This window comes from Drosophila willistoni (genome assembly GCF_018902025.1).
Source record: "Drosophila willistoni isolate 14030-0811.24 chromosome XL unlocalized genomic scaffold, UCI_dwil_1.1 Seg142, whole genome shotgun sequence".
NCBI lineage: Eukaryota > Metazoa > Arthropoda > Insecta > Diptera > Drosophilidae > Drosophila > Drosophila willistoni.
In genome coordinates, this window is record NW_025814053.1 from 1,729,775 (window position 1) to 1,872,574 (window position 142,800).

Genomic DNA, 142,800 nt, shown 5'->3' on the forward strand with positions numbered 1-142,800 from the left:
TGCATTGGAACCTGCGGCAATGTGGTGGAGTTGCAATCAGCTTTCAAATATTCCACACAATGCCCAAAAAGTAAACAATACGCGATATTTTTGTGCAACACACAGTATTGTGGGCCGTGCGGGCCACAAAACGAATCACCGTGTATGCCTCGGTGCCTGCCCAATCAATTTTTGATGGACGTGCGAAATTTATGGTGAAAAATATTTGGCTATGCACAATGAACTTTGGGGCCAATGGAAATGAATATGTGGGAAGTGGGTTCTATCGAAGCGATGCAACCAAGGCGACCAATGTGGCTTGCCATTCTGTGTGCTCATCAATGGCATATTCCCGCCGCCCCATTTCCCGCCTCCAACTTTATTCACTACTCTGGCAATTCGCTAATACCATGCCCACACACATACACACACACACACACACACACACACACAGACGTACAGACCATATTGTTATGAACAAACGTGTGCGACTTATGCTCTTCCTCCACAATTTTCAAACAAATTTAGTCAAACGGACTATCGGAGAGGAGTCACTTAGTATTAACAAAATGCTTCTCCATGCATACATGTCTTCACGTAAGGGTATCAATCGAACCTGATTGAAAATTGTAAAAGTTATGCCAAAAAACCTTTTCGTTCACTTGTTGTTTAGCGCTCTATGGAGCGTTTTAAAGTGCTTCCAGGCAATTTGGCGATGAACAATCATCATCACCGAACGAAAATATACAAAAACATAAAATATTTAAAAAGTGTTCGAAAAATAGCCCCAACTTCTGCCACCCACCTGCCTTTTTCCCGGCGTCCGCATAGCATTCCACGAAGTTGGTGTTGCTGCCGCTTCGTTACCTTTAGCTGGCGCCCATTTGATTTGATTTATTTTGAATTTGCATTTTTGGCGCCCCAAAACGACCCGTCGTTTCTCTCTCTCTCTCTCTCTCTCTCTCTCTCTGTCTCTCAAACTCTCATCTCTCTCATGCATCCCGTTTGGAGCCATTGCATTGCGCCATGCGTTTGCATTTTTAAACATGTTGCATACTTTTGGGCACTCGGGGGCCCTCCATGCATACATACGTGAGTGAAGCGAGTTCGGGATTAGAATTTAAATGGGCATTTTGATTAGATTTATGCTTGAACTGATTGGCGAAAAAATACCCAAACAAACAAGAGTATTCAGAGTATTCAACATTGAGTTAATAAGTATATCCATCTGCCATACATTGAATATATTGTTGAGAATTTGCAACAAGTTTGTTCTGATCCAGATAGATAGCATTTTTGGATTAACTACTTTTAGTTACTCACTTTTCGATATTAAAATTGATTGAATATTTTGGTTTCAATTGATTGGCCAATTTATTTTCTTTCAGTTAGTTCCATTTTAAGTCGTTAATTAACCAACCAACTATCCATCCTTCCATCCATCTATCCATCCATCCATCCATCCATCTATCTATTCGTCCATCCAACCAAATGCTATCAAGCATGAAAATCTACAATTATTTAAGCCATACAAGGACAGCCTGAAACGTTTTTATCACTTCCCAATCAAATGGACTCCGGCAAATAGCATTCGAGCGACAGTTTAACTAAAACTCACTAAACAGAAAACACTGAAAAACAAACTGCAAATCAAAAAAAGAAAAGAGAAACAAAATATACATGCATGCATATATATGTATATAGAAAAACTAAAACTGCATACCTATGAAATAGATATATAAACAAGTTTATAAAATATTTGCACAGCTTTTGGGGTTTTGAAACTGGCAGTGGAGGGGCAAGCCTGTGCAGGCGGTCTTTCATATTGCATGCAGTTTGGAATTGGTTATTCGAATTGCATTGAATTGGATTTGAAACTAAAATATTAAAGAACATTTCATTCGAGATCTGACAAAAGTTATTTACTTTGTACTTAGACACTTTGAATCAAATGAGTGACCAAACCTAATAATAAGTAGTTGTATTTATTCTGCGCGTTTTCACTTTCACAGGATTGAATCTTTTACCTGGCATAACAACAAAAAGTGAGCGACGTGATGAGATACATATATACATATACATATATGTATATGTATGTATGTATATGTAGGGAATGAGATTTCCAGTTCGTTGGGCTCTTGAAAAATTGCGCAATCAGGCGCAAATAACAAAAACAGAAAATGAAATGAAATAAAATGAAATAAATCTGAGTTTCGCCGCACCCCTGAACCATGACCATGGCTTGTCTGCTCTTAGATCATATCATGCTGCCCCCCTAGGGGCAGGCACGTCAAACTGATAAAAGTATTTCAATTAGTGTCAGGAAATGGGCTCATCTCATCTTCGTCTGTTTTGGTCCTTCACTTCAATGTATGCTCGAATGATGGAAATGAAATCTTTTGAATAATTTGCAAGTCTCGCGCGGACCCGCAAAATGTGCCCAGTGTATAAACATACCACTCTACATATACACATACATACATATGTATGTACATATGTGCATATAAGTATATATGTATAGATACTGTTTGTATGTCTGTAAGATAAATAAATGTGGGATGTGTCTCTCGCTCGAATGCCTTATTTTCACCCCCGGGGCGACAACGCCAACGCCAAAGCCAAAACAACATCATCAATAGCAACAGCAACAACAACAACAATGGCTGCCACTCTTGATGTAGCTTCCTTTGCCACATCCACATACAGCCGACGACGGTTGACACGAGACCAAGCTGGAATTCCAGCCAAAAAAAAGCCCGAGAAATGAGAAACAAGAAAGAACACAAGAAACCCCTGGACTCTATGTGCTCACTAGGGTGTTCCTAATGTTTCGGTAGACAAACATCTTACACTTAAATATCTCACCCATCAATCGTAATCCACAATCGAATCGTTGGCCTTATCGATAATCTCAGTTTAAAGAAGTTGCCAATAATGATTGATTGATACTATACATATATCAAAATACTAATACTATCTTTTCGGGGATTAAAGATTTTTCAGATTTTAATTCTTAGGAATATTTATAACGCTTTTTGTCAACTTAAACCACTTTGGTTTTATTAAGTTACAAAATTGACGCATATTTACATTTTCGATTCCAAAAAAATGATATCAGAATTGAATTCAATATCTTCTATCTTTGAAATGTTCAGTTTTTCAGTCTAGGTATCACCTAATCCATATTTCATTATATTTTCTAATACCGAAATGACTTAAGAATAAAGTTGTTTTACGTTCGAAAAAGATTTCAAAAGGAAAACAGTAGAATTTAAATAAAATTTGAATCCTTGTTGATTGATCACGGAGTTGTTCTAATTAATATTATCATTAAATGACTTTAATGACAGTTTTTATTCATTCAATTTTGTTCATTCAAAATGTGGACTATCCAAATGAATAGTTATCCCAAATTGATCTGAATAAATACTGTAATTCTATACTAGATCAGTCATTACATGAATGTATAGTTCGATCTACAGATTTGTTAATAAAATGATTTACTTCAATTTCCATTGCAAACTGATCGAGTAAACTTAAAAAAAAGGACTTTCTTTTGAAATTTTTTGTAATAGGTATTTCAAGACTTAAATATTTATAAAAGCATATTAGATCGCTATATATGTATGTTGATCTTAATACTCTAAAGATTGTATGCAAATAAAGTACAGTCTAAAAATGCAAAAACTTGTGCTTCTTCCCTCAAAAAAAAACAAAAAGAGAAAGAAACTCGCTGAAGCTGCTCACTGTCAGACTCTGGCTAGGCTGAGTGCGAAGGAAATGAATGAGAAGGAAATGGTATTAGGATGGTGGGGAGATGTGGGAGATAGGGACAGAAGGTGTGTAGAGGGGGAGGATGATGACAGAAAGGCCCTTTAACGTGGATAGGGCACACGCTGCCATTTTATTAGAAAAACGCCATGTAAAACGACGGCGAAAGCAAATTCACCATTTTGTCACAAAGGCACACACACATATATACATATGCATGTATGCAGAGGCAAGGGCCGCTCTTCTATCAACATCCAGTCAACGGCGCTGCCAAAACAACAACAACAAAATAGCAATAGTCGAAGTAGTAGATGAAAACGAAGAAGAAGCATAAAGCAGAACAAGACCTAGCAGCAGAGGCAGCGGCAGTGGCAGCGACAGCACCAACACCACCATTACGAGCAGCAGCAGGACATGACGGAAGAAAAAAGGACACGAATGCGGATGAGGACAAATCGGCGGTGGTGACAAATCTAAAAACGAACGTCAACGTTAACGTTGGCAGAGCACAGAGCACAGAGCACAGAGAATTCTCTGCTGAGCAGAGCGTAGGGCAGAGCAACCAACACGAAGGCAGCGGCAAAACTCACCACAGCAATCTCTCTCGCTTGCTCTCTCTGCCGTTCTCTCTGCTAGCGGGTGTCAAAACAACCCCCGCACTCTAACTTCACTCACTCACTCACTGTCAGTCTGAGTCCGAATTTGATCTCCCTCTCTCTGTCTCTCTCTCTCGTTCACGCTCTTTCTCCTGTGTTGGCTCGCGCTGCCTCTTTCGCTCCTACTGTTCATGTGTGCGTGTGTGAGAGTAATGTTGTTGTTGTTTTTCTCGTCTTAGTTGTCCTTAGAATCGGCACTTAGCCAATGCTGACACATGACCACATTTGCTCGGGCCAGGGGTGGGCGGAGGTTGGTGATGTGTCTCTCCGGATTACGAATAGAGCAGAGTGGAACTGTGACAGAGATAAAGACGGCCAGACAGTCAGAGAGAAAGAGAGAGAGAGAGAGAGAGAGAGAGGATACGCTAGTGTGTGTGTTTGTGTGTGCAGCTAACATACTTTCGTGCGTTTTATTTCCGTTTTACTATTAGTATAATTTAAATACTTTTATTTGGGCCAAAACAAAACCAAAAAGGAAACCAACACACACACACACACAAATGTGTCCTCAACAAGTGGTTAACATAATTCACCGTGGAATGAGCGGCGTAACTGAACGTAATCGTCAGACCCACGATCGGACATCGATTTCAGCTACTCAGCTCAATCGTTTTTACAGTTGAATATCTCAAGATCACTTTGACGTCACTTTTCACTCGTTTGAAGAGGCGCAAGAAACACCCTGTCACAACCCTGATTAACTTCAACCCTTAACAACAACAAAAAAAAAGGGCGAAAAGGAATTTCGTGACAAAAGAAGGAGTCAGTTAAAATAAACTTGTTAGTGCGGGTGCTTATCGATAGATGGCGCCAGCTTATGGTTAATCCACAGCTGGCAGATGGCGCCACGGTGGCGCAGGAAAAAAAGTTCCCTTTGCCTTTGGTGTCCTTTCCTTTGCGCTACTTATAAGAAAAAGTCTTGACAATCCAACCAATTGAAGCTGTGAAAAAGTTAAAAGTCTTAACCAAGTTGACATGGCTCGGTCTGTGTGTACGGGAATGGCAATGGGAGTGGTAACGGTAGGTGGTTCTTGTTGTTGTTGTTCTTAAGGGGTAGGGGGTAGGGTTATGCACTAGTGCATAAAGTTCCCCAACTATGTGTGTTTGTGGGCATAACTGTGTGTGTGTGTGTGTGTGTGGGTGTGTGAGAGAGCACAACAAACAGCTGCCGGTCATATTTTCCAGTCAACAAGGCAACAACAAACATAACAAGGCACCAAGGCACATACAGAGATCCATCTCCTGCTCTTCCTGCTTGCCTCACATCCCTTCACCCAACCCCATCCCCTCTCTCCACGCCCAGCAATTCAGATTTTCCTGCAGAGTTTTGGGCCATCCGGCTACTGGCTTTTAAGCAGAAAATCATACAACCTATATTGAAGCTGGGCAGAAGTACACACACGCACACCTAGAGTATGTGTGTGTGTGTGTATGGATATCCCTTGTTGGAGCTGGAACTGGAATTGGGAGTGCCTGTTTATTAGACTGACCCAAAATGGAGCGCAATTCTTGTTAACATCCCATCTCTATGAACCTTGCAGTGCACAGGGCAGTTGAAAAAGATATTTGGGTTCACTCTATACACGAACAACCAAAATGGCCGAACGAGTAGTGCCTCTAGCCCCAACACACACACACACACACACACACTCACATTCTGCCGCTCGACGTTTTGGGGCTACCCACAATTTTCGCAGGCGACACATACACATCGGTATATATATACATGTATATGTGTGTGTGTATGTGTCCGGTTCATAGCCAAAAGTTATGGATTCAACTTTTGGCCAATTTAATTTTCTCGCCTGAAACGGCTACACGAGAAACGGCCATAAGCCATTCAGGGTGGACCAAGGGGGTGGTCATTTTGGGGTTGCATCGCCACCCCTTTTATACGTTAACCTGAACGTAAATGTAGAGAATATGCGAAACGAGGTGGATGTGGATGTGGAGGAGGGGCAGAGGGAGAAGGGGTTGGCCCTACTCCGGCCCGCATTTACAGATGATTTAGCTCATGTTTAAGGCCAGGACCAGAGCCAAAGCAGGCTTTCGGTCCACGTCTCCACACTGTGTACACATTGTGCCCCATTAGTTTCTACGCCAACAACAAGAAAGCTGGCAAAATTTGCATGATTTTCCTCGATTGTTTGGTGCGGACAACGGAATGCTTGCCGTAGGGGAGAGGGGTGGGATGGGGTGGGGTGGTAAATATATGTACATGTCCATGTTCATGTGGGTGGTTCTTGCTGTTGTTTTTGTAATAAGCTATGTTTTATGCACGCACTCGCATCCAGGACACATAGCAAACAGTCGAAACAGAGAAAGGAAGAGAAAGGGAAAGAGAGAGAGAGAGAGAGAGAGAGAGGGAGAAGGAGCGAACGTCTGACTGTGTGACTGACCAACCAGTTTTCCAGTCCATTTAATTTTATACCAAGCCCGCAGAATTTTTCTTCTATTTTCCTTTAGGTTTCTTGTGCTCTCTCTCTCTCTTCATTCCCCCTATCTTTCTCTCTAACTCTCTCCCTCTCTCTCTCGTTCTCTCTGTGATTTTTCCTTAGCTTTTCCTTTCTGACATTTGCTTGATTTTGCACTTTGCCGGTCTTTCCTGATGGCTTAATAAAATTAGTTAATGCCCATGTTCAAACTTTAGGATAGTGAGAATTGTGTGTGGACGGGGTGGGGTGGAGGACGGGGCGGGGCTGAATGGGAGATGGGGGATTGCATTTGAAATTTAACTAACAAATTGCATGCCAAACATCGTCTGCTTCTACCACTTTGGCCCAGATCCGAGATAGAAAAAAGAAATTTTCTTATGCATAGTTAAAAACTTTCAACTTGACATTTAGAAAATTGATTTTCAGATATATCCACTTACAGACAAATGAACATATCTACATATACATATACATATATGTACATATGTATATGTACATATGTATGTGTGGATACTTTTAGCCAAATTGTTTCAATTTTCCAATATTGGGAGGAAAATTGTTATGTTTTTGAATTTTATGTTTATGTTTGCCATTGGCAAATTCACAGAATATGTCTTATAAGTAAGTAAGAATTTTTGAACGATTTTGTTAGTAAATTCAATTTTCAAAATGAAAAACTTCGATTTTCATCTATATTGATCGGAAAATTTGCAACAATTTCTCATTCAATTAATGTGAAAAACAGAAATCAATGTGCTCGACATATTTTCACATGCTTGATTAAATCGTCACCAAGTTAGAGAGAAAGAGAGAGAGAGAGAGAGAGAGAGGGAGAGAAACGGGAGTTAAGTGTCTCTACTTAAGGACATCCTGAGAAGGACACAAAGGTCGCTTTTCACTTTTGAGTGGGTGGTACTCGACGGCAATACAAATACAGGCGTACACACACACACCCATACATGCATATGTATGTATGTGTGTATCTTTGTGGAGCTCTCCATTCGCAATGATGATGTTTCACACCTGTCGACCTTTACATTGAAGACCTCCAAGAAATGGATGAAGAAGCAGGACCAGAAAGTGGCACTCATCAAAAGATTATGGCTAAAAAGCGCAATAGCCTGGGCCAGGAGGTAAGGAAAATGTGTAACACACATGGCTATAGTCCTGTTTTCCTTCGTCCTTCTGCCTCTGCTCCCATCCCCTGCATCTTCACATTCGACACACATCAAAGTAAGTGTACAAATTAAGCTAAACAAAACCAAACAACACCGAAGCGACCCCAACACACACTCACACACTCACTCACACACACACACACACACACACACACACACTTACAATGTGTTGGCGGCATTCTTTGAAATGAAATTTAGAGAGCCAAGAGGGGAGATTGGCCAAGAAAGAGAAAAAAAGGCAAGAAATGGCGAAGCTTTCCCTGGCTAAAGTTTTCTCTCAAGTTGCAACCGGAGATGAAGTTGCCCCACTTGAGCGCAACCACTTGGGGAATGCTTGGTTACACATACATGCATACCTCTGTGTGAGTGTGTGTGAGTGTGTGTGAGTGTGCCCGGCAAAACTTCAACTTGAATGTAGCAGCACAAATAAAAAATAGAAGAAAAATATGGGAAAACAAAGGACTTAGAACAACCATCAGCCGCATCCTAGGAAACATGCGGGCAACAAGAAAAAGTCTCTTCGAATATTCCAACAAAAACTATTTAGAAAAAAAGGTGAAACCGTCGTGGGACCGCCAAACAGAGCAGAACTGTGTCCAAAATTTCCCCGAATATTTCTTAAAAAGTTATTCATGTTTTTTTTTTTCAGATTTTGCTTTATCAAATCTGTGTTTTAACTGGATTGAGATCAAATCGGAGGCAGCACAAGGGGTGAGCAGGTTGTCTATAAGCTGGATTAAAGTAGCTCTCTCAATCGAAAATTTGTAATTGCCAAAACTAGTTGGGAATTCCAACTACATGAAGCGAAAAAGGAAGGGCAAAGCTTGCAATTACAGATTTCTATTCGTTATTGTTTTACCTATTTATAGAATTTTGCATTGATTTTTTCAAATCCAGATTGAAAATCTGTTAATAAAATATCTGTGTAAACAAATTGGTTATCTCTATTTGATTCATCAAAGATTATTGGAAAAACATGATTTTACAATTAAGTCGAAGTTATAAAATAGTAACTTTTGACTGCGAGGGCTGTTTGTTCACTTTTCATATTTAATGCAGTTCAAATTAACTTTTAGTATATATAGTTGGACCCCGATTTCCCAGGTTCCCATTACCCTATTATCCAGGATGTTCCTTTGTCACTGTTAACCGTGATTACCTCTGATATCCGTGAATTCAAACGAAATTTTTTTTCTAAAATAATAGAACGAATTCGGGGCTTCCCCGTTTCAGTTAGCAATCAATTAGAAACACGCGTCAGTTAAGTTACATATTTTTATGGTCAGTGTGCGTGATTTAAAGATATGTATGTATGTATAAACTTATAAAACTTGAAGTACAAAATACGTGGAAATTTTGCTCTCGATTTACCGGGTTTTTCGATTTCTCGTGATGGCTCAGGTCCCGACCGTCCCGTATAATCGGGGTCCAACTGTAATTTCGTTAACAAAGAACTGCTTGATCGAGAGATTTACTTGAAGACATGTTTCCCTCGTCTTAAAATCGTTTAGATCCTATGATGTATACGACGACGTAGATTTAATATAGCTTAAACCATATTGGCTTCTCAAAATTATATGACGATTAATTTGGATATAGTTTACTATGATCTGGTTCTTCGCCATATACTGAACCAATTTAGTTATCTGAAATTGCAATTTTAACTGATGACATATCATTTATCACTCTTTGAAAAGTAGTTTGAGTTCTATATTTATCAGAAAGAAATTCTTCCCATACATACTATATACATATATAAGGATAATAAATATAGTCAACATTGTTTATTTGAATCTCTCCCAAAAAATCCAATTCCTAACTTATTCATATAGTAAAACATAAATACATATGTGGAATAAAGTGTAAATACGAAATTCTTCAATATTTAGTCACTTTAATAAACCTTTTAGTACCTGAACTGGTAATCCTTTTAGGATAGAGTGCATTTAGCTATATTAATTTCTCATATTTCTAATCTTTTGCATTCTTCCATTTTCAATGAATTTTGTGTTCAAAACACATTTTCTACTCATATTTCCTTAAGCAATTAGTCGCTCTTAACTCTTGACATCGAGCTGCTGTTGCTCTTGTTTAATTAATGCAAAAATCTTGTTGACAAACGGCCAGAGGCGAGTTTCATGGCCGGAACTTGAACAATTTCAGGCTATTTAACTTGGCTAGCAACAGGATTGTAAAGAGAAAGATGGAGAGAGACGGAAAGAGAGTCGGAACGAGAGAAAGAGTGAGTGGGGGGGAGTGGGAGAAGTTTGCCACGCTTAGTTGACAATAGTTTCACAGCAAATTAAGAAAAGGTTGGACCGCCGCAAACAGTTTCTCTCTCGTATGTGTCCTTTCATCCTCACTCCAAGCTCCCGAAAATTTGTGGCGACACTTTCTATGCAAATTTCCACACACACACACACACACTCACATACATATGAATTTCGGCTACGGTCAGAGTGGGTGGTTGGATGGTTGTGGAGAGGTTATCAAAAAGTACAGTCACCACTGCCGGACGGAAGTACAGTCAGACACATACATAGATACAGATACATTTGCAGAGATACAGAGCAAGTTTTTTGAGAAGATGGTGGAGATAGAGTCGCAGGTGGAGGGAGGTGGCCAAAACTCTCATAAATCTTCGTTTTACACAATGTTGGCGGGTCAGTTTACAGTTTGCTCTTCTGCCTCTTCCATGAAAAACACACATAAACTTTCGGCTGTGTGTGTGTGTAGTGTATGCCATCTGTATGTGTGTGAGTAGTGTGTGGGCGGCAGGAAAGTTTTGCGTTTTCCCATTGAACATATTGTCTAAATAAGTACTCGATTGCACCATCCGCGCCGCCACCCAAAACTAGCAAAACTTTTCGGACCAATTGAAATTAATTATGTTGGCGGTGGGCACTTTGGAAATTTATGCGCCATAAGTTCAACCCACAAGTGTGCGGCATAGCTGGCGGCACTTTGGCCCCTCTCACACCAAACTCAACCCAATTGCCCCGCCACCGAAGATGCAGGCAATTTTCATAATAAGCGCGGGGCCCAACTGCTGCCAAATGTTGACAAATTTCCAATTGCTCAGACATTGTGACAATTTAAACGGCAACGGATAAGAAAAAGAACCGAAACTAACGAAAATTTCATGTGACACATTTCATACAAAACACAAAAGAAGAAAAAAATCAAGTAAGTGAATCGTCTCGTCGATTTTGCTATACCATGCACAAAGTGAAATACAGTAGAATCCGGTTATAAGGACGCTCAAGGGACCGACGATTTTCGTCGTTATATCCGGAAGACGTACTAACCGGAGGCCCTTTCATATAAGTTTGTATTGGTTGGCCCCATTCACCCATTCACTCATTGAACTTTAGTCACTAAAACCGGACGGACGTTATAAGCGGAGTCGTTATAATCGGATTCTATTGTAACTGTTTTAAATGTATAAGACAAAGAATTCCATTTTACATTCTGCTTAGCCAACATAGGAGCACTCGTCGCCCTTACGACGGAAAGTCATTAATTCCGGTTTTGATATAATAACACTAACTCAAATTTGATGTATCAAGTCAGTTTAGTCCTTGAGAAAATTAGTTTTTTTTTAAATTGCAGGGGCGGAAGGGGGCGTGGCAAAAATTTGCAATAAACTTGATCATCGTACATACTACACGTGGCTTTATACCAAATTAAACAACTCTAACTTTTCTTGTCTTCGAGATCTAGGTGTTCATACTGACATACGGACATACGGACGGACGGACTGACCGACGGTCAGACTGACATGCCCAGAACGACTCGGCTGTTAATGCTGATCATGCATTTATATACTTTATAGGTTTGGAAAAGCTTCCTTCTGTCTGTTCCACACATGTTGGCGGCTTTAATATACCATTTTACCCCATGTGTGCATGGTATAATAAGATTATCAAAGAAGCTTGCTTTGGCAAAGACGAAGTTTATACTTATAAGCTTTGATGCTTTGGAAATAACTTGAATACAAACTTTCATTCCAATAGCTCTCAAACTATGTCATAGGATTCTCATGCTGTCCAAGAACATAGAGATGTATTTTTTGAAAAGTCTCCTTCTATGGGTTTTAAACATTTGATCAAGAAACAATAAGAATATTGACGGCTAAGAGAAGAATTGCTTCAGTCAGTAGATACTGAAAGAAATTCATGAACTGCGTTCTTTGTTGATGTTTGAGGTGTTTCTGTTTTTTTATGAATGACAAAACCCGCCGACGTGACATCCAAGACCCGTGCCACTTCTTGGAGTTTTAAGATTGATTTTTATCAGCACGTTGTCGCTTTCACACCAAGACGCCTCTAGCCTGGTTTTTTCCCTACCCCGGCCCTTGGGATGATCGTGACTAGAACAAGCAGATACACTTGAGTCCAATTGGCCCATTCACTGTTTGCTTTCTTGGAATTATTTCTGACACTCATAATTGCACATAAATTTGAAGCTCAAAATTGGGCGTGTCAAGGCGTTTGAATGAGTTTCACCTGAGATATATTAGTCAATACACTTTGATTCCATCAATCGAAGGTCTTGGGTTATATACAAAGAACATTTGTGGATAATTTTTTATATGTCTCTCCTTTTCTCTCTCTCTCTCTTTCACCCGCAAGTGCTTTGTAGGCAATTAAAACATTTTCGTTTGCATTGCATGACTTGAAGGCATATTGTTCAACCCACACACACACACACCCACCCACTCATACAAACACACACATGCATGCATGTGAGACACACGTGGCCAGCTGATTAATCACGTAAATGCGTAGTGAAGTAGTTTTTGGAGACCATTTCGTGGATGTTGTGATACGTGCAGCAAAGCAACATTTTTGCTCTAATGAACTAAATGGCGGCAAACTGTAACAGTAGCGGTAACAACAATAACGGTAACGATAACGGTTACATCCATGGACATCTCTATGGGGTCGAGTTCCGTTCCGTTCCGTTCCCTTCAGAGTACAAAGTAGAGAGTACAGGTCGGTCCGGTCCGGTCCGGTCCGGTTCGGTTCGGTTGAGTTCAGCTCAGTTGGCACACGCATGCGAATGATGACCACTCTACAATTCCGCAAACTATACTATAGTACATCCATCTCCATTACCATTGCTCCATCTGGTGAGCTGGCTTACCCGGTAGCCGGCAATCTGGTACACCCGGCGGGGCTGCCAGTTCGTCAGTTGTGGCACAAAACCCCATTATTATGCCATGCGAACCCTCAAATTGCAAGCCATCCTTAAAATGTCTCGTCCTCTGCTCGATGTGTGTGTTGGTGTGTGTGTGTGTGTGTGTAGACAACTGCAACGGAAATGTGTCCGAATTCTGGCCACTCCTACAATGCATACACAGACAGATACGCTGTCCCGTTCTACCTACCCATCATCATCATCATCATTATCATCATCGTCATCATCGTCATGTGATGTGGCAAAAGTCCCTCAAATGTGCGTCAGTTGCACCATCAGAAGGCATTGGATGGCATCCTGGTTGCCGTGAATCGAGCAACGTGAATTGAGAGCTGAGCACAAATTTTTGGCAGCATGGCAAGTTAACTCTTGCCCATGGTCGCTCATCATTAACACATACACACAGGCAAACAGTCACACACACACACACATACACACAAGGGCACACACTTACTTGCTCACTCACTCGCATTCGGACTACAATTCAAGTTGAACCAATTGAGTTGTTTTCCAGTGGACATGGATCAGAGATGGACATGCAAACTCCAAATGGTTTACGTGCTTCTTAACTAAAGACAACAACAGAAACGACTCAGGCAAAGGCGCAGGCAAAGGCGCAGGGACAGGCACAGCATCCAAGGAATGGGATGGGATTGCAGGGAGAAGCTGAAGGAGCACATGGATGACCTCTGGATGGGTGGGATGTGAGCACTCTGTGATGTGTGAGTCATACGAATATTGAGCAAAGGAATGGCAGATAAATGGATACAAGCTAAGGGACTCATTAATAAATCTGTTTGTCTGTCCATACAATACAATATATACTAGGTTCAATCGATTTGTAGTTGCACTTTGCTTACACACTGCGCTAAGCAGTTCGGAATTACAGGTAGCCATAACAATTGAATAATTTTTGTTGCCTACTTTTTGGGCAATAAGAATTCATAATCATTCGTCTCTCTCTCTCTATCTCTCTCTCTCTCTTTCTCTGTGCGAAAAGCGCAACGTTTCATTGGGCACAGCATGTGCTCCATCCGCATCTGCTAGTGGATTTTGTGGGTGACAAAATGCCATGGTAATTGTTGTAAACGAGCCACCTCATCACTTGGTACAATCAGCTGCTTTTGTCCTTAGCGTTATTTGGTTAGGCTTTAACTTTATTATCCGAAGAAAGTTACCGACAAAGCGAATGAGAGATGGTAATGGAGATGGAGCAGGAGAAGGAGCGAGTGGAAAAACGAAAGCTCCTGTGGTTTTTTGCGTCTCAACCGCAAACAACCCCTTTTTGTCCCTTCTCCCTCCTTTTCATTCCCGTTCACCTCATCGACTTTGACTCTGAATCTGACTTTCAGTCCAAGTCCAACTGACTCTCTGTGTGTGTGTGTGTGTTTGTGTGGGGTAGCTGTGATAATTTGGGTGCAGCTTCATTCACCACGGGAAATGTAATAATACATACGAAAATCAGTTGTTATTATTATTAAGCGTAAACGATACGCACACTGAGACACAGATTCCGGTATCCCAATATTCCAAGCAGCTCTCCCCATCTACGGAACGCACTTCTGACGGCGCATAATCACTGTAATCATGAGCCGCCAAAGCCAAAGCCAAAACAAGAGACAGAGACAGAAGCAACCCTCGGATTGCACCAGATAGCCTGGACCACAGAGCACCCCATCGACTTAAGATTTGTTTTTTAAGCTGACTCAATAGAAATGTTTTGTGCAATTGCGGCTCATAAAATCACAGCGGGGTAGCGTCTGGGTCTGGGTATGGGCTTGGGTTTGGGTCTGGTTTTGATTCTGGCGCGATCCAACCAAGCCGAACAAGACACAACGCGACGCGATGTGAGATGCGATGTGACGAGGGCAGCCACAAAGCGATGACAACAACAATAAAAACAATTCCATCCATCCAGAACTGAGGGGTGGAGCGGAGCACCCAATGGTGGGATGGTCGGATGGATGGGGAGAAAGTTTAAATCAATGTTATGCTAATTGAGTGCAAACGATTCAAAACAATAAGAAAAGTGAGGGGAAGGGCGCTATAGAAATGCGTTCATAAAATGCTTTGAAACTACCTCTTCTTACATACATACATATATATACAGGTATATTCCAGCAAACTCGTATTCCTTTCTCTATACTCTCAGATCAGTTTAGATAAAGAAACATAGAATAAATACAAATAGATTAGATTAAGTTCAGCCGATCGACATTTATTAACGGACCCACGTTGACCAATTGTAGTCCGGATGATGTTGCCAGACTTGCGATAATCTAGCATAGGTTTTTCTATTGAAGTTGGTAGATTGTTCGAGTAGCCGCATCCTGAAGTAAGTTTAATAGGTAGGCTTCCAGGTACGTATGCCTCATCAAAGCCTATGTTGGACACTCACATATTTAGAAGGAAATTTACCTTTACCTTCAACTTCCTACAACTGATGCAGTCTAGTCGGTTTAGTTTGCTGAGTAGGCATGTCAGCATCCTGCAATCCATGCGGTTAGTCTACCGTTTAGCGTAGTGCACATAATCTTCTAAAGGGAAGTTCAGGAATGAGAATAGTAGATTATGATGAACTGTTTATATGTTGTAGGATACACCGTCTTTTGAAAGAAAGACACACATTTTTTTACACCCTAAAATGTTATAAAAGATGCTTTTGTCCAGATTAATACCAACTTCAAATTAATTTTAGAGAAACAAAATAAATTTACATTTTTAAAAGCCTTTTTCACGGTCGTCAATTTTGATGCATACTTAAGCGTATCCTTCAATATGAATATGCAAGAGATTGGATTCCCGTTGTGTAAGGGCTTTAGCCCCTCCAAGAATAGACAATTAAAAAGTTAGGATGGGGTCCACCAAATGATTATTCGTCTTCATACAAAAACATAAAATGCTTGACGAAAAGAAACAAAAATTGGGCAGGATTGCAGCAGGGATCAGCCGACTTACGGCAGGATCTCTAGCTGTTTAAAGTACTCTTGCGATTTGACTTATAGGTCACCAAAGCTAAAGTTTTGAACGCGATTTATTAGGAACATATAGAATAGTGCGACGAAATATTCCACACAACCTCACATTATGGGGTATTCTGCAACATTTGTTAGCTTTACTGCGAGGGTTTTCCACCGCTGATTTCGCATATTGCTTGTAGTTTTCCCGATATTGATGCGAAGGATATCGGAATATATTCCAAGTTTCTGTTAGGTAGCTTCTTGTCTCCCTTCTCCAAACGATCAGTCCACTTATCATTATCAATGCCCTGATAGCTCGGTGTCCATTAGATGCACAACTTTTTACCAAAGCATCCACGGGACTACATTCCGCCAGGACAGTTTTGGACCGGGCTTTGGACCGCCGAATGACTTTAATGGCTGCTTGGTTGTCCACAAAGAGATAATATATCCTAGTTTGGGGATATTGTAACTTCCAGCTCCGCCGAACACTCTATATCAAAAACCTTCGTTTGGAATACGCTGAAGTAGAAGGGTAGCTTGCATGAAATTTGGATTTTCACTTCTGCATCCATTCTTGATTCATCGGTTGGTTGAATTGTGGTTATCTTGACCCGTCTCCCAGTCATTATTTGATGTACATAATTCACTTGTGAAATCGAAATTTAAGTCTATTAAATGTCGTCCATGTATCCTTGCCGATTCCATGGAATCTGGACTATGATCTGAATCAGATTATTCTATATAATGTGTAACATAGGTCTTTCGAAATATATGTATTTTCTACGAACATAGAATTAGCCAGATCGACTGCTTCCACCATCCCCCTAGATCCGTTTGTTTTAAATGCAAGATTAAGGGTAATAGTCATGAGTAGTTTTTTCAATACTTTTATTTTATAGTCTTTCATCGAATTATGTAAGGTCTTTGCTTGGAGAATCGCTACATCCTTAATTATATTGTAATTTCATGTTTATGGCTTCGTATTCTGATGCTTCAACAAGAACAGCAACTCCTTCAGCTGGTCCCATCAATATTAATCAGCATAAGTTTCAGCTTAATGGTTGCTATATGGATGATGGGTGTTGACACCATGGCCAGGCTCTGGCTTCAGTTCTAGTTCGAACTCCAACTACGATTCCAACTTAAGCTTAAGTTTTGCATTTCCAACCACAGTATCACAGTGTGTGTGTGTGGGTTTTTGGTGGGAGGAGGGAGGACTTCCACCTACATGGAAAATATTTTGGAAGAACTTTTAGCTGCTGCTAAGTATGCGTGTTTGGTTACGGTTTCTGGTTTTTAGCTTTTTGGCGATGTCACCGCCGCTTTGCATGTTGCAGGCACACAAAGGACAAACCGAAAAGAAGGGAAAGGATTCATAGATACATAGGTTAGAGTGTGGGTAAGTGAGAGAGAAAAGAACACAGACGAAAGAGTTACAAAAGTTGTCAGAGTGGGGGGGAGGGAGGGGGTCCAGGGAAGAAGTTTCACAAAAATTAACGGAATAATAAACAGGCGCTGCTAACGACACGCGGTCCTAGTTGCTGTTGCTGTTGTTGTTGTCGTTGTCGTCGTCGCCATCACAGAGGGAAAACAAAAACAAATGGGAAAGCGGGGAGTATTTGGGTATATGGAAATATGGGAATCACAATGTGAAAGGCTCCTGCACGAATCGTTGTGAATTAATTGTAATCCATGCGCCGCAATTATCACATGAAAGCCAAACGAGGCGAGCTGAGAGATACAAAAAGGACAACCGTCCCTCCATAACACCCAACCGCCATAGAAAGTTGAAGGAGTTGGGGTTCAGTTTTGGTAGAAGTTTGAAGAGGATTGTGCGCTAAGGCGGAGGAGGGTTATGAGAATGACTACGATTGGGGGAGATATTTGGAGGATCCACGTAATGTCGCTACGTTTCGAAGACAACTTGCCAACTGCTTTCGAGGTCATAGCCTAACAATTTATTTTGCCTGCGGTAACGCCACTGGAGACCAAAACGGGTGCCCTCCGCCCAACTACTCTACTCCCACCCATCTATGGAGCCATCGTTTTCTGATGAGTGGGCGTGGCAATAGCTATGAGCGTTAAAGTGAGCAGCGCCGGCGAGGCATGACATTTGTCAAAACCTACGTAGCTATCATTTTTCGGGCGAGTTTTAATCAGGCAGGCCCAGACCCAAACTCAGACTAGGCTGAGGCCTCAGCCAAAGGGGCTGGGGCGGCCCATTGCTTGGCTCGGTGCTTGGGCGTGGCATTGCAAAAAGGAAAAGGGGAAAGAGAGGAAAAAAGTTTGCTCCCTCTTTACCACTTTCTTTTCCTTTTTTTCAAAGAAAATTATGTTGATTGGCAGCAGTTTGTCATAACCTAAAATGAGTTTGTTGTCGTAACAAGCGCGGCGCGTTTAACGGCATCTAAACCTACCTCCCCCATCCCTCCTCACCAGCCCCTATCACAAAGTAACCCCCGCAGTAACTCGCAACAAGAATTTGTCGATAAAAACAAACAAATTAACATTAAATGAAAAGATTAAGTGTTTAAGTTTGCAATTTGTTGTGTTGCTGTCGCTGGTTTGCCCTTTTCTTGCCTGGCACGAATCCCACAGATCGCCCACATTGGCGTGCGCCCCGTGTGAGGTTATGTAAATAACAATATGGCGGCCGATTGCTTATAACGCGACTGTACTTAAACGGCAACACAAATATTCAAGTGCTTTAGTGCTTACGAGAAATTAAACCAATTATGAACATTAATTCAAGAACACATGTGCATATACATATGTTAATTTCCGATAAGTAATTTTAATGCCACAAAGTCTTCAGCTCTTTATGTACAATATCTGTACTTATACATATAAGTATAGTTTCTTTGGTCGATCCTCTGAGTGAAGTCGCTTCTTGGAACCAACTACCCATTGGGTGTTGACTTAGGGTTAATAATATTTGAATCAGATATTTGAAAGGATTAAATCACATGTAGATCTGCATTTTCGAATTGGAATATTTTTCTACACTCACGCTAAATAATTAAACTGATCCTACCCAAAAAGAGTTTCTTTGTTAAAAAAATGGTATTTCGGAAATAGTTTTACTGATGGCAAGGAAAAATTATATTTAGTGAATAATCGAAGGTACGTGATTATTATTCACGATTATTCGAAGAAAAGTGAAAAGAATCGATAAATCAAACGTTTGTTTGTTTAATTTTTGTTAAATTTCTAACAGTTGACAATACATCTGTGAATCAAATGTCATAGAAAAGACAATTACTGGCAGTAAAATTATGCACTTCAGTTTACTAATTAATATAGAGTGGGTAGTGCTTAATCTATTCCATTATTTCAGTTGAAATGCGAAAGTCCCTATTAGTCCCAAATTTAAGAAGTGTCATTTTACTTTTACTTCATTTGTGGTCCAGAATTTAGTGGTTGGTTTATAAATTAGACTTGGTCAGTAGGTAAAACGAATGTTAAGCTCTAATTTGTTTTTGATAGTTTAGCTACATACGTACGTAGTATATCTTTTTGTACGTCATTTTTAGCTGAAACTGATACAGTAGAATCTTGGAAAAGGCCTCAAATATGTTGTATGTGTTATTTGATATTTGCGATTATTTGACTACTTGTCTTGGCTTATTCATCAATGAATTAACACGGAAAATACTATCGGCGAGGCATTTGCCCTCTAAATGGTATAATAGTAAATAATGACTACCATTTGAATCTAATTACACAACGAGGATCCGGGTTCGAATCCCAGGCTAGTGTATGGATGTAGTTTTTGTCTAAGACGAAAGCCTTAGCTGCCAGTTACAGTTTTACAACTAAATCCTAAAGCCTTTAATAATAATAATAATAATAATATATTAAAACAAAGGCAAGGTTTTAAGCCCTGCGAAAATTTTATCGAAATATTGTTGTCCGCCAATTTTGATTCTTGAGCCTCAATAGGAACGTTTTCAAGAACTTTAAAATATCGAAGTTAGTGTCAAAAAGTAGAGAAAATTTCTTTAAAATTATATATGTACATAGATGACTTGGTGCCTGAATAAAATATATAAAAGTCTTATCGAGTCAGGAACCAACAACAAATGGGAAGATAAAGGTTTTGACCATCTCGACCCTTTGTGATTTTTAGATTTTAGTTTTGGTTAATCATAACTTAAATTGTCAATGATGGGTCCCTTTCGCAAATTCGATCTGCGATCCCCACTCCCTTTCCAATTCCAAACCAAACCAGTCTATGTCTTCACCCTCCCCTACCATGTTAGACCTTTCGTGACGCCTCAATGACTGCGATGAGCCTCGCCGGTTCTCTCCCTTCTCCGTTGCGAGGCCAAAGGCTTATCGCGTGATGCGATCGCATAGCCGAATGTCGTCTTTGTCTATATATTTCGCGCGCACATATGCGTCCGTTACGTGCGATCCTCGGATCGGTGATCGGTGATCGGCAATCGACCATTTGGAACCGATCAATTAGTTCGAACATTTGAAGTTAAGGAGATGCAGAGGGAAGGAGGAACGGAGGGGAAAAGGCAAAAATGTTGCGCCCGATCGACGATCAACGAACGACGCTTGAGTGACTGAAAGTGTTGGTCCTAATGGGAAAATTGGTTTGGTTAAATGCTTCACTGACTCTGCCACTCAGTTGGCTAGACGTGGTAGACGGGCGGCTGGGGGAAACGAAAGAGAATTCGAAGGTAGAGGCCTAGAGGTCAAAGTCTCCTACATAACTTTGACCGTGGCTGCACCTGACGTGGCCGTTCACACGCCCAATTCGAGAATATCTACTTGTTTTTGCGGTTATGTCAGTTGGCCTGGCCTGGCATGGCCCAGCCTGGCGTGGCTATAATTTTTGGCACGAAAGCCTTTTTACCCAGGCGATTCAACTGTCAAAGTCTTTTGCATTCGCAGCTCTCTTATTTGCCTTCTTGTCTTTTTTCTTCTTTTCTTTTTTTTTTTTTGGTTTTTAATCAGCCAAAGCCAAATAACAAGACCATTACACTCTCTCCCGCTTCCTCCCTCCCTTTCTCTCTCTTTGTCGGGGACGCGGTCCATTGAAATTGAATTGGTATTGGAATTTCTTGCAGTTGTTTGGTGTCAGTTTGATAGGTTGGCCGGCGCAAATATTTTGCAATGCTTCCAGAACAATGCCTCGCTGGTCAGGACACTGGACATAAGCTCTGCCTACATGTGTGTGTGTGTGTGTGTGTGTGTGAGGAGGTGGGGGAAAGTGCAGGGGTTAATAAATCAATCAATAGTCAGTTTCGATTTTTTTTGTCGGTGTTATTGTTTCTACTTCTTGTCTCTCTGTTTTTTTTTTTCTTTTTTTCCTTCGTCTTCTAGTCCTAACGCAGGCTCAATTAGAAAATTGCTGGGCACATATTGAAAATGCATTAACTTGATGGCTTAATCCCATCCGAAATCGAATCGAAATCCTGGCAACCCCCATATCGATATGCCATTCATCTCCCCGCCATGCCTTGCCCCTCTGTTTAACAGTTTTTCCTTGGCAAATCGTTGTAATTTACGAAATTGACACTCAAAAGATTCCAACCCCGTCAATTAAACTGTGTGGGCACATATGTAAGGTTTTTGGGCATTTCGATATCTAGGGTAAGGGTGCATACAGTTTTGCTGGGTGTGTGGGTGGGTGCTGGGTGCGGGGATGGTGCACAATTTGTCACACGAATCTCACATAAAAAGTGCCAATTGCAGTAACCTTCTGGTGGTCACTCGCTTCCTTTTGGTCTCTGCTATCACAGGGTCAGCTGCTAAATTAAATAAACTCTAATGTCTTTAATTTGTTTGAGTTCTCTCCTCTGCCTCTTCAACGCGACCATGTGTGTGTGTGTGTGTGTGTGTGTGTGTGTGTGTGTGTGTGTGTGTGTGTGCGTGGATCCAATGAAGTGTGTGAAGTCCCAAAAAAGAAGTCAGCAGTGAGCAGTCAACAGTCGACAGTCAGCATGTCGTCGCTAAAGCTGGTCATAAATTTCGTATTAAATTGAGTGTTAAATGCTGGACGCTGCAGCAGCAACAACAACAACAACACCAACAAAGGGCACCACCAACAACATTGAGCAGCGTTTCCCTTCTTCTTCTTCTTCTCTTCTTGGATTGTTCGGGGTTTTTGGGGTCTCGATTCGGTCTTAGCAACAAATGCGCCCAATGTGCATCCGTGCGCGTAGTTCTTTGCGCCGCTTCTGCCCTCTTCATGCTCCTCCATCCTCCTTCTTCTCCGTGTTTGGTGTGTGTGTTTGTCCACAATCCGTCAGTTGTAGCCAATTTATTATGCCCAATTCTTTATGTCGTTATATCGGCCTTTATGGCTTGTACATATTTCTCTTTGGCCTCAAAATCAATAAGTTTGATACATCTATTTCAGATTTTCAGACAGTGCCTTAAAGTTAAACATGAAACAGAAATCGTACTCAGACCGTAAAGCCACAATTAAGTTCTTCTTTCTTTTCTTAACAGGTGTGTCTTGGTTGTGACGTCAATACAAGTTGGCTTTAGGGCCAAGTCAATTGTAGGTTTTCTTTAAATTATTCTTGGGCACATAACTTTTTACACTTTATGAATATATATTAATTATAATTTTTCAAAGCTCTCACTGTTAAGACTTAAGTTTGGAAAAAACTATTGATTTCTAAGCTACCTGGAATCAGACTTTAAATCGAGACATAAAAATGTATTCGACGCCGAAAGTACTATTCAAGTATTTGACTTGAATTATTTGGTATACAATACTTACACAATTAAAATACAAACAAAACATAGATATTTTTAAAGCATAGACTTCATTCTATTCTAAACAATGTATATACTCTTGATCAGCACGACGAGATAAGTTCATAAAGTCCTCTTTATATGTTATCAGATCAATATCCTCCTAGAGTTACAAGCCTAAAATTCTCAAATCTACGAGTTGTACTATAACATATCACCATAGAAAGAGGCTGAGTACAGATTTTCAAATCAATATCATTTTAATAAATTCAAAGAACTTAAACTATATTATCGATCTGTTCTGTTCTACACAGGGACTTACCCCCAGTCCACAAGGAGGTCCTGAGATTCGGAGTTCGCCACTTTGGCAGACCCTTCAATCACTCCCATCGGCTGGCAGCTAAATAGATTGCACCCTCTGGATTTGCCTTTCAGGCCTGATCCTGACTCGTAGGACTAGTCTCCTCGGTCTCAGCAGATGACGATTGAAGACCCACCTGATGAACCCTTCTGCGGCTTTACTTTTTGAGTGTACTTTAGTTAGTGCCATGTTTTATATGTTTTTCATCGAATTTAAGCCTGGACAGATTTTCATTGTCCAAGTCTTTAAAATATACTTAACATCAACAAAATAGAAAAAAATACTAACGTCGGGGATAATGAAAACGATTATGGTTATGGTTTTCAAATAATATTTGCCTCTTAAAAGGGCATTTAAAGTCGTTCTGAAATTGATTGTATAGAGATGTCAAGTGGGTTGGATTTCCAATCATGTCATAATTTAATAAGCTCAACCTTTTTCAATTAGAGCATGTTTAGTTTACTCCAACTTCAAATCTGAAAGAACATCTTTATACCCTTGCAAGAAGGGTATATTAATTTTGTGTCAGAAGTGTGCAACGCATAGAAAGAAGCACCTCTGACCATATAAAGTATATATATTCTTGATCTCCACGACGAGACGAGTTCATATAGCCGTCCGTCCGACCGTCCGTCCGTCCGTCTGGATCAACGCAAACTCCTCCTAGACCGTTTGAGCCACAGAGTTGAAATTTTGCATGTATATACTGCACGGGTTGTAAATCTCACTTTGACATAAAAATTTCCATGGCATATGGGCTTCCTCATGCCAGAAGTTAACCCCAGCCCTCTGGTTTTATTCTGTAATCAAGGGTATATAAGACGATTTCTCTTGTTTTTACAAGTATATCAATTGAAGGAGAGAAGTATTTTTAAGATTTTTAGTTTTATCACATATCTATATACATATGTACGTATGAATCCACGCTTTTAATTTGATAATACTTCTTTGAGTTAAATTTTAGCTTACAACATCGATTGTATCTCGCTTGACATCTAGAGTCGATCAGATGCAGATGCAGAATAATCACTGTCCCACTTTCCACCAAGTCATCGAGACTTTGAGATCTCAATTTCCATCTCAATCTCAATTGCTTTAAGTCAAGTTGGCATTTGGCCAACAAGGAGACGAGTTGCAGCAGCAGCAGCAGCAGCCACAATTGCCGATTGCTGACAACACCCAATAAACAGCAAACCAATTACATATAAACGCAAGTATATATGTATGCACGTAGGAACAATCAGCCAAAAGGCTGACGAAATACCTCAGACATAGTTAAGACGACAATGACATTGGCAGCAGGAGCAGCAACAGTAGCAGCAGCAGCAGCGGGATGAGGAGCAGGAGGTGGACAAGGCGTAATTTCCCACAAAAGTATTTGAATGTCGTGTAAAGTGTTAAATTGTTTTACATTTTTCCCTAGTGTTTTCACGGTTTCTTAAGTTGTTGTGTGCTGAAAAGCCTTGAGTCACAATATATATGTATACATATATGTAAGTATATTTGTTTTTTATGTGTATGCATGTATGTATGTATATATATAGGCACATAAATCGCCACGGCAATGCGATAATTTGAATAAAATATGCAAACTCTTCGACTCCGACAGCAGCCCATCCCATAGTGAGCAAGAGGACCGAACGGAGGAGCAAGAGGAGGAAGAGGAGAAGGTAAGGAGATTCAAAAAGATTTCGCCGACATTCGGGTGTCGATTGGAATTTTAAACGGAGTCACAGCGATAAAGTTCGATGAGGGTTTTTGTTGCGGATTTCGTATTTCACTTCCATGCTGGATCAATTAGATAAAGAGAGAAGGAAGTTGAATCAAGAGCTAAATAAATAGCATGGTTATCGAACAATAAAAAGAAACTTTAAAGTATCTTTCACATCCCATAAGCAGTATCTGAGAGACAAAAGTCAAAGCTGATAGATCGTGATGATTTTGTATACTAAGATGCAAACAATTAATTTAAGCAGCTCTTGAGTTATCGTTGATATCCCATTGAAACAACTTGACTATAGAATCTCCAGATCAATTATGAAGAATTTTGAAGAATTCAGCTTTTTGTCATATTATTAAATCGAGTTAAAATTGTGTCTGAATTTTTGGATACATCTTGTGAATATTAAACTTTTATGACTAAAACAAGATGAACAAATGTGGTTATATATATATATATATATATATAATGATAAAGAGGATGACTTCGGGAGCCTGGAGAGCTACCGAATGCCATTTCTCCGGATCTCGCACTTAATTGACGGGATGTTTCTCCATGGATGACTAAGCTACGTACGTAAGGAGGAGTTTCAACAATTCTCCGTAGAAGCTTTTTCTGGAATCGCTGCAGGATTTAAATGTTTGCGTTAGAAGCTGTGTTCCAGAGTTAAATGCCACAAGTCCATACGGGCTTCAGAATGGCCTTGTAGAACAGCAATTTGTTTCAGATTTTTTAGATAAAACGTTTTTCCACTTTGATGGATTTGGGGAAGGGAACAGTAACAAAAAGAAACTTGTAAGGATATTGAAACTTCGGTTTTTCTTTTATTGGTCATTAAACACGAAAATTATTTTTATGAAACTATTTCTATAATCGCAATAAATAGAAACACCTATGAAATTTGGACAAAAAAAACATACTAATATGTTACTAACTCTAACAATCAAATGTTTTGTATTAGAATTTAGTTAATAAATTAATGAATGCATCTCAATAATTTGCCAATTGTGTTCAACCGCTGCACTTTGGGCCAAATCGACAAATTTTTAGCATAAAGTGCACAATTGCAAATATAACTTGGTATTTTTAGTAACTTATGTTTATTTAGTAAAAATTTATATAAAAAAATGTTTAAGTTAAATTGGCAACAGAGAGTATAATCAATCTTAAATTAATGTGCTAAATAAAAAGCTAAAAACTAAAAGGTATCAAAAGATTAAAAGAAAGATGAAAATTTAAGTTCAGTTGGACATCCACCTAGAGAGAAGTATAACATGGCATAAACATAATGCCGAAAAGTAATCCTCCTATAAAATACGGTACATAAAAACATACGAATCGGAAACCGGAATCGGTTTGACTTACATTTCAAAATGAACCAAATATACCTAACCCAAAATCTGAAACAGGCGATCAAAAACTTTTTTTTAACGTTTAATATATTTGTTGAATCTACTCTTAAGTTAGAGCCTAACAACAAGTTTGAGATATTTTTCTTAGTCTAGTACTTAAGCTAAATCCTGGGGATACTGCAGGCGGCCCTATTCACTGGGGCCGGTCTATCATTTCTTTTCAGACGAGTTCTATTGTTAGTTCGCGTAAGGGAACTGGCAAGAGCATTTGGATGTGTATCCAGTTTCGCAGAATACTTTAGTTGTTGACTACCTATTTCAGAATTTACGCAGATTTTATTTAGATCATTTTGAATGTTGTCGTTCCGTATGTACCACGGAGCCCCCGTGATTGATCTTAACATCTTCGACTGCGCCCTTTGTATGATGTCGACATCCTAAGTCCAGATGGGTTTCAGTACGGAGTCGTATAGAAGGACTTTATACTCCATACGTAGAGGGGACCGAGCACTCGCTTTCAGTTTAAGCTGTAATTTTTTTGCTTCAATGTGCTTGCGCCAAGTTAGTCTTCTTTCTAGGTGGATGCCAAGGTAAGTGACATCATCGGCTTGAGGAACTGGTACGTTGTTTAGCATTAGAGCTGGACAGTTTCTTCTGTTAAGCGTAAATGTAACATGTTTGCATTTCTGGTCTTTGATCCGGATACGCCAGGTTGCTAGCCATTCCTCTACCACCTTGAGATGTTCCTCTAATTATTGCGTCAAAAGTGGACGTTGTAAGTCCTAAACTCTTTGGTAAGTCTGCCTTTCGGTACACCAGCTTTGATTTCAAAGTCAGCCGAGACAGAGCCATTACATCTTACAGCGAATTACCTACATCAGTTTGTGGGTGTACTGTGGGAGTTTTTGTCGGACTTTGAACACCAGACCCTCCAGCCAAACTCTATCGAGAAAGACAGCCGCACAGTATTCCTTTAGCGATCTTTAACGAACAAAAACTGAAGGATTCTGCGAACTGAAAAAAATTTCTTAAAAAAAATGACAAACCAAACCAATAATAAGTGATAAGGGCTGTTCACATCCATCTCCAGGACTTGGATTATGTATTAGGCCAAATATATAGTTGAAATTAGTTTCAACTATATTCATTACCCCAAATCATTTATTGATTCAACTTAAAATACATACTTTGAAAATCTACTTTAGGTCTATTTTCCACTTTATGCCAAATATTTGACGATTCGTCTCAGTGTGCAAGGAGTTTGATGATCTGTTCACAAGTTAAGTCCTTTTCCAAATCAGTTTCAGCCATTTTTCTCTGAACATTGAGGATCCCACATGGACTGCACATGCATATATAGATTACTCATGCCCAGGTATCCTTGGAATTGTGGATCATTTTGTTGTCACATCTGATAATCATCTGAAGAGTAAGCAACTAAATAAATAGAATGGGGAAAATGGCAATTGTCATCCAATACGTGGAAATTTCTTTTTTCAATTTTTCAGCCTACAATGGTCATAAAAATACACACGCACACACACCTCTGTGTGTGTGTGTGTGTGCGTTTGTGTGTTACCCCAAAGGGTTAACCATCAAAATGCAAATGCGCGACCATAAATAAAGTGCCCACAGACTGAGCAGACATACACAAGGCAGCGGTCCCGAGCCCTAATAAAAACCACCCAGCGATTTAAATGCTGCCAAAAAAAAAAAAAGAAAACAGACAAAAAAGAAAAAACCAGACGAAAAATAAAAGACTGGAAGAAACCAACAAAATTTTAACAAACGACACAGTAAAAAAGGGGTTTTCGCTGGGGTGGGGGTGGGGGTGGGCTGCCGATAGCTGAGGTGAGGTGAGGTGATGTGAGGTATATACATATATCCAACATCCAATACCAACCAACGCAATACAAACGCAACGCTTCAATGGACTCAAACTCAAACTCAGAAGTTGATGGCGCAAACGACGTAGATGACGGGCGTTAAAGGGTTGCACTATGGTCGCGTTTAAACGACGCGACAAATTAAAATTCCCTACATCCGGCATTGGCATTGGTGTAGGCGTTGCTCTACAAGTTTAACCAAAAGTCATGCTCGATTAAATTGCCTTTTGTTTAGTTTTAGTGCGGCGGCTGGTGCTGGTGCTGGTGCTGCTGCTGCTGCCGGAAGTAGAGTTACCCAAAAAGCAATCGCGGTAACCGCTACCCAACGAAAACCAATACGCAGTGCCCCCATCTACCCCCACCCTCCCCCATCTAACCCATCCATCCAATGAGCTGTAACGCTCTCGAGTAGGTGCGGCAGCAGCAGCAACAGCAGCACCGACAGCAGCAGTTCAATTTCACATCGAACTACTACTCTTGGTTTGGGGCGCAATTTGAAAATCAGTTAGCGGTCAATTTTGGTGGCTGGCCACAAAAGAGCCCCGAAAATAATGTGGTGTCCATGGTGTGGCATTGTGCCCAGTTGCCCACCCAATCTATGGTAGTTGGCGGGCCCATCATCATCATCATCATCATCATCGTCATGGTCGTCGTCATCGTTGACAGGCACATCCATTTACTTATTAACGTTAAAATTGGATGTCGAATGATGATATCTGAGCCACAGTCAAGTCCCAGACCGGGCCGGGCCGGGACGGACCGAACCAGACCGGGCCGTATCGAACCGGAGCGGACCAGGTCAAAACTGTTTTGGTGCCTGGTGCCTGGTGTTTGGTGACGGAGCCTACAGTTGCAGTCTGATTGGGTTTTCCATTCGGCAAATTGCTCTGCCTGCTGTGCTTTGAGCTCGCAACCTTCCCCCCTCACCCCTCACCACTACACCATGACCATCAGTGAATGAGTGAGTGACCGTTGGGCTGCCGCTGCCATTATCCAATTTCCATATGCAAAGCCAGTTGACATTTTGCGGCAGCAGCAACAACAAATATCAACCTCCATCAGTTTCTGTCTCTCTCTCTCTCTCTCTCACTCTTGGTCTCTTCTTCTGCCTCTTTATCCCCATCCCTGGGTCACCCACTGTCCCACTTGCATAGCAATTTGGCCAGCGACGTTGTCGTCACTTTGATTGATTTGCGATTTTCGTGTCGATTGCAAATGGTTGGAGGAGGAGAAGAACATTTTCTTGCAGACCTCATTCGATCGATGGATATTTGATTCTTTATTTAATTTATTTAACTTTTTTCTTGCATACTAAGTACATACATACATATACATATATTGTATGTGTGTATGTATATAAACATTTCGGTATTGGGATTAACTCGGCTGAGATTTGAAAATGTTTAATCAACGAATATTGTTATTTCACAAAAATACTTCCTTCCAACTTGTTAAATGTGCAAAATGACACTTTCCATATAGTTGTCTAAGTGACCCCGAGGATCCGGGTTCGAGTCCCAGGCTAGTGTATGGATTTGGTTTTGTCTAACATAAGCCAAAGGCCTTAGTTGCCAGAGCTTCCAAAATGTAGTTAGGTTGATAATAATAAAAATACTTTTCATCTATGGGGGAGTTGTGACCCGGGTTTTAAAAAACCTCAAAATTTTTCCCTTAGTTCCAGGAAATGAAAAATTAAGAAGTTTAACATTTATTTGTTTATTTGAGTTACTCAAAAATTTTGGAACAGATTTTCAACACGATGTTTGGTACGCGTATATATGTATGTACAATGCGAATTTTAACGTTGGTGTCTGTCCAAAAACTGCAGAACGTCCAACGAACATGATTTACAGGGCTCAAACTGTCATTCAACACCGCATTTAAAAATATTTTAGAATGTCACAACTGGGCCTGATTCACAACTGGGCCATCTCCCCTACAGATAATCACGTATTCTTTATACAAAATTTATCTAACAAGTGAAGGATATAAAAACAAAAATCTTTCCTATTAGGTGAAAACGGAATTATCTGCGTTTTCTCTGTGACGATTCCTATAGAAAGGGTGTTTGAATAGGACGTAACTATATCCGGTCATATCATTGTTCTTGATCACAATAAGACGTGTTCGTATGGCCATATCCGTTCGTCCGTCTGTCTGGATCAAAGCAACCTTTAAGACCTTTAAGTCTATGGAGCTAAAAGTTACTCATCAAGGTTTTCCATCATTTCAGACTTGGTATATATCGAATTCACGTTCACAGACACGACCTATTGAGAATTCCATATTAGACCATTAGACTAAAAGTTACTCATCAAGGTTTTCCATCATTTCAGACTTGGTATATATCGAATTCACGTTCACAGACACGACCTATTGAGAATTCCATATTAGACCAGAGGGTAATGACCGGTCAAAAAATTTATATTTATGTGGAAAGCTGTTTTGTTTCTTATAAGATTATCACCAAATAATTAGTAGATAAGTCCATATGTAATACAAAATCATATGACATTGTTCATACCCTGAAAGGCAGCAGGTTGGCACTTTTATATACCACACATGTTGGGTAGAAAAAGATAACGTTTGCACATGAGAATAAATAAAAAGGAAAGAACAAACCATTAAGAAATAAAAACCAAATAAAAAATACATCAACTTGGTTCTTGTTTATATTTAATTTGGTAATGTATAATTTTAAAGAGGACTAACATTATATTCCAAAACTATTGCCAATTGTTCCAATATTTTCACTCAAACCTATCTATGTATTGATAATTTTTGATAATTTTACGGATTTTTTAACAGGAACCCATTGAGTCCAGCTTATAATGCAACCTTTTGAGTAGTAAAGGTTTTAAGCCCCAAAAAACACGTTTTCAAAAATTTTTTGTGAAGATATGAATAATCTGGGACTATTTGTTTTATATATGTATGTTAATGTCGTTCTATGACAATTAAAGTATCATTGGTAGAATTATGAAATCTATGTATATATGTTTCGATCCGTGGCAACACATCTGCTGAGGCTCTATGAAGGAAAAAGTTTGCGGTGAGCACGATTCTGAGTTACAGGATCCTCAGAACAAATAAACTAAAACTTGCTTGTTTGAAATCTACAAGATATTCGCTGGTAATGGCAAAGCCTTTTTTTGAAAAAAAGTTCATCTGGTATTCCAAAAGGGCACATTCAACATATACATTTTTGTACATACATTTGTTATTATAAATTCTAAAAAGTTTTTCAATAGGTGCGAAGTCGGCTAGATGATTTACTTACTTCATTTGTTTTTGAACTTTGGTTCTGATTTTCTCGGCCCCCAAGTAATTTAGTGAAGATGTTTGTTTAGTAATTTGTTAGTTATAACATTTAGATGATGTCAGGTTTCTCCGCTTTTTCTATAGGAGCGTTTGGGCATTTGGCTGGACACATATATTCTTTCTATAACATTTAATGTTATATATACAGTGTATACTGGTATCCCTCGTATAACGCGATAGTTACGTTCTAGAAGAATTGCGCGTTATGTAATTGCGCGTTATCTAAAACATAGTTTTCATATAAATTTGGGGGTTATGTTCCAATAGGTTTTTTTAAATAAAATACATACAAAATAACAGATGCACATATATTTTAACTCAATACTAAAGTTCATACTTTCTTATACAATTAAATACACAAGATATGAAAAAATTATTCGTTATCCACAATCGTTTCCTTTATCCCCGACGGAACTACTTTTTAGTATTGCTTCATCAGGGGGAAACTCGACCTACGTCGGGGTTCGAACTCGAGAACAACAGAATTGTAGATATGAATAATAATACATATGTACATTCATATTACAAAATTCAAAAAACAAACTAAAACATATTAAAGGTTTATTAAAAACTTCATTGTTATTCTTCAAACTTCATATGGTATTTAATCTGTTTCACTGTCTTCAAAGATCTTTGCACGTGGGCGTTTTGGGGGAGCAATAGCTTCATCAGAAGATATTTCTTCAACATAGTTTTCGCTATTGGATAAGAAACTAGTTGTGGGACCTTGTGGTTCTTCTACTGGTTTTATAATTGCAAAATCTGTTGTCAGTTTTTGGTGGGTGATTTTTTTAAGCTCCTTTTCAATTTCGTAATAAGATAATTAATATCTATTTCCCTATATTATTTATTATAATATTTCCCTTATTATTTTGGTGGATCTCTCCAGCGAAGGATCATTAGTTGTAAAGAAAGATTTCATTTTCTCAACCAAACTTAAACCCTCTCGTATGCGCTTCAGAGTGAAACTGGGTATTGATTCACAGATATCTTCTACCGAAGTGACGTCATCTTGTGCGAGATTTGAGACGGATGGAGATTCAGTTGTTAATTGAATTAGGTATTTTCCCCTTCGCGTTATATAAGCCTGAATTTCGCGTTGTACTGAAACCCCTAATTTTTCCAAATCGCGTTATATAGAAAACGCGTTGTATAAGACCGCGTTATGAGAGGGATACCTGTATTATACACTTGTACCATTTAAAAAAGTTTTGATCTGGGAATCATAAGATAAACTGCATGCAACAAATTTTGAATTTAGTCGAATTCTTTGATTTTTGTATGGAACTTTTCGGGTTTTTTGGCCTGACGTCGTTTTACAACTAAATGCTCCTTTTTCTTTTTCTTTTTTATTGAACTACTTGTGAAAGTGAATCGAATTTCCCGTCGAATGATGATGGTTTTACTTAAGTCCGATAGAAATGAGATCTTTTTAAATTATAAGGCCTGCAAAAAATTATTAGTGCCCTTTGCAGCAGAAATACATTTTCTTTTCGCCTTTCTGAGGGAGTCTTAGTTGACGTCAATAATATGAATGTGTTGGCCATTTTAATCTAATTTAAAAATCAATTTTTGGATTTTACAATAGGTAATGTAGAGAGCACCAAAATACCTATGCCCTAGACACACATTTGCAGGTCAGAAGTTAGCGTTGCCTTCTGGAGCAAGATCGTTGTCGACCCATGAGTGAGTTCACAGTAGCAACAGCAGTAAGTGACCCACGGAGAATCCAGGTGCAACTATTCCTTATTGTGATAGTGTCTGATGTGCACTATAAAACTCAAAGTCTTGATATATCATATATGTACATACATATGTATGAACATATGTTTGTATTTGAAAAATGCTGATCGATTATTTCAATTGTCACATATTGCTGAGCAAAATTATTTAGATTTGTTTAAAATATGGCCAGGCAAAAGGCACAGACGAACCGTGTTTGAAAATTTCAAAGAATTTCATAATTGCCACTCGCATTCCAGCGTCAGACTGGTGACATTAGCATTCAAAAATGCACACGACATGTGCCAGGCTCGACTCATCATCATCCTCTTAGTGATGATGATGATGATCATCATTATCAATGCCATTGTCATCCATTTTTGGATATTTGTTGCTCACAAATCAAAGTTTCGCAGGGTGGCAGGCTGGCGGCCTGACGGACTGGCGGACTGGTGGGTTGTCGTGGCGGTTGCAATGCGTTTGCGTTTGCTTGTTGACAAGTTGAGCATTTTAATTGCTGCCGTGCGGCCGCTTACGCCAAATGTCAACAGCAACTCCGCCCAGTTGAAACTCGTCTGGATCCATGTGTCTCTCTCAGTCTCTGTGTGTGTGTGTGTGTGGGCTACAACCCTTTCTGTCAACGTCAACGACAACGACAACGCGTTGTTGCACGCAAAGAGTTAACTTCCTGTGCGTATCCACAAAATGCGCTAATAAAATATGCATAACAAACTCGAACCGAATCGACATGGACCCCTCCCCACACACCCACACATACACCCCACGCCCCCGCCTCACCTCCACCACCATCTCTCTATATCTCTCACGCAATATACGCAGTGTCATGCGAAATATAAAAAGGGGTAACAAAATCGAAAGTATGAAAACAATTTCATCTATTTAACCCGAATGTTCTTGTTTTGGCCATAAGTTGTGGGAGCAGTTTGTTGCCTGTTGGCTGAATTACCGTTCGTTCGTTTCATCGGGTCGTTGTCGCTGTCGCTGTGACTGTGACTTCTCTAACCCGTAAAACTATTATTATGATCATTATGGTTGCAACACAGAAAACTTCCCCACCCCCGTCAAAGCGGCCACTCTTCGTCACTCTGTCCTCCTGAACGAAATGTATACCAAACGCGCGGAAAGGGGAGTCGGCGGCAGGAGGTCCTACGTAAGAACTTTCAACACGCACTTTTGCTGCGTTAGTGTCTTGTAAATGTTTTGGCAGTAAAAGTCGAGGTTATGATAATGCTTATTCATCACAAAACATTGGAGTGACGGGATTAAAGGGGAGTTGGGGGGGTTGGGAGCGTTGGGAAGAGTAAGAAGGGAACATCCGTAAAGGGTTAAACATATTTATTGACTTTAAATGGCATAAGAAAAGCTTGTCAATTGTTTCATATCGTAAAAGTGATAATGTTAGACAGTTAATTGTTAATTGGTGCATTAAACTCGCTACTTGTTTTATTCTTTTAAGTTTTTGCTTTATGAATAAATGGCATTGGTTGTAGCTACCTACTCGCTACTTAAACTCGTTACTTATTACAAAAGTTTTCATATAATTAAGCTACATATTTTAAATCACATGAGCTAATTATGTATACTTACTCATCATCACCCACACTTTTGGTTATGCATTATGCTGTAAATGTAAGGATACTCGCTACTTTTAACAAAGAGTATGGCTGGATGCATTGGCTCACTTCTCCACATCATGGCAACGGTTAATCGCTACCTTTTAATCGTTGCTCGTTTACTTTTCGCAATTCGCACTTTTATTTGTTATGCATTATGTGTAAGGATAAGGATACTCGTTACTTTTAACAATAAGTAGCACTGGATGCATTGGAACTCGTTACTTCACATCATTTTATTGCTGCATGGCAATCGTTACTCGTTACTTGCTAATCGTTACTCATTTACTTTTCGCAATTCGCACTTTTAACTTTCAAATTATGCATTTGATCATCTCGTTTCTTTTATTTGTTATGCATTAAGTGTAAGGATACTCGCTACTTTTAACAATGAATAGCGCTGGATGGCTCGTTACTTTCAACAATAAGTAGCACTGGATGCATTGGAACTCGTTACTTCACATCATTTTATTGCTGCATGGCAATCGTTACTCGTTACTTGCTAATCGTTACTCATTTACTTTTCGCAATTCGCACTTTTAACTTTCAAATTATGCATTCTTTTATTTGTTATGCATTAAGTGTAAGGATAAGGATACTCGCTACTTTTAACTATGAATAGCGCTGGATGGTTTGGAACTCGTTACTCCACACAATTTTCTTGCGTTACTCATTTACTTTTCGCAACTCGCACTTTTAACCTACAATTCATGCATTTTTCATCCTGTTCGTTTGACATTTCTTTCGTTTGTTTTGCCAGGTGCGGGGATTGTTGTTAGTGGAGGGAGACGATAAGGGGTTGTAACTATCAACAACTGGATACGACTTCTGTAACCCTTTATCCAGCGACTTAGTGGCAATAGTTTGGCGTTGCTGGTGACACTGGGCGACATTTGGTGATGGCAACGGGCGGCAGCAATTAATAATACGTAATTTATGTTCCGCGTTTCTATTTGACTTTTTGGCCCAAACACTCAAACTTATTGACAGTGCGTGGCCATAAAACCGACAAAAATAAAACCAGACGAAAAGGGTTATGTTTTTTTTACCCTTTTATTAGTGCACTTTAACTCTTTTGCGCCTTGCTAGTGAAGCGTTACAACTTACAACCGAAATCGTCAGTCAAGTGTAACCAGAACTACATAGTTATTTCAGGCGCTATGCGGGCTTACCCCATCTCCTGCTCTCTAACCCCTCCTCATCCTCATCCTCATCCTCATCCTCATCCTCATCCTCATCCTCATCCTCATCCTCATCCTCCCACTACCAACGAATGGCTCTCCTTCGTCGAACGTTTGCCAGGCTAATCCACAATTCGTGCCAAATTCTATTAGACCAGGAGATAGAGACCAAAGTGCTTAACGCTTGGCTTAGCTACCGATAATCTTAATCCGCAATCCACAACAACAACAACAGGAACAACAACAAATAAAGTGAACGTACACTTTATTACTTCCGTTTTTTCATTCATTTTTTTTCCTTTCTTGTCTGCCCCAACAGATTACAAACAAAGTTTTTTATTGAATTAAATGTTACACCTACAATATCCGCCTGACTCTGGGTCTACTCTGTTGAGGGCTGGACAACGGGCCCAAAAATTATTAAAACCAAGTTAAGAAATTTGTTAATTAATAGATAACGAACTTACACTACCTACGATATGAAATTGGTATCTTCTTTTTAGATCAGCATCCACAGCAATAACAACATGAAATTCCGACTACGAAATCTATTTATCTTTGCTAAGAGTGTCACCTGGAAAAAGGCATAGACGGATAAACTCCCTGAAATATGCAATAAGCACTCCAAGAATTCGATTTTTGACACAGTTGACCAAATGTTCTGTGGATACCAAAAGCCCTCGAAGTAAACGAAAGTTATTAAGTTGTTGAAAACGAGAAATACTTTATCCATAATCCACTTTTGTAAATATAATTTTAAGTAGACTAATCACAAGATAAAATAATTTAACTTAAGAAAAAGCAGCTAGAACTAACTCGGAACAATTCAGATATACTTAGTAGTTAGTATAGTAATAAATTAACATTGGACATTGCACACTTTGAGGATCAAAGTTCCCCCGAATTTCATTGCCCTTGATCAGCCTATGGAAAAGGGCAAATCTGGAACAACTTTTTTAAATGTTATATACTTATTATCGCTCAACGTTATTCTTTTCAATTCCCTCAAAAGATTGGCATGAAGTACTTGGGGATATGTCAGAGCCTAATCAGTTTGATATAATATTCAAACCGTTACTTCATCGTATGTCTGACAGTGTGTAGTGTGTTTACTTTTATAGTTAAACTTTATACCAAAAAGCCACATCAGAACAGGTACATGAAAATGGTCAGTTTGGGAATTCAGGGGCATAGTATACTTTGCCTTTTTTAACTCGTGTTTTGTGGGTGCGTAGATAATAATTGCTTTTAAGTTGGAGCTGGGATTGGTATCTTACGAAAGACCATTTTAATAGGCTTTAGGATAAGGACTTTTCCCCAAAATGAGCAGATATCTTTACAATCACAACATGTTATTCCTGTCTATTAATATCTAACATGAGTAGAAAACTTTTCCCTGTTGCATGGTTTACTGTTTATTAATTTGAGTGTGCTGATCCCAAATCTTCATTCAGTATATTGTTAGCAGATCAGGTATAATCTTGAATTTTGATGGGTAAGTACAAACATTAAAGCCTCGAAGCCGATTTAAATTATTTTTTGGTGTCAGAAGGAGGAAAGATAGTCATATCTTACTATGTACTCTGCTTATTCTTCCAATACCATAACTGCCGCAACGAGAGCTAAATATTAAATACAAGGACCTAATTTATAGTTACTGCATAAGAAAGTATAAATGATTATCCATTAAATGAAATGTTTGAAATGAATATTGGATTCAAAGTGGCCAAGCTATAAACAATTTTACTAATTTTTCTTGTTTGACGCTCTAGGATTTTCGCCAATTTTCAGTTCTAGATCTGGAGCATATTTTTAGGCGCTCTTTCGTCATCACCCTGACCAAACAGTTAAATAACAACAGTGTCAGCACATCTGGTATCTGGTCACTAGTAACTGGAATATCGCGGTGATTATGCACTAGCTCTATCCCATTATGTCCTTTTTCAGTCTCTCCCTGAGAATTAGTTTTGAATTCCATAATTTAAAATTGCAAAATAAAAGTTGCAAAGATTCTCCTTTTCAACATTTGAATGTTGCCATTTATTTCACTAGGCCACACTTCTGTCAAAACAGAGCTGTCCCATTTTGATAGGATTTCGTTTTGTATCTTATTGTTAGAAAACATAACTCGTTGCATTAAAAATCTAGAGTCGAGCTCTTCTGAGTACTTTTTCAAGAATAAAGTGTTGATTGATTGCCCTTCTGGATCGGTCTATGATAAAGTTTTCAATATTTTTAGCCAGTTGTTAGTTGCTTAAATTTTGCCATGTCTCTGCAACATTTTAAAATGGCTTTTTAATGATTATGCAAAACTCAAACAAAAAGTGGCTAAAAGCACAGAAAACGCTTATAAATGGTTGCTTGGTGACCCTGAACAAGGGATGCGCCAAAGTACCCTTTATAGTTCTACCTCAAAGACCAAATGCTCTATTCGTATCAAATTAGAGCCAAAGCCATAACTGAATAGGGATATAAGGGTGTTTTTTTTCGTTCTTAAACAAATTTGAGTTTCCGAAGTAAAAATTAAAACAATCAAATTGAATGTGAAACACCAATAAATCTTTAAAAGTTTACAATGTTTTGTCAGTTCAATACAAAACCAGAGTGCCGGGGCTAACTTCGACCGCGTCAAAGTTTGTATACCCTTGCAACTTTTTTGGTAACTTTTTTCTTACCTATAGCCATCAAAGTGAAAAAACGTTTAAGCTAAAAGGGCTAATGTGTCCGAAAGAACGGCCTACAATCTTAGTTTTTCTTCTGCATAGGAAATAATTAAGATATTGATCAAAGTCACTGTTTTCCACCGATCGTTCCTATGGGAGCTATATAATATAGTAACCCGATCTTTATCAAATTCGGCACAGTCATTAACAGATATATTAAACTAACAAATGTTTAATTTGAAAGCAATCGCGGCAAAAGTAACGAAGTTATTGACAAAAGTCACTGTTTTCGAAAGATCGTTCCTATGGGAGCTATATGATATAGTCACCCGATCTTGATCAAATTTGCACAGTCAGTTATATGTGTAATTAACTCAACAATATTAAATTTCATGATCATAGCTCAGAAAATAACGAAGTTATTAAGAAAAGTCACTGTTCGGGACTTTGCCATTTGTATGGGAGCTATATGATATAGTGATCCGATCCGACTGAATCCGAGATATACAACGCCTGCAGTATATACAAGCCTACATGCAAAATTTCAGCTCTGTAGCTCCAACGGTCTAGGAGGAGTTTGCGTTGATCCAGGCGGACGGACAGACGGACAGGCGGACGGACGGACGGACGGACATGGCTATATGAACTCGTCTCGTCATGCTGATCAAGAATATATATACTTTATATGGTCGGAGATGCTTCCTTCTATGCGTTGCACACTTCTGACCAAAATTAATATACCCTTTTTGCAAGGGTATAAAAAAAAACAGAGGGCCGGGGCTAACTTCGAACGCGTCAAAGTTTGTATAGCCTTACAATTTTTTTGGTAACTCTTTCCTTACCTATAGCCATCAAAGTGGAAAAACGTTTAAGCTAAAAAGGCTAATGTTTGCGAAAAAACGGCATAGGAAATAACGAAGTTATTGATCAAAGTCACTGTTAACCACCGATTATTCCTATGGAAGCTATATGATATAGTCGCCCGATCTTAATCAAATTTGGTAGAGTCATTAATACTTATGTTAAACTGAGAAATATAAATTTTTATGGCAATTGATTTAAAAGTAACGAAGTTATTGACCAAAGTCACTGTTTTCGACCGTTCGGTCCTATTGGAGCTATATAATATAGTCACCCGATCTTGATCAAATTTGGCACAGTCGTTTGTTAGTATTACAAATTCATAAATATTTAATTTCACGACAATAGCTCAGAAAAAAAGGAAGTTATTGAGAAAAGTCACTGTTCGTGACTTCGACCGATCCGGCTAAATCCGAGATATACAAACTGTGCAGTATATACAAGCCTACATGCAATTTGAGCTCTTTAGCTCCTACGGTCTAGGAGGAGATCGCGTCGATCCTGACGAACGGACGGACGGACATGGCTATTTGAACTCGTCTAGTCGTGCTGATCAAGAATATATATACTTTATATGGTCGGAGATGCTTCCTTCTATGCGTTGCACACTTCTGACCAAAATTAATATACCCTTTTTGCAAGGGTATGAAAAGGAACAGTTCGAAACTCTTTTTATACCATACACCCATAGGGTGAAATGGTATATTAATGTGGCCAAAATGTATGTAACAGGCAGAAGGAAGCTTCTCCGACCCCACAAAGTATATATATATACATTATATATTGATCAGGCTCAACAGCCGAGTCGATCTAGCCTTGTCCGACTGTCCGTCCGTCTGTCCGTATGAACACGCAGATCTCGGAGACTATGAAAGCTTCAGCCACCAAATTTGGTATGTAGATTCGTGTAGTATGTAAAGTGATCAAGTCTATTTCTAATTTTTGCCACGCCCCTTTCCGCCCCGCAATGTTAAAAAAGAGCTTATCTCAAAAGTATGTATATTTGCTTAGAGAATGCGCACATTGTAAAGATTTTAACACGCCCTTTTTCGCCGATTTTCGAAAAAACTCGATTATCTCCCGTATTTTTCTACCTTATGCATTCAAATTTGGCACACTTAAATTAATACTAATATCCAGCAAAATACCAAATTTAAGCAAAATCTGACGAAAAATAGTCGAGTTATGCATATAAACGTTTTTCCATAAGGCCGGAGTTGGCCGTTGGCTGGTGGGAAATGCATTTGTTTAATAAATTTTAAATATTTGCTTTGCTGGTGTTGGTGTTGATTGATAGAATTTGACTTAGACAAGAGAGTACGAAAGCCAGAAAACCTATAATCACTTGATGTGGTCAAGAAAGGGCCTAGCCAGTTCCAGTTCCTGTGTTCCAGGTCAAGACAAGGGCCTAGTATTAGTATACTTTTTTTGTAGAATTCATTCAAATCAAAATGAAATTCGCTTAAAGATGAAATTTTTTTTTTGGTTTTTTAGGGATTTAAATTAGGACGTATTAAAAAAGTTAAGCCAAATATGTCTGCAGCTCCCTAATTTGAATATTGGTTATGCCCTTGGCCCAAGGAATCGGAGGAATTTCTATGAATTTCTATGAAATTGCTTTAAAACCTATAGCTATGTATGTACCTCTACATGGACATGTATGGAGTTTTGCTTCGAATTCTGATTTTCAAGTGGAGAAGCCGCAATCCATTTAGTTTTACAAGAGTTTCGTTTGGTTTACTACGAAGTTGGATGCGCATTATCAGTATAATATTAACCGATGCTTTATTTTTCGAAAAACTCTGCTTCGAGCTAATATTAAGCCTTTATACACAAAATAGAGTGACAAACTCAACTCAATAATCAGAGGGCCGGGGCTAACTTCGGCCGTGCCGAAGATTGTATACCCTTGCAAGATTTTTTCGTTTATCTCTCCTTTCCTATAGCCATTAACGAAAAAAAATGTTTTAAATAAAAAATCTAATATTCGCAAAAGAACAGACTTAAAGTTTCGACTATTTTATCGTTTAAAGTAACGAAATTATTGATAAAAGTCACTGTTTTCGACCAATCGTTCCTATGGCAGCTGTATGATATAGTCATCAGATTTTGATCAAATTTGGCACAGCCATTTGTAGGTATACAAACCTAACAAATGGTTACCTTTAAGACAATAACGAAGTTGTTTTGCTGTTTGTATGGGAGCTATATAATAAGGTGGTCCGATCCGGCTGACTCCGAGATATACAACCTGTGCAGCATATAGCCTACAAGCCTTCATGCAAAATTTCAGCTCTATAGCTCTTACGATCGAGGAGGAGTTTGCGCTGATCCAGACGGACAGACGGACATGGCTATTTGAAATCGCCTTGTCGTGCTGATCTAGAATATATATACTTTATATGGTGGGAGATGCTTCCTTCTATGCGTTGCACACTTCTGATCAAAATTAATATACGCTTTTTGCAAGGGTATAATAATTGGGTTGATGGTTTACCACTAAATCCTATATTAAATGTATTCCAGGATATCAAAATTTCCATTTTCATAAGCAGAAATGTAAAATTATTTATTGAAGCGTGATGTGAATGCAAATATATATGTATATACATATTCCTGTATAGTGTTCATGTCATGGTGATGACTTAATTACAACACGCGGCTGCGTTTTTGGCCCTGCAAATTTTATTATTTACGCAATTTTATTTGCCTTGCTATATAAATATATTGTCACACGGTTTGTGTTTTTTTGTCTTTTGTCTCTTTCTGGGTGTCAAAAAGTGTAGATATTTTGTGGGTATATATCATTTGATTAAATGCTGAAAAGTAAATAATTTTGTTCAATTGCAAGCAAAGGATTGATCAGGCTGCATCGTGTTAATCTCAGTCTCTCTCTCTCTCTCTCTGCAAATCGGAATACATCCATATATGGTATATAGTATGATTGGGGGGCTAAAGGAACTTTCCATTCCCAGCGGAAGATTCCCAAGATTTCTTCAAAGAGCAGCAGAAGAACAAAGCTTGAATAGAGGACATGGCCAGAGTTCCACTTGTCTTTTAGGTGGCTCCCTTCTTGTGGTTAGGAGCACCACAAAACCATAGGGTGTAGCCAGTTCGGGGAGTATCCAGTTAAATGCACTTGTTTGTATTTACTTCTTTTGCCATTTTGTTGCCAACCCTATAGACGAAATAATAAAACGCACATTTCGGTTGCACATTTGTGTGTGTTGATTTTTGTTTTTGTTGATTTTTTTTTTATTTTTTTTTTAGTAATAATTTTTATTTAATTTCCTTTGTTTTGTTGTTGTTGTTGTTTAATTAATTTTAATATAATTGCAGTGACATGAGGTGTTGTTGCTTCTTCATTAATTTTATATATATATATAAATGTAGATATATATATATGTATATATATATATTGATCTATACATATATGTATACACATACATACATATATAGATTTGCTTTATATTTTGTTTTTTTTTTGTTTTTGTTATATTTGTTCGCATTTTTGTTTTTTTTTTCTTTTATTTTTTTGTTTGTATGTTTTTTATGACATTTGTTTAAATTTAATTAACTATAATTAATATTGCTTTTGCGTATAATTCATTAAAAAAACAGCTAAACAAACAAAAGAGAAAGGTATATGTAGATGTGATGTATGTATGTATGTATGTATGTATATGAGATGATGTTGATGTAATGTTGATGAAATCGGTTACAAGGAAAACAAACTGCTACAAATATTATGATCTCTTTTTTCGGTTTCGGTTTGTTGTGGTTTTTTGTTTTTTTTTTTGTTTTGTTAGCTTTATATATGTATATACTTTTGTTCAATCTTTTAATATTTTGTTTTTTCTTTTGAGTGTGTGTGTACATGTATGTAGTGAAAGAGGGGGGTGTGGTGGGGTGGAATAAGGAGGATTCAGGGCAGATTTTTCTTTTCTGTCATTTGCCGCGCTGCTTTCTTTCTTTTTTGTTGCTCTCTAAACTTATGCGAGGAACATGCGTTGAATTCAACTTTAATGCTTTTTTTACTTAGTCAAAAAAACACAATAAAATAAAAATAATAATAATTATAATAATAAAAAAAAAATACATTTACATATATACGAATTTATATATATTTTTAATATAAACCTATACAACTCTGAGGCAAAGAAAATGTTGCAAATGTTACACACCAAAACTCTCATGCCCTTTCTTTTTTTTCATATATCTTTTCCATTTCTGTGTGTGTGTGTGTGTCGGTCTGTGTGTTTCGATAGTATACAATATTGCATAATACTAACAAAAATAGCGTCTGCAAAATGTGCAAAGTGCCCCAATCAAGTCTGTTCAAAAGGAGAACTACAATACGACTAATAATTAAGAAAAAAAAAAAAAAAAAAGTATCTTGTTCTTTGGTTTTAGAACTTAAATATTAGCACAAAAAAATACTCATACATCTACACATATGCAAAGTAATCGAAATAATAGATAGTTTAGGTTTAGATTAAGAGGCAACTGCAATGCAAACTGGTTCAGAACCAGATCAATCACGATTCTGCCATATTTCAAACGCAAAGGGTTAATCGAAGAACGATTAACCATTGAAAGATTAACTGTACTTGGTCTCTATTTCTTGGATAGGATGGGCTGAACCACTTTGGAACCCGTTTGCATTTCTCTTTACTTCATTATTACTTCTATGGAATTTGGATTGTTCATGAAATGTGCGTCTAGTTGGGTAAATTTAAAATTCAACTGGGTTTGTGTGGGTGTATGTGTGTGTCTGGACAAGAGATACAACACATGAATACAATATACGGGAATATGGTGGATGGGGAGGGGAAGGGGGAGGGAGTCCGATGCAATATAACGAACTAGTTCCAATCGAAATTTGGTTATTCGCTACCTTGTTCATTCAACATAACCACAAATTTTATACGCTATAGGAAAGTGCGGACAAAAAAAAAAAGAAATAATAATAATAATAATTGTAGTAATGTTGTATATACTTATGTACATATATATGTATATATACCATTTATAAATTATGCTTTGTGTATGGTTTTTGGGTATCGGAATGTGTTTGTGTGGAAGGGAGGGGTGGAGGAGAAGGAGGGGCCTGACCTTACTTAGGGACTACATAAATTATTTTTTTTTTCGTTTTATGTTTTTTTTTGTTTTGTTTTATTTATCTTTTAAATATAGTTTGTTTTTTTTTTGTTTTCTTTTTAATTATTTTTAAGAGTACTAAAAAAAAATCTTCATCCTAAGACTAAGAAAAAAAATGTTTTGCCTTTTTTGTAGGGGTTTTTCATGTTGTTGTTGTTGTTGATTTTTAGTTTTTTTTTTTTGTTTTGCTGTTTTGTTTTTTTTTTTTGTTTGCTTTTTCTAAGATTACATCGTACAATTTATATATATATATATATATATAATTAATATATATAGGCGCCATCTTGGATGTTCCATTATCAATATATAGTACATACATATGTATATAGGTGTGTGTGTGTGTGTAGAATTTGTTTTTGTTTGTTGTATTTTCTTCTTTTTTTTTTGTTGGTTTTTATATTTTTGTGTGTGTTTATTCTTTTTTTACTTTTCATTTGTTGTTATAAGTATGTATATTAGAACTTACCAACTAGAACAAAAAGGTTAAAGGATTCCGATGAAAAATATATATAGCTCGCAAGAATTCCTACTTCTAAGACTTCCAAGTTTTCTCTCGCTCTCTCTCTCTATCTCCCTGGTTATCTGTCAGTTCCTTTGAACTGGTTTGTTAAACTACTTTTTAAAAGCTGATGGGAGCAACACTTTGCCTCAGGCCATGCCCCATGGACAAGTCCAAGCCCGATCCCCTAGGTAGATTCAAAATTGAATAAAGACAAAAAAAATGTACATCCTACATTCTCAGCATGGCCAGAGGAAAGTCTAATCCACCGAAAGAATTATATCAGGAGTTTGCTATATGCTACAAAGCCCATATGCTAGTGTGTGTGTGTGTGTGTGTGTGTGTGTGTGTGTGTGTGTGTGTGTGTGTGTGTGTGTGTGTGTGTCAGTGTGCCAGTGTGTAAGGGTGGGTGTGGCGGGATGGGGAAGGAGGAGGGTTAGTCCTATTTACATTGAGAAAACTTGTTAGCACTTTTATTTGCGGCAACTAAATTCGAGAAATTTACTAAACCAGGATCAAGGAATGCTGCTAGAGATGCTGCAGCTGCTCCGTTTGCGGTCAGACATCGACATCCAGATCAATGACCGAACTGCGATCCTGCTCATCATCATTGTCATCGTTTTCATTATCATCGATAATGTCATCCTCCAAGTCTAGATCTAGGCCGCCCTCCTCACAATCGGAGCGACCGTCCAGTAATTGTCACTGATCCGTAATTGTATTTGATTGCGGATGCGAATGCGGATGTTGATGTGTATGATGCGGATGGGTATGATGATGCATTTGTCCCGCTGCTGCTGCTGCTGCTGCCGCCGCGGCTGATTCTTCCGCCAGAAGGGCAGCGGCACTGCCATTGTGTTGGACTTCCAAACCATTGACCATCTTTTCCATGCTCTTTAGCTCCGAGGGGGAGTGCTGCGACTGACGCTTCAAGAGCGACGGCGGTGTCGTCGGGGACATTGATATGGGCCTGGTTGGTGGCGAATGCGATGAGGCCCTCGGCCTGGGGCTTGAACTAAGGCTACGCGGTCCATTCTCTAGACCGGCTCCGGCACTCGATTGACCCATTAGGCCAGCTGGTGGCTGTGGCGGGGCTGAATCACCGCAGCCGCCGCTGCGATTTGCATTTGATCCAGGGGTGACGGCATCAAAGGCCGAGCCCAGACTTCCGGGCAGGCTGTACGGCGAAAAGCGATGACTCTTGAGCCCCTGAAGCGGGGACACTGGTGTGTGGCCCGCTGCCGCGTAGGCATGACCAAACAGAGCCGGATGTTGGGCGGCTAGGGCCAGCTGGGCATTGAACAGCAAGCCCGGATTGAGGCCAGCCGGATTCATGGCTGCCGCTGCAGCCGGATTATGCAGCAGGCCGAGATGCGGCGGCGGATACAGTCCGTGCGGATAGAGGTAAGGCAACAGATGCGGCGATGGGTGTATCGGTGGTCCCACTGAAATATTTGGCGAGGGATAACTACTGCCGGGCTGCAATCCAGCGGCTGCTGCAGCTGCTGCCGCGCCCACTCCCTCCTTGGGGCTGCCCGTCGATGTGGGCCGGAATGCGCCGCCGGTACTACCGCCGACACTCTCCGAGCAACTGGAATCGCTGCCATCCCGCTCCACATCCGCATCGGCCTGCAGACGTCTGCGCAATGCTTCCTCCGCACTGGCATTAGCTGCAGCCGCATGCTCACCGGCTCCAGCACCAGCCAAATGATTAAACCAGGCGGCCAGAGCTAAAAAAAACCAAAAGAGAGAAAATGAGAGTTTGGATTAGTATACAATTGTTTGCAATTCCCATTGATTCATCCATCCATCCCTTCTTCGATCCAAGAATCGAGTCGGACTTACCCGAATGCTGATGCGCATGCATCTGTTGCAGCGAATGGCTCAAAGGCAACAGCGGACTCTGAGGCGGTCCAACGACATCCAGCAGCTTGTCATCATCGTCTTGCTGATTGTCCAGCAAAGCAGCAGCATGGGGATGCAGATGAGGCGGTCTTCCAGCATGCCCCAAGTGCAATGGGGCCCGGGAGCTGCTCACATGTGTGGGATTCAATTTGTCCGAATCGGACCCTCGATTCGACATCAGAGCTTGCCTGTAACAACAGTTGTACGAGAGACACAGACACAAATTAGAACATCCAAGTGTCAGTTTGGCGGTTAACTAAATATTATGTTCTCATTCCCAACCCCATCCTGGCCAATCTATCTATCCTTTACCCTGTCCTGTTCCATTTATAAAATTCCTTTCATAGTTTATTTGCAACAACGAACAGAAAAAAAATAACCCTGCTGAACACAAATACCTATCTGTTAAATGATAAAACGACGCTGACGGGGTTTTGGTTTACGTTTAGGTTTGGGCCTGGTCCTGGGCCTGGGCCTGTTAGTAGGCCAGAGGGCCCGGAACCTTAATTGAAATGTAACAATGCCGGGCGGAAACAGAGTTGCCAGTTCGTGTATGTGTGGAGATGTGTGAGTATGCCTGGGTGTCTGGGCCGACAATGAAATTGAAAAATAATTCAAAACACGTTAGTGTAATTTAGTGCCAGCTCTGATCGCCCCAACGCCCATCTAACCCCTCTCCATCCATCTACATCCACATCCACATCCATATCCACCTCCAGCTTTACCACGTCAAATGCACAGGCTCGTCCTGGTTCTGGTTCTGGTTGCTGGTCCTGGTAATTTTTTTGTTCACACATCAAAGAAACGCTGGAAAACGTTCGGTGGCGGCTCAGAGCTCGACCTCCCAAATTGGGCAATTTAGTTTCACACACACACATGGCAAGAGACGTGGAGTGGGGTGGGGTTAGGTGTGTGTGTGTGTGTGTGTGTGTGTGTATCATTATCACAGCAACCACACCCAGACCGTAACCAACCCCATCCAATTCAATGCTAACTCACAGGACCTGGTGGTACAGCATGGTTGGAATTTCGCCACAGGCGTCTTCTTTTACACTTAACTGTTTTTCCACGTATTTGCAACGCCGCAAAGGTGTGTCTGCATTCTCCATCCCTCTCGCTCCCTCTCTCTGTCTCTGTATGTGTGTGGTGTGTGTACATATGAGCCTAATTTAATAGCAAATCAATTTGTGTTAATCCAGGCAGTCTATCTCTGACCCACCCACTTAACTACAAAGGCCAGGATATAAAGAAAGAATGAAAGAAAGGACTCATCATTTCGCCATTTAGATCCCATAGTCCAGTCATGAAATGGCGCCCAATGTGGGGCTACTTTCAGGGTTATCTAATTTGTGATTAGTTACTCAATTGACGTCCAATGTTAGTCTGTGATGGTTAACGAATTGGCGCCCAACGTGAACAGCAAGCGAAGAAGCTAGTTTTAGTGTCACCCTGTATTCTTCCCTTGGTTTTTATTGAATGCGCTCCTGTGTGGTTTTCTTTGACGCAGACTGTAGACGTTTATCTTGACCTTTTGTCTCATTTTTGTGTGCGGTTTTCATCGTTTCCCTTTCTTTTTTTTCTTGCAAGTATTTTCATGGAGAATGCTGCTCTGTAATTTTTGAATTACGTCTTAAATTTGCAAGCCACCGTCTACTAGAACCACACCCACCGCCCACCGTGTCCTCACTAAGCTAAGCAATAATGGGGCATGGAGAAGACAGAGAAAAGAAATGCCTATTGTCAACTAACGCCTACGGCTATTTTGCCTCAAACAGGGTTGGGTGACACCAAGGGTGTTGGGGTTGGATGGGGAGGGGAGAAGTTCACTTTAGATTTTTGCAAAAAAAAATTTCAATTGCTTTCGACTTCCACTTTTATTTTCCGCCGCTGTGGCTGCTGCTGTTAAAACGTTTTCACTTTAGATTTCCCTTTTGGCCTCCGGCCTTCTGGCCACACAAAAAGATGGGAGAACTTTGAGGAGTAAGTGAATGAGTTGAGAGTATGAATATCATTGCGATTCCGGCGGAAGTTGCGCACTGAGAACTGTGAACGGAGACCCGAACTATAGAGAGTTGCCACACCAATTAGCAACGGCTCTAACTGTGAAGGGGATTAAACACAATGTCGACACCCAAGAATGTCACTCACTCGACTCTCAATGATGATGATGATGCCACTAATAAAGGAGCGTCGATAACTGTTGCGGGAAGTGAGGGGATTCAGGTCTAAGGGGTTGAAAGCAACCACAAAAGCAAATATGCTACTTAAATGCCGCGTTTGTGTTTTGTTGTCCTTCTCCCTCTTCTTTGCTTCTCATCCTTCTTATTTTCGTTTTTCTAGTTTTTCTTTCTGTTTTGTTGTTAGGCAAAGAGTTGACTAAGTCCCATTAATTACCCAAGGATTTGTGACCAGACTAATTGAGGATGTAAAGGATACAAAGAGACAGAGAGAGAGAGAGAGAGAGAAAAACTCTGTTAGAGGTTTAGCATACTTTTTAGCGTTTTATGGCATTTAATTAATAATTGAGCAAAAAACTTTGTGCCAAACCGCCATTTCAATGGCAAATGACAAGCTGCTGTCACATCAATGACCAGGCATATTCTCTGATTTGATTTCTCTAGCTCTTTGTGTTCTATTGACTGCAGAGAGGGTGAGTGGGCGGTGGGCGGTGGGCAGAAACAACCACAAGCAAACAGAGAGACTAACCGACAGACTGACTGACAGACTGAACACGCTAATGCCAATCAATTTCCGACATTGACTTGAGTAAATTGTTTGTGTCAATGCCTGCCGACTCTGATGTGGTGGAGGATGAAAATGGAAATGGGAATGGGATTGGCAATGGGAATGGAGATGGCAATGGAAATGGATTCTTTCTATGATGTTATATCCTCGTCATTGTGGAAAATTGATTTGTAACGTTTAACATGTCCAGTCAACTATTAAATGTCATTCATCATTATGCTAAGTCACAGTGCCACCCACTCATCCGCCTACGCCACAACCAGTGGCCGGAAACCGGAACCACTCCAACCACGTTCCTCGTTCGCCCTCTCTCCTCTCATTCTGTTTACTTTTCGGTTAGACTTTGACCAATTTCCAAATCCTCTAGCCCCCCCTCACACACAATCCGAGGAGTTGAAAAGTCTCACCCCGCTGTAACTTTCGTTCTCAGCATCATCAGGAAGCTAACAGGAAATTGAAATCAATCCATCAATATGGATTACATATCTATCTAGAGCTAAAACTGAAACTGGATGCTGAGACCGAGGTGCCGCCAGTCATCATCATCATCATCATTATCATCATCATCATCGTGTCCATTGGGCGTCTATTGACTCCTGCCACTTTTTGTATGACTTTGCAATTGGGCAAGGACTGCAGGCTAATTAGTTCCGCTTTGATATCACAAAAATTATTGTCTGTGCTAATCAGGACACAAAAAAAAAAAGACAGAAACTCTAAAGAGATTCTTATGTACAAATCGGTCAACAGTTGGACAAATGAGTTTGTCCAGATTGAATCTGCCGACTGATTAGTTTGTCCTTTTTTATTTGGTATTAAATGGGGCTCTCAGAGTCATTAGTTTAAAATAATTTGCAATTTGAACCGAACGATGGTGTAATAAAAGTGTTTCCTTAATATGACAAACGACTAGTTAAAGTGTTGTCCCTCCCACCCCGCTGGTAATAGTGTTTTGTCTGGAACTCTGTATTATGATACTCACTTCTTTTCCCTCTTGCCAGCTCCAGTATCACGAAAACCCTTTGCAAAGGGATTGTTGTCAATTTTCAATTGAGTTATCTGCAAAAAGTAAAACGAAAATTGTAATAAGTTTGCTATGAGGAATTAGCCGTGGTTTGTGAGTGTTTACCTTTTCATTTTGATATGCAGTTACGGCTATAAATTCCGTCTCCTTGAAAACATAAGTGCGAAACGTGGAATACGGTAGCTTCAGTATATCGTTGGCCCTCACCAAATGAAAGCGCGGCTGATACTTATGCATTGAGTTCAATATGGTCTATAGAAACGATAGAATAATGATAAGGCTCAATGGATTAGTTGCTTGATTTATACATATTGGTTGATTTTTTTTTTTTCTTTTCTATTTTCAGCTTACTTTCGGCAGCAGTAACTTGACCAAAACTTGACACACACACAGATAGTTGGAAGCAAAAAACAAAACCTGACTCCTACATCGATACATTGTCTGAGGACCACCCACCAAAATGCACGACGAATGCAGCAGGACCAACAGGGGACAAACGAAAGAGCGAAACGAAAAGCCATTGCCAACTTTTGTCATAAAATATGAATTTGTCTATCTGTCGCAGACTGAGAACTAAACGCGGACCTCCCAAGCAAAAAAAACAAAAACAAAAAACCAAACCGAGACGAAACGAAATGAAAAGAGACAAAGCAAGCAACGTGGCTTGGACTGTTGCAGAAAAGGAACACCTTTTTAATTACCATAACTCGTCGACTCGACTTCGATTAAACGACAAGGCTGAGACCAAGACTGAGTGAGAGCCGGCTTAGGTCTAGGCAGTTGCCGCCGTTTCAGTTGATGTTGCTGTTGCTGCGTTTGGACCTCACAAGCAGCTCCCCGCCAAAAGTTGCCGTCGTCATCATCATCATCGTCATCATCATCATCGACGTTGTTGTTGTTGTTGTTGTTGTTGTTGTTGTTGTTGTTGTTGTTGTTGTTGTTGTCGTCGTCGTCGCCATTTTGTTCATGTAATTTAAAGAAAGAAACAAGCCCGAAACGGCAAACAACAAGCCTGACTAGAATGTGTATCTTATAGTACGAGTATCTTGTATCTAAGCTTGATTTGCACGCCTCTCTTGGACCACCAATGGCGATGTGGATGGATTTCTTTCTTCGTTTTGTCAAATTTTGACTCGAAACCGTATACAAATATCAAGGTGTGACTAATCTCATGAAAAAGCATGGAAAACCCATTTTCTATTTCATATCACATAAGTGTTTCGCCATTTTCTGCGCAAAGCGTTGGCAAATCAAATGAGGTTGGTTGGCAGGGGCAGGGCAGGGCAGGTGGATGTGAGCCTCGTCGAACGCCAGATTCACTTTTTTTAGCCTTTAAAAGGCAACCATATACTTTTTGTTTGTTTTTTTTTTTTTTTCATTTTTCGGTTGGCAGTATGCGATCTTCAATCAAACATTCATATGGAGGGGAACGACGACGAACAAGAAGTCCGTCCGTCCGTCCGTCCGTCCGTCCGTCCGTCCAAATGCCAGTTAGTCCATAAATCGCATCGGTCGTCGTCTACTTAAAACGTCATTTGCTAATTTGCTTTAAATTTATTGACACATAAATTCATTTGCCCCAGCAGCAACATCAACAGCAACAACAGCAATCATCATAATTACATTGTGCGTTTTGTGTGTGTGTGTGTCTAGAATTTATTGATAAAACAGTTTGCATTATTACGTTAATTTTTTATTTTTCCATTTATTATTATAAATTGTTTTTTTTTTTGTTTTCTTTCGTTCAATTTGTTCGCCCATTTCGTTTGAAATTGTAAAAGGCGCAAAATTGTCATTCAAAATGCCGAGTTTGAATTGCAATTTAAATGAATATAACCGTGAGGATAGGAATAACAAAAAAAATGTTATATGTGCATGCAACAGCAATGTGTTGCTGCTGCTGTTGTTGTTGTTGCTGCTGCTGTAGTTGTTTTTCCAAATGGGCATAAACAAGTCTAATTAGACATGAAGTGCGATTACACGGACGCCAGGCAGTCGTCAACTGTTCTCGCTAGTGTTGTTGTTGTTGTTGTTGTTGTTGTTGTTGTCACTCAGTCACAACCATTAGCAGTAGCAACAGCAACGGCGGCAACAGCTCGAGTTGTTTTAGTTGACTTTTGATTGAATAATGCAATTATGCTTGAAATTTAGTTTTTGAGATTTTTGTTAGATTCGATACGAAATAAGAAGCATTTCTGCACGTCACCCTCAACAGCAACCGCAACAGCAACAGCCAACGGCAATTGCAACGGCAACGGCAACGGCAACAACAATTGGTAGTGTCAAGTTTTGTGATTGCTCTCAAGTACAAACCAATCCATGAAGCACTTAATCACTCTATATATCGCCCGGGTGACAACTGATTGAGCTGCTGCTGTTGCTGTTGCTGCTGCTGCTCCTATAGTTGCTACTCGTCATCGTCATCGTAGTGGTCGTTGTCGGTCAATACCAAAAAAGGTGCGACAATTTTCGTTGGGCTTTGGCTTTTGGTGTGCATGTTGCTGGCGGGGCATATTACGTGCAGTTACTTGCGGCAACACGTTTATTTTGCGACTTTTGCGTGTTGATTGCTTGCTCGCTGGTTGCTCTTACTGCTGCTGTTGCACACTCATTGTTGGCATATTATCACATAATTTAACTGATGATGGCACTGCTTATTGGTGTTGCAGTTGCAGTTGCAGTTGCTGTTGCTGTTGCTGTTCTTGTTGCTGTTGGCTTGTTTACTCAGCTTTTGTGTGTGATTACCGACATTGGCTTTTTGTTGCCTGTCTGCTTCTGTGTTTCTGTTGGCGTGTTGTTTAATTGAATGATCACTCACACTTTGCCTTGTTTTGTCAGTCAGCAGCAACTCCCAAAGCCCAAGCCAAGTTAACGGTGATCAACACGTCAGTTAGATGAAATTTCACTCTAATCGTGAATGAATGTTGCAAACAAATTGGCATCCACTTGACCACGTTTGCTGCTCTGCCAGATATGGATTATCTATTAGATTAACTTTGATCAATAGAGAAATAATTATTGTTAGATTTCGATTCTTTCAACTTGTTGAAGGCCCTTGATTAACTCCTGGCTAATCTTTATCTATAGTTGAGCTGGTTCTCTCTGTATCTCTCTCTCTCTCTCTCTCTCTCTCTGTCTTTTGTTTCTTAGCTCAATTAGGTCATCGTCATCGCGTCGATCGCGATCGTCATAGCCGTTTTCGGCTACCTGTTGACCAATTATGGGCATAATTGAAGCGCCGCCGATTCAGTCACTTCAGACATCGACGAATCTCCCAGACTGTGTTGACTGTGTCTCACTCGCTCCCCCTCCCACCCTCTCCCCACTATTTCAGATATTAAGCCGTTTGTTGTTTTTGGTTTTTGAAAGTTAAATCGATATGCATATTGAGCGATCTGTATATACCATAAATATCAACACGAATCCAAGCCAAAGAAGAAACATGTCTTAATTAAGAAATAAGCCAGCGGATCAGGTAGACATAGACATAGTCCCAAATTGCCGGCGGCAACATGGACCCACCATGCAGCAGCAGCAGCAACCTCAGCAGCATTATTCGTAATCTGTAAATTATGCATAATTTTATGGTCGAAAACGAACAAGAGAAACAAAAATAATTCAACAAAATAGTGGACATTCGATTTCGATCCATGTGGCAAGGCGATTTGCCACCCAAGTAAACTATAATTTTTTGGAAAATGTCAAAACTGCCCGAGGCGCTGCCCCAAAAAAAGGAAAAGAAAAGAAAAAAAGTGTATTTACAATAAAATACAAATTCTTACAGAGAGTCAAAACCAGATTCGGACAGAGAGAGAGAGAGAGAGAGAGAGAGAGAGAGGGAAATAAAGTTAATTAAACGGATTTACATTTTAATGACAACACGAAGACAACAGCAACAGCAGCAACAACGGCAGACAGATTAAGATACACAGCAGCAGTCAGCAAAAAAAACTGAAACAGAAACACATAGAGTTGTAGTTGTAGATGTAAATGGAGTCATGGGCGCCGTTTTGGGGGGATGCAATGGCTCCTCCCATTTAAAAGGAGAGAAATTGTGCACCTACAACCATGTCTCTAGTCGTTACTTGTTTTCAACTCCTTGAAGAGCCATGGCACTGCGGGCCGGGTGCGGAGGGGTCAGCCAATTGCAAATTTGCTTAACAAAATGGGCGGCGGAAAAGAAATCGTAACTAATGATGCCTTGCGACGGCAGCAACAACAGCAGCAGCAACTGCGCCTGCGGTTTTGTTATATGCAAATTGTTTCGCCTCCCTCTACACCCACCTATACACCTATCCATCTACCTACCCAGAAAAGGGGCGTCACAGTCGATTGGCCAAAACAAAATGCTCAATTCCCTTGGTCTACATGGCTTTTTGCACTCTTTGGCAAAAATGTTGTTGCTGTTGCTGTTGCTGTTGGCCGTTGCTGCGGTTCGTTGGAGTCGAACGGGCCGATCAATGGGCCGAATGATCAAATGCGAGCTCCAACAACCGAAACCAATCGGTTTTGAATCAAATATCATCGATTTCACCTTTCCCTTTGGACGATTATGATGATGATTTTTGTCTAAACATTGTCATAATAAAATTGAATTATGGACAAATGTTCATATATCGTCATTTAAAAGAACTAAAAGTAATAAAAATAAAACTTTCAAGGAGGCGCTCTTTATTTTGTGCCGACTTTTTGCTAATAAATGACTCAAGTTACGAACAACAAGGGAACCAATAGATAAATGTGCTAAGTAAAGTGTGCAAAGAGCGAGAGGGAGAGATAGAATAAATGATGGTTGTTATATAGGTACGGCTTCTACTTTGACTCTTGGGTCTATCAAGCTGAATGACAAATATTTCAAATGATTTCAACACTTTGGACGAAGCCGCTTTGGCAAAAGAAACGATACCAGAAGCGGTTACTTAGAATGGATAGGAATTTAACTGAAACTGCAACTAAAAGCGAGAGGGAGAGGGAGAGAGGCGTATGATTTGCGTTTTATTGCAGCTAATAAATTGAATAGCGACCCACCACCGCGAGGTGCCACGCACAGAAGGTGCACATGGAGAATCGAAGTCAGAGGCGGTGGCGGTGGCGGCGGCGGCGGCTCAACTATTTTTGCGTTGACTATTTGTTGCCGATAAGCCAATGGACTTGGACCGACCAACCGACCAAATGAACGTCCAAATGTACGAACGGGTGTTGCATGCAACATGCAAGTTGGCAGGCAGCGGCGCATGCGTGTGTGCATTTCAATGCAACACTGATAAAGGTGTTCAACGCTCGATGACATTAGCACCATCCAAAATGCCGACGCCGCAAACAACCCGCAGCAGCGACCGCTTTGCCATATTTGTCGGCGTCTTTTGTTCTTCTTTATTAAAAAGGCGAATAATCATAATAAAGAACCAACAACTTGGTCGTTGTCGTCATTTGACGTTGTTGTCGTTCATTTAGCCACTGACTTTTGGATGAGCAACAGCAGCAGCAGCAGCAGCAACCGCCAACCAAGCGAGTTTTCAGACGACGACAACGACAACGACAACGACTTTGGGTTTTGGGTTTGGGGTTCTGAATTCTGAATTCTGGGGTCTGAGTTCAGGTTCAGCCGCTCGTTCGGTAGCTGCTAGACTTGGACATTAATCGATAACACTTGAGTATTTTTTCATGTTTTGCAGGCGAGCCATTAAGCGATTGTCCACCAAATAAAAAACCCAACCGAAAGAAGAGAAAAAATATAAAAAAAAAAAAACGAAAACCTAAAACTGAAGCTGAGAAAACGTCGGTGTTGCTCTTGTTGTTGATTTTGGTGTATATATTTAGTCATATAACTTGTGTTTCTCTCACTCACTCTGATCGGATGTTGCCCATGTGAAATCAAAAGAAGAAGAACAAGTAGTTTATATTCTAATGGAATAAATTGACTATATATAAATGCATTTCAAACAAACTAGCAAAAAGTAGAAAACTTTTCATCTCTTTCTGTTTGGAGCCTTTTTGAGAAGACTTTCTACTTGCCATCTGGTTTGCTTTAACAATAACAATTAACATATTCTTCAGCTACTTGCCATTCTTACTCTCATCCTCGAGTTTCTCTCTCTCTTTCTTTTTGTTTTTGTTGGCTTAATGAAATTCAATTTTAAGTTAAAGCGTTAATGATGATGCCAATGCAACGACGATGCGACGATGTTGCAATGTTGCTGCCGGGAATGAAGTCCCTGTGTATGTTGCTAGTCCAACAGCAACACCAACACCAGTTGGGCAATTACCAAAAGACAAATTTATTTGCACGCATGCAGATGCGGGTTTTGGGGTCTCTGGTCTGGTCTTGGGGTCTCACTCTCTGGCTTTTCAATCGGGGGATCGAGTTGAAGTCTTGAAGCGGGCTACTGTTCACTAAAACGATGGCATCGACGACATGGACAAGTGTTAACCATAATGCAGACACACACAAAGGAGATGGAGTCGGTAGACGGTAGACGGGATTCTGGATAGCTGGATAGCTGGGTAGGTAGATATAGGAGATTGCCTGGAATGCCTTTAATTGAAGTGCAGCCGCCGCGCATCATTGACATTAAGTGTCGATAAATTAAGCATACGCAATGTGAGCTTAGCTGAATTCACAGCGGTTTTTATGAATGAATGAATAGCAAGTAAGAATGAGATAGAATGTGTGTGTGTGTGTGTGTGTGTGTGTGTGAGCGTTAAGAAATGTGAAAGGTTCAGGCCGAGGAGCATAAATTGCTGATAATTTACTGTATATAAAAATCAACACAAAACATTTTATGTTAATGAAAATAAGAGTCGAAACGGGCAAATGGACGGGAATGGAATGGGCCATCAAGTGAAAGCAGAATAAACAGTAGCCAACGAGATCGCTTACCAAGAAGATAGGCAAAACAGATGTCCGATTAATGGGCCAGCTAGATGGATATTGAATGAATATTGTTGGCTAATGACCTGAATTCAAATCTTGTGCAATTTCAACGACTGATCACACCACACCAAAGAAATGACCCCTCTCTAGGGGGTGTTCTTCTCTCTGCCTTTGATCTCTCCCGCTATCTTATCAGGCTAACCGATAGGCTGTCCCGCCCAGCCAACACTCCAAACCGCCTAGTCACACCATTAACATTGTTTTATAACTTAATTTTTGTTGCATTTAAAACGAAGACCAACACACACACACACACACACACAGTAGTAGAAAAGTAAGACAAATCGACACTTGTTTAATATTTAAATTTTATTTAATTTTTTTCTTTCAGATTACACACAACATCCCGCGCTCTGCTTTGTTTTTTTCTATTTTATATTTTATTCTCTCTTTTTTTTTTTGTTTTTGCTGTTGTAAGTTAATGAATGAAATTCGAAATGGAAATGAGATTTAGAATGTGTGTGGGATTTAGCGTTGTTCGGACATTGCCACACGCTGTGAGACACCAGAGAACGAGTCCCAAGTACGAGCCGAGGTCCGGGCCACAATTTTTATAGCCACACACACCAAAAAGGGCAAAGCACCAATGTCTAGTGGAACAGGGACACGGTTAGGGGCCGACAGTGAGAGAGAGAGAGATGGGGCGAGTTCTATAGATATTTAAGTTCTTTGCTTAATTAACGAAAGGAAAAAGCAAAGCGTAGCGAAGAGTGGGACATAAAAATTAATTAGCAGACCCCCAAAATACAAAATGCACGAATCTCTGGAGAGAAAAAACATACACACACACACACACACAAAGAAAACAGAAAGTAAAACTCAAATTGAGAGTTAGCCAAATGAACAGAAGAAGGGTTAAGCAATGAGCAATGGAAAGGGACTTTTTGGAAGGACTTTTGTAGTTTGTTGGCAAATTAGCGACCACTCACTCTCTCTCTCTCTCCCTCTCCCTCTCCCTCTCACTCTTTTTAATTCTCTCTCTTTTTGATTAAAAAGTTCAACAACTTTCATTCACCATTTGATTTTAATTTCCTTTCTTTGAGTTACCTTCCCGCCCTCCCTCTACCTCTACATCATCGGCGTGCTCATAATTAAGTGTAAAATTATGTAAATTATCAAAACGAACAAAACTAGAAAGATACAAAAATAAACGTTGTCTTTTAACCAAAAATCTCCCACTCCTTCCTATAAAAACGCTTGTTCTCCTACCTGTTGTGGATGTCGTTGTCTTTGTTGATTGCTTTTCGTTGATTGAGGAAATTGTCGTTGTTTCGTTGTTTCGTTGTTTGGTTTTCGGTTCGGTCCAAATTGGCAGCTAATCAGTGGGTTAAATGCAACGGAAATCCCAAATGTATGCCATAGGCCATAGATAGATAAGTAGTGCCAACTGACCACCGACCACCGACTACTGACGACTACCCACAATTTCCGTCGGTGTGTGAATGAATATATATGTATGTAAATGCTAATGACCCACAACGACGCTGGTTTGGCCCTCGATCGATCGGAAAAGATGGATCGATTGAATTGAACGACAGAAGGAAAGAAAGAAAGTCTAATTCATGAAACAGAAAATCAAATACAAGCATTAATTTATAACGTGGCTAGCATAGGTCAGGCTCTATCTTCACCACCTCCATCACCTGCCTATAAACCACCATCATCGTCATCATCATGGTCATCATCATCGTCATCATCATCATCATCCTCATCAATGCCATAAAAATGTGCGTTAATAACATTGCCGCCAAAGTGAAGTTGGCAATAAAATGGCAGATTCATGTGACGACAACGCGGATGGCGCTGCTACCGACGCTTTTGGTGGGAAATACGAGAACTTGGGGATCTCTCTCACTCTCTTTCTCCCTCTCTCTCTATTTCTCTCTGTGCAAGGCATAAAAATTTACGTGCCATAAATTTCCACACAAGGCTGCTGCAGCAGCAGCACCACCAGATCCACATTTATGCATTTAAAGATAAAACAGAATGAGACAGAACTGCAACTATGGCAAACAGTAACCACCAAGTCCGATGATGACGATGACGATGACGATGACGACAACAAGTTGGCATCGCGTAGTGCTCCTCAAGCGGTAGCTTGAAGTGCCAAAGTGGCCTGGTTAAGTGCCGCATTGCGTTTCGCTTTACTCTTGATGGTTTCTGTTTTTGTTGTTGTTGTTTTCGGGGTGCTGGCCACACAACAATCTGCTGCAATGTTGCTCTCGATGGTGGTCTCCCCATTCTGCAGTCAGTCGCAACTTCGGCGAGAAGGCAATAAATGAGTCTTGATACCATGGCATCGATAGTGCGATCGCTGGCGATAACTGGCGCCTCCTGTGACCGCCGAGTGAGAGAAATGCCAAGGAGAAAGTTCTTCTTTCGTCCTACAGTAAATATGCACTTGGCTTGTTCTAATTAGGAAATACTGTTAGAGGAACGACCTTGTTCGGTCGAACTTGTTTTGTCGGTTTGCTTTGTTCTGCCACTCGATCGCAGCATGTTTGCCTCATTAACAAGTCTCATCTACAAGTAATCCTCGTCCCGGACAAACCAAGTGGGCAAAATGAAACACAATTGGCGTGGATTTGGTCACATTTGGTTGCCATGTCAAGGCACAACAACATACATACATAGTTTATGTTGTTGTTGTTGTTGTTGTTGTTGTTGTTGACGGCACGCACTTGCATGCAAAGCAGAGGGAAAAGGAGTAGAAGAGAAGTTAGCAAGCAAAAGAAGAAGAAGAAGAAGCTTGTTACAAAACGGCGGCTGGGCCGGCGCCTGTGACTCCCAGACCCCCAGTCAACCCCTCCAACTTCCCACTCCCAGAAGATGAATGTGTGTCGTTTGCTGTGTGTGTGTATGTGTATGTGTGTGTGTGTGTGTGTGTCCGTCTGTCCATTCGGCTGGCTGTTGTCTCTTGTCAGCTCTTGTATTTTTGTATGTAATTGGCTTGGCTCTTAATAGATGGAGAGCGCACTGAGCACTGTGGCGTCACCTGTCGCCTACTTGAGCCAGCAGCTCCTGCAACAAGCTCAAGACAACGGCGACGACTAAGACGACAACGACAACAACAAAAACAACAACAACATCGGCATCGGCAGCGGCAACCAAAAAGCCAAAGACATTTGCAAATCTTTTGTTTCTCATGTCCCGATCATTTCTCATATAGAGGCGAGCAGGCGACGACAAGAACCCAAGACGACAAAGGCATACCGCAGGCGCCAGCCCAAAACCAACACAGCCTCACAACAACAACAAAAAAGAAGAAAAACGAGCCAGACGACGACGACGACGACGAGGCCACCGGCCAGCGTCCAGCCTCAGTCTTAATCTTTGGGGGTACCAGTTAGCAGGAGAGAGAGAGGGAAAAGGAGAATGAACGGGGACCCCTTCCCGAAGCGCACACACATACACATCAGACGAACGCACGAGCTTTTGTGAGAGGCGAGCGCCAGGAATATATCGCCTCCTCCTACTCCTCATCGTCGTCTTCGTCGTGGCATTGTCTTCTTTTGTCCGAGCGACATTCAAATCTTAACTTAAAATCAACTGGCTGGGACGGACGCGGGACGCCAGCGCCAAACAAATTCGAGCTGCCAAAATAATAAGCAGAAGAAGAAGAAGACGACGACGACGACGACGACGACGAGGACGAAGATGAGGATGAGGACTAAGACCACGAAGAAAAAGCAAAAAGAGGGGATCCTACACCCCCGCCGTCTATGCCTCCCCTCAGGCAGAGTTTTTATGGCCATCGCCAAGACCCTCCACTGGACAAATGCGTCGCCGTTCTCATCTTATTCCTCGTCTCAGTTGTCGTCGTCGTCGCGTTTGCTGGTGACGCTGAAGGTCGACTGGCTAACGCCGTTGTCGTTGGTCCGTTGGTTGGTTGTTTGGTTGTTTGGTCGGTCGGTGGTCGCCTTTGCCTTTGCCTGCCATAAAATTTTTGAAACAAAACCAACAGGAATTGTGCTCCAAGTTGAAGATAAGAAATTTTTTCTGAAAACTCGTGCCCGTGCGCAGAAAAGGAAGCGATGACAACGGCAACAGCAACAACAACAGCAATAACAACAACAACGACGACTTCGACCGGTTTAATATATTGATGACGACTACGATTTTGGAGGCAACTCTTTTGAGCTCCTGCCCCGACTACCTCTGCCTTTCGCCTGCATAAAATTTGTTTGTCGTAGAGTTCCAGCTTGGTCGGCATACAAATTGGCTTAGGCATCGTCGTCATCGTTGTCTTCGTCCTCGTCATCGTCTTGGTTTTGCTTTAGGTCTTTGTTGCTGTTGTTGTCGCTGTCGCTTGGTCGGTAGCCGCGCCATGCACATTTTAGATGGCTATCAGTAAATAGAACACAAATGAAATTCATCGATAGAAATCGAAATCGCATCGCCAGCAAACCAGCCAGCCAGCCAGCCAGACAACGGGGGCGGTTTGCCAAATTAAGGATAGCTCCGCTCCAAAAGGTAAGTAAGAACCACTGTTGTCGTGGCAACCCATGTGATGGAGTACACATGTTTGTGGCAACAGCAATGAATCAGACGAGAGAGCGAGAAGGCTCCATAGAGAGAAGAGCTTAAAGTCGACAACGACGACTGTGTCTCATAGTCAAAGTCAGTGGGCGGGCGAAGCCACTAAACAAAAGAGCTCTGGGCTGACCTTTTGCCAGCTAGCAGACGGCAGCAAAATGGCAACAAAATACAAGCAATGCCACACTTAGCCACTGTCTCTCACAGTAGTCGTCCTCCACGTCCACCTCCAACTCCAACTCCAACTCCATCTCCATTCTTATGCTCTTGTTCTTCTTTTTGCATTTTCTATTCCACCTATCAGCGGTTGTCGTGAGCAGCGGGCGGCCGCCATTGCCTCCTCTTTTAAGGTACACACACACACACATCCACACAGTCAGATTTCTATGACATTTAACTTGATTAAATATAGTTATAGGATATCGTTTGTTCTTAGAGAAAGCCAACCATTTTTTTAATTTTTAACACCTAGTTTTTGGTCTCACTACTGTAATTTTGTAAGGGAAAAATGCCCGCATTATCTTCTAACTGGGACCAAGACCAAGTAGCTTCAGCAAGTAGCCAGCAAAACAGCCACAACAAGCTCTCTGTGTGTGTTTGTGTGTGTGTGTGTGTGTGTGTGTGTGTCAATTAATCAATAATGAATCGAAACAAACATTGAGCATATGGCATAATGAATGGAAATCTCTGACCCCTTGGCGACAGAAGCAAACAACAGAAACAAAATCATCATCTAATGATGATGATGACAAACAAACGACAGGCAGCAGCCTGGAGGTCTGCGGGTCGGCTGGGCTAGGGCACCCAAAAACCTACACAGACACACAGACAACCAACTGACCAAAAAAGGTCAAGAGGGGCAATCGGCTAGAGGAGAAACCAAAACAGATGAAAACAACCAAAGCCCAAGCCTGTCCACAGATCATTCTCACATCATTAATTACAAAATTATTGTCAGAGAGAGGCACTTGGCAGGTGGATTAGTTGTCCGCCGCAGGAACTGTAACAAGCGTCTCAAAAACTTAAAGCAAAAACAGAAACCACAAAACAAAACTTAAAACAACTAAAAAAAACAAAAAACGACAAACCCCATCCCAAAGCAAAGCTCAAGTCAAAGCCAAAGCAAAATGTTAATTTTCCAAACAAACGAAATCTTCGTGGGAACTTGAAATTAGTATAGACACTCCGAATGTGAATCTCTCTCTGAGCTGACCTGACCTGCTTGGCCTGCGGGCGGCCTACACATATTAGCATTGTTGATTTAAGAAAACAAAAAATCAAAAACAAAACTTAAGTAGTTATTGATATACGAAAATTGCGCACAGCACGCTCACCAGCTTCCAGCTCCCATCTCGAATTTGGGCTACCACAAAACCAAAAAGAAAACAAAGAACATGACACTGATAACAACACGACCAAGTTATACCCTGTAGCAAAAGTCATGGAAAGTTGAAAGTTTCAAACACCCCATACATACCCTCATCTACAACAGGGTATGTTTCTGAGAGAAACACCAACAAAAGATAAACTCATAAGGGTCCATCTATCTGTCCGCGATAATTGGCCCTAACTGAGTCACTGCGCGATGATTGACGAGAGATCTTCCAACCTTAACCGATCCGATCCGATCCGATCGGATGCTATCCTATCTGATCCGACAATCCAACGATGAGATGATGATGAGATGATGATCGAGCCAGCAGGCAATTAAACGATTTCGTGCATGTATGTGTGTGTGTGTGTGTGTGTGTGTCTGTGTGTCTGCTTTAAGATCGGGCTGGTCGTTGGTTCAGCTGACCAGCTGGGGATGCCATGATTAATATGTTTTTGAGTAGTTCTTGGCTTCAGGCCGGGTGGGTTTTCTTTCTGTCTCTGTCTCTCCGTTTGTCTGTCTGTCTGTCTGTCTGTCTGTCTGTCGTTTTTGTGGGTTTGTGTTTTTATTTTGGCTAACAAGCCAAGAGTTTGACTTGACCAGTTGACAAATTGTTTGTAAATGGCTGCCAGACAAAATTGGAACACACGCACTGTGGCCGGCGGCTGGATAAACGATTAAGAGTTGAGTTGCTGAGTAGATCTGAACGAGATCTTTTCCCCCCGGCCACATCAGCCAACCTGGACCAGTAGAACTCTTGCTCTACATCTCCTTATCAAAACAGAAGGGTTTGTTTTTTTGTTTTTCGATCGATGCCATTAAAAAACATAATTCTAAACTGCAACCGTAATCGAAAGCTTTCATTTAAGTCTATTATAAGCCTCTCCAAATTGACGCTGATTCTACAGGGAGTTAAGGCTTAGCCTTGGGCCCAGTGTCGGCTACAAAACACCTGCCAAATGCATTTCAAACACTTGACGTCGAGCTCGTTCGAATCGCATTCGCTTAAATGGCAATCCTATTAAGTCAAGGCGCAGAGCTTTAAGAAATCCAATTAAACAACAGTGAACAAAATAAAAAATTAAAAAAATGTTGATGGAGATGGAGATGCATAATAATACGCTAATAACGACCGACGGACCAACCGACTAACTGACTGACTGACTGAATAAATGAATGAAAGTATGAACGATTGACGACGACGACGACTGAAAAACTGAAGAGTGCGAAACACTCCAAAGACATTAGCGTACTTGAACCTGATGAACGGTTAGGACGGACGGAGAGTACCCGGAGCTCCGAGCTCTGAGCACTGAGCACGGAAATGCGACTCTGCCACTCATTAAACGGAAGTGTTTTATTTTACCAGGCTAATGAGCAGCCATTAAGAGAGCGAGACGCATATAGAGAATGAAAGAGAGAGAGCATATCAATTGACTGAAATCTGTCAATTGTTGACACTGCTCTATACAAAAAAAGAACGAGAAAAGGAGAAGTGAATAAAATGCCAAAAGCTTTCACTGGGTGTTTGTCAAGAGCACAGCAAAAGACTCCCATCTCTGGCTCCGGCTCCTACTCGGTCTCAGTCCCGTTCCCTGTTCCCGGTGGCGGTTCTGCACCATCTCAAATTCCTCTTGCAAACTCCCAACTCCAGATCTGTGCAAGAGAGACAACAACAATATATATATGTTTATATGTGTGGGTATATGGCAATTTGCATTCATTGCAATGAACAAATGAGCAGAATAAATTAAGAATTGAGGCTGCAAAATGTATAGAAGAAGCACAGACTAAAGAATATTCTGAGGAAGAGGGAGAGAAAAAGAGAGAGAGAGAGAGAGAGAAAGAGAGGTAGAAGAAGGATGAAGAATGGCCGCTGCCTGTGACAAAAGACACTTGAGAAGAGAGTTCAACATAAATAAAGATGACGAAGCTTTTCGGCCCAAAAGTGAGAGTGAGAGAGGAGCGCGCGATTTAAGTGTCCAGAAGGTGACAGAAAGAGTGAGACAGAGCGAGAGAGAGAGAGAGAGCGAGCAAGTGAGGGAGGAGGCTCGCAAGCAAGACAGAGAAAGGGAGACTGTGTGTGTGAGAGAAGAGAGAAGGATGAGAGCTCAAAATTGCAGTCATGGCTGTGCCCAGCCAGCACACACAATGGCAAATGGCGGAAATGTGTGAATGCGAGCAAAAGACAGAGGGGGCAAACAGGCTGGCAGGCAGGCAGGCGGGCAGCCTGTCAGTCATTCAGGGGGTAGGGCAGCAAAGAGGGAAGCTATGGAGCGTGAGTGTAAGTGTGTGTGTGTTTGTATAGGTATAATTAGCACGCGTTCTCTCTCTTTCTCTTTCTGTTCCTCTTTTTCACTCCCCATGCGTGCGTGTAGCTTGGTTTGGCTTGGGATCGCTTTTTGGTTTTGCAACCTTGAATTGCATTTTAATTGCCTGACCATATTTCATTTTTCCACCAAATCACTATAATAATCATCAGCGTAATAAAAAACTATATTTTGTACTCTCTCTCTCTCATTCTTTCTCTATCGTTCGCAGGCACCTTCCTCCTTCTCTTCCTCCTCCTCTATCGTCTTATTTTATTGTACTATGCATCCCATTCTTTGGGGCCGTCAAGGGTTAATTGCTAACCTAGTTTTTGGGTGGGGCCTTTCGCCTTCGATCGTTTGCTTAATTACTGCAAAAGTGACCTCTCCCACCGCCGCCGCCCCCTCTTCTCATCCACACCACGAGCACCGCCACCCACCGAACTCATCGAATGGGTGGGTCAATAGTTGTTGACTTGTACAAATTGCTTTATAATCGTCATCAATAAATGAAGCCAGTCATTAAGGCAGTTAGTTGGTTACGAATACAAACACACACACACACACAGACACCACTTCTCATCGATATATGCATATATCTATGTACATATATACATATATATAGTGTGTGTCAATAGATACCAATTTGTGTATAACCATCGGGATGGTAAGTGACAGAAACACAAAAAATGTATTCAATATCGATTAGTGAAATCGATTACCGATCATTTAGCAAAGGAAATCAAGTTTGAGGAGTAGATCAAATCAAAAACTCTAATTATCTCAGTTTGAAATACAGCAAAAGATCCAAATTTATAATCACGTCCAATAATGAAAATTCAATATTTGATTTAAAAAATTCTCCAGAACTATAAACAAAGTAACATATGTATTGTTTAGCCGTCGGAACATGTCGCCAAAATACCCCGACTATCCGACTATCTTTTGGTTTTCTTCCTCCCTCCCATCCCATTAGCGCTGTCTCTTTCTTTCTCTGATATGAACAATTTCATTGGAAATCAAATACTTGATACGTAATGTACGTGTCACAAATTATTAATAAATTCTATAATAAAAAGTATAATTTCATTTAATAATGAGACGCGTGTAGCAATGCCCCTCCCAAGAAGCAGTCGAAGATGAAGAAAGGGTTACAGCAAGCCAGATCCTGGTTTTGGACCTTTACCAAAAAGAAACACCAAAATTTGTTCATTTCATAAATCATGAAAAAATGAAGTTGCCAACGCAGACGCATACTAATTTTATTTCTTTATATAACGATATGTTCTTTCATATATAAAGAATATATAGAATTTGGTGTATTAATTTTGTGTTTTTTTTTTTTGGTGGTTGGCCACGTTGCGCCCACTTTTGCTGGTATGTTGCCTCTGTTGCACTGCATGTGTCTCTCTCTCTCTCTATCCCTCTGTAAGAGTGTGTGTGTGTTGTGCCCCGTGTGTCCGTTTCCAACTGGCGCCAGGCGTTGCATGTGCGCTTCTCGGTTGGTAGTTAAATTTCTGTTGTTGTTATTGTTGTTGGTTTTTCCAACGTGACGCCTGTCAGCTGCTGTTGCTGGTTGCTGGTTGCTTTTGCTTGTTGACCACCATCCAAAAAAACCAAGAGAATCGAGACAATTAAATGCCTAATTTTGTATGTTGGCCTGCTCCCGCACCCACTGCCATTCCCGCTCCCGCTCCTGATCCCGCTCCCGTTGCGGGGCCTGGCCCTGGCGTTTGTTTTTCCAAATAATTCATTAATTTTTTCTGTTTTTTTTTTTTTTTTTTGGTAATTATGACGAGCGGCGCTTGCTGCCTGAGTTGCATGTGCAATGAAAGGGACGGTGAGAGAGAGAGGAAGAGAGACAGGGCGAGAGAGTGGGAAGGGGGCTTTGTTGCCTGTGTTTTCTTTTTGGACCCAGGTCTATGGGTCTCTGCGCCTCATTCGTGGTGGGCGTACTCCAATTTGATGGTGGCAATTTCATGCGCTTTTCTCATTAAGAGCTGCTAATTTATCAACAAGCTCGAGAGGAAAACAAAAGGCAACTCCTAACTAGCTGGTGGAGCACAACAAATGCCATAATCTGATTAGAAAAATGGGAAGCGTTTTCATTGCATAACTCGGATGGTAATTGTTCATTGGAAATCGTTTCAACTAGTACGTACACTCCACGGCACATGAATAGGGATGCCTTCGCCCCGTGGTAATGGCAGGAATTAAACTCTTTCTTCGCAATTTGTTCCAGTTCAATCTCATTAGATATTTCATCATGGTTAAACTAAAGTGCAATTCGATTTTGTGTGACTCAATCAGTTGAGGCGAACCCCGAAAAGAAGTGAACCTTCTGGTTCTCAAATTTGTCAGATCCTCAAAACATGATAATGTAGCAGATAATCCCCTCCAAACCCAACCCCAACCCCTTTTCCGATGTCGACGACGATGATGATTAGTGAGGTAGTTTTCGCTTTCCCCATTGACAAGCCCTCGGCGGCTGCATTCACTCATCATTTCGAGTCGATGTTGTAGATCAAAACTGACGATTAGTGGCCACAACAACAAGATTAAACGCCCCTTTTTGATGGTTGCGCCCCTTTGTCTTTCTCTTCTTCTCTGTCTTTGTCTGTGATCCTGTCTGCCTGTCTGCCTGCCTGCCTGCCTGCTAGCCTACCTTTCAACAAGGACTTGCTGAACGAAAAGAAAAGGTGACTTCACTGCATCGAGTGCAGGCAAAAGACGCATCCCTGTCCTAGTAACAACATAATTAACAAAGACTACGCCTTCCATTTGTCCTGCGCCTCGAATGAACATGAGAAACAGAGCGCCACATCTTTCTGTGCGTCTCTAGGTCTCCTGTGGTGCCAGCGGCCACAAATCTCCAGCCCCCTCGCTGTCTACTTGATTCTCTCTGATGTCTAAACAAATGCTTAGATTAGAAAGACCCCTGACAACAGCTGAAGAGAAATGTTTCTTGTGTTGAAAGGACAATACCCACAATAAAGAAAGCCTACATGCTGTGATATATAGAAAAAACCAAAACGATTAAGTTGTATAATACACAAAAAGCCTTTTCTCATATATATATACATAAGTCTATACATACATATAAAGAAATTATATAAAAACCATCTTCAGCAAAGTGAGCAACAACAGCTGCTGCCACCCACCACACAATGTTGTCAAAAAAAAAAAATAGAAAAGTAAGAGGAATTGTAGTTGGAGTTCAGTATGTGGAGTCGCAGGGTAGCAGACACTTCCATTAGGCCAAAACAAATAGACAAGCTTGACTTGAATTTCGGCATACTCTATGGCAATCAAACCAGTGGCTCACCGAGAGGAAGTCGGTTTGTCAACTCTTACTCAAAACCGATCAAATGATCAAAGCAATGGAACTTTTAATATTATTTCTAATAATTTCTGAAACATGTATTTGGGTATCTTGGCCCAGTTGTTGCCGCTGGCTACGCCCATGGATATTTGAGATTAATGTTGCAGCGGAAGTGCAATATTTGCGGCATGCAAATAGATTTCTAAACGTTCAGTGTTTCATTCAGTTTATCTCGCATCGTTCGCGTGTGTCGTTTATTTGCCAACTAGCATATACATATGTATGTATATATGTATACATGTGTTTGTATGTACATATATGTACATACATATATCTATCCAAGTTTCGTTAAGCGCCACTTGTCGTTGGCTGTTGGCATTGTCGCTGTCTACTTAAGTCTTAGGTGACAGTTAAACACCTCAAATATGCTACCACATTTGGCTTCTTTTCTCTCTCTCTCTCTCTCTGTCTTGGCTTTTTGTTTTTTAATTTTTGGTTTTTTTTTTCTTTTCGAATTTTGATTACATTTACATTTACTTAATAAAGAGACAGAGAGTCCACACAGTCGAAGTGGATTCTGCGGGCCAACAATAGCAACAACATTTTGTTGTCTTCGTTGCCTTTGGTTGACTCTCGTTCGTTTTGGTTTTGTTTGTATGTTTGCCTTTGTTTCTATTTAAATTTCAAATATTTGTCCATTCGCTCGCTTGTCTCGGCTGCAGTTTGTTTGCTCAAGAATGGGATAGATAGATAGATAGATAGTCTACTCTAGCTAAGCCTTCTAAAGAGCGAGAAGGGCCCTTAGATATAGACAAAAGGGACAAACGGAAGTTCTGATGCTGTGGCGCCTAAAACTTAATCTATGTAATCGTCGTCCAAGTAAATAGAAAACTTAAAGTTTAAATTTGTTGTCAACAATCGTTAATTATATCTCTGCAGAATATGCAGCCACACTTTTCCTTGGAAAAAACTGCAGTCACACTAATTTACAAAACATACTACAAAAGGTACCTATTTTTTACCTTTTCAATTCCTCCCTCCATATATTGTTCCCCTTCCGTTCTCTATCTTTTTGAACTGCATAATGGATTACTTATAGATAATTTTGTATATCTCATCGCCGTTTTTCCACTGTGCTGCACAAGCGAACTCCGTTGAGTTGCACTCACTCGAACAGAGGGGCATTGTGTCTATGGCTAATACTATTCCGCCCACCTCTTCTTTATGGCTGTATCTATCATTTACTATTTCGGCCTCTCTGGCACAGCCAGGTAAACGAGTGGAGAAACAACTTCTTTAAATTGAACTTGTTCGAGGCGCGAGTTTAACAATATCGTCGAGAAATAATGGACAATGCAACGCTCCATTTGTTGTGCTTACAGAGCAAATTAATTAAATTAATTAACACTAATAGTTTGTTTTTTCTCTCACTCTCTCTCTCTCTTTTAGTTTCAGTGTTGTGTTGCTCTGTCTAATCAAGTTTTATTGTTGAACGAGATACCTAATTGCATGCACAATGGCCATACTATTATCAGCTTATTAACAATATCTATTATATATATATATATATTTATATATATATATATGTAAAGGTGTGTGTATATATAGAATATCATCATCACATGTAGGTATATAAAAATTGTTAAATGAAAAGAGAATCGCTGTTGACTTTGTTGTCATTTGTTGCCATGTCACACGCAAAAATCATGTCACATCCAACGACAACTTGGGTATCTATATCTATTAACTATATATAAGTATAAACTAAATATATACACATGTGCAGGTATTCTATTCTATGGCAACGCGCAAGTTTTACCTAATGAGCCAACATGAAATTTGCGTGCCTAACTAACTAAATGTCACATTGTTGCTCTTGCTGCTGCTGCTGCTTCTACTATTGTTGTTATAATTGTCAAGACCCTCCTCTTCCTGCCACAATGAAAACCTGGTTGAGACCAATAATCAAATCATGGCAAACGCATTTGGCAATTTGTCGAGTCAATAAAAGTGTCAGACTGCATTAACTTGAATAAAAGGTCGGTATTCATAAATCGAGTCTAGAGACTCTTTTCACTACAGCGACTTTCACTTGTCTGACGTCTTCTTTGTAGAACAACTCTCAGAGTTGTATTTGTTCAACAACGAAAAACAGAAAAGCCTCTTGACATTGGGTCATAAGATAAGCTCAACAACTAAACAAATTTCCGTTTAAATTCAAAAGGCAAATACATAGATATACCTACACATATAGAGAGAAGGTTGTATATTCTGGCAAAATCAAAGAATGGATAGTTTCTTTGAAGAGTTGCACCACAACTAATTCAATTTTAAAGTCACTTGTAGGAATTTCGTTTCACTATTTTTGTTTTTTTCTTAAAGGCCAACAATGTTTTTCCTTTTGGCTTTTCATCGTTATCGTTGGCGTTGGCGTCGTCTCGTTTCTCTCGGCTTCATTTGAATATTAAAAAATTCCAAAACATAAAAGGTATTTTTATTTGTGATATTTTGTCGCACCTTTGCGACAACCAACTTGCCACCTTTGCGAGGCACAACAACGTCAACAACGATGACGATGAAATTAAGTCCAACAAAAAATGTGCCACCCACCCCCCGCAAGGGCGGGGGGCATTGGAGTGGGAGAGTAAAAGAGAAGCATATCCTCGATTTAATTTAACATAAAAGCGCGTTCGCCATTAGGTGGTTAAACCACCAAAGAACCAACCACCCAACCATCTCTCGCACCCTCAATCCTCACCCCTCCAACACCGCAGCGACTTTTAGCGCTGGAAATTTATGAGGCATGCTCAGGTTTTTATTAGATTTTAACTAGCCTAATATGTATATACATACAACATAGAGTAGGTACATACTGTAGTGAGAAGGGCTAATGCCAGGGTTGGACCCTGAGAGTCCAGGGATAGTCAGTCGAAAACTAAACGTGCCAAAAACATTAAATATGTTAATTAGTTTCAACGCCCCTCCCAACTGGCCGACTGACTGGCTGGCTGTCGGAACGACCTTCTACCCAAAAACAAAAAAAAAAAACAAAAAAATAAGAGAAGAAAAAACACACAACTGACCGAAAATTAAAATCAAGCGCAAAAACTAAATGTTCAGCTTTTTGGCACGAACCCGAAGTATGTATGTATGTATATGGTATGTGCATGTATTTTTGGCCAAGTTATTTTTTTAGTTGACACATTTGGGCCCGAAAGCTGAGAACAAAATACACAGGGTTGACCGACCGACTAAGTGCCACTGGTCACGAGAACTTCAATCTAGGCACCAAAATATGCAAATACTATCAAACTAATATATACTCACCAACAAATGTGTGTGTGTGTGTGTGTGTGTATTTGACAGATGTCCTTAGGTCAAAGGGTAGAGTCGAGTTGAGTTGAGTTTTATCTACTTGTAGCAAGCTGTACACAATTGAGGCTGACACTTACTGTTCTCTCCCCCTCTTAAGAACTGAGGAATTCTTGGTTGCCCCTTTTCGATAAGAATAGGCGAATGTACTAACTAACTAAAGTTCAGTGGTCAGAGAGAGAGAGAGAGGGAGAAAGAGAGACAGCCTGACAGATGTATTCCCGGCTGTTGCTTTTTTCTTCATTCGATAGAACAGTCAAAAAGGATGCGCTTAACTATCCAACCCATCGATAACAAGAAGAGGCAAAAAATGATTGCAACTGATAGCTCTAGCGGGAATATTTATTATACCCTTTTGCACTCCGGCTGTTGTGTTGGGACCATCAACTGGTCCTGTACGTGGGGTGCGTGTGTGCCTCTGCCTCGTCATGATATAGTCAGCGATAAGTGAGCCGCAGTGCCGCAATTGATGGCATTAGGCATTAGATAAGAAATCAGACATTTATGGGATGGACATTTGCTGCGAACCGCACCGAACCGAACCGAAGTGAACCAAGGAACCAGGAGCAATGAAGGTAGCACAGTCATTAATAGCTTAGCTTAACCCCGAGGGTTGGTTGGTTGGTTGCCTTTGAATTGAGGCAGCCATTGATATGGATAGATTTCTCCTAGAGTCCTTTTGTGCAAAAACAAATTAGGCAAGAAGCTACCCTATGGCCAACAATTCGTTTTTTCAATAATTATGCAGAGAGAGAGAGAGAGCGAGAGAGATTAACACAAAACCAAAAAACAAAAAGTTCATCTTAAAAGAGACCTAATGACAGTCAGTCAATGGGCCTTTCAATGGGCTTATATCCCATTTAATTGAGAAGGTATGTATCTATTAGATATGATCCGTTTGGGTTTAGTTTGGTTCCGGTTATATCTTTTGTCTTTGTCCTGTATGTGAATGAATGTGGATGTTTTCCAATCCACGAGCCAAGACGACTTCAAAAGAGCCTTTTCAAATTGTGTTTTTGAGCAACACCTAACTACCTGCCTGCCTGCCTGCCAGTCAGTCAGACAGCGAGTTTGCCTGGCTATGACAGACAAATTGGCCATATCCCAGCACACACTGACGCACACACACACACTAGTGTATAACGGGCCGCCGCCTTTGATTTTCTAATCGAATTGTTTCAAGAAAAACCACAAGAGAAACGGATGCTCAGACTAGAAGAAGGATGAGAACCAGCGGGGCAAAAAAGGGTATACAGAAACCGAAAAAAAAACCGCCCATGTCAGGATATGTGAGCTTCAATTAATTTGATTTGCGTTTAAATGTGCTATGTGCCCATGTGTCCGGAAATGGAACTCCACTTCACTTTAGTTTAGTTGTCTATCAACTTGGCTGTGATAAATTTTTTGCGCTTCGTCTGCCATGCAAGAAGGGCGTCAGCAACGATGGCAATGGCGATGACGACGACGACGAGGACGAGGACGAGGACGATGACGATGACGGCGACAAGGACCACTTGGCATGCCTGAATGCTCACAGGATAACGACGTTGACGACAACGATGGCGAGAAGATGGCCAACTATGCGGCTATGCTTTAGAACTATGATGAAACTAATGGCAAGCATACCTCAATTCCCAATCTCCCCCAGTCCTTGGTCCAGAGCCAGACTCAGACCCAGGCCCAGGCCCTTTATGTCCATGCCCCTTTTGGCACATTTCCATTTATATTTACCGCGTTGCCCGGTACTTGAGAAAACGCTTCACTGAATGGGGCATTTGTGAAGTAGAATTGAGTCAAATGAGGTTATACAAAGGACTAGTGGGGCGGTTAAGGGACGATCGGGGCGGGGAGTGTGAAATGGGGGTTCAAGGGGATTTTTTGTTCGCTTTTGGGAAGTCTTTTGCTAATTGGCAAAGCTTTTTGCTTAGCTTCAACAATTAAACGCATTAAGGCGACACCTACCACCAATTCCCTATCTCTTTTAGTCCTTGCCTCATGTGTGTGTGTGTCTCTCTCTCTCTCTCTCTTTTTCATTCGCCCCAGGAGTGTGTGTGTGTACCCACCCTTTGAACCAACGGGGTTGATTGCTCAGCCCGACCGCAACATGGCCGACAAACACGCACAGATACTTATACAACCAGGGGAAAAAAAACAAAAAGAAAATGGGAATGAAATAATACACGGACAAAAGAAAAATACACCAAGTCTTATGTTGAGTCCAAAAATAGAAGAATGGGCCGTTCAAAATTGAGCGCATTTTTTTGTTCACTTCGTTTTTCCGTTTTTGCATTTGACCTTAAGTGCATTTCAATGTACGTAAACACGTACACTTACCGACGATTTGAAATTATTGGGCCCCAAACCCAAACCCCGACGCCAACCCCGACACCGACACTGACCCCGTAACCGACCCCGACGACTCTCTGTTGTTGTTTTGACACGCAGCCAGCGACCGAAGTCGTCACCTGGCACCTGACCAAATGTGAACCCTCCAGACCCGTAATCGCACCCGCATGTGCCACCACGCTAGACCGCAAAAAAGTGTTAAATTATAGGACTTGGTCATCGTGTTGGCTATATAGTCGCTAGCTTTATCATGCGATGAACGATGGAACACTGAGAACGAGAGCAGCTGACACTCAACTATTCGAAGAATGGGTTATCCATTTTGTAGTTAGTTAAAGACGAAACCAAAAACAACAAACAATAAGTTAGCCCAATTTTTAAACTCCTATAACCGAATAATATACTGATTCCGATTCCGATTCCGAATCCGTTTTCATTTCCAATTCAATCCTGGAACACACGCAGAGCTTTCCTTGCCTTTTCTGTAGCAAGTATATGACGAGGCGGCGGCATGCGGCGTTTGAACTAAAGCAAAATTAATGGCCAACACAGGCTACTTAGCAGAGGCCCACGCACTGTTCAGTACAAGAAAGAGGGAGAGAGAGAGAGAGAGAGAGAGAGAGAGAGAGAGACAGAGAGAGAAAGAATGGAAGAACCCTTTATGCCACCAAGTCGAACTCAAAGTCGCCAATGTCGTCGGCGTTTCGGCTTGTTCATTGTGCGATTTATGACTTGGCATGCAAAAATACAAGAGGGAAGGAAGAAACAGAAACAGAAAACACTAAAAACAACAAAAAAAAAAAAAAAGCGAGGAAAAGGCGGAGCACAGACATGACAAAAATATATATACACATATACATATATTAAAAGAAAAAAAAGTAATATAAGAGGAGAAAAAACAGCAACAACAAAAACAACTGCATGGCGCCCGCCAGCGTCGACGCCATTATCATCGTAGGCAAACGAGGCGCAGGCACTGGGCAGAAGAACCACGGGTGGCACAATCGCTCGTCGTTTGCCGCTTGCCACTCGCCACTCACCACTCACCGCCGCCGTTGACTCTCAGCCGGTGCCGATCAATAAAATGAAAATTTTTGCCCAGCAGTTGATGAAATTTACGCGATCGGCGTCGGCAAAACTACAAAGTGTGTGTGTTCGGCTAAAGAAGACCAAAAAGAGACTAACTAGAGACAAGAAGAAGAACAAGAAGAAGAACTAGGCACAAAATCCAAACGAAAACCCCCAACAAGAGTCCAAGCAAACAGCAAAGGAAAAAATTAAAATTAAAAGCCAATGCCGCCAATTTGCTTTGGCGCCCCCGCCGATCATTCCACAAGAGAATGAGAAAGTTGTCGTCGTTTCCTCCTCCAAGAGGAGTGAGTGAGTTGGTGGTGGGTTGGTGGGTTTCATCCAGAGTTCGTGTGAGAAATTTTTAGATAAGCGCAGACGCGCTTCATTGCAGCACTTCAAAGTGCAGCACCGGGATCCATGATGGTACGCAAATTTATATTGATAACGACTCTAGATCCGATCCTCTTTATCGCCGTCTCCGTTCCTAGACAGATTACAAATAGACCGTAAATGAGCACGGGCCCATGGCACCACATCCGAGTGTTGGCGTCACTTAATGACGCATCTTTTTCCCGTGTGATCGACTGATCGACTGATATGATATAGATCTAATTCGCAGTTACATGCAGAGAAGAAAAATCTCTTGAAGCCTTTCTGGAGGAAGTCTAAAGTTTGTCTGTAGTGCAAGTTTTGGATTCGGTCATTCACTTTTTGCCGACGAAAAGAAATAGAAATCACAGATATGGATATATAAATGGGTAATGGGGCAGCATCTTGCATGAAGATGGTCACGTATGTAGGTAGATAACTTAAATATCTAATGCGGTAAACAAAGAAGACGTACAGTACTTACAAATCCATGTTTATCACTAATATTGTTGGTCAATTTTAATTTGTGAAATGAAACAACTTTTTGCATCCATTGCTCACCCGTTGTGGGTGAATCTGGATGAATATACATGCGTTTTGGCATTTCAGGATCCGCTTTACCAGCGACCATCCAACGACTGTAAATAAGAGAAATTTATTTTAACAAAACAAACAAATGATAAGAACTAGAATGAAAGAGCGGAGGGAGAAGGGAATGCGGGAATGAGATGGAATGGAAATGCCACCCAAACACAAAATACACATTCCATTCGACCCCATCTTTCTCATCCTGGGATCGCTTATCCTTATGCTTACCTATTATGAAATTTATAACGATAATCATCCGCCGCAACGATGTCCAGTAGCAGTATGTATTTAGCCTTGGCATCCAGTCCCGAAACACGAAATTTCATTTGCGGAAACATTTGTCTGCAGAGGAGAAAGAGCCAGAAAAACGGATGAGTTAGTGACTGAGTGAATACAAATGTGGTGGTATGAGAGGCAATCGGGGGGATGGGGCACAAGTCATTTTGCTTTGGTAATCAAATAAAACATTAATCAGCACAACATAAAGCCTAAACACTGCAACTCGCTTCGCCTTTGCTTATTCTGGGTTCCGTTTTGTTCTGTGTTTTTGTTGTAGTAGTTGTTGTTGTTGTTCTTGTTGTTGGTTAAGCTTAAAGCCTGAGGTTAAGATTGAGATTGAGACTCTGGATGGCTGCGGTGGGACAGAGAGAGGGCGCATGGAGCATGGTTCTCAGGGGCCCACCAGTAAGACGATGGGTGGAGAGTGAGTTGAGTTTGAGTCGCCACAATCATCATCATCATCATTATCAGTTCGAGAGAGTGTGGAACTAAAGCAAACAAAACCCCAAATCGCCTCGACTTGGACTTGGACGAGTCGGGGCCAGGTTATCAAGTGGCGCCAAGCCTCAAATTGTTTCGGCCTGGCCTGGACTGACTTGGCTCGTCTTGCCTCGACTCGAATTCAAATTGGCCCTGATGGTCGAGTCGATGGTAAAAGAGTCGAGGCGAGTCTTCAGTCTTGAGTCTTGATTAGCCTTAGTCCATCCATGCTTTCTGGCCATGTTGGTGGCAATGTGCAAACTCGAAAATTACATGGGACCCCAGAGCTCCGTGTGGAACACACATGCGACGACCTACAACACAGACAACCAAGACGATGTCGACGACGAAGACGAGGAACAACCAAGACCGATGATGGACCAGTTATAAAATGCACTTAAAGAAAAAAATCGGGGGGAAAATCACCAACGACGACTTAAACCTTGTTTGCATTCGTTAATAATTTATGTAAAGGAAAATCCATTCCATTGATAATAAATAATTCTGTTCATGGAGAAGATTCGGTAGTAAAAATGATTTCTTTTCTTTAAGTGTACCCACCCAAAAAGTGCCTCACCCTCAATATATGAAATTCTTTTTACTCCCTTCCCTACTCCATCCTGATCTGTCTTTCTACCTCTCTCACTCACACACACACACACACACACATATATATATATACACAAATATGAAAATTATAACTTTAAGTAGCAATCACTCAATCGCTGCGACTGCGCCTCCATCGTCAAGTCCAGCGCCTGCGCCTGAGCCCAAGCCTCAGCCTCAGCCTGGGCCTCATGAATCAAATTTAACGAACGTCTTGTTCATGTTCACAGATCATCATCAGCTGCGACTGCATTTTTGATAAAAACCAACAAAAACACAAAAATGAAGGTGGAGAAGAAGCAAAAGGAGAAGGAGATGAAAGAGGAGGGACAAACAGTGCCTAACAAGACTGAGTGATGTCTGACGGACCTGACGAACGGACAAATGGACTAACCGACTCACTGACGGACTGGCTGGCGGGACTCTTCGTCCGAGGATGTTTCTATTTAGAGAAGAAGGAGAAGAAGTCAGAGCATTTCCCCCTCCTCCTCTTGTTTTGGGGCTTGCCTTGGGTTTTTCTTGGTTGCTTTTTTTTTGACTGCAAATTATTTTTTATTTGCGGGGAAGCGAGCGAGCCAGGCACGTCTGCCTTGGGTTGTTGCTGCTGCTGTTGTTGTTGTCTTAACTGAATAGCTCGTTAACATTATTGAGCACTTGGCGCCAGTTGTTGGCAGCTTGTTATGGCCAGGCGGCTGGCCTGAGCATCGCCTCGCCTCGCCTCGCATAGCAGTTCAGTTCAGGCTCAGCTCAGCTTAGTTCAGTTCGGTTTCGGCCAGGCCAGGCCAGTCCAGTCCAGGCCAAGTCGCGCCATAGCCCCAAGCCAACTGGAGCCAGGTCCCCGGTGTTTGGGTGCCTCGATGCCCCGGCGTTTGGGGGCCCACCACACACGCTAAGAGAATCTTGTTGCGACTGCGCCAACGAACGAAAGACTGACTCTTCGGACAACAAAACGATTTGCTCTCGTTTGTGTATGAGGTTGAGGTTGAGCGGCTGCTGCTGCCGGTGGTTATACGGACAGTGGTGGTGGTGGTGGTGGTGGTGGTGGTGGAGCGGATGGTGGTGGTGTTGCTGCTGCTCCTGGCTGTGTTCCAGGAGATGGAGATTGAGAGTTTCGTCGTGCAAATCGTTACGTGTAAAACTTGCACCTTTTGACCAAAGTTGTTTGTTTTTTGTTCTCTCTCTCTCTGCTGTTGCTGTTGCTGTTGCTGTTTTCTTTTTTTAGTAAACACTAGTCGAAGGGCCCACACATTATAGCCAATTCAATTTCTGACTTCTTTCTTTTGTCTCTCTCTTTTGCACTGAGGAGTTTTTATTGCCTGAGCAATAACAAACAACACACAACAACGAGCTGTTAATGTGGCTTGAAAGTGTTTGGGCCAGGCTACTTGGAATGAAAGAGAGACTTTTGGTAACCCTGGTACCCCATATTTAAGCCTAATTAAAGCCGAGGCGCTGCCACAAAGTGCGTGTGCCTTTCAGTGTGTGTGTGTGTGTGTGTAAAGGTGTCGCCGTAGTCGCTGCTTTGTCCTTAGCATCGTCATCGTCAGCCCATTGGGGTTAATGGCTAATCAATTAGCCTGGCCCTGTTCTTGTTTTTTTTTTTTGCTTTTCTTTTCGCCTTGGTAATGAAATGAAATGTTTACCAATTGAGTTGTAATTGGCCACAGAAACGAAAAAGCAAGAGACCAGAAAAGGAGCACATAAAGGGGAACTGAACAGAAATTCATAACGAAGCGTAGCAAGAGAAAGAAATAACCAAAATCATGACCAAAACGATGCTTATTATGAATAGATAAGTAAGCGTCACAAATGTTGTGAAGTCACTTGCAGTCGCTGATTCATTTATGGGAGATAGAAGATCGCAGATCGGAGGGGTAATTTATCATCGATATCTGTAAAAACAGAAAGCAAAAAACCTTTAAAGCGCAGCTGTGTTCCGGCTTGTCAACAGAGTCATTCGCGTCTGGATTGCTATCAGCTAAACGGCGTCTATTAACGCACCTGTGCGCCCTTTTTCTTTTCTTTCCTTTTCAATGGTCAGTTGTAGAGTGAGTGAGTGAGTGAGGGAGCGAGGGCGAGGGCGATACGGGGCTATTGGTTTTTGGGAACCGGGAACCTGCCATAGAAGCGTCAATGCATTATCTGATAGTCAATCAAACGGCAGCAGCCCAAAACAAAAAGATGCTTGCACACACAACCAAAAAAAAAAAAACCAACTAAACTGCGCTACGTCAACAGCTGACGACAAAGACCGGAGGCGGAGACGGAGATGGAGATGGAGATGGTGATGAGTTGGAGTAGGGCCCCGTTTTTGAAGACTAAACATACAAGCAAAAGTAAAGAAGAAGAAGCAGACAATGGATGATGACAAAAGAGCCCGACGTTTGCCCATGTGCCCGGACCTTGCAAAACGCGATTGTGTAGTGGTCGCTGGCGGTGGCGACGCAGTCATCAGTTTGTCAACAAGCGTGGGGATTAAAGTAGCACCTGCAGTTATTTTTTTTTTCTTCTTTTTTTTTTGGGAACAAACAGTGAGCGAGAGAAACGACGACATCGACGACGACGATGAAAAGAAGAAGAAGAAAGTATCAAAGTAGCGCAAAAGGAGGAAGTTCTTCGAGAGAATGAGAATCGAAGGAGGAGGAGGAGCAGGAGAAGGGGCAGAGATACATATGTACATAGGTACAACGGCTGTTGACAGTTCTCCTTTGTGACAACAAAATTGTTGTCGAGTTTTTTGTCGTTTGTGTGTGTGTTTTTTGGGTTTTTTTGGGTTTTTTTTTCGTGTTTCATATTTGTTTTTTTAGGCAGAGGGGAAAGCCCTAATCTTTGGCATTTCGATAACTCGATCGATAACTAAATTTCTGTTTTTGCCAAATGGGGTGCATATGTATGTATGCATAATGCAATCGCAATGACAATTGTGCAATTGTCGAGTGAATAACCCCCGTGATAATATGCTAATAATGCAACAATTGTACGTCAAGTGCTCTAAGGACTCTGCGTCGAGTATACCATCAAGGACCATCTGTCTGTTGAATTTAATTTGAATTTTATTGAATGACAATTACATGCAAATTTCACTCTTAACGATGGGGAAAACCAACAAAATGTATTTATTTGACAAATTCTTTTAAATACTTTTGGTCTCTTCACTCGCGTAGGAGGGGCCAAAGGGAAAGATGGGCAGCTGCAAAAGGAAGGATGGAAAGAAGGCGAAGGGATGAGGGGAGAACAACACAAAAAACAGGGAATACTAATTACCCATAAGCCAGATGAAGAGCCCAAATTAGTAAAACCAATAAACTGACAGCATGGATATGCCATATATCAAGTCTAAAATATAATAATAAAACAATTTATGAAGCCCTAACAACTGCCCCACGTCCATGTGGATCTGCCTTGTCGCCCTCTGGACCATGCCCTTGCCTTTCCCTTTCCCTATTACCTTTTATCCTCCTGCTCATTCACTCTCCTGGCGCTCGTCGTTCCTCTTATTTATTTATTTCATTTTATTTTACTTTTCGTTTCGTTTCTTCTGCATTTTTCGACTGTCAGTTAGCAGGCAGAAAAACACGCCCACACATCTCACAGGCCAAAATGAATGGCCATGTCATTAACCAACCCAAGACAGTCAACGGGCAAAGACATGGACAGGGACCTATTCCCCTCACACACACACACACACACACACACACACGATCACTTGTATGCCATACAGGAAGAGTGGCGCTTTTTTTATATCCTGCTCCTCTGCTCTATACTGTATTAACTGTGGGAATTCAAGCTGCATGTAATATAAATCAAATCTGTGCATCTAATTCCAATTGACCGCATGAAATGAGCAACGAAATTAGAAATATGCGAGGGCTAGCACAAAAGTCTTCGAAACCAAAATTCTAGAGTAATTAACAATATTTTAACTTGGCAATACTCTCTTTTGGTAACACTTCAAATAGTTTTAAGTTAAGGAATCGACACGAATGTCTATTCAACAAACTGTTTTCTTAAAGGGAAACTTCTAAGGTGGCCTCCGCTACTTTTCTCTTTCTCATTTCTCTAGGGGTATATACATATATTCATCATATTAACATTGCGCTTATCAGAAGGCCCCTCGGTAGATAAGATTTGTGTGCGCCGCTGCTGTCAACAGGCAGTCCAAGTGATCATGTTTAGTGGCAGGTTCAAGTGACATAACTCAATGCCTGATAAAGTCTGGAGTCCCATGTACCCCCCTCCCAGGGAACAGAGTCTAGTGAGACAGCATCCAAGAGCAACCCTTTGGCCCCTTTTCTTGGTGGTTTCTTATTTCGGCGATTAAACAACATCAAGAACAAACTGAGACGGAATTTATTTATTTTTTTTGTTGTACCAACATAATTGTTATGAATTGAAATGCAGTTGCTTGCTCTGATAACGACGACCTTTGTGTAGTTTCGTAGTTTTGGTTTCGATTTTACATTTGATTTATGGGACATTTGTTGTGTCACTTGAGAGCCACACGAGGAAAAAGGAAAACACAAACAAAAAGTGAGACGACATTATCAATTTTTAGCACAGACTCAAGATTCAAGATTATGGCGAAATTGTTTAACTAGAAATTAATAGATTAATCCGACGTACATATGTACATATAGAGCTAATAAACGACCATCTCAATTTATTATTTGAAATTTTATTCAGTGAAATAGTAACTAATAGAGACATTCATATCGTATATGTATATCATTTGTGTAGGTAAATGAGACCTTCAACTGGCCAAAAAGTTTTAATTTGTTAAATATTTGCAAAAAGTGTACATGGAATTAATATATTCTGAAATAATTTGCTTAATAATTTATAAAATTTTCTTTTTTTATATATTTTCTTTATTAAAAATAAATTTTAAGACTACGCATGAATAGAAATTGTTTTGGTGGGGAAAAAGACTTATCATTTACTTGCTAATAAGTATAGAAAATGCGACTTGGTGTTAGATTAATAATTTTCCTTATTTTGTTGTCGTTTTCTGGCTTGAATTTATTTTGTATTTGTTTGATATATTGTTGTATATTTTTTTGGTCATAATTGCTCATAATTGCGGCTGCTGTCACGCGCACACACACACACACACACCTGAATGCAAACGCTCACACACACACACACACACTCAGTAGTGTATTCGCCATTTTCACAGAAAATATTTGTATAGTCGCCATCATTTTCGGTCAATTGACTCATACATTCATATATGCATATATATGTATGTACCTATGCATATTCCATTCCCCCCTCCCAATCCCCTTTTCGCTGTTAATTTTTTGCATTGATGTCCCCTGCCCCTCTCGCTCTAATGCCACAAAAATACATCCCCGTGCAAAAGTCTTGTTGTTGTATTTTATTTTTATTTATTGGGTTAATGCTATCTCATTCGTACTTAATGCATGCTTCATCAGCAAGACTAAGCGAGAGCGAGATAGCTGTCACCCACGCGCGCTCTCAACATATGTAGGTATGTGTATCTCTCTCATTCTAGGTGTGTGTGTGTGTGTGTGTGTGTGTTGGTATTTTTGCGCTTTGCTTTGCTTAAAAAAACAAAAACAAAAGAGGAAAAAAAATTGTTGGTTTTATTTTTTTTCTCTCATTTATGCTGGTCAGTCGGTGTTGGCCCGCCCATCTGTCTGCCTGCCTGTCCGCTTCGTTCCACCCGTCCCACCCGCTCCGCAGTCCTTTGCTTTGCTTTCTTCACATGCCGTGTGTTTGCTCATTTCGCTCTACACTTGTCACGCTGTCGCTGTCGCTGTCGACGTCAACGCAGCAAATTCTGCCTCTGCCGCTGCTGCTGGCTATGCTTTTGCCTTGTTTGCATGCAAAGCATTAAGCAGCTTTGAAGCCTTTTGTTCGTTTGTGTTGTTGCTATTGTTTACATACCCTGTGGGCCATGCAGCCGAAAAGGAAGGGTATATCGAAGTCCATACCAAGTCCCAAGAGGATGGCTCGACATAATGTCATCTCTCGAATAAGAAAGTCATGTGTGACAAACAAAAAGATCCATTTAAATCTAAAAATCTTCTGCAATTTGACACAATTTTGTTTGGACCATCGTCATCATTGCAGGGTATTTCGAAATCAACGCCTTTAGCATGTGAGTGCGTTTCTTTTTTTATGATTTTGTGTGCATTTATGCCCACTTGTCGCTTATTTACAGCAATTTATTAATAATTTTACAACCCATCCCATTGCATGGCCCCACTTCCACCCGCCCCCAGGCCTAAGGGATAGGTTGTGTCTCTTTTGATCTGAACTGGAACTGTTTAATATGCATGCCGCTAGCTGTTGTGCGAGTTGTGTGATTTTTCGCACAATAATCAAATAACAATAACAGCAAAAAATGAAAAAATGACAAAAACAACTACAAAAACATTATTAAAAAGAATATCCACATACACACTACAGCAATTTTTATTTCATTTTTGCTCTTTTATTCAATTTTCAATTTAACGAATGAAAATCATATATAATTTGGTTACAAGACAACAAAAACCAGACAAAAAACGATTCAATACGTTTTACAGTGAATCAAAGGTGCATGGATGGGAGTGGGAATTGGATAAATGATCAGTTTTAGAGTTACTTTACAGAGCAGCATTAATCTGACAGCGCCAAAACTTACAAAATGGCGGCAGGAGAATGAGAATGCATTTTGTGTCAAACCTCAATGAAATAGGAAAAGTTCCATAAAACAGGAAACGAAACTTATCACATACATAAGTAACGCTTGGCAACTTTAAACTTAATTTGATATGGCAACGCCAACAAAATGGCGCTTACATTGAAGTATCGCAATGAGAGCGCTCTTTTATAACACTGGGATTTTTCGAAGAAAGTCAAGTTCTGTATTATTTCAATTAATGAGAAAAAATATGGAAAATGCCATAAATCGAAAATGAAACCAACTAAATAAGTAATTCATCAGTAATTCAATCTTAATTGGCTCCGATGATCATCACCGAATTGTGATGGACTCGATCGTAAAAGCCAATGGAAAGAATATTTCATACCAATTTTCAACCAAAATTCCGAATCTGTGTTGTTTTTTCCCCCTTTTTCTTTCTCTTTATGTGGTTGGTGGTTCTTGTTGTTGTTGTTGTTTGTTTGTTTGTTTATTTGTTCGAGTTTAAAGTGCGATCTGGCTGCTACTGCTAATCTTTCAACGAGAACAACCCACAAAAGAAGCAAGGAATCGAATGCGCAACAGGTGCCACAAGTTGGCCAAGCAAGGAACAAACAGAGAGAGAGAGAGAGAGAGAGAGAGAGAGAGAGAGAAAGAAGGCAACTGCAAGACGAGCAAGTAAAACCTTTAGTTTGGCCGTTGCCGGCAACTTGAACTTGGCTGTGGGCCTTATCAAGGGTTTCACAGTTTCTGCGAATCGTGTTGATTTGATTTATTTTTTTCGAACAAAACCCAAAAGCCACATTCGCAGTCGAGTCAAAATCAGAGACCCAAGACCCCCGACCCCGACTCTGACTCTGACTTCGACCCCAAACCGAATCTAGCCAAGAGGCAAAACGCAAATACGCGAATTTATCGCTGCTCGATCATAAATAAGAATTATATAAACATGCGTTGAGGATTCTGCTTTTCTTGCACCACCCATGAATGGAGTCTCGAGTTGCCAAGACCCAATATCCAGATACAGGTAGAGGTACAGGTAGGGGAATCGGAATTGGAGTCGTATATTCATACCCTTACGAAAGGGAGACATTCATTGTGGTCAGAAGTGTGCTGACCATATAAAGTGTGTATAGGTGAGTTTATATATCTCGGTTCAAGTAATGCGATCACTATATCATGTAGCTGGAAAGGGTATTCAAACTTCGGCACGGCGGAAGTTAGCCCCGGCCCTCTATTCGTATGTTGTCGTGAATTGCTGTTGTAGGAAGAAGAACAAGTTGCTGTTTGTTCTTCGTGTGGATAATGATAATGATGATGATGTTGTTGTGTTAATCATCATAGTGATGATGATGGTGATGATGATGATGGGTGTGCGCTGTGTGTGGGACATTAGAAATGCTTGGTCTTGAGACCAGACCAGGCCACATCCTGAGAGAGCCAAAAGAGAGATTTGCAGGCCTTCATCTTGGCGTCTTGTTAACAACATTTAAACGCTGCTCGTTTAGAATCATCTGATTGTTTGTCTTTTTAAAAGCTGCCTTGGCCTAGCCTTGTTCGAATCACAGGGCCTTCGCCTCGCTTGTTGAGTGAGTAGGATTTATGAGTGTCTGACGTGTGTGATGACTGTTATTAGCTCCAGCCACGTTCAGCAACATCTACAGCCGCGCATCCAGCACATCATCATCACCAACGCAGTTGTTGGTTGTGTCGATAGCTTTCAACGGATGTCTGTGCGAGTGTGTGATCCCTCACGGAGATCATAATGAATTCAACAATGATGCTGATACCGAGATAATGACGACAATCTTCTCTCTCTTTCTCTCTGTCTGACTCGCACTCCCTCTCAATGCATCTGCACATCCTTTCATTCTGATCCTCATCTTCGGGGCAAAAGCAAACAAATTTTGCCTTAATGGCATCTTGGACCATAATTTAGACATTAAGAGAATGGAGCATACCTTAAAAAAATATGCAGCCACACTATTTTTAGATATCGCTCAGCTTCATTGAATCAAACTCAAGCTCATTGACATAATTACATCACTTCCATCAAGTGCGCGTGCCGCCATCTTAAGATGTTTTTTATTTTTATCATTGCCTCATTCTTAAGTATTTGATTTAGCTGCTTGTTTTTGCCACTATTTTTGTTAACTTTTTTCTTTTCTTTTCTTTCAACTTTCTGGCAACTTGAGTGCCTAAATGCGCGCATAAATTATTTACACTTTGGCAAGCAAACATTGACAGCAGGACAGGACAGGCGGGTCGAATGGAAGGGCAGAACCACCAACGACAACATCGACAACATCGACGACGACGACTACGATGACTAAAAAGAAGCCAGGGCTAAACCAAAGATACGCCCCATCATATAGCCTCCCTGGGTATAGTTGGCCAGCAAGCTTTTAACCATTTTCGCCGCCTTTTCCTATCCTTCTCTTAAAACCAACGAGCTGCAAACAAATTGACGCATAATTTAATTAAAAGAAAAACAAACAAACTATAAGCCCACCATAGGGAATATCTAGAGGAAAAAGTCAAGTCTGGATGGATAGATAGATACATATGTATTATTTCAAAAGTTATCTATTAATATTTCAAAACCAAATTGAGTTAGCTTCAAAGTCGTTCAGTTTTCGAATACTTTCGTTGCGAAGGTTGATAACTATAATTAACAATGGAAGAGAGGAAAGAGAGGATAGTCCTTTTAATAATAGCTTTCAAATGGAACTCATTCCTGTGACTTCCTGATATGAGAACACTTGACTGCAGATTTGCGATTGTCCTGACATTGAGCCATTCCTTCATATGGCATTGCGTGCCTAGAGTGTCTCATCAGTTGGTGGCGTTAGCAGATGGGCTCAAGGACTCGACATATTTTTGCTTGTCAAAAAGGCAAAAAGGACATGATCCTTGAATTCTGGGCAATATACACGCATATTCTTGCGGTTGCAGACAGATGAGGAGGATCAGAAGGAGGAGGAGGAGGAGGAGGACGGAAGAATGCCCAACAAGAGCAACTTACAACTGCTGCCGTTTTTTTTTTGCTTCTTTGTTGGTGTTTTCTTTTTTTGTTCCTTCATTCTTTGCTCTTGCTGCTGCTGCTGGTGATGTTGTTGCTGTTGTTGCTGCTGGTTGTTATTGTTGTTTAGCCCAAAGCCAAAGTCTACAAAAGGTGTTGACCAACACATACAGGGGCACTCGATACACGCGTCTTAACAAGAAGACCAGCGACACAACAAGCAAGAAAAGCCGAAGATGGTCAAGAAGAGGTGTCTGGCTTGAAGCTTTCTCTCTCTCACTCACTCCCTCTGCCTCTGCCTGTTTTGATCATATCTCCTGCTCTCTTTTGCACCCATTCGTCGTCGTCGTGGCCGTTGAAGTCGTTGAAGTCTTCTGGCCAGAAAAGAAAACGTTATAAATAACACGCTCGAGCATTTAACGCGCCAAACATGTGTTCCACTGTCCAATTTGTGGTATGTTTACTTTTCATCAACTTTATGTACATACACGGACGTAGATGATGACCCAAAACACAATCAAAAACAAAAAAACAAACACGAAAAAGCAAAAAAACGAAGGATGACCGATGATAATAACGATGACCATGTTGAATGATTTAAGAGATTTCAGAGGCAGGTTAAGAGCGAGAGAGAGAGAGAGAGCGAGAGCGAGAGAGGTGAGAGTCAACCTAGGAGCTGATAAGATTTGCAAAAATAAAAAATGCACAACGCCGATTGGATAATGACATGCAAGAAGATCAACCTAAGAGGTATAAAAGGTCTAAAAATATGGATAGATGTTTGACTAAATGGGGGCATACACACACACAAACACACACACACACGCACACACGGGGTTTGGGCAGAAAGAAAAAATACCCAAAACTGAACTGAACTAAACTAAACTGAGCCGCAGAGGCAGACAAGGTAAACATGAATGTGGTTTACCTGGCGCTCCAGGGCTCATTTATTGAACGATCACCGGCAGCAGCACCAACACCAACACCAACAGCAACAGCAGAGACAAGCAAACAACAAAGGCAAAAAATTGCATACATCAAGTGGTGGAGGGGGGACGTTCAGTACGACTTTCAGATATCCTATGTCGGCTTAAAAGGCTGAAAAGCATCTCAAGAGTTTAAATCAAAAACAAATTGCATTTAAGCCTTGATATGTTTTCCCATTGTAATTCCGTTAAGAAAGAGTAAAGACAAGTTTTAGTTTCTCTCTCTCTCTCTCTCTATCTCTCTCTCTCTCTCTCTCTCTGGCGTATTCCTCATGAACTGAATTCATTCATAAGAGGGCATTTGGGACGTTACAAACAAATTGACATACTCAATATGCTTTTCAATTAAACGATTAGTATAGAGCATAACAAACAAACAGGGTTGCTGCTGCTGTTGCATGAGGGTCGTAGGGACAGCTGACTGGGGCAATACACACACACACACACACATACAAAGAGGCATTTAATGCCTGAGCCCCGAACAACAAAGACAGGACTTGAAGCAAACTGAGGAGCTTAGGCCAGGGATCCGTTAGCGAGTTGCGTTTTCGTTTCTTGTACTCTTTCTTCCTTCTCTTTGTTGTTTCTTTTATAAAGACTTTTGTTGTTCCTCCCTATTGAGTACGCATTTAGGCGCCGGAGCCAGGTTGAAACAGGTTGAGAGCTAGAGAGCTATATGTATGTGTGTGTGTGTGTGTGCGGCAACAGGCAAAGGTATTTTATTAGAAATCATATTTACTAATTGTTCCGAAAAAAAAGATTTTGAAGCAAATCCTTAGTGTCTGTGTCTCCGTCTTTCATTGTTTGTCTGTCTGTCTCTGTGTATTCCTCATTCCGTTTCCTGCTTCTGAATTTCATTTCAAATTAATTAGCATATACAAATTTCAACGAGTGTCACAAAGGACAAAGCATAGAGGGGGGATCGGAGGATGAGACGTATGATATTTGCTAATTTGGTGTCAATGTGTAGAGGGTTTTGAATGAGAAAAGTAAATCCAACGAGTCGCAAAAGCGATCATTCTCTCTCTCTCTCTCTTTTGCACTCTGTTTCTTTCATTGGCCAGGAAATGGATAGCAAACTGGGTTTTGGGTTAAGGGACAAGCCACTTGGCTAAATCAACAACAATCACAGCACCAACAACTAGTTTGCCCTGACGCCCTGTGGTCTATCCGATGGCCTCCTCCATCACCCCCACCCCCTCCCCATTTCCATCCTGCCTCCAACCCATCCACATCCAACCTAGAGGCTGACTTTCAATTGCACACTTGCACTTCCGTTGCAGCATTGTCGCTGCCTGTCGTTGGCAATTGGCAGTGCAACAAAATAGCTATTGACAAATTATGACCAACTAAAAGTAATTACACGCGACGAAGCACACACACACACACACACAGAGATAGATGGAGAGAAATAACGAGTTATCGACAACGCGTTAATAGTACAAATAATCAACGAGTAGAGCAACGGTGCAGTGGGGCAGGAGACAAGCGAGAAAGAGAGAGACAGGGAGACTGCCAACTCGACACTAAACATACACTTAATATTAATTGTTTTTTATTAACACAGTCGTCGTCGTCGTCTCCGTGTTGCTGCCGTTGCTGCAGCAGCAGCAACTGAGATTCATTAATAATTTAAAAAAAAACAAAAAAAAACATAAAAAAAAAAGAAGGAGGAAAATTCACATGGCCGGCGGCAGAGCAGTCGCAGCATGTAATCGAGTTGTTAACTCAAAGTGACAACGAACGAACGAATAAACGAACTAACCGGCTAACTGACGACGACGACAACAACAACAACAACAACAACAACAGCAGCAGCAGCAACAACTATGGTGACGACGACGACGCGCACAACAATTAAATGCAGTCAACACACACGATCACACCAGCAACACCAGCAAAACACAACAACAACAACGATAACAACAATAACAGCAACATCAACAGCAGCAGCAGCAATTGCAGCAGTCGACAGGGAGTGTGTTGCTGTTGCTGTTGTTGTTGCAGTTGCAATTGCTTTTAATGAAATCAACACTTGGCCAGAGAGAACTTTGCACGCAAACCTCCAACTGGAGCGTAGATTTATTTTTGTATGACTGTGTGTGTGTGTGTGTGTGTGTGAGCTTTTCTTTTTTTTATTTATTGTTTTTGTTGTTTTTATTCTGTTTTTGGTTTTTGCGAACGCTTAATTAAAAGCCAAAACATATTTCGCGCCTTTGTTGCTTAACAATTAAAATCAACAATAACAGCAGCAACAACAACAATAACAAAAGCTACCAACTTCACACTCAATTAACACGATGCAGACAACAGAAGCACCCACACACTCACACACACATACATACAAAAATCAAGCTGGAAAAAGTTGGGCCCTTTTTTTCCTTGTGTGCAGCAGCAGCTGCTGCCACCCACTCTTATGCACACACACACACACATACACGAACATGCAGTGTGAGCTATTGTTTGCCGTTAATTGACTGCACAGAGAGTGAGAGAATGCAAAAATAGAAAGAGAGCAAGCCACAGAGAGAGCCAGTGGGAGTGAGTGTGCGAGTGGGAGTAGGAAAACGGTGGGTAAAGAGCCTAGGCCAAGTTGTTGTTGTTGATTTTTTCGCAAAGTAGTTTTGCTGGCTTACAAATATGTATGCATAGAGACCGAGACTGAAGACCGAGCATGAATGAAAACTGATAGCGCACGTCATTGACACCTACAAGCGAAGGAATGACTACACTTACACACACACACACAAATGGAGGCCTGTGCATGTGCGTACTTGTCGACAACGATGACGACAACGACGAAGGCGACGACGATAGCCGAGTGCACGAGTCAATGAGCGCCACACCAGCAACAAAAAATGGAATAAGTAAGTCGTTTCGCCGACTTGGCAATACCATGCACCAGGTAAGACAAGTGAAAAACGTTTGTACGCATAACTTGGCTATTTTCAGTTAAATTTTATAAAAATTCCGTATGTTGAAAGATAGTGCACCATAAAATCAATATCCCAAGTTTGATTGCCAAACTCCAGAGGCGGAAGAGGCGTTGCGAAAATTGAAAATAAATTTGATCAGCGTGCATACTCCGAGATACTTTTTGGTGACTTTAACTTAAAAATTTTACCCTTCGGATGCATGGTGTAAAAAGAAAAGAAAAGTAATAAAAAACGTAGCGGTCTGTCTCCCTGCCTCTACTCACACCAACACTCCCCCCATTATACATATGTATGTACATACATGCATATACATATATGTACATATGTATGCATGCCTACTCCTACTCTTACTCCATTGCAGTGCACAATATTGTTGCATTACGTGCGTGCGAGCGTGTGTGTGGACCTTCGAGGTGGCTACATAAATTTGATTTTTATATTTCACAGAAAAAACTGAATTCCTCTTATTAATAACAATAAATTTATATGTGTTCTCTCTTTCGCTCTGTCTCAGCGCTGTGGGTCACTGGTAGGTAGGTGGTTCTATCTCTTTCTGTCTGCTCCTTTTTGTGATACCCAAAAACGTCTCTCATCATCATCATCATCATCATCATGAACGATCAGGCATACAAAACACGCAGCGCCAGTTAAAACAAACGAAACGAAAAATGCCCCAATACACAAAATATTAAATAATGTATGTACATATGTATGTATGTATGCGACAATAAAAACAAAATAAAACCAAAGCAGGCTCTCTCGTCAATATACAAATACATATGCACATATAAACCACTCGTCGTACATATTAAAATTCATAAAGCGTTTTGACGACAACGACGCGTTTCATCGCTGCTTCGCTGATCGACGGGGGCGACGCGAACGCGATGAAACGGAATGGGATGGAAAGGGGACACGGTTCTCCCTAGAACCTGACAGAAGAATTGCAGTGTCGTGGTCGGCTTTATGCTAATTGCGAAACTAAGGCAAATCTCTATATGAATCTAAATAATCAATATAAACCGTGTTTAATATTTTAAATAAGCATTACGTTGGTGGTTAGCCATTAGAATGTTAGTTAGCCAAAGATAAGGCGGTTGACATTATATTGAATGTAATAGAAGGTCCCTAAAAGGTTTTCAATAAGTATCTTTTTACGATCGCTTAGATCAAAAGCTTGCACACATCTGTGTGACTTTTCTACGAAAATTTCCCGGCTCAATGAATACACACCGAAAGAGAGAGAGAGCACAACAAAGAAAAACAAAACCCCAAAAGACTCCACAATATCCAGGACATCCTCTTCTCTCTCTCTCTCTCTTTCTTTGGTTGTTGGCTTTCCTGGTTCCTAAAGTCCCCAATTAGCGTTCTAATCAAGTGTAAACTAATGCTAAAAGCCAAGCCGGGTTTACGCTCAACGCGTGAATATGCCACGAGACACAAAAAGAGACAACAGACGATCACTATGGAGAGAGAGAGAGAGCAACGCGAGGATTGTGAAGCAGCAAGTAGTGTGCTAATTTGACTAATTTGCTTGCATCTCGAAAGCAAAAAAACAAAAAAAACTGAATGGCGCAACAAAAAAAAAAGAAGAGAGATAGAGTCACACAGACACAACACAGGGATATAGAAACAGGCGACAGGGACAGAGACAACATAGCGCGAACATCACATCTTGAAAATTGTCTGCCTGAATTCAGATTTTGTCGTCGTCGGTCGTCGGCCGTCGTTGTCGCTGATCGCTCTTTGATCTGCCAGCGCACATCTAGGAAATGTTTGTCAAATTCATTGGACCGTTCTCATTGTTTTTGACATTTCTTTTACCATCGCATTTGCTGTACGTTGCCAAGGGTGAGAGGAAGATAGAGAGAGGCTGAGAGACTGAGAGAGCGAATCGAAGAGTTGTATATCATGCCATCACTTTCTCTGATCCAGAAGCTTTTCTCTTTAACGCAAATGTTTAAGAAATCAAAGTAAATCGTAGCGTTTTGTTTTTTTTTTCGCCAGAAGGCATTGTTCTTCTCCACCCTTTGATTTGTTCTTCTGCTTCTTCTAGTGGTAGTGTTTTGTGGTGCTGGTGGTGCTAGTGTCGATGGTGGTGCTACATCTTCACTTATTCATCAGGCATTGTCGTTATTTTTCTGGCGCCAAAAAGACGCCGTTCTTGTCAGAGTCCTCCAAATACGACAACACGACGATGGACTTTGTGGTTTGGCCCATGTGCAGCCTGGCTTTTGCCTTCTTCTTCTTCTGCTGCTGCTGCTCCTGCTGCTGTTGCCGTTTCTTGTTGTTGTTGTTGCTGTTGATTTTGCCCCATTCTTCGTTTTTGGGGTTTTTGTTTCTTCTGCTTCAATTCTTTGTGTTATTCTTCTGCATTTTGTTGTGTTTTTTTTTTATTATTCCTTTTTCGTTCATATTTTGTGTGTAGTTTGGTTTTTTATTTTGCCTTATTTTGGGTTCTTTTGAACTCATGTTCTTCATTATAAAAGGCCGTCATCATCATCATCATCATCATCATCACATTTTCTTCAACATTCGTCGTCTTCGTCGTCGTTGTCATAATTTTTTTTTGTGAGACCTTTTGCTTTATGCATTTTGAAAAATATATACAATATGCGTTTAATATTCAATTCTTGTCCATTGAAAGCAAAAGTTCCTCGTCGCTTGGACTAGATAAGAAAGAAGCAGCAGCAGCAGAAACAGAAGAAGAAGAATTATGGAAACGGAAGAAGAAGAAGGAGTACAGTTTAGCTGACCAAAACATAGTTAATTGCTCATCGCTCATTCAATTTTTATCAATTCTCACTTTGTCTACCACCATCTATCTATGTCTATCTCTTTCGCTGAATGTCTTATTTTTGGGTTAGGTTTTAACCCTCATTAGGCTAGCGGAGCGTGTAAACAGCGGAATTCTTTTCCGATACGAACCACTTAGCGGCACTTTGTTAACAATCATGAATTTGACTAAAAAGTAGCAGCAGGAAGGCCGTTCGAGAATGATGATTGCTGTTGATTTATTTCGTAAGTTCGTAAGTTTTGTTTTCTTTTTGGTAGCTGTTGCTATTCAGTGTTCGGTTACTCGGTGGGTTTTGGTGGTTTTCGGGTCTCTTACCAAATTTAGAAGCCATTAAACCCCATGAGCCGTAAGCCGGGCTTTGCGCTTCCGCTTCTCGCTACGGTGTGGGCGTCGCAACGGAAGCGTCCACTTAATTAGCTGGGCCAAAACTTTGTTTGTTGTTTTATTTTCGTCAAATTAATTTTCATTTAATTTTAAGTGGGCGTAAATGCAATTTAAATTAACAGCAAGAGCCAGTCCAGCCCAAAGTCAGTGGCCGAGCCGAATAAACTTTTGTTTGTTGTTTATTTGTAAAATCATTTTATGACATTTTTATTGTAATTTCACTCAACTTAAACGACGGCGGCGACGACGACGACGACTGCTTTTGATGTGGCAAGTGCGGATTGTAGTTTAGTTTTTTGGGACTCCCATTTGAGTCATGATCTTCAAATTGAAATGGCCACCTTTTGCATACATAAGTAGCAGGTGGGGAGATCAGACAGTGGACGGTATTTCTCTTTGAAGACCCTGAGAGGTGCCCATCAAATTGATGGAACCAAGAGTCTCTCTACCTTTTTCCAAGCTGTCGACTAATTGAATTAAGTTTTCATTAGTTCGCATAGTTTTAGAATCGATAGAGTCCTTTCAACCACGCACACACACACACATACATACACATGTATGTATCTATGGATATTTGTATTTGCCTCCCTTTCTGGCTCGAATCAATTTCACAACAAATTACGCACAAATTACCCTAAAGGCCTCTCAGTATGAATTTTGCAGGAGAAACCAAAAAGGAATGTGAAAAAATGCAATTATTATGCATTTTTTATAGAACACAAATTGTCCAAGCCTTCGAGGACAACAATGAAACAGGCTTAAATGGGAGAAAACGAATGAATAACGAATGATGTTCTCCAAGTTGTCCCATACTAAATTACGTATAATTTGCAAAAAGAGTTAGCCATATACCTCTATCTGGCCTACCGTCACGTATTTGTCAACTTATCACATCGATAATGTGCATGCCCATGAAGCCACCCACCCACCGCCCATCTTTTGGGCCCATAACAACCATCCGCACACACACACACACACACACACACGCAGACACCATCCCTAGGAGACGACAATTTGAGTACAATTATGAAAAACGCTTTCCCAGGCGAACAGTGTTTTTTCCTCTGTTATTTTTCCCCCCTTTTTGCAGTGTTTAATGTAACAAAATTTTCTTGAAAAACTTCTTTGCCCACCACCACCCACTCAGCTGTAGGAGTCATTAGGAAACGCATGTGTAAGGGGTAGAAACTACAATTCAAATATACAAAATATAGAAGGAAAGGAAGGAAAAAAAAGCGGATGATGAGGAGAAAGAGGTGGAGGTGGAGGTGAAGGTGGTGGAGGCGGAGCAGGAGGAGCATAACGTAGAAGAAAATGAAACGAAAATACGATACGCCCATTTAATTGAGCCTGTGGGTGGGTGGGTCATGCCACTGCACTTTGATTGCCTTTGCCGTCAGCTGAGCATTTACCCAAAACGCTGGAGAGAAATAAAAAATAACCAGAAATTCTCTTTCCCCGTTTTCCTGCCACGCCATAACCGTCAAAAAAAAAAAGAAAAAAAATGGAGGAAAACCCGGGAGGTTGTGAAGAGAGAAAATTTGTATTTATGAAAATTAAACAAGTGAACTTTGACAGACGGTTGCTCAGGGGTTGACCTAAGGAATTGCTAAGAATTGAAGGCGTGCTGTGCTATACTTGGCTATGCAGGGGCGTATTCCAAAGGGATTGCAAGTGTTTGTGTGTGAGAGGGGAACTAAAGCCCCCCAAATCAATAAAACTGTTATACAAATGCAAATCGAATAACTCGGTAAAATCTGTCTTAAGTTCGCTCAACCACGCAGCAAGCAGCGAAATCTATTCTCATTTCTACTGAAAACAAATTTGTTTCTGTTATACAGTTTCAATATTGTGTTATACACTCTGTTCTGGGCAGAAAGATCACCAATTAAAATCCATTTGGGATGGAACTCAACGAAGTGTTATATAAACTATCTGTTATACGAACTGTTAAACAAACTGTCCAAGTTTTACACTATTTATTGAACCAACTGTTATACTGAATGTTATTCTAATCATTCTAAAGTCAGTACACAGTAAAAGACTCCGCTTATAACGTCTGTCCGATTATAGCGACTAAAGTTCGACGATGGATTGGTTGGACCCACGTCTTCTGGATATAACGACGAAAATCGTCGGCCCTTGAGCGTCGTGATAACCGGATTCTAGTGTAATTGTTAGTTTAATCGTTGACTACTGACTTAACTACTGTAACTAACTAACTGAGTAAACTATTATATTAATCATTGCACTTATTGTTATACAGATGTTAAAATGACAAGAATAACATTCAGTATAACAGTTGGTTCAGTAGTTCTCTTTGCCATCTGTTGAACTTGATAGTACATTAACTGTCATACTCCAAGTTGTATGCTGTTATACAAACTGTTACACACACTAATTGTTATACTATCTATTGAACTTGACTTGACATTAACTGCTATACTAGCTATTACTCTAGGTGTCATACTAACTGGTATACTGTTATACAAACTGTTATATTAATTTTACTCATTTATTTCAGAAATTTAACAATGCCCGCTTGGATCGTTCCATCCAACCTCAGCGCCGTCCCTGGCTTTCCAGGCAACTTTGTCCGGCTTTTGTCTCATGACCTGACTGTGTCATTAAATGCTAGAGTATTTCGTCTTTGTAAAGGTCTTTCCTTTAACACATTATCGCATGCATGGTTAAATAGAAAACACACAACCTGCCACCAATTATACGAAAACAAAAAGCAAAACCAGGGAAAACACACGGAGAAGGGGTCTTACATTTGGTGGAAGGTGGCAGGAAGTGGGGGGGAAGACAAAGGTGTGGGTATGAAAAGATTTTCAACGAAATTTTCAATTAGTATCAAAATGCGCCAAATCAAAGCCGAAAAATCAGAGCCAAAGCGAATGGGCCAAGCGGGGCAGCATAAAAACCGAAAATTGTTATAGACGAATTTTTATGTGCTATTTTTTTTACACACTTTCACGCGCCAAAGTGTCGTCAAGTGGGGCCCGCGAACGCGACCGAGACCGAGACCGGGACCCCTAGAACCGGCCAGTCAGCCCGCCAGCCCAACGGCCCGCCAGTCTCGGTTTATTTATTTGCGCGCTTATTCAGCAATTTCAATTAATTGATAAGTCAAAGCAGCAGCAAAAGCAACAACAACATTTCACGCAATTCGCTATAGCGATTTAATTGCCAGCGACATTTTGTCGCAATCTAAGACGATGCGATGACGATGGAGGACGACCCAACGAGCTCCATTGAGGATTGAGGGGAGGATCGGAGAATTGGAGAGTTAAATGCGGGCCTCCACTCTCTGCGCTAATTGAATTTGCAAGTAATTTTTAAGTTGCAGCAAATTGGAATAGCAAATTGATGACCACAACGAGAACGTTTTGAAAATGCAAAATCTGTTTTCTTCTAGTCTCCATTCGTCTAGGAATAGGCATAGGAATCGCTGGTTGTTGATTTGTGTAAATGAGTGCATAAATAAATTGGTCTAAGAAGAGTTATGATAGAGAATAATAGATTGAGCATCAGAGAGCTTATATGAGTATGTCAAATTTCCGATATACCTTTTCTAATACCCGAAATTTCTTTGATATGATTTGAGGTTCGAATAGAATCGTTTCAATTGACATTATAATAATTCGTTTGTACGACTTATTCTTAGTTGATTCGGTGGGTTTTATGGCTTTTATGGAAAACATAGTTTTCTAAGTTTTGAAGGATATTTTCGAGTCATAAAATCCAGGCAAAGTTTCAAAGTCTTTACTGTCAACAGAAAAAATACACAGTTCGTTTTGATTTTTACGTTATGGATTGGGAATATATTTGATTAATATTATGATCAGATTGAAAGGAGCCGATACATGGAATTACTCTTATCTTAATGGAGTGTCGTTTGATTTGGATTATGAATAATCATGTTCCTCCATCAAAAGAAGAGGAAGGGAAGAAACAAAGGTAAATAAACATAATTGACTATTTTGGATGCAAATGAATGTCAAAAAAATGGCAAGGGTTTTTTTTTCCATGGCAAACAACATTCAAGTGGCCTAACGAGTGTTTTTTAACACTCACATACTGACACTTCACTTGTATGGTTGCTGCTACTGATTGCTGCAACTGCTGGGGAACTGGCCTGAACGGGCGGACGGTGGGACGGACGGAGGTCGAAGTAGGTGCTGCCGGATTATGGTTGCTGGCAATAACAAAACAATCATTTTGACATTGATGATGATGGTGCAAAAGCACCAGCAACAACAACACCAACAACAACAACTACAACAACATTAGCCACATAGTCACAGTGGTTTATTCGCACTAGGCAAAACGGCACTTGTCGGCGGCTCCTGCACATACATTGCATGCAATACCACAACAACAACAGCAACAACAACAGAGAAAAAACACAATGTTTGTGGCGTGCAAAAAGTTGCAACTTACATATGTGAAATGTTCGTCGGGTGGCAAAAAAAAAAAGAAAAAAAAGTACGAGAATGAGTACTTAAAACTTTTACAAGCCACTCACTTGCACTCACTCACTCATTCACTCGCTTACTGACTCATATTGCCCCACCCCACCATCTCGTACCCACTCCCCGTTCAGAGTTGGTATCCCATCCAGGTTGCATCCAGCTGAAGCTGCAACTCCAAGTGTTTTCTCTCTCCCTCTCTCTCACACGCTCTATAAACTCATTTGCACGCGCGCATTTGCATTAAGTTTGGGTCCTTTTGGTCAGGAGGGGTTGGGGGGTTGGATAGTGGAGTTCATGAACTCCATTTTAGACACATTAGCTAGAATTTTGTTAGCAGGAAATAACCTACACCAAACAGAGAGAAAGAGAAAGCGAGAGAGAGAGAGAGACTTAGACTTGCCTAAAAATATAATTCGGTTCACATTTCCAAATTTTTGTTCACTTTTCAAAGGATTTAGATATTCATTTTAGCTGTTGTTGCTTCTAATTCGTGTGTTGTGTTTATGAAATCCTTTTGAAGCCCATACAGGACACTTGAAATATTTTTCTTCTCATGTATGTAGTTGTTGGTTATGCCAATTTCTAGATGGCCACTTGGTTTAGTTTCACACTTAAGTCCACTGCTTGGGCACTCCTGGCTAATGAGCTTAAGGATTAGGTGGCGGCACACACCACCAACCACCCATCCGCAAATCCTAACTAACCCAGCCAACTACTAACCAACTTTTCTAGCCAAAGTGCGAACAACTACAACAACTTTGCCAACAACAGAAAAATATAAATAACAGAAATATATATATATATATATATGTATGTAGGTGCATATATAAACAGTTGGCGCGGAATGTTGAATGTAAAGTTACATATTTAGCCTGTTGTTTGCCGGCGTCAAGGATGTGAGAGAATGGCAGGGAGAGCAGGTGGGGTGGGCGTGGCGGGGGCACGCAGGAAGGAATGCATCTACTTGAAGGAGTCGGCCCAGACGCCATGCCAGACATCGACATCCACATCGACATCCACATCGACATCAGACCAGGCAGGCAGGAAGGCACTCACAACTTTTACCGCTTGGCAAAACTATTTGCAAATATTTGTTTTCGCCTTTTTTCCCTCTCTTTCTCTGCCTCTCTCTCTCGCTCTCTGTACCTCATAACCGTTTTCTATTGCAGTTGGCCATGAAATTGAAAGGTAACACAGAAAAAGCAGCTTAATGAGAAGGCGTCAAACAATTTGTTTAACCTTAAGAGCACAGGAGGAAAAACAAAGCTTATGGAATTTGTTTAGTTTAGTGCGTTTGAAAACAATTTTCCATAATTTCCCAACAGGAATAAATAAGCTTTCCAAAGGACTTAACAAGTCCAAAGGAAGTGCAAGAAAAAACCCTTTTAACTTATATAACATATGTATGTGAAGAAGTCTTGGTTTGATTTCCTCTCGATTAATAATTTGTTAGAGAAAAGAAAAACTATTGCAAATCGTTATTTCGGATAATATATTGAAATATTCAGTACAAAAATGCTCAATGGATTTTAAACTAAGATAATATTTTGAAATATTTGTAGAAAGATCTTCAATATAGTTTCTACACCTTTTGAAACTATATTCATATTAATACTATACAATGGGCTATATAATACTAAAAATGCACTCAAATTCCGATATTTTAAAGCCACACATGGACCCCAATGTGGAAAATGTGACCCATTTATTTTCGACCACTGTTCGAATTTTCAAACTACTTTTCTTTTTGTATGTTTTCTAAAATTCTGCACTTTATTTGATTATATAAACAAATATTTATAAAGGAAAATTATACAATTAATTTGATTTAGTTGACTTTTAAAATAAAATACTGTTTCTCCGTCTGTTTTATTTTTTTGGGGTCCATGTGTGGCTTTAAAATATCGTAACTCGAGCTCATTGTTAGTATTAAAAATATATAATGTGAATATAATTTCAAAAGAAAGTGTTGTTTTTTGAATCTTGAAAGAATAAATCGAGATTGCATCACAAGAACCCTCAAATTGACTTTTAGCTGGATTTTTCACATATTTTTGACCACAGATTTGAATTCCGTCTCTTTTAAAGTCAAACATTTTTGCAGCTCGGTTCAAAATGGCTTAAACATACATATATATTCCGAATGGAATTCCAAAAAAAATTGAATTTTACATAAATTTAGCAACATTTTATATTTTACGGAATTTATCTATAAAAATTTAATTTACTATATAAAATATAATTCGAGATATAATTCGAGATACACTTCCAAAAAGTATCTTTTGGAAATTTAATCAAATAAATCTTTGAATATACAATGTTAATAGAATTTTCATCACTCTAAAAAGATCTTAATCTATAGATCAAAATTGGAAATCGTGAACTTTGGAATATAATTCAAATGTTGCTGATTAAGTTTAGTAGACTTGGTAAAATGGAAGTCGTAAATCCTTTCCTTTTATTAGATCACATATTTAAAATGTATCTAACAGATAACAAACTTTACAATATTTAAAGAATATTGCACTTTCAAAACTCTGAAGATGGAAAAGAGATCCTAAATCTGATATATATGATATGATTTTCGATTTCTTAAAAACCAAGAATTTAAGAATTGCCGTTGGTTATATTTTTTTGTTTGCAAATACTTTCAGATTTGATAAAATTGAAATTAACATTAAATGGAAATTGTTATCATAATAAAGTAAAAAGAATTTTCAAATCCCTGAATAGAAATCCTGATCTAAAGCTAAAATTTTGAAATCGAATCTTGAATAGAAGTCGAATTTTAAGAACTGAGAATTAAAAAATAAAAACTTTCTTTCTTTTTTAGATTCAAAGGAAGTTGTAGAGAAACACAATTCATTTTTAATTTTAAAAGATTTGTTATGTACTAATTTATTTAATATTTTTAATAAAAAAATGTTTTGTTTATAAACCCTTCGAAAACTCAAAGAAATTTAAATTTTAAAAGCTCTTAATATCTAATTGCTTAAAAAGCACCTCTGAATTTCTGAATATTCGAGTTTTATAAGGACTTAATAGGAATAAATAATCAATGGAGTGATTATTATTCAAAAACGAAAACCTTTTGAATTTTTGGAGTGGTCTGAATATAAAAATCTTTAAGCCACCTAAAGACCTAAATTTATCTCTCGAATTAGAAAACAAATTGGCTTATATAATGTTTGATGATTATTTCGAATAAGATTTGATTAGAGCACTCGCTTCAATGTTTTGCTATATTTTTAAATATTCACTTGTCTTTATTAAAATTGCTTCAACTTTTTATTCACTTGCTCGAACACATTTACATGTTAAAACCAAGAATCCTTCGTACACACAGTTTATGTCTCCGTCTGGGAGCTCTCTCTGTTCCACTCTTGGACGAGGTGTGAACGCATTTTCACGCGCCAACGCAACTTGAATGTCAACGTAGTCAATCTCAAAAAGGAGCAGAAAGAGGAGAAGCCGGAGTGATGCAAGAGAGAGAGAGATGGAGAACTGCAGATTGGGGGTTATGACTTGAATGCCTATTAAATGGACTAAAAGGGGGGAGGGGGGACGCATTTTTCACCTACATTTTGTTGTCCAAAACTTGAGACTTGAGACGATACACGTGCTCAAGTATCGTTTTAGCCAGGACAACGAGAAGCAGAACCCACACAGATATGTACATACATGTGGGGCAGAAGGCCCAACCGATGGCTTATATATGACCTTCGACCTAGCCGAGACTATGATGCAGTGTCAGATATGTAGGGATCCTGTCGTTAAATTCTATTTGTGTTTTAGACTAATCATTTTCTCACCTGCCGCTTTTGGTGATGACCATTTCGGTGCCGAGCTTATGAAATTTCTCCCACAAATCCTTGCCCTCGAGCGTCACCTTGGGATCATCGACAACGCCATCGTCCTCGGGTTGGAGAGCGCGCAATGGTCGCATTGCCGGGTGCAACTGATGGGCGACAGCCGAGGCGAGGACCACGTCTTCAGCTGTTGTATAGGCCGTTCCCAATGGATGATGGGCGTGCGGATGTGGATGTGCAGGATGTGGCGGGAAACGTAAACCGCCTCCGGGATATAGACCAGGATGTGGTCCAGCCGGACTGCCAGCCAATGCGGCCAATGCAGCGGCGGGAAAATACGGTGGAGGTGGTGGCTGTTGTTGTTGTTGTTGTTGCTGCTGCGGCGGTGGCCCAGCTAAATGTGGCGGTGGTGGATGCAGATTTTGACCCACTGGCACGGGGCCAATGCTGGGTGAATGTTGTTGCGCGGGATGCGGTACTGTTGTAGATGATGATGATGCAGGTGCTGAGATAGGCGCAGGCGGTACCGATGCTGATGCTGATGATGACGCTGATGATGTTGCTGCTGTTGTTGTTGTCGATGATGACGCTGATGATGCTGATGATGATGATGCTAATGAAGGCGGCAACGGCGGCAACGGTGGCAGCGGCGGCGGTGATGAGGCTGGTGAATTCGGTTCGGTGGTGGTCAAATGTGACTTACTGTTGTTGTTATTATTATTGTTATTATTATTATTGGTGCTGTTGTTATTGTTGTTGTTGTTGTGATTACTATGATTACTTTGGGGCGATAACTGAGACGGCGAACCCTGAGCAACAGCGCCGCCGCCGCCGCTAATATTATTGTTATTGCTGTGATTGTTGTTGCTGTTGCTGTTGTTGCTGTTGTTGTTGTTGCTGCTGTTGTTGTTGTTGTTGTTGACTGTCGAATTGCTGTTGCTACCCGCCGTCAACAGCGACGAGACGCTGAAGTCAGTGGGTCTTTGCGATAGCTGCAGAAATGGATGATATGCCATCCCATTTGCAAACCTAGCGAATGGATCCTCAGCAGACTGATGAAGTAGCAGCTCCTGGACGTCGTATCTCATTACATAACAATTTCATCAACAATTGTGCGTCATGCAGGAAAATATAATTTAACAAAAAAATTTTCAACAATTTTTTGTTTGCGTTTCTGTTGTTGTGTTCAATGGTAGTTTTCCAAAAATTTCCAATTTAAATTGTTTGTTTTGTTGTGTTTTTGGTTTTTTTTTTTCAAAAATTTTAAGTTTAATTTTGTTATAGTTGTTGTTGTCACAGTTAAAGTTGTTGTTTTTGTTCGACAGGTACTCGTTACTCGTACTCTTTTTTCTTCTTCGTCACTTTCACTTCACTTTTTTGGGTTCTCTTTTTTTGGGCCCAAGTTTCAAAAATTTGCATCCTTTTCTTATTTTCTTTAGAATTTTTCATAAATTTTTAGCATTTTGTTGGCTAAAAAAAAAATAAAAAACAATTTAATTGATTTATCATTCGCTTTTGTGTTTGTTTTTGTTGCACGTTGTTGTTGTTATTGTTGTTGTTGTTATTGTTGTTGTTTGGTTGTTTCTTTCTTCTCACACTCTCTTGTATGGCGCTTTCGTTTTGGCGGCGGCAAAACGTCTTTTTCGAACGCACGCGACGCGTCAAACAGTATTGCCTTTTATCGAATGTTGTTTGTTTAATAGTTGTTATTGTTGTTGATGTTGTTCTTGTTCTTTTTACCCAAGACATTTAACACATTTTTATTTTGTTTGTGCCAAAATCAAAAAAACATATTTATATATGTATATATTTTGGGGATATACAAAAAAAAAAAGAAAAAAACACCGAAATCAGGTATGATGTTGTATTGGCAGGAAAACCAAAACAAAAAACCCAAAAAGCTAAGAAAGAAAGAAACGAAGGCGACGACAACAAACGACGACGACAAAGAAATGTAGTTGTTGGAGAGGCACACAACACACGCGACAACAACGCCCGATACGAACTACACGCCGGTCGCTTTCAAACTGTAAACCTCTCGCCGTAAATTTTTGCCCTCTCGCCGTAAATTCTTGCCCTCTGCCGCAACCACCGAAGACGCTCTGCCGACGGCGACAATGTCTCGGCTGGCCAACGAGTGGCAAGCGAGCAAGAAAGAGAGATAAAGAGACCGACTATGCGAGAGATTGGGAGCGAGCGAAAGAGAGAGAGAGAGAGAGAGAGAGAGAGAGTATGTGTGTGTGTGTATGTGGTGTGTGTTGAGTACGCGCAAGCTCTGCCCTGCTGGGTCTAACGGCGGGTGTGCGAGTGAGTGAGTAAGTGAATGAATGAGAATTGTCGTTGTATGCATTGGTATTAGTATTGATGTTGGTGTTGGTGTTGGTGTTGTCGTTGTTCCCCAGACATGAGCCCTGAGTGAGAGTGAGAGCAGGGCAGGCGCTGTTCCAATAAGAAAACCCAAAAACTCAAACCTAAAGTGTTGAGTTGACGCTTCTCGCGCTAGTGTGAGTGTGTATATGTATATCTGTGAGTGGTGTTCGTTAGAAGTAACAAGGCAGCTGACACCACACAAAGTGCGCCAGAAAAATGGCTAAAAATGTGAGCGACAAAATCACAGCCCAAAAATATATGTATGTATGTGCGCAAAACAAAAAAAAAGAAAGAAGAAAATGCCACCCAACTCTAGGGGATTTAGGGTTGGGGTAGGGGTAAGGAAGAGCCGAGTTGACAAATGACGCGCAAGCGAAAAATGCGCTTCAATGGTCAAATGCTGTGATGGAATTGGAGAAGGAGATGGAGATGAAGATGGGCAGAAGACTAACGGCAGCTTGGGCTACGGAAGCTTGATAAATGTCCTCAACTAGGACACAGACATACACACACACATACGGGGGGAAATGTGGTGGCAATGGTGCCGCTGTCTAGGTGGTATAAGAGATAACACTTAAAATACCAAAAGTGACCTACAATGACCTTTTATTTCAGCCCTTTGCAGACACCAGCCACAAGCAAGAACCGTTATTTACGTTAAGACTTTCATAAATAGAACTATTTGAAAACTCTATCAACATTATGGTATATATTTTCTTGTAAGTTTTCTTTAAATGCAACATTTCTAACAGATTGAAAGATTTGTTCATTAAAGACACTTTGAAATGGGAGACTTTTAGATTTCTGTTTTCGCCCAACTTTAAGATCCCTTTGAAATAAGAATAAATCACTTTTAGTGTCTTATGCAATAAAGGCAATCTTAATTCGAAAAGACCACCAAATCCTAAACTCCTTTAGATGGCCTAAACGCGTGTTAGCCGCTTTGGCAGCTTTTGTCCGTCCAAAAATGTAAATGCTAGAGATTTATGTATTCTGGGCTCTTTCTATAGAACGTTTCTATATGGACGAGACGTCGCCGATGCCTAAGCAATATAAATACATACACGCACACATACACTGTTACATACATCGAGACGAAAATTCGCAAGTGCGAAAAAGCAGAAGAGCAGCAGAAAAAAAAAATGACGCGAAAAAAAAGGAACAGAAGAAAAAACGAACGAAGCAAAACTGACGCTGTAGGTGCCGCTTGGTGAGCGTGTGACAAACTTGACGCTAAGTTTGCGCAAACACCAGTTCCCTCGCGCTCTAGTTGGCATAGGTGCAAAAGAGATGGCGCTATGAAGACCGAAGCGTGCAAATGAAAAGCAAAAAGCTCAAGCAGAAGTCACACACAAACACACACACACACACATAGAAGACAAAGAAGCGACGGCGCCAAAAAGCAAAAACGGCAACGCAAATGTATTTTGTCACACGTTTTCACACATACAGACACACACAGAAGCAAACACACCAATACCAATACAATATTTGTTTGCTCTGCGTGTGTGTGTGTGTGTGTGTGTATGAGTGTGAGCTGGCTGGCAATATGGGTTGGCATGTGCGCAAGAAGAAGACGACAGGCGAAGCGACGACGACGACGACGACGACGACGACTACGAAGATTTTACCGAGGCTGAAGTCGTTGTTGTTGGTGTTGTTGTTGTGCTCCAGCTTGTGTGACAAGTTTAACCACAAATACACACACACACACACACAAAGACAGTATAGCAAGGTACACACATTTACAGAGAGCGACACCTCACAATGGCGGCGGCGACGGCGAGTACGTCCCTAAAAACCACTGTGTATACCCAAGTGTGTGTGTGTATGAGTGAAATGGCAGAAGTAGCTAACGAAGAAGAAGAAGCAGAAGCAAAAGACCGTTCGTCTGTCTCTAGTTGTGTAGTTGTAGTTGTAAAAGGTGACAACATTCGGGCATTTGTGTGTGTTTGTATATGTGTGTGGTGTGAAAAATTACAACAGCAGCGTCGTCGTCGTCGCCGTCGCCGTCGCAGTCACTGCTGCTGCTGCTGCCGCAGCGCTGCTTCTGTTGGGCTTAGCTGTGGTGAAGTAAAGACAACGAGGATGCAAAGGCTCTGGACTCTGGTCCCTAAAGTAAAGTGAAAGGCAAATTTGGATTTTGATACGATTTCTGTGTTCTGCAACTGCTAGAAATGAAACGAATCAAAGGAAATTGCTTAATTGATATCCAGGTAGCAAACCAAATAGCATATTGATATGATTTTGAATTCGATAGAATCAATTGATTGCTAAAAAAAAGGTTTTTCTTGCAATTGACAACTCAAGATGCATGCACATTGGAAAATAGTTCACATTTAATTTCTTCATTCCATCCAAACACACACACACTAAAAACATTCAAACATTTTCATTACAGTGGGTCATGATCACATGCAAAATGGTTATCACTGTGGTATTTACGAATCACCACCAACAGCAATGCAAACCCAAAGCGAAAGGTGTTAAAAAACAACCAACCAAAATGCTGCTTGACGCCTTTTGAGCCAACAAGCGTTACAAATACAAAACAAAACCGTTTATACTCTCCAAGAGAGCAACTTTGCGACGTTGTCTTAACAGCAAAAACAAAAATAAAAACAGAGTCAGCCGCCGCAGCAGCATCTGCTCTTGTTTGGTGTATTGATTTAGTTTGCCTGCATGTGTGTGTGTGTGTGTGTGTGTGTGTGTGTGGTGTATTTAAATTTTAAAAAGCTCTCGCGTTCACTCTCTCTCCCTCTCTCTCTCTCTCGCGCTCTCTACGTCGCTTGCCGTTTCTCTCTCTGTAGCATCTCTAGTTCTTGCTCTCTCTAGCTCTCTTTTAGATAACTGATTTTTTTTTGGTTGGCGCTTTGTAGCTAATTAAAAGTTTATGTGCCCAGAGACATACACACACACAGAGACACCTCCCCGCCCCCCACACACCACAAACACACAGATACACATACACCCACACATACAGATATTTACAAGCATACAACATGCCGGTGGCTGGCTCATAATTATCAGAAAAACTTTATTTGTCGGCATTTATTTGACTGGCTGCTTTTTGCAATGAGCAGGAGGGTTACGTGTGGGGTTAAGCGTGGGCGGCTGCTGTCTCTCTCTCTCTCACACACACACTTGCTATCTCTATGTGGACTTGTGTGAGTGTTGGCATGTTTATTTGTTTAACATGGTTTAGTTGCCCTGTTTGTTTAGTTCTTTTATAAGACTGTCTGTGCCTGTCCCTACATGAATCTGTGTGTGTGTGAAAATTTACGAGCAACGCGCGTTAAATTATCTAAATACATATGTTTATGGAAAGGGTTTGGCACAGGTGCAGCGGGTTGCAGGGATTGGCAAATGGAACGTTAAAAGGTGACGACAAATGGGAATGGTTTAACACTTTGACTCCCTTTCTATCTTCGTTTCTCGTTTGCGGTTTGCAAAAAAGATTGTTGTAAAATATTTACAAAAAACAACAACTCCATCCATCTAACTCGTTAAAGCTTTCCTAGGGGACCCATTCATTTCTGAGATGTGGTTCCTTTGCCCATTTCTGAGGGCAATTTCTTCAAGTTTATAAAGACTTTAAATTTAATTTACAATTAACCATATGTTTACCTCCAGGGACTTAGACTTGGACACAATTTAGGCATTCTTGGGTTAGATTTTCTTGGATCCTCCCTTCTCCTACGTGAGATTTAGACTAGAATTTTTTAAAGACTTTATTTCTTGCTATAAATCATGTAAATAATACAGATTTCAGTGTTTTTTAATGAAAAACATATAAATTTCACTTTTTGCTCTTTTCTGTGATTAGTTTATAGATTTTTCAAGGGAAATGTGAGAATTTGAAGCTTACCTCACCCCCCCCCCCAGTGGAGATTTGGTAAAATTTTTATATGGCCGGGCCAGAAAACTCCCCAAAATATTGATCTCTTAACAAATTTTCGTTTTTTAACGTTTTAAGTTGAAAATTCCAAATCTTCTAACAGATTCACCCAAAAATTGTTGTCTTAATGAATGAAATAATTATTTATACCAAGATTTTTTATGTAATTTTAAAATATTTTGTCCTAAAAATAGCTAAAAAACATAAAAATACTTATGTATTGAGATTGTCTATATGTAATTTCTCGTGGAATGTGGTTTAAATTCCCGGGAGGATTTTTGTTAAACCATCTTTCTCACAATCAATAAAATTAGCAAAAAATGAAATTCAATGCTGTCAAAAACAATGAATGGGATGTTTACCCAAGTCAAAGTATCAGCATACATGTGTGTGTATGTACATTAGTCGTGTATGTGTGTGTATATACACACACACACACATGTGTCAAGTAAACATAAAGAAAACGCAAAGAAATTCTGCGTAAGAAACAAAAGCGATGTAATAAATGTCTAGCCTTATGTAAACCTAGACTGACACATACATACATACATACATACATACATATATACATACATACATACATACATACGTACAGTAGCGGATCTAGTTCATTATTGTGATAGGGAAAATCAGGGATTTGGGGGTGGGAAAATTGACATTTTGGAGTAAAAATTTACCACTTTTCGAGGTAAAATCTCCATTTTTTTTGGGATCCCCCCCGGGAATCCGCCACTGTACGCATATAGACAATATGTAAATTAATACAAGTGTACATATACATACATATGTACATACACATATGTATAATGTACATATGTATATGTACATATGTACCTATATAGATGGGTGGTTGGCGAAATCTTTGCCATTAAAGTTGGAGGCAAATGTTGACCAGGCATGTTAAATGCGAGTATGTATACAAAAATATTTACTCACTTGTATCTTACATAGATAGATTTGCAAATACATACAAACGTATATTAAATGTACATATGAAATATGTATGTACATAACTTCAATTAAAAGCCATAAACTACCGAAGCCATTTGGGTAATTTTTACTAATTGGTTTTACTTTTCAAGTTTAAAATTAGTATTAAATTCCACAAAATAGTTTATATATAAATAGTATTTTCATTAGTTTTCTGTATTGTTTCTTAGCTATTAATAGGCAAAAGAAAAGAAGCCATTTATCAATCGAAAAGAGTGATAAAAATAGGACCAAAGTAGTCTAAAGAAATTTATGTTAAAATCTGTAGAATTCAAAGTTAATTTGGGTAAACGTTATTCATACGACTTAAGTCCTTATGACGAAAAAACTAAAGCAAGCGATTTGTGTTTGCTGCTTCCAACAAGAGCGTAGCCAGGACTCAATGTAGGGACATCCTAAGAAATTGTATCTTCAATTGAACGAAGTTCATCATTTTATTTGTCCTAGTCTTATCCTAGTTGATGTCACAATCATACAAATCACATTTCTCCGTCCTCGATGTACTCGAAATGCAGCTAATCGTTCCACATGTGTAGTTATTTTAGTGTTGTCCTTGGAGCTGCAGGCAGTTCCATCAAAACATTTTGGAATTAGTAATAGGCGAGGGGAAAATATAAAAAACAAATCATGACTTTAATTTTGCATGTTCTCCGTAATAATAAGCAGCCCCAAACATGCTTTTTGATCCTGTTTCTGTTTACACAGAACTAAATAATTACCGTTAGCAAGCAGCAGCTTCCAACAAAGCACTCACACACATACACCTACACACACACACACGCATACACACACACACGGACACGGACACTTGAAAAGCTTCAGCTCCACAGTCGCGCTCTCTATCCTGATTGCTTGCTCGCTCTCTCTGGCTCTCTCTCTTTCTGGCGCTCTCTGTGTCATAACGTTTCTGTCTCTGTCTCAGTCTGTCTATGTGGCTGGATGTCTGGCTGATGAGTGTTGCCTACTTTTGAGCGTCAAGTGGATGGGCCCGACTGCAATTGCTCAATTACAGTGCAACAACACACAGACACTGCATGCATGTGTGCGTGTGCATGTGTGTGTGTCTGTGTATATTTGAGTGTATTGTGTTGAATTTCACGCCACGCTGCCAAGTGTAGTCCGTAGTTTTTCGCCATTTTTAACGCGTCACCTTCCATGTGTGTGTGTGAGAGAGTGTGTATTTATTGTTTAATTAACTTTACGCCTGTCTATCACACATACACACATAGCCAGACTCGTTGTCTGGCGCTCTCTGTTTATCTCCGTGTGCAAGTCTGTGTGTGTGTGTGTTTATATTCGCCACGCATCCTTTTCTTGTTGTTGTTTTTGTTTGTGCAGCTCAACACACAAAAGTTAATCAGTAAGGGCAATGTGTGGAAAACAAAGTGCATTTTCCTTTCGCCCTTCTCAGCCCATCTAGCACATACACATACATATACCCATACATATACATATGCTATTTGTTTTTAACTTTATCTAACTTTAGTTGAGCATTTGCAGCCAAGTTGAAAGGATTCCATAGCAAAATAAGAACCCGAAAGTATTTTATATATTCAACAAAAGGACTATGTAATTAATTAAATTTTAATTTTGTAAATTTGATCATGTTTTAGCATATTTACAATATGTGTTTCTTAGAATAGCTCAATATTTCTATATTATTCTATTTAAGGCATTTATGTCTTTATCCTTTTTTATTCTAGAGTCTGAAAGGCAAAAGTTAAAATGCATTTTAAATTAATATTTTATTCAACTACAAAAATTAACGACTTTTTTTTCTTTTTTTTTTTGAGATTTTAAGAGAAAGAAATGTTTGGCTTTGGTTAATCGCCAAAATGCAAAACAGATTTGTGTGGTTAGAGTATTTTAGTTGGCGCATTCTTCTGTGTTTTATGATTTTTATGCAACTAAGAACTTGGTCTTTCTGCCACTCATGGTAAACGTTGGCTGGAAAGTATGCTATAGTTTTTTGTTGTAAGTATGTGTGTGTCTTTTGTTTTTTTTGCCAGTTTAAAATGGGAATCAACCAAGTTTTTCTAATGCAAACGTGTTAAGATTTTGATGGGCATTAAGAGTTTTCTGAACACGCACACACACACACACACACACACCTCACCCATTGAGAGTTAAGGCCCATGGAAATTGCGAAACGTGATAAAGTGGCCAAGTGAAGTTGTTGCCGAATCGAGGAAACCTCCACTCAAGTGTCAATGCTTGCTTATGGCTCCCTCTCCCCGCCATTACCTGATTTTTGGGTCAGTGAAAGAACAATTTGAAGGCATTTTCTGTTTCGCTTGGCTTTATTTTCTACATTTTTTTTCCTCACTTCTGGTTTCTTTTTTGTTTTATTATTCTTTTTTTCGCTTCTTTCTTTGCATTTTCCATTGAAAAGCGCCGCTGCTCTTCACAAGCAATTAAACACACAAAAGCGTTTTGCTCGCCGCGCCGCAAGCGAAACGAACAGAGCAGACCAGACCAGACCAGTCAGCGAGTCAGTCAGGGGGTATGGAGGGGAAAGATATGGGGAGGATGAAATGGAACAATGTGGCAAGATAAATGGATGGCAAACTCCAAGCTAAAGCACAAACTGCAATATGAATAATCGCTACGACTAGAAAGACAGTGGGAGAGACAAAGAAAGATAGAGAGAGAGAGAGAGAGAGAGAGCTAGGTTGGGGCGAGGGAGATGTGGTACAGTTGAGACGTCGGATGAGGATGAGGACAACACTTTTTGTGTGAAAAGCTCTAAGGGCACATGCCAGAAAGGTGGGATATGGGTATGTAGGGTGTCGCCTGCCACTCTATGTATGCAAGTGTGAGTGTGTGTGTGTGTGTGTGTGTGTTTACACAAGCGATTGGCCAAGACGACGATTCGCACTCAGCCAGCGAGTGGGAAGTTCTCGCTTCTCGTTGTGCAAAAGGAGTGGCCAAAGTACACAAAATTCACACCCAACACCAACACTTGACAATTTTCCCTCCACACACAGACACATTCACACAGACACAAACATCATGTCTGTGTATACATAGAGACAAGTTGACTGGGGAGTTGTCTTCCATCTCCGCGTCGCCATCAAGTCGCCTACGCTTTTCTTTTTTTTTTTGCCAATGGGCAAACGGCAAAATGTCTTGGTTGTTGTGTCTGGGCTCTGACTCTGACTCTGTGCGCTAGTCTTCGGTTCGGGGCCCAGAGCCCTTAACTTTCACAAAATAATGGGTATGGACTGGACTACTGTACATAAATGGGCAATGGCGCATCTTTGCGAGAGCTCACACGAAAGCCCATGTTAATACATACGAGAACACACACACACACACACCAAGTATGTATCTACATATGTGTAGATGGACGGACTTACATATGTATACCAACTCGCTTCCTATGGATTCGCCCATTTGGTAATTTGATCTTTAATTTGTGGGTATACAATAATTCACGCTTTAAATTTGCAAAAGATTTACCAAATGAAATGAATATCTAAAAAAAAAACGATATATTCACCTTTGGCCTTTTTGTATACACTTTAAGTAGTAACTTAATAATTTATGGTGCATTTTCTATGAAATAAAGTCAAATCTATATAGACGTAGATCATTGGGTTAAAGGGAATCAACTTATAGACAAACCATTAGCAATGTCAAATGCTTATCAAAAAGGATCTCTATTATACTAAACTTATATCCTATATCCTGCATGATTTTCATAAGTATGGCTTAATTCTGTGTCACTTTTCACGCTTCTAAAGGTATTAATAGTTTGTGACGTCATATATGTACATAGTTGGACTCCCCTAGGGATTTCCCTCCTATCCATTTAGTTTATTGACTTCAATTGTACTTTTTTAATATTCTTCAAGTTAAACTTTAAAAATCTTTAAATAACCAATTACATTTTGGTCACTTAAACTATTTATTATTAATTAAAGAAAATATTTAATATTGTCTCATTATTGATTTCCCAATTCATTCATATCAATAATTCTTAAAAACTTTTTACTTCAAATGTGGTCGATAAAAGAAAGACGAAAACCACTTAGAGAAAACAAAATTTTGAATACCATCAACCGAATAAGAAAACCTTTATTCATTTTCGTTTATTACTCTTGTGATGGATGTAGCATTTACCAGCAACAACAACAACAACAACAGCAATAACAATAACTATGTATAACTAAGCTGCAACTAGTACAACTATTTTTCTATTTTTCTCTCATAAAACTCACTAGCAAGTTATAAGAAGGTAAAGTGTAAATGAAAACATGACACCTGGCACAACTTTTATGATGCGCTAAAAAGCAAACTTTACGTTTATTATGCAAAAAGCATTGGGAAATGGAAAATGGAAAAACCAGGCAACGTCGACGTGAAGTGAATGCCTGAATGTTGAGTGTTGAGTGTGGAGGGTGTAAAAAGGAGAGAAAGAACGATAGAAGGAAGAAGGCGCGAGAGAAAGGTGAGGAAAATAGAGGAAAAGCTGAGCATGGCTGACCAGCTCATTATAAAAGAATCCTGCTGCAATACACAGTGCATGTTATTCCTATGTATCTGTGTGTGTGCGGAGGAGGTGCCCGGTGGTGGGAGGTGCGGGGAACATTGCAATAAAAAAGGCGCCAGCCTGACGAGGCGTTTCAGCAATTATGCCACACATAAAGGCAACCCAGAAACTGAAACTTGGGGACGTCCTCAGGTCAACATTCTCTTGCTCTATCCATCTCACTCGCCTCTCTTTCTCTCGCTCCCTCACTATGGCTGTCTTTGTTTCGCTTTGATTGTAGTAGCTGGAGTTTTGCGTGTCCAACAACAACAGCAACAACAACAACTGCATTTTGTGGTCGACCCAATCAACTAAATGCCTGACCGCGCCAGCGGGCACATCAAATGAAATCGAGCGTTAACCAAAAAAGTAATTCAGAACCGAAGCAAATGTCAAAACGCACAAAAACAAAAATCAGAACAAAGAGAAAAATCATCAAAAGGAAATACAAATGGAAATATTAGTTACTTAGTGAATTCGAATTGTTGGATACCCTTATAATAGTTTAGCATTCTGTCTACTATAGTCCCACTCCCCCCCCCTAGAGAGGAATATAGAATGAGTATAAACATGCTCATTAATGTAAAAGTCACAGAAAACAAGCAAAACAAAAAAGTGTGTGGGTGGTAGAGGGTGGGCCCAACAATAGTTGTAAAGCGCCAACAACAACAATACGCACACACACACACACACACACGCATCCACCCTTTCTCCACACAAAACTAGAATCTTCCTTCAGCCTTTTGTCCTCCTTTCGATTCCATGACCATTATGAATATTGCATTGAAAGTGCCAAGAAAAGAAATCAGAATGAAGTTGGCTTCTTTTCCTTTCTTTGACATTTCATTTTCATTTTGCTGATAGTAGAAAAATTAATAAGTTCTACATTAAAATCGGAAGTACATATATATTTGCTGTCTGTTCACTGATTCAAGGACATAGAATTGAAAAGTATTTAACATGTGTTTCCATCTTTGGTTCGAATAATGGAAAACATGTTGAGCTATACCCGAGTTGATTTTGTTTAACTTTACAGTCTTTATTGTCTTTCAAAATCCAAATTCAAATTATAGGTATAGTTTGATTTTTCATTTGTTTTTATAAGAAAGACTTCTTTCTAATAGCAAAATTTCTAAACAAAATTCAATTTTTTTTAGAGAGCTCTCTAAACCATTAAGAACTGGTCGATTTGGAGTCATTTTTGATGTATATAGAGGCGAAGAAGTTTTTTATTTTCTCTGGTTAACATATAATCTATTTAATCTTTAAATAAATCCAACCATATTCAAAATACGGTGCGTCTTTCCGCCTGTCCGTCTATCCGTCTGTCCGTGTGGATCAATGCAACCTTTTTCTGAACCGTTTAATCAATGTGTTCAAATTTTGAAGACATTGTATATCTAGGACTCCGCCGAATCGGACTAATATATAATATAGCCTTTATATACAATATACCCTTTAATACACAATCAGCTAAAATACTGCTAAATGGCATGCTAGATTGTTTTTTTTTTTGGAGGAAATTGATCTTTTTATACCCTTGCAAAATGATTAATTTTGGTCAGAAGTGTGCAACGCATAGAAGAAAGCATCTACGACCACATAAAGTATATATATTCTTGATCAGCACGACGAGACGAGTTCATATAGCCATGTCCGTCCGTCTGTCCGTCCGTCTGGATCAACGCAAACTCCTCCTAGACTCCAGAGCTGAAATTTGGCATGTAGGCTTGTTTATACAGCAGGGCGGATCGGATCACTATATCATATCGTTCCCATACAAACAGTGACTTTTCTCAATAACTTCGTTATTTTCTGTGCTATTGTCGTGAAATTTAATATTGGTAAGTTTATTACACCTATAAGCGACTGTGCCAAATTTGATTAAAGTCTAGTGACTATATCATATAGCTCCCATAGGAACGATCGGTCGAAAACAGTGACTTTTGTCCATAAGTTCGTTACTTTTAACGCGATTGCTTTCAAATTAAATATTTATCAGTTTTATATATCTGTTAATGACTGTGCCGAATTTCATAGGGATCGGTTGACTATATCATATAGCTCCTAAAGGCAGAATCGGTGGTAAACATTGACTTTGTTCAAAAACTTCGTTATTTCCTATACTAAACATTAGACTTAGAAAACTTTCTCACACTTTGACGGCTATAGTTACGAAAAGAGTAACACAAAAAACTTGTAAAGGGACAAACTTTGACGCGGTCGAAGTTAGCCCCGGTTCTCTGGCTAGATATAAAGTTTATTGTACTTTTGCTTCATTGGCACGGACAAACCATGCGAGGACATACCAACTACATCGGCAAAGCTTTTTTCCACCAAGATCACAGACTCCTTATCAGGTATTTCATTATATTTTCACATGAATCTTATAAAGTCATGACAGATTTTCTGTGTACATTGAAAAGAACATTGAACTAGATTGAAAATTTAACTATTTAATCAGATTGAATTTATTTAGATATGGTAAGAAAATTGCATTTTTGAAAAATATATTTATTGATTATGTAGCATTAGTTTTTTGTTTGCTCAGATGCATTTTAATGCAATTCTCCCGAAATTAAAATCGGAACTTCTTAAGGAACAAATTATTGAAATTATTTTTTAAATCTACCACAATTTACCTTTTAAATTCATATCCGACTGTTGTAAAAATATTTTTTTTATCTAAACTTAATGAAAAATATTCAATTCCACTGGGAATTTAATTTCTCTGGTTCACGAAAAATAAGCTAAATAAATTAGTAAGGAAATTCTAGAAAAAATCCTTCATATTTGCATAGTAAAATAGTAAATGAATACTGAATAATGATTATTTACAGACTGTAACTAAACTTTAAATGAAATATGAATTAATTTACAGAAAGATGGGAAAGTTTATTTGATTAACATTTAAAGAACTTTTCTTTAGAGTTCATCGAGTGAATAATTTACTATATTATAATGTGGCTAATTTCATTGACAACTGAAAAATCGAATTAATCATATAAGTCTTACATAGAAAATAATAAATTTTAAACGTTTTTGGTTCAACACTTTAATTGCAAAAGTATAAGTTTTCAAAATATAGATTTTGAAACTAATTCTAAATGGGTTTCGCAACAAAAGGAGATCATCTCAACATAACTTCACTTGGCAGTCTTTTTTCCTTGAGTTTTTCAAAAATTTGCATGGCAATTAAACCGAAAACTGTCAAGTGTTTCGTATTTCTTTCTCTTCTTTGAGAAATTCTCTTCCCATTTCCTTGTGTGTCTGTGTGTTTTTTTTTCTTTTTTGTTGGTGGCTTCTTTTGGCAAACAAATAAAAATAGCGTGAAAATGCGCCAAATTGTCAGAGGGAAAGAAAAACCGCACACTTGGAAAAAATGTGAAGAAAAACGTGTAATTTTTTTGCTTCCTTATTTTTATTTACATTATGCGGGGCCGCTTAGAGGCACAACTTTTGTGGCCAAATCATTTCAGCAATGTCAAGAAAGAAAAGAGGCAAAAAAAAGGAGAATTTTTCCTCTTGGCATCTCTCTGACATTGTCAGACTGTTAACTTGGGCTGGCCTAAAAAGATGGGCATGAGGATGAAGGGTGCTCGGTGGGTTGGTGGGCCATGCGAGAGGGAATCATTGCTGCTCTCGATGATTGCGTTGACTTGACAGCAAATTGAAAGTTTCATTACAAAAGCTGCTCAAAATGAAGTGCTGCTCCGCCCGCAACGAACGAACAAAGAAACCAAACCATACACTTGGGCCATGGGGCAACATATATACTTGAGTCTGGGTTTGATATTTTTCGGCTGTTGCTTGTAAAATCAATATGATCGCATCCACATCTCCACACAACTTGCGGCTCGTTCTCTCCCTTTCGCTAGCCTGCTATGTGTGGTGTGGTCCCGCATTGAATATTACTTACACCCACACCAATGCCATATACAGGAACAGGAGCCAGTCTTAACCCTCATCACCCCGAAGCGTTTTCATCTAAATTTTTTACTTCCTGTGCACGACGCTCGCGCTCTGTGTTATAAATTAAATTCGTAATTGATTCCTGAATCCGCAATCCTGCAAATGGGATTACAACACGTTGGAAAATCAGCAGCAGCAGCGGCAGCGAGAGTGAGTGGGAGGGAAAATGAGCGAGAAAGAGAGCGCACTAACCTCCCCACCAAAAAAAACAACAACAACAAAAAACCTTGCGACCCAGGAGTATCTGCCACCCCGCGACAGTCAAGAACAACCACCATCATCATCATCATCATCATTGGAGAAATTCTATAGATACAAAATTGCGTGTGCCTGCCTGTAAATGAAACTGAAGTGAAGTGAAGTTTTCATGTCAGTCAGTCGGGCAGTCAGTCGGTACATTGGCGCGGTACGTCAGCTGGCAATAGACAGAAGCAACATACACACACTGGCACAGCTCGTCCTTTCTGTCCTGTTTATATTTTTAGTTAAGTGAGTGCGTCGTCGCCAGTTGAGCTCAGTTCGGAGTTTAGTTCAGTTTCGTCAGTTTTTCAACCCTCGTTTTTATTTTTATAAGTGCAACAGCAGCAGCAGCAGCAGCTCCGTAAAAAGCATCCATCCAACAGCAATTCCATTCTTCCGCCGGTAATAACAACAACAACAACAACAACAACAACAACAGCAACAACAACAGAAACAGGACACAAACAATGGAGCTCTGTTTGGCCCTTTGGTTCTCGGTTCTCGATTCTCGTTTCTCGATTCTCGGCTTGGGCATACAACAACCCATAACACTCTGAATTTTATAATAGTAAAACTCTCATCCCTTGGCCCATCCAATGGGCCGCTAGCTGCCTCGCTTAACGGCTTACAATACAAAATTCAATGCCAATCTCCCTTCGCCTGCTTCCGTTTTCAGTTCCTCAACTTCTGTTTCTTGGTTCATCTCCTGCCAACCACTTGAATTGCTTGGCCCCCCCGATCTCTTGCAACCAAGCCAACATACGAGTACGTTTAAATCTTAATAAGTCATGGCATTTTTAATGTTTCTGTCCAGTGATATGAGGGTAATAGAATTTATGAATTAAGCCGTTATGAAAGGCTTACAAAGAAGAAGAAATTTAACTGACTGAAAAGGCAAAATGTTTCTTCTATTTATTTTGATTAATTTTTGTTTTTAGTTTTGATTATTATGGCCTTTTTGAGAGCTTAATGTGCAAATCGATCATAGTCTCACGTCTTCACGTCATTGTTGTTGCCTTCAAGCCATAACCATATGCCATTAGCTCTGAGATCTCGTCAAGAGTTTGGCCTAACAACATTAACAAGTTGCGCCCACAAGAGGTAATAATCGCAACAATCGAGTTCTAGCCAAAGACACACCAAAAGCAAGTCTCTTAAAACCGGACTGGGAATGGTTTCGTTTTTTGTTTCATTGTTGTTAGTGCTGTGTGTGTGTGTGTGTTTGAAGGGGGTATGCTATTATGTTTTCCACAGCTGTCAAATTTGATTTGACAAATGCAAATAATATATGATAGATGGATAGATAGACAGATTGATTGTCAGAGACAGCCACTGCGACTGGAAATCGAGTTGGAAATTCTGAGATTTCATCATCTTAGGTCGTCTTCTGATCGACGCAAAATGCAAAATTCATGCTTGAATGCCTTCTTGGCTAAAATGGTTAGTTGATATGGCATTATAGGCTGAAAGTGCGGTTTGAGTTAACAGGCGATAAGTGGAGTCAATAAGCGTTACTCACGAGAGAGACTTTAGCAATATGATTTGACACGAATCTAGTTCGACTAATGATTTATTGACTAATTCAATTGTTAATTCTTGTAACAGATTCGCCATATACATATATGACCTTTTGGGTTAGGGCAAACTGTTTGATATTGAGATTTCCGATCCAAAATATCCAAATAAGACAGAATGTGAGAAGGATAAACAACCTTGATCCTGTGTGATGTTGAATTGATCGTCCGTTTACCAAGTTTATTAGCTCACACACACTATAAACCATTTGTATGTATGTATATACTCTCATTCAGCACTTGTATTCAAGAATTTGGTTATAAAAAAAATACAATGACGGATATTTATATGTATTTATAAACATAGATCGACAACACGCACGCACAAAACACGGCGAATTGAATGAATTTGTGTTCCACTCGACGAAATTTGCCTCGTCTCTTCGTCAAAGTGCATACGCGATGCAATCAGGACATAATCAAGGATCAGATGCGTTTATCCGTTTTAGTGCGTTGACTGGCGCGAACGAACGCGGCGACGGCAAAGGCGCAAAAGGCAACGCAACAGAACGCAATGCCACTGAACGGCACAGGTAAACGGCTACGGCTACGGCAACTACGGACTCTCAATAGTGGTATGAAGTATAAAATAATCGACGAAAAATCCAGCACTGAGAAACGAATGTGAACGTGAACGTGACAGCGACTGCTGCAACTGCTGCTGGCCGAAAAACGTGTCCAAGCCAAAGCACCAAGCAGGCAACACAAACGAGCCGGGTTAAGACAAGTCCAAGTCGGCGCAGATGATGACAGAGCGACAACGACGACAACGACGACAACGACGACGACGACGTTGGCAGCGAAAGCTGCGCGACAAAAATCAGCAGCAAAAGAGAGCAAAACAAAGTCAACCAAAGGCAAAGGCAACGGCAACGGCAACCAGCAGCAGTTGTCGCTACTTTGTTGCTCTGTTGCATGGTTAGAGGACGGGAGGAGAATGGCCATGACAAAGACGGAGGTGGAGGACGACGACGACGACGACGATGATGATGGTGTTACCCACAATCATGTTTCCACCACACGTCGGGGCAGAAAAGCTTAGCCGAGCTTAGCTTAGTTCTTTTAGCTGTTGCTCTTGTTGTTGATGTTTCTTCTTGTGTTGTCTTCGTTTAGCGTGGGCTTTTTAATGTTTGACAAGCATTTTGACACCGTTTTCATTTCATTTCGTTTCGTTTCGCTTTTCCTGCTGTACATAGATAGCTGTCAAAACAAAATGGCGCAAGCTTAAAAGCTACAGCTTTGATTTCAATCTGTATTTTAAGTTGCCTGCGTTGATCCTTCGATTCAAAGCCAAAACCAAAGCTTAGCCTCAGTCTCGCGTTCAATACAATATTTCTTCGAGCGAGAGCATCGTGCGTTCGCTTGTTCGTTCGTCCGTCCATACATGCCGCACTTCGTCCGGGCTTCGAATGCCAGCCAGTGAGTTGAATCTACACGCACACGCACACACACACACACATACATGCATACAGGCGCGCGCGCTCTCTCTCCCTCTCTCACACACACACACGTAGTCAGGCAGGGGAATGCTGAGAAGAACAGAAGAAATATCTCACCACAGCAGCGACGCCAGCAGAGCGACGGTGTTTGCCGAGTTAATTAGGCAATGGCGGCCCGTCGCGTCGTCGTCGTCGATTTGAGTGACTAAATGGAATTCACTCAAACAAACAAACATGTTTTTCTCGCAGGATAACAGCTCACGCACATCCTTCGAAATTCGAGAAAAATAAATGAAGAGAGACACCGTCTCTGCAAAGTCTCATTTTGGTGTGTCAGTACAATCATTCGCAGCAGTTGAAGAATTCAAAGATTTTTGCGCTCGGCAAAGTCGGCCACCAAAAAGGAAAGGCAAAGGAATGGCAAAGGACAAGTAAAGGGAAAAACCGCAAAAATGAAAATTCAAATCTTGTTAGTAGTTCATTTAGATGTGAAAAGTTACAAAAACAAAATGAAGAACATATCGTTAAGCATTAGGTCTTAGTCCTACCCCTCAGCCTCTCTCTCTCTCTCGCTCAGGTTCGCCTGCTCTCATACTATCTGTCTTTACGGACAGAGTCATGATTTCAGGTGACACTTTTAGTTAAAATACGGCAACAACACAAACACAAACAAATATATTAAAGAACAACCAAAAGAAAAAGGGGGACAAGAAAACGAACAACAATTGCTCAAGTCGTTTCAGGCAACAGCAACAGCAACAACATTCCATTTTCAATGGCCGAATCGTGCACTCTGATTGGCTGACAGCTGTGTAAGTCAATGTGTGGAAGCGAGATGGCGCATGCTAGCAGAGGAACATGCCACCATGGCCCGCCATTGGCCAGCACATTCATACGGCATTTACAGTGAGCTTTAATGTTGCTACACACAGCTGCTCCACACAGCTCGTACAGCTGTAAATGTCCTGTTGCCTTACAGTGAGCGTTAATGTTGTCCTGCACACAGTCAATCAGCTGGCATTCAATAAAATGTGCAAAATATATGCGATCCCATAAACTAAAGCGAAAGTACGCAATGAAATCAAGCTATTTATTTATGGAAAAGAATTCCGAAATCTGCCGTTTCTCTATGGCTATGCAAAATACGCAGATAAATGCCGTTGACGTTGCCGTTTACCGTTACCGTTTTGTCGCTGCCGTCGCCACAGTCGCTGGCAGACACATTTCTCTCTGTCATGGACCGCCATGTCCTGTCGGCAAACGGTTCAAATGCCAAATGGCAATGGCAGCTCGAAATCAGACAGAGAGTTAAATTGAATACCGAAGGCATCCCGAAGTTGGCCATGCAGCGAATTGTTTTCGTCCTTGCCTCATGCTGTGTCCTTTTTTTCTATGTATCCTTACAAAGCGCTCATACATACACACACATACCTATAGCTATATATATATATGAATATATGCTTGTAGAAATATTAATATATATTATAAGCTCTGTCTGGCTATTTTTTGGCGCGCAATTCGTTAGTTACATTCGCTTTGCGAAACCAAAACAAATTAGCTCCTCCAGGATACTTATGAATCCGTGTTCAGTTCAGAATTAAATGAAATGCCTCTAACTAGTATGTTTCAGTCTGTTTTATTCATTTATTTCACTTTAACTTAACATTCCAAACAATCGTGAGATTAACATTATGAGTTAAGAGTTCTAACTTAAATTTATTTGTTATTCTTATTGTTCTAAAATTTTCAATACGATGTTTAGCTCTAATCAGGGGTTCCTAGCAGACTTACATATACATATATACAATGTATAGACTTTATTGGTATTATTGGTTCAAGGTGAAAAATTTCGTCCTTTCGTATATTCGAAAATATAATTATTTTCGTGTCTTATGAAATAAAAGCTGGCTATGTCTATGACCTATGACTTTGAACCCATTTTAGTAGATTGAATTCCACCTTAATATCAAAAATAAAAGATCCCAAATTTGAAAAGTAAAAACTGTTATTAATAAATAAGTAAGTTTTTGATAGTATGAATTCCTAATAAGTTAAACAGTTGGTAATGACAGGAATGGGATCCATTCCAGATTAAATCAGATAAGCGTAGATTATTTCTTAGATCCTTTACTATAATAACCCTTTATACCTTTTAAACCCTTTATAATTATAAATATTTGTAAGAAGAATGAAAACTTGAATAAAGTGTTCTTCCTTTGATTATCATCTGTGGTTGGTTAAGTGTTATTAACAAGAAACTGCGAATAAAAACCATAATATCTTGATTATCGTCTATTATAATGAATAAACTATAATAAAATTAAGATAATTCTTAGCCTCTTTGAAATGTATTAAACCTTACATATAAATTGGTTTGAAATCAATTCAGCAGAGAAGATAACTTTAAAGTCAGGACAATGAACGGTTAACTAACATTGCAAACTTTGTCAATTATTTAACACAGCTCTTCTAATTCTCAACTAGTTTTAGCATTAACGATATGACTTATCAATTCTGGAGTTCTTTTGTAAATGATGATTTTTGACATCGCTATGGAGAGAATTTGCTTAGCCTTTTGTGTTTCATTTGAGAATTTTTACGTTTTAATTTTTATTTGTTATTACCTGGAAAATAAATTTAAAGAACAATGTCAAATGTTTATTATTATTATTATTATTATTATTAAAGTGTAGGATATAGTTGTAAACTATCAACCTAACTATAGTTTTCAAGCACTGGCAACTAAGGCCTTCGGCTTAGACGAAAACTACATCCATACACTAGCCTGGGATTCGAACCCGGATCCTCGTTGGCCAGTTGACTAAATCACTGGGTCACTTAGACAACTCATCTACCGAAGATTGCTAAATGTTTAATATATGCGTCAAGAAGTGTATATGTCCAGTATATACATTTATGATGAAAATAGTAATAAAAAACAAAAAAAAAATGTAATTGCAGAATTTCTCCTGATCTGGATCTCATTGATTACTTGTAGGGTCAGCTATAGAATCAGGCGGGAACTGAAAAAAGTGCCAACAATCGACAATTGAGGGAGTTCGTCGAAGAAGATTAAGAGTATCCCCAACCGGATGGAAAAAGTAATGCTAAAATAAAGGATGATACATACATTGGATCACAATCACATAATGAAACAAAAATAGATTTCCAGTGATTTGAAAACTAAAAAAAAATTAAATTTGACTTATTGTTAGTCAATTAAAGTTTACCTATTATTTTCATCAAGCACGAAATTCTGGAATTACATTTTTGTTGTTGTAACTTTTGAATAAAACTATTTTTCTTTTCCGAATTAATGTATTTTTATAAACAAATGTTCAATAAAGAAAGGTGCATTTAAATTTTGCTGATCAAGTTAATAAAAAAAAAGTTGTGCTAATAAAAAGTCAAAAAAGTTAAATTTTAATGCAGTGTACCTAATATTTTCATCATGAGTGTATATAAGGTATATCTTGTGAGTATATATATATATTTGTATGGGCGCAAAGTTCTTCGTTACTTTTAACTAACAATAAGAGAACCTGTATACCAAAAATATGAAATTTTACCCTTAGAAAATCAATGAAATATTTGAATATTTTAAGGGTTTTTCAACTTGGCGAAGTTTTACTGTACCAATTGATTTAAAAGTATTATTCATCTTCAACTATGGAAAAAGTAAATCAAATTTTCTGTCAAATGGCATTTTTCATTAAAATCAGATTAAAACTAAATTGATTTGATCGCATAGCAAATTACTTGGTAGACAGTGTATAATAGTTTTACAACTTTTCCAACGGTTTAAAGGTGTATTACCCAATTTGGATGACCCAAAACTATTTATGTATGTAAGTAGGTATATTTCGAGTTATTTGAAATCTATTAGAATAGAAGAATGTTAATACAATAGAAACTGTTTGCTTACTTCCGTAAACTGATTAGAACTAAAGGAACTACTCTGCTTCTCTTATTGAAATTAAGAATTTTTGAGTTGAGTGAAAAAGCATTGAAAGTTAATGAATATCTTTCATTCAAAATCAGATGATTGTGATTTCATCTGTTCTGGAGTGTGAGGAATTCCTTCGTATGTTGACCAAAAACGTAAAATCATTCTGTGTGTTGAACATTTCAACATCAATTTAGCTTGACGAATACAGAGACCGACAAAAAAAAAGGAAACCAAGGAAAAGCATAATGCAGAAGCATCGAGTGGATGGAGGGGGAGGTTGGTAGGGAGGCAATTCGCGGTTTTGAAAATGGCTGGGCTCTGCCATTGACTGTTCTGCCAAACAGAGGCGGAAAGAATTAACTGTAAAATGTGGCACAATGTGCAATTGTTGATAATGAGGCATGTGGCGCGCATATCCTACCGACTTGCAACTCCCAGCTCCCAACTTGGACTCTTCATTCTCAACTCTGGCGCCTGCGCTCCCCCGTTGAATCCAACTAATTAGTCCGAAAATGGAAGAGTTTGAAACTGTTGAGCCGATTCAGAGCGGGCGCCTTGCTTGTATTTATTAAACTTTGCATTAAATTTTGGCGCTGCACAGGCGGCAATTAATTTGGAGGCGCAACAAGCGTTGAAAGCGTTGAAATGATGTGTGACAAGAATTCAGCCATCATCATCATTATCATCATCAACATTGGCAGCAGCAGCAGCAGGAGCAGCTCCAGAGCATCCATCTTGCCTGTGCTTCTTCTGGTTGTGCCATAGGGACAGTAACAGAAGGAGAAGTTTCTTTTGTGTGTGTGTGTGTGTGTTTGTTTGTGTTTTTCCCACCTTTTTGAATGTTGCGTGACATTTTGGCTTCTGTTTCTGTGGCTCTTGCACTTTGTCTTCGTTTGTTGTCTTTCGTCGTTTGCATCATTCAAGCATGACAATAAAGACCATGTCCATAGGATCTTTGGTTTTTGTTGTTGTTGTTGTTGTTGTAGTCAAACACTAGGCAACAAATTGTTGTAATTATGCCCAGTTGCGTTTCGCTTGTCGCTTCCCGATGTCATAATGTTGCTCCGTCTCTGACTCTGACTCCGACTCCGACTCGAACTCTAACTCCTATATGTCTCTTCCGTCTCTGCAATTATGGTAAAAGTTGCATGAAACAACCAACCAAACACACACACACACACACGAACACATGAACACACATGCATATACAGTAATAATAATAACAACAACAATACAAAAGAAACAAAACGTTTTATTTTTAGTTATAAACAGAAATTCATTTGGTTTGGTCTCGCTTTGTTTTTTTTCTCCCCCCATTGGCCATCTTTTGTGATTTCCTCACCGACTGATGCAATGCTCTTTAATTTCCTTCCATGTAATTAATCTAAAATATCTTATCTATCGTGACATTTTGATTAAGATTACACAATTTGATCATTAACGTCTGAGAGAGACGATGCTTTCCACAATTCTTGTTCACACTTTGATAAATTGTTGTTTAATTTTTCAACTAACAATATTGTTGAAAACATTTGCTACATGTATGTATGTATGTATGTATGTATGTACAAATGTATGTATGTGTGTATGTATTTAAATTGGGCCCTTTCACATCTGGCCCACTCTTGCGTTAGGGAATAGCGTGTAATGGCTTTCATGGAGGGACCACAATTGTGACCACGGTGACATGCAACAAGCATAAGGTGCTCCCTCTCTCTCTCTCTGTCTGTCTCCCTCTGCCTTTGGCTCTTTCTATCTGTGCTCGTCCCCCTTCTTTTATAGTCGATGGCTATTTTTATGATTATTAAACTGTCTCCGCAAGTCTTCACAATGGCAGCGAAGCGAGGAGATAATTATGAGATGGGCGCGTTGAGCTCTTTTTGACCTGGTCCAAGAAGACTTCATGTGGCTTGCATGCCAGCTACCGTATGGTATTATTCCACGACCTGTCCTCAGGGTGTTCACTGTAGGCACACACACACACACACACACACACACACATACACACACGCACTCATACGCGTATTTAAAATGCAAGTTAGCCAAAGTGCCTCTAGACGTGGCAATTCTACAGCCTCCTCCCTGTATCCCAAAAATTTCACATTCTCTCTCCTCTCCTCTCTACTCTTTTGCCCTCTGCAATGCACCCTGTTGCCGTATCCTAGTGGAACTGCCTCGATTAGGCTTAGGTTGCTTACATATGCAAGTTCCGTTGATGCTTCCGCCTAAAAATGTCACCCAGGTCAGAGTCCGATCCAAGGCCCAGGCTCGTTTCTCGAGTGTTGAGTGTGTCGAGTGTGTTGCTTGAGTGGCCTCTCTGCACTTGTGCTCCCGGCTACATACCAAAGTCCCATCCACCAGTCCACCCATCCATCTTCTTCTCCTGTTCCTTGAAAGCCATCCTGTAATGTGCTAATAGTAATCATGATGGAGTCGGTGAAGTGATGGCGAGAATGAGCGAACAAGCGACTGAGAGAGAGAGAGTGGGAGACGGTGTCTGGACGGGAGCGACATCAAATGGCATGCGAAATTTCTGCTTTACCCGGATATATTTTCCACTCGTCTACTTCAACCATCCGCCAACAACCCAACAGGCGACCCGACCCAACTGCCATTATTAGCTCTCATTTAGGTAAATTCCATTAAAAACCAGAAACCCGAAAAAACACAGCGAATGACGTTTGGTTGGCTGCTCTAAGGGTGTTTGCTGGTCGATTGGTGGTGCAATGCAGCTGAATCCTGAATCTCGAATCTTAAATCTGGAAGTCTGAAATCTTTAAGCTGGCTTCATGACAAAACGACAGAGTTGGCTTCCTCCTTATTTGCCTTAACAATGGGTTATACCTTTAAGAAATCTATAGAATGAAATTACAAACTTAATGCCAGAAACATTTTAAAGTCTTTTCCAAGAGTTCAAACTATGGAAACTTCAATCCCATGAAGAATATGGGTAAATAATTCATTTAAAAATTAAGAACGAAAAATCAATGTAGAAACTAAATTTAAATACTGTCTAAGCCGTTTAAATGATTGTCTTTCAATATAAGGATTTCCATAAATAATCTTCTAAATGGAATCCTTTGAAAATAAATCCATCTCTGCTAAAAAGAAGTTCTAGTTGATGATTAAAAGAATTTAAGGACGTTAAATTAGCAAATATCTCCATCTGCTTATGCATTTTCGGTTAATGGTGATGTCTTTGCCATTAAAAACCCTCGTCCTTAACGCAGGGATCGGGATGAAATTTGGTGTTAACAAAAGCTGATTAACAAAAATGAGTTCAAGTCCTTTTCGATCATTCTCTCATCTCTCTTTCTATTCTAAGAAGTATTGACATCTGTTCAAGTCTCTAAGATTTGAATTATATTTAAACTGAGGCGACGACTCACTGTGTAATCCTGTAGCTAAAAGGGTATTCAATTCTTCGCCTTATTCAAAAGGAACTTCGCCTCTTTGGCATTCTAAAGTCCTTATCGATATTATGTTAATTATATGCATCCTTTTTTATGTCTCTTGACGGCATCCTTTGATACTGCATCACCGATTTCTAACCATATACCTACATATATGTATGTTTGGTAAGCAGGTGTAGAAAGCGTTGCCTTTTTGGGGTGTGGAATTATGCATGGAATTAACTGGGAGTAACTTTGGTTGACTCTACAATTCTCTCTCTCTTTTCTGTTTGCTCGCGCCTTTCTTTAGGAAAAGCCGGAAAATTGTGTGTATAAGCTGCTGCTGGGGTGGGAGGGCGGAGCAGCAGCAGCAGCAGCAGTTGGAAATTGTGCAGTTGCAGCCATAATTATTTTTACGGCACATTGCGTTGGGGGCCGTGTTGGTTTGATGTCGACAACAACAACAACAACAACAACAACAACAAATGTTGCAAAAATAAAAGAAAAAGGTAAAAAGATGTTGGCGGAGTCGACGACATGAACACCACACAGTGGAACAAAGTAAAGGTTCATATGATTTACATTCAAATTCAAGATGTCATGTGAGGTCCAATCTGGAAAACCTCCATAGGAATCAGTCATTTATTTGCAAATTTTTGGATAATTTGTTTTCGAAAGCCCTCCAAGTCAATGTGCGTGACAATGACGACGAGGACGATGAAAAATCATAATAATAAAAATAATTATGCATATGCCACCGTCTGCGGGGGCCATCAACTGGCAGTTAAACTAAGCTAGCCAAGCAAACTCATGCCCGGAATATTCTGGTATTCCGGGAGTACTCCCAGACCCGACTCCATCCCATCGCCTCGCCCCCGTGCGCCCATTTTGTGTAGCTAATTTAGATGAGCATGCTCGACAGTAATTTGCATGCCAGTTGCAGTTTCAGTTGCAGTTGCCGGTTTGCCAGTTGCATCGACCTACCGACCCGAGAGCCACTTGTCTCTGTCTCTCTGCATCTCTCTTGCTTTTCCTCTATGTCTTTTGCAAATTCTCTATGCCTTTCTCTCTCTCTCTCTCTCTCTCTCTCTGTGTCATTCTGTTTTGCTCGATGGGTCTCATGTATTTCTCTAGGACTGGCAGCAGCGTTGACAAAGCCGCCTCCATGTGTCGTTGTTGTTGTTGCTGTTGTTTGACTGTTGTGCATATGTCGACGGTGTTGTCTTCGAAGCTGCCGCTGGCTGTGCCATGTCATTCACACACAAAGTGTGTGACTCTGAGCTAAAATGGCATACACTTGCACACTTTGCTTTGATTCGCCATCACCCCAAGCTCTAAGCTAAAAGTACCATCCCCCCAGCCAACCTAACCTACCCTGCCCTACCCCCCTCCCGGAATGCCGTAACCCCCAAACCCAATTCCAATCTAAACAATTCACAATTCTCAATTCTCATCCTCATCTCGGTTGGCATACGTACCATATGAATGCATAGAGGAGCAGACGGTGGAGGGGAGGCCTGCGCTTGCGCTTCTAGAGTGCCACTAATTGAGGCACCCAACTGCATCAGCGGGTTGTAGTGGATAGGTTGCACAGTTCCACTTCAGGCACAACTGTACTTCAAGGCACCCCAGGCGTCCTCTCTAGCTTGACATCGGGTTGACAGCTTTGTAAAACATCTCCACATCTGTTTGCTAACCTATATAAGCCCAAAGAAGACCTGCACTTCTGCCCTGTATAAACTAGGCATTAGTTAGTTATTCACTCTTAAAGACTCTCTCTGATCTCACATTCCATGTGCTAGTGGAATGTACTAAGCTCACTTATTGTTAGCATAAACTGGAAAGTATCTAATGGCTCTGGCCTGTCATTCAAATGGCCAATGACAACAATATCATCATATGGACCAATCATGTAGAGTCTTTTGAGCAATTCCTAGAGTTTCTTGGGGCCAATGAATACTCCGAGTCTGCCATAATTAAAGTTTAAGGGAAGGCGGATTGAATAATGTGTCGCCAGTGTCACGATTCTCAGACCTTTTGTTCACCTGCACCAAAAATAAAGAAGGCTTAATTCCCCTTTAGCCCCTTAGATCTTAAGTCTGTGTGAGTAAATATGCTATGAGTTTTTTCGTTTGGCTTTATTGGGGCTAAAATGATTCCTTCAGTTGCTCAGGCTTTGAAGGACTTTTGGAGAGCAACACTCAAATCAATCGCTTGTAATCTGACACAAAAAGGCCTTTAAAGTTCTCCCTTCCACCCGATTTGGCCAACTGGACATTGGACTTTAAAAGGTCCCTGACTTTATTTCATGATTTCTGAAAGTTAATCAACAAATTGGAAGATAAAAGTGAGATATGCTTTTGGTATGGAAATTATTCTTGTACTTGCATTTAAAATATATAATTATATCGAGCATTTATTTTTTATGTATGACATTCCAGCACTAAGAATTTCAAACTTTTTAATTACTTTTGGGGTCGAAATTACAATATAATTACAGAGTTACATTTACAATCGAACAATCAAATGAAATGAAAGCAATTTAACTGCATTAATATTTTGACATGAATTAATTATTCATTTCCATGTTACTATTATTGCTTCTAGATTCATATTTATTGATTGTTTACCAATTGTGTCTTTAAGTTTTAAGTCTGATGGAATTGATGAGTGCAAAAATGAATAGCAAATATAAAAAGTTTATTCTTCGTATGTCTAGGAGTTATAAATTGCAGTTTGTTAAATAAATATTTTGTTTTTTTGATATTTGTAAACTTATTTTTAAAGCAAAAAGGATTCATAATTTAACAACAAGATAGCAAATATCTTATGTTGGTATCTTATATCTTATGTTGGTAATATCATGTGTTGGTATAGCCATAACTATCAAATTATCCAATTGATTTGAGCCCCATTCAACTTATATGCGATACATATATAAGTATATAAGTCTGCTCCATCTTATTGTTAGAGTATAGAAGAGAATAATGAATTTAACCCTAGAAAATAATAAATTTAACCATAGAATTCAGCTTGATGTTTGATGCACAAGCTTTTAAGTGACGAAATAGACTTGCCTACACAATTCACCCAGGTTAATCTATCGACACCACGTAAACAATAACTCCAAGTCCAAGTCGATGTTCTACTATCTATGCCTTCCGTAAAACTTTTAGAGTCCTCTGCGCTGATTACAACCTCTTATACTTTGTTATCTGCTCAGAGTCTTCTATTCCTTTACTCAAAACATCTATCCCTTCCCAAACTATAGATTGCTATAGTTTGTTTTTCTATGGGTATTTGTCCACAAGATGCAAACCGTGCGATATTCGGCTGCACCGTTCGGTCCCTCGGGCGGGTAACTCTCTGCTTGGGCTCGCGCGTAACATACTTCGTCCTGGTAATGAAGGCACCTGACGTACTCTTATTGCATTGTACGTTAACTTGCAGTAATTTAAATTATTTGTCACGTCCAGGACATGAAATCTTTTTATTCGCCTTTATACCTTTCATAGATGAGTCTAGTAGACCTAGTGATAAGTCACTGTCATTACTTGTCTCTCTGGACTTGTCTTTGTCAAAACGTATTGTAAGATCTTCCTATATCCCCTATTATGATTCGGGGCAACATATTGAAGTTGCAACTGCATTGTTTTCCTTTTGACCTTATTCGTATGTATGCATGTATGTGTGTGCATTTTAGCCTCACTTTGTTCCTATTGAAATATGGAAGTATTTGCATTTGATTTCTTGAATAAGAACACAATTAAAACTTTCTTAGTTTTTACCACGCTAATAATGTTTAGAAGCAGTTTAGATAGAAGCACTCATTTAGTTATTTTTAAATTTTTCTGTTGATCAGGAAAGTACTTTTATATGTGCATATATAGAGAGTCTGATTATGTTTGTGATTAGGTGTTGGAATGTAATTCTCATTACATGATAATCCTCTATGCCACATCCTCACCCCCCTTCAACCATGTAACTGGTTTTTGGGCTACAGTTTGACAGTCACTGCTGATGTATTAGCCATAGATATCACAATAAACCTGTTCGTTAAACCTTGTTAAAAGGCGGGCAAAACGGCAAATGGCAAACGTAGTCACATCATCCTCATCTCACATCCCACAACCCACAACTCCATCCTCATGCTCATCCTCCTGCTCATCCTCATCATTGTCGTCGTCGTCATCACATCTCATAACCCATGCCCAAAACATGGTCTTTGCCGCCGTCATAATCAAAAATTTCACTTCAAAACTCATAAGCGGGCGGACGATGCGAAGCTCAGCTTAACTGTGTGTGTGTGTGTGTGTGTGTGTGTGTAAGTGTGTGTATTGGATATTTGTGCTGGACCCCAAAACCCTGGAGCTGTGGGGAGCGTGTTGTGTGGCGGTGCCTGATCGCCTCGTTGTTGTTATTGTTGTTGTTGTTGTGCTTGTCGTTAAAGTCGTTATTATTATTTGTGGCTCTTTAAGTGGCTCATTCGCTAACTGCACGATGGCGACGGACGACGACGACGACGACGACGACGACGACGATGAAGAAGACGACGACGCTGGCGATATTCGTGTGTCTGGTAAATGGAGTTGGAGTTGAGACTGAAGACTGAAGACTGAAGACCGACGACTGAGGAACTGAGGAACTGAAGCCACTGCCTGGTCTGGTCTTTGGAATGAGATGATGGTCTCTTCTACCGGCCAGCCCGGGCCTGGTTTGGCCTGGCGTCAGCGCTGACAGCGACGGTGGTCCACTTGGCGCTCTCGTGAATTGATTCATAAAATATTATATCATTTTTGTTGTTTCTGTTCTTGTTGTTGTTGTTGTTGTTGTGGCTGTTGGTGTTCCTCCTCTTCATTTTTTTTTGTTTTGTGTTGTTGTGTTATTTTTTTTTTGTTTTTCGTTTGGTTTTTGGTCATTGAAGCTTTGTAATTAGCGTGCATGTTTACCCGAATAATTTTACTTGATGGCTCTCGTTGAAGAAGTTATTATCAGGGTCCAACCCCTCCCCCCCATCCCATCCCATCCCATCCCATCTCCATCCCCATCCCTCTTCATCTCGTGCCTCTTGTTATTTTCTCCTTCCCTTCAGTGTGTGTGTTTCTTTGGTTTGTGGTCAACGTCCGCCAATTAACTGCTTCTTTCTTTTGTTTTTTTGGGCAACTGTAACGGAAGGAAGTGGGGGCCCGCCCCGACGCGAACCATCAGTTTCAATGTGATTTTTTTGGGGCCTCAGGTCAATTGCATAAATCATTGGGTCTCTCTCTCTCTCTTTCTGTTACTCGTATAGTTAATTGACATACACATAGACCACCAACAAGTTGGGGCATCTTTCCATTGAACTGTCTGAAATTTATGAAGGGTCAGCGCTCATGGTCTCGATCTTGACAGTCGCAGGACAGGCACAAGCAACGTCTGCATTGACTTAAGGACTTAATGAATGTTCCTGTTCATCTACATTGTTTCTTTCATTTTTTTTTTGGGTCGGCTTGTCTTTTCGGCTTCTTTTCACATTTGAACAAAATGCAAATTTGATATTGATTTTGGCAAAATACAAAAAATAAACAACAAAGCTTCCAATCCCGATCAAAATTAATGTCACCTTCATTAGGCGGCTCGTTGACTCAATGAGTTATCCTTTTGCTGCTGCTGCTGTTGCTGTGGCTGTTGCTGAATGATGCCTATAAGAACCATATCCTTTTAGTCATCTCAAGTTACTTAAAACAAAAAATGAAAATCAAAAAAGTAAACAGGAAAAAAGAACTTGCTTTTGCTTAGTGCTTTGTCGGCTGCTAGTCTCTGATCTTTCAGTGCTTCTCTAAGTATATTGCGCTCTCCCTCCCTCGCCATCCGTCGCCGCCACCGCCACCGCCACCGCCCCCGCCAACAATCTGCGCCAAAGAACAAGCAGAGATGGATGAGGATCAAAAGTGCCGCATATCCTGTGCTTGAGTTTCATTCATTGAGGCCCAGAAGCATGTGTAAGCTTATATCAAAGGCTCCTCTGTCTCATTCCACCTCTCCCTCCTGGCTGTTGGTAATTGGTTAAGCACAGATGCTTAACTAGGTTATTGCCCATGCTGCTCGAAGGATTCATTGTGTCAGTCATTCACTAGGTAGGCAGTTAGGTTTCCCGCCCCCAATTGTGTAATAATGAGCAGGCGATTACCCCCAAAAACCTAAAATCCCACCCAATTGAATCAGAGTTGAAAGTCTGGTTTGAGAATCTATCATGCTGACTTTTGTGGTTCTCCAATTAGTAATTGGCAGTTTCTCCTTCTCAATATTCTCTGTCGAGCGTTGAATAGGAAGCAAGTAAGCAGGCAAAGGATATAAAAAACTTGGCTTAGTACTCAAATAATCACTAAGAAAATGTTTCTATTAATTAGTTCTTTGGTTGACTTAGCCACCATCAAGTCAAATCTCTCTCTCAGATGTACATATGTACATATACATTAGACTCCTGCATAAATGTATTCAAATCAATGGTTAAGGTACTCAGTTTCAAAAAGAATCGAGTATGTGAGACTCTAATCAATACAGTTTGTCATAGAATGAATTGAACGAATGAATAGAGAACCAAATCAAATGAATAAGACAACGAGTACTGATATTTAACCAAAAAATTCATTAAAAAACTTGTACGAAGTTTTGCTTTCGGTTTTGAAATCTGTGTTATAAGCAAACTTTTGGCAAACTTCTACAGAGCCTATGAAACTAATAAAAAGGACATGTCTAATAAATAATAGCCTTTTACAACTCCATGTAATGACAGAAGTCAGGGAGGGTTACAGGGGGACGGTTTCCTTTCGAAATTTCAAACTTCAGACTTCCTGTTTGAAACTAAATCGTATTTGTAACAAATTGCTACAGCTTCTTTGTTATATATCGTTTATCGATATTATTCCATCCCTAACGCAATCCTACATTTATCGAAATTGTTTTTCTAGATCCGTCAGAAGTGAAATTCTCAAATGTTGTTGGACGTTTTTATACCATACACCCATAGGGTGAAATGGTATATTAAAGTCGCCAAAATGTATGTAACAGGCAGAAGGAAGCATCTCCGACCCCACAAAGTATATATATTCTTGATCAGGATCAACAACCGAGTCGATCTAGCCATGTCCGTCTGTCCGTCCGTCCGTCCGTCCGTCCGTCTGTTCGTCCGTCCGTCTGTCCGTCTGTCCGTATGAACACCTAGATCTCGGAGACTGTAAGAGCTAGAGCCACCAAATTTGGTATGTAGACTCGTGTAGTATGTAGAGTGATCAAGTTTATTTCAAATTTTTGCCACGCCCCTTTCCGCCCCCGCAATTTAAAAAAAGCGTTTATCTCAAAAACTATTCCAGCTAGAGACACCATATTTGGTATGTATATTCGCTTAATAAATGCACACATTTTGTATGTTCCTTCTCCGCCCCCGTAATTTGAAAAACGTGATTATCTCCCGTATTTTTTTACCTTATGCAATCAAATTTGGCACACTTAAATTTAATACTAATAACTAGCAAAATACCAAATTTGATCAAAATCGGACAAAAAACAGTCGAGTTATGCATATAAACGTTTTTCCATAAGGACGGAGATGGCCGTTGGCTGGTGGCGGCGCTAGTGTGCTCATATGCTTGAGTGAGCGAGTCAAATGTGAATTTGTGTGAATTTTCTGAGTACTTTAAGCTTTTTAATGTTTCGAGCACTCATTAATGCATTTAAACAAATTCCATGGAATGAATACAAACTCAAATCGAATTTGGAAACCTGAATATTTTGGATTCAAATACGAGTGTCCATTAATCAGTCACTCAGACTAACGGAAGTTCAATTAACTCGTAAGTTTTGAGTTTGGGTCCTCTTGATAGATCTCGTCTAAGGGTTTCCTTCTTCCTTAATGCCTCCTCCTCTGTCTAGCTGGTCTAACGGAATGCCAATGAAAGTTCCTAAGGACATTAGTATTGATTATCGTTACAGGGCAATATGGATATGCAATATATAGATTGACTTCTAGCAAAAATCGGAAATGAAATGTAGGTCTTTAATAAATAAAGACATTTTAGTACGAAACTGGGCTTGGATTAATTGTGTTACGAGATATTTCTTTAAAGACATTTTCCGAATACTTGACAGTTTTTTTTGCGTACTTAAATTCGCTGGCCAAATAAAAATGCATAAAAGCCATTTTCATGTCGATAAGGATTGGGTTGGCTTTGGGGAGTGGGGGAAATGCGAGTCAGGCTAAGTCATCCAATATGTGTGTGTGTGTGTGTGTGTGTGTGTTGGTGTGCGGATGTGTGAGTTGGATTGGACTTTTAGGGCGACAACACCTTGCAAAAAGAGCGACAGCTATAGCGTCGGTGGCAACAAATCATGGCAACGACAACGTCAACAAAACGGAAGCCATGCAAAATGCACACACACAGACACACACACACACACACACCATTGAATCAAACTGTAAAACTATGGCACGATGACGATGATGACGACGCCATTGCTGTGTTGGACGCATAGAGCGAATTTTACCGCCCAAAGTGCTGGCAGCAACGCCAGAACCCATTTCCCAGTTCCCATTCCCAGTTTCAGTTTCAGTCTCGGTCCCTGGCCAAAGCCTCTGAGCTCCGCACTCCGTGCTCTACGATGTGAGCTCTGGCGACAGAGTTTTTATGGTGCTCAGTTTGCTTCATTGTTGGTAGTTTTCTTATTTTTGTTGTTTTTGTTTTATTTTAGCTTCTTCCTTTTTTGTTACAATGGCGTGAAATAATATGCAAAATACTCGCACACACACACACAGAGGCACACCCTCATCGTGTGTGTAAGTGCAACATTGGGCTGAGCCACTCCGCAGTGGAGTAGAAGTGGTGTTGATCGCCGCACGGCTGCTAATTAGGCCACTTAGAGCTCAGAGGCCAGAGCTCGAAGCTCGACGAGAAGTCCTAGCCAGGCAGGAGGCACTTTATACACTTTTGCGCCAGGAAATCACAAGAACACGAGGCGGACAACAACAGCAAGAACACGGCAAAAGGGGTTGCAATTCAGCAAAAATTCACATTCGCGTTCTCAGTCTCGGTCTCAGTCTTTAGACTCAGACTCAGAGACTCTAACTCCGACTCTGACGCAGAAGGCCCAGCCCAGTGGAGGGCAGGCCCGCCCATTATTGCCTAGTGCCATATAAGTATGTGTGTTGTTGTTGTGTTGCCGCCGTGAAGGAGGTCAATGTATTGGCTTGCCACTTGACGGCGTCATTTTTTCTTTTTTTTGTGCTCCAGAGAGGGAGAGAGAGAGAGAGAAAGAGAGCGAGAAAGAGAGGGTGGAGCTTAAAGGACCTTAAAGCTTAGAGGATGCAATAAAAACAAATAGAACTCATCAGGGTCATCGGGGACGAAGAATCGTGGAATTTCGCTTCTATCACAATTGCCTTGAAATCTTTATTGTTATCATATTTCAGTCTTGACATATCTCGATAACGAACGATCTCTCTCTATTCCAAACGTCTATATTTTCTATAATTATTTTCGGAATTACGGAAATGTTTCGGTCTAGCGAAAATGCTAATATTGATCAAGCTGTCGATATGTGCAAGGAGATGGTCGAGGACATCGATGACTGCCTGAAGTCTTTGCAACGTTTGAATTCCCGTTACGATACATATGAACCGCATTACATTAGTTATTTAGTAGGTTGGGATAATGATGATGCAGCTTTTGCCCCCATTGCGGAGGAGGATGAGGATGATGATGAGGATGACGATGACGATGACGATATGGATATGGATATGGATATGGATATGGAAGATGAGGAGGAGGAAGATGAGGAGGACGAAGATGAGGATGACGAAGATGAGGAGGAGGACGATGAGGAGGCGGACTTACCACAATGTCCCGTTGAACTGTGTAAAATTGTAGTTGCCGATCAAAATCAAATAAAAGCCTCCAAAATTAAAGAGATGGAGTTGATATTTGACAACAACAATGTCTTGGATCTAGACGTTGACCACATCCAGGTAATGCAAAAGGCCATCGAGGAAGAGATTAAGCACAAGTTATTGGAGTTAGTAGAGCCAGAACTGATAGAGGAGGGTCGCACCTACAATGAATTGGATAAGGTCTATAAAGATTTGAGTGTGAAATGCATAAAGCTGCGGCGCGATTTGGAGAGTTCATCCACACAGCTGATGCATATATCGGATATGGCCGATCGGACCAAAGATATAGCTCAATTAATAGCCAAGTTTTGGTAAACGAAAGGGGGAAGAACCACAAACATATGCAGACGCTCAGAGTGTTGTCTCCTTCCACCCCCGCCCACTTTCAGTTTTGCTTTAATTGAATAAATATTTGAGAATTTGTGTTCTTATTGTTGGCTCCCGCATCCGCTGCCCTCTAATAACCATTTAATTTAATCAACAAATTATTTGAGCTCATCTTTTGATTTAAATAATTACGATTAACATTAAGATGAGGCGTCGCATTGTGGCGAAGAGCGGTGGGCAGAACTTTCTGGATTTTGCTCATTGACGTTAGTTTGGAATGCCGTAAAGCATTCATTATGTCTTCTTTAGTTGTAAATTAGTTGGCCCTCTCCGCTCTCCGCTCTCCGCTCTCCTCTCTCACTCTCCTAACATCCAAGCAACATGCATATGGACCACCCAAAACAAAAACAAAAATGGAGGAAACTAAGCAATCATCCAGCAGCAGCAGCAACAACAACAACAGCAACAACAACAGCAACAACAACAACAACAACAACGAAGTAAACAAAAACGAGTCAAAAAACTTGTCAACATTTGCAGTAGTTGTTGCCAGAGAATTTGTGCAATCCCAGTGTCTGGTGTCCAGCGTCCAGTGTCCAATGGCCAGCAGCAACGCAATCTCTAGTGAAGCAATGCTGAAAGACAGAGATAGAGATTGGGATAGTGAGCGTAAGAGCAAGAGAGCAAGGGGCCACCCACGCCGCCAACGGGGCGTATGAAAAACAATTTTTGAATCCACTCAAAGACTAAAAAGAGGGGGCTTGTGGGGGGGGGTGATGCCTAGAAGGGGGGGGGGGGGGTAAAAGGGGTAGAGGGAGGCGGTTGGGCAACAACCATTGTCGTCGTTTGCCGTTGTCTTTCAACATTTTTTTTTGTGTTTCGTTTTTTGTTTGCATTTTGTTTTTCTTTTTTTTTTTTTGAATCGTTGTGATTATGGCGGGGTCCACGTCGACGTCCACATCCACATCCACATCCACAGCCAGAGCCAGAGCCACATCCACGTTCGTTTATTCGTTCGTTGATTCGTTGATTTCATAATCTCTTCCGTTGGCTCGACTTGACTTGGTTTCGGTTTGGTTTCGGCTTGGCTTGGCGGTAGATTTGTGGGTGACCGCGCAGCACTCTCTAAAAACGTCAATCACTCAATTAAACTTAATTATAATTGCGAAGCGATGATGGCGGGCGGACGAACAAGCGATCTGGGTAGGCTGTCGGACGGGGTAAAGTTGCTGGTTGAAGGGAGTGCGGGTGGCGCCGGAGGGGGGCAGTTAGTTAGTTTGTGCTGAATAAAAATGAAGATGAAAAGCTGTGGGCAGGCGATCGTCAGCTTCGGATCAGACTAGAGTTGAGCAGGGGATGTTGTTTCGTCTCTCTCTCTCCCTCTCTGCCTTCTACTCCCACTTGGCCCACTCTACTCCGCCTCTCCCACTTGGACTTTCAGCACTTTGACTCGTTCAGATTTCAAGCAATTCGCAGAAAATTGTAAATGCACGACAAAGTCAAAGCCGCAGTGAATGATGCGGATGATGCTGATGATGTGGATGAAGATGATGATGGCGACGTCGCCTCCACTTTGGTTTCAAATTTTTGTCCGTTGTCTGGCATTTGTGCCTCTCACATACTCTCCCTCTCTAGTTCTTTCTCTCCCTCTCTCTCACTCTTTGTTTTTTGCTTACTGTGTGTCCTGAGAATTATTAAAGGCCAAGCAACTAGACAGAGAAAAGCTGAAGGGGGCGAAAGGGGGAAAGAGAGGAGTTCACATGATGTTTTGTCGCTTTATGCTGAAATTAGTTGTTTAATCTTCCCTCTCTCTCTCTTTCTCTCTCTCAAGCTATTTGCCATATTGACCTATCTTCAACGCATTGTCAATTGACGGACCACCCAATGCTTAATCGATGAAGATCAGGAGAAAGAGACAGAGAGAGACCAAGTCATACTGAACATCCTCGTTATGTTTTTCATTTTTGTTTTGTTATCGAAATAAATCCAAATTGATATCCATTTGCCAATAGATAGACTTTCACCTAGAGAACTAGCCAAGCATAACTACCGCTTTGGGGCTACGCTTGTGATCTTTCACACACTGTGACAAAACTGTCTCTCGCATTCGCATCCCACATTCCTCTCTCGACCATCCTCCCCCCCCCCTGCGTAAACATTCAGCTACAACAATCAGCTACCGTAGCCGTAACCGTAACCGTCAGTGCAGTCACCACACAACAATTACATTGTTCAAGTGATGGGTTCGCATGAAACTCTCCATTATGTAAAGAGGCGACGCAACTTGTGGGCGTCAACTGAAGTGTCCAGTGGACCAGACCCGGGCCAACCCGGTCCAGACTAGACCAGAGACCAGACCATTGGAGCGCATTGCGTGGACGTTGTTGTCACATATTTTTACGCTCTTGCGATTTGCACAACAAACGACAACGAAGAAGCAAAAAGAAATCGTAAAAATAGTAATTAGGGGGCGGCATTTTATGCTTATTGTTGTTGTTGTTTTTATTGTTGTTGCTAGTGTCACTAGCCGACTCAATTGACAATACAAGCAGTTGAGCAACCCAAATGCGTAAAGTATGGTCTGAAACCAGAGTTAAGCAAAAATCT

The 142,800-nt window shown here is 40.2% G+C and overlaps 2 protein-coding genes across 3 annotated transcripts; one reads left to right on the forward strand and one right to left on the reverse strand.

Annotated features, from left to right (window-relative positions):
- Nucleotides 1–45,652: 45,652 nt before the first annotated feature.
- Nucleotides 45,653–104,810, reverse strand: LOC6653147 (optomotor-blind protein). Of its 2 annotated transcripts, none has more exons than XM_023181384.2 (7): nt 103,590–104,810; nt 77,386–77,499; nt 77,054–77,207; nt 51,044–51,190; nt 50,897–50,973; nt 47,110–47,366; nt 45,653–46,994 (listed from the first exon to the last, which is right to left on the reverse strand). In XM_023181384.2, exons 1-7 carry the CDS (start codon nt 104,672–104,674, stop codon nt 45,967–45,969), a joined length of 2,862 nt encoding a protein of 953 aa, XP_023037152.1. In that variant the 5' UTR covers nt 104,675–104,810; the 3' UTR covers nt 45,653–45,966. The 2 variants fall into 2 exon arrangements, with proteins under 2 accessions (XP_023037152.1, XP_023037151.1); XM_023181383.2 differs by having other exon boundaries at nt 77,045–77,207.
- A 34,595-nt stretch (nt 104,811–139,405) lies between these two features.
- Nucleotides 139,406–140,338, forward strand: LOC124460544 (nonsense-mediated mRNA decay protein 2-like). The gene is made up of 2 exons (XM_047011567.1): nt 139,406–139,567; nt 139,619–140,338. Exons 1-2 carry the CDS (start codon nt 139,471–139,473, stop codon nt 140,179–140,181), a joined length of 660 nt encoding a protein of 219 aa, XP_046867523.1. The 5' UTR covers nt 139,406–139,470; the 3' UTR covers nt 140,182–140,338.
- The last annotated feature ends 2,462 nt before the right edge of the window (nt 140,339–142,800 follow it).

What these genes read in the sequence shown, in the direction of transcription:
- LOC6653147 (XM_023181383.2), bottom strand. Translation starts at nt 104,674, where the DNA reads ATGAGATACGACGTCCAGGAGCTGCTACTTCATCAGTCTGCTGAGGAT. An exon ending in GTCATCACCAAAAGCGGCAG is followed by an intron (nt 77,500 to 103,589) that starts GTGAGAAAATGA and finishes TCTCCTCTGCAG; the next exon opens with ACAAATGTTTCCGCAAATGA. An exon ending in CGTTATAAATTTCATAATAG is followed by an intron (nt 77,208 to 77,385) that starts GTAAGCATAAGG and finishes TCTTATTTACAG; the next exon opens with TCGTTGGATGGTCGCTGGTA.
- LOC124460544 (XM_047011567.1), top strand. Translation starts at nt 139,471, where the DNA reads ATGTTTCGGTCTAGCGAAAATGCTAATATTGATCAAGCTGTCGATATG. An exon ending in CTGCCTGAAGTCTTTGCAAC is followed by an intron (nt 139,568 to 139,618) that starts GTTTGAATTCCC and finishes TTAGTTATTTAG; the next exon opens with TAGGTTGGGATAATGATGAT.